Source organism: Hyperolius riggenbachi, chromosome 1 (genome assembly GCF_040937935.1).
Source record: "Hyperolius riggenbachi isolate aHypRig1 chromosome 1, aHypRig1.pri, whole genome shotgun sequence".
Classification (NCBI taxonomy): Eukaryota; Metazoa; Chordata; class Amphibia; order Anura; family Hyperoliidae; genus Hyperolius; species Hyperolius riggenbachi.
In genome coordinates, this window is record NC_090646.1 from 612,031,725 (window position 1) to 612,175,903 (window position 144,179).

Below are 144,179 nucleotides of genomic sequence, written 5' to 3' on the forward strand. Positions count from 1 at the left end.
TACAGACAGAAGGAACTGAGGTGACGGTGGGACACACAAGTTACTTCTCAGTCGCCCTAAGAATTCTCCGCCCTAGGAACCGGCCTTGGAGGCCTGCCCAGAAATCCGGCTCTGGCCATGAGGTGTCCAGAGGTGGGTTACTGGATCACTCCAGGGGCAAACCCAGGATTTTCAAGGGGGGGATTCCTGAAAGTTCTCCCTCAGCCATGCACAATACAGTATAATAATATGGTAGGACATTATGTTGGGTACACACAATGCAATTTCCTAAATTATTTCCTAAATGTCCGATCTGCTTACGATCGACAATGGGATTGATCAGGAGCAGTTTTTATACAGATAATAATGACGACAGCCGACATTGGTAATGAAGGGGAAAGTGAAGCATTCACACAACAAGGGCTGTGCTTATACCTAGCTCTGTGCTCCGTTAAGTTCCCCATAGCTGCTGCTCCATGCTCTGTACACACGCTGCTGCTCCATGCTCTGTACACACGCTGCTGCTCCATGCTCTGTACACACGCTGCTGCTCCATCCTCTGTACACACGCTGCTGCTCCATGCTCTGTATACACGCTGCTGCTCCATGCTCTGTACACACACTGCTGCTCCATGCTCTGTACACACGCTGCTGCTCCATGCTCTGTACACACGCTGCTGCTCCATGCTCTGTACACACGCTGCTGCTCCATTCTCTGTACACACACTGCTGCTCCATGCTCTGTACACACACTGCTGCTCCATGCTCTGTACACACGCTGCTGCTACATCCAAAGTCAACTGTAGCAGGGAAAGAAAGGTGGCAGTGCTGTGAGCTGCAGGATGCCTGCAGATCTTCTGGTGTTTCAACTTGTGCCTGTCCCCAGACACTGCATTGGGCCCTGGTCTGAGGGGGATTCTGGGCAGCTGTAATCCCCCCCCCTGCTTTTGCCTATGCACACCAGAGGCTTCAATAGTGACATCGCCACTTGGAGGGGACTATATCGAGCGGTGGGGAGGCATGTTTTTGGCAAGTGACAAAATAAGAGGAACGTGGCAATGTGGGATCCACTGTGTTGTTGGAATAAAGCCCTCTCTGATCAGATCCAGCTGGGAGAAGGACTGATCATTTTACCACGTCAGGTGACAATTTACACATGTATCCTAAACAGTAGAAAAGGGAGGATAATGTGGGAAGAGACTGAGATCCAATATAGTGTAGTATATTAATTGACCACATGGGGGAGCAAGATGTGAACACTTATATTCACAAAAGCGTATCACAGCAGTGGCCATACAGGTAGTAGGTGGGGACATATACATGAAAAAAAAGCGCCAGGAGAAAAGGGTGCAGGGGATTGCCGCTAGTAGACTATTTCTACAATTAGCCATATTCTACTTATCAGGGCCGGGCCGAGGCATAGGCTGAAGAGGCTCCAGCCTCAGGGCGCAGTGTAGGAGGGGGCGCACAATTCATTCAGCTGTCATTCCTAATTGTGTTTGAAGCAGAAAGAAATAAGAAAAGGGGATACATAGCAGTGACTGCAAGCCAGATAACTAGATATTAAGGTGTTGGGGAGGTTGTGGGCCCTGTGGCACCTCTTAGTCTAATAGCAATCAGTGTGTGACGGGTGGGGTGGCAGGGATGGAGGGGCGCACTTTGGTGTCTCAGCCTTGGGTGCTGGAGGACCTTGTCCCGCCTCTGCTACTTATAGCAAAATATTGATAATGTTTACCAATATTTTACCATAGCTAAACCTAATCCTAGTCTCACACACTCTCACACAAACCCTCCCTCTGCCAGTGCCTAACGCTAAGCCCCCTCGCTGGTGGTGCCTAGCCCTAAGCCCCCCCATGGCATGCTGGTGCCTAACTGTAAGACTCCCACTAATGGTGCCTAACCCTAAGACCCCACTCGCCCCATGGTGCCCCTAACCCTAAGACCTCCCCGGGCACATAAACCCACAATTACTCACAAACAAATCCAGATTTATTGTTTTTCCCTCTCTCTCTGAGGTGAAGAGGAAGCGTAAAGGGGGGGGGGGGGGGTTGTAAGCATGCTATTCCTTTTGGTTGTTGTTTTCTTTTCTTCCTCCCTTATCTCATCTTCTCCACCAATTCTCACTATCCCTAAAACATACTAATAAGTTAGTTAGCTTCCCCCTAAATTGGCCCAGTCTATTGGACATTTGAGCAAGGTAGGGATTATATATACTCAGTAACTGTGCTGTGGAAAATGTCCACACTATAGAAATACTAAATAATAATAATAATAATAATAATAATAATAATAATAATAATAATAATAATAATAATAATAATAATAAATGTTTGCGCCTCTGAAACTTAAGTATAAGTGTATGAATTGACTACCTTTACTTGGCTAAGTGAAAGTGATTCCACAAACAGAGGCTGCAGTTAGCTTATTCACCACAAGATGGCAACCTCACTAATCCCAGCTGGAACGCACAGAAAGGAAGTAATGAAGCCACAGATAGGAAGTGGTGGAACGCAGCAAGATATTGGATAAGATATTACAGGAAGTGGAGAGGAGACGTTGTTGGAAGAGGTAATTGTGTGTGATTTTTGCTATATATTGAGCTGAGCAGAGGTCTAGGTGCACATACTTTGTTACAGAGGAGGTCATAGTACACCTGTCACTATACTGATCACCCCCCTGACGTAATTGTCATATAAGAAACTTTTATATAACTGCAAGAAGTTTTAAATCAGGATGATACCATGTATTGGCTAACTAAAAAGAATAAGAATAAGCAAGCTTTCGGCCTTGCAGCCTTCGTCAGCCTTAAATCCTGTTTGCTTGCAGGCTGATAGTACAGACAGCTTTATACATGCAACATCAAAAGGGGATACATAGATTTTTTTCAAGATTGTAAGCTCGCCCTCTAGATTGTAAGCTTGCCCTCTAGATTGTAAACTCGCAAGGGCAGGGACCTCCTAGTGTTTCTCATACCGCTGTAATTTTAACATATGCACATGTACCAACTACACATCAACTTATGTATGTATTTGTATTTATTCTATTCAATGCCATGACTGTACAGTGTCTTTTACTTCTCATGTATATTTGTTCCCCATTATTTGTTTGTACTATGTACAGCACTACGTAAGATGTTGGCGCTATATAAATAAAAAATAATAATAATAAGCATAAATACATGTCATTAAGATGCCTTAAAGAGACTCTGAAGCGAGAATAAATCTTGCTTCAGAGCTCATAGTTAGCAGGGGCATGTGTGCCCCTGCTAAAATGCCGCTATCCCGCGGCTAAATGGGGGTCCCTTACCCCCCGAAATCCCCTCCGTGCAGCCGGTGATCTCTACCTGATTGAGGCAGGGCTAACCGCCGCAGCCCTGCCCCACGCGCGTCTGTCAGCGCGTATCTCCGCCTCTCCCCCGCCCCTCTCAGTCTTCCTTCACTGAGAGGGGCGGGGGAGAGGCGGTGATGCGCCGCTGATAGACGCGACTAGAGGCAGGGCTGCAGCCGTTAGCCCTGCCTCTAGGAGCAGCAAAATCTACGACCAATTTGGCCGTTGAAGGGACCCCCGTTTAGCCGCAGGATAGTGGCGTTTTAGCAGGGGCACACGTACCCCTGCTAACTATGAGCTCTGAAGTGAGAATTATTCTCGCTTCAGTGTCTCTTTAAAGTGGTGTCGTCACCATAAAAATCAAATTTCAACAGCAACTGGTCTGAGTGTATTACGTGATAAAGATGCTATTCCTGCATTCAAAACTTTCAAAACTTTTTCTGCTGTTATGGTTTGGAGTTATCACATACTTAAGGAGCGCTGGCTCTTTATTAGTCGGTGCCAAAGAATTGCATGCTGGGGGTTCTTTTTATCTATAATCTGTTTCTCCTCTTCCCTTTATTTCCCTGCCAGCTGCTCATCTGAAACCTAATCCCCTACTCATTTGTGTTTACAAGCAAGGCTGAGGCGACTCAGCGATTGGAGGAGACAAGAAAAAAAATAAAGGGCAGAAATGACGTTACGAGTTAGCCTTAACTGTGGGCAAAAGATATGGCCCCCACCAGGAACAGAATTCTCGTCATTTACTATATAACATTCACTGAAATCAAAACGTGGACAGTATAATACATGTGTTATGCAAGTAGCTCAAGTATTTATCTACTTATATATGTGTTTTTTTTCCCTGGCATAGTATGGCTGATTCACAGACCTGGGAGTTGGACTGACACAGAGGTATCGTAAATTCTGAGTTCACAAGTTTAGCTATATAGGCTGAGAAAGAGTTTTGGCATTAAATATCATCAGCCTCATACCAATATAAAAAGTCTATGTCCTTATACAAACCTTTATCCACCGCTTTGAACCAATTTATACATTTTGTTTCTGCTGTTAATCGATCATTTGACGTTTTGAAGCCACCATTCAGGGCAGTGATACGAAGATCATACATGATGTGTCCAATACCCTACTGCTACTTTTATATAACTGTTAAGACTTGTTTGCCAGTTTTCTAGGGTCCCCCTACAGAGTACATTTGAAATCGGCGCCGGTAGACTTGGGCGCAGGATACAGCCGGTATATGGCTGATCCTGTTTCTGCACAAGTCCGGGCCGTTTTAATTACTATTCCCCCTCCAGGCCGCCATGGATAGTGGGGGAATGAAATAATTCGGCTTCCAGCGATTGCTGGAGGCCGAATTATTGTGTTTTTTAAGCAACCTCGGCTCCGTCTTCTGACGGAGCCGACGTTACTCACTGAGCGCTGCAATAGGAATGATTCCTATTGCAGTCCATGGAGGCGCCGGCTGTGCCCAAATCTAGCAGCGCTGAAAAGCACTGCTCCGCCCCCTACATGTGCCATAGATTTTGTCTGTCATCTCACCTTCCTAGTAATAATTGAATTCAGTCACATCACAGAGGCAACATGTCCATCCAGTATATAGCCATGTCCCCCCTGCTTCAAGAATACTTAAGCGCTAAATAAAATTCAAAAAATGACACCTACTGTCCGTGTGTGGGGGGAGTAGTGCAGAGTCTTACCGCACATCCCTGGCCCTGGTGTGGAGAAAATGTTTGCAACTTTATAATATTTTGCAACCGGTTGCAATAATTTATACTTATAGCTATCAGAAAGTGCAACCTAACCATCGATTTCAATGTATTTGTATCAGAAAATGCAACCCAACCTAACCCTATTCTCACACAGAACCCTCCTCTACTCGGCAACTTACCCCCCCCCCCTCCCCTGGAGGGAATAAAGAACCCCCCTGGTGGGCAACTATTAACCCCCCTACAGGGAACTAAAGTTTAGCAGTTGCAAATAATGACAGACGGGAAATGTGAAAGGAGGCGGGGCATGCGCAGTTGAGCACAGTCCATTGAAGTTGCTAAATATTGTAGGTAGCAATATTTTTCATTACACCGGCAATAGTCTTCAGTTTCCTGAAAAGCAGCCCATTCTGAATTCCTGGTATGTGTAGTATGTCCGCAGGAGCACGCACACTCTCTTGTGGGAAAACGTACCCGACACGCACTGCACTTGAGGTTGGTGGGGAGCGCGCTCACAAGGCGCCCAAGTGGACATACTACACATGCGCAGCGTAGTATGTCCGGGTCAGAGGGCATCGACATCGCTGACCAGGACTTCAAAACGGGCTTCTTTTCAGGAAACCGGACACTGACACCGGGGCAAGGCAGGCGCCGTAAGCCTCTGCACTACTTTACACACACACACACACAGTAGGCATCATTTTTTGCATTTATTTTTTTTTAGCGCTAAGGTATCCTTTCAGTATTGACATTATCCTCCAGTATGTAATATTCCTCACTCCAGTAATGCCATTTCTTTTCCAGCATAGCCATGTCCCCCACCATTGCCAATATCATCCAGGGAACTAGTATGGCTAAGGTGAGCCAGAATAAAAATCTACAACTTGAACAATTCTAATTGGCCCAATAATGAGAGCATATGTTTACTACAACGTCTCTGTAACCTAACAGAACAAGAAGAAGAGACGTATATGAGGAGTGATCAGCAGTCTGCCAAGGAGGGTGACATGAAGAGGACAATTAAAGAGGAAGAAGAAGAGACGTATATGAGGAGTGATCAGCAGTCTGCCAAGGAGGGTGACATGAAGAGGACAATTAAAGAGGAAGAAGAAGAGACGTATATTAGCAGTGATCAGCAGTCTACCAAGGAGGGTGACATGATAAGGATAACTAAAGAGGAAGTAGAAGAGACATATGTGAGGGGTGATCAGAAATCTATGGAAGAGGGTGACATGATGAGGACAATTAAAGAGGAAAAATATGAGAATTATATGTGGAGTGATCAGCAGTCTATGGAGGAGGGGGTCATGATAAGGACAATTAAAGAGGAGGAAGAAGAAGAGACATATGTAAGGAGTGATCAGCAGTCTATGGAGGATGGTGTCATAATGAGGAAAATTAAAGAGGAAGAAGAAGAGACATATGTGGGAAGTGATCAGCAGTCTATGGAGGAGGGGGTCATAATGAGGACAAATAAAGAGGAAGAAGAAGAGAGGACATATGTGGGGATTGATCAGTCTATGCAGGATGGTGACATGATGAGGACAAGTAAAGAGGAGCACAATGTTACAGAGGGCAGAGCAGGTGAGTAATATAGAATAAATGTGTATCTTTATGTTACTGCTCACAGACTGGCCATATTATGTGTTGTGCTAGAAGTGAGAAGCATCCTACTACATCTCACAGTAGAGATACAATGCTGATCTATATTGTCACATGTAGCTATAATTACACATTACTTCAACCAACAGAAATCTATGGTATGTGTTTTTTTCTAGTTCTAAGTGCCTGTAACAAGCTGATAACAGTCACTGTTCTTCTTTGTAGGGCTTACATGGTGAATGCAAATTTAGATCTTGGAAAAGCAGTAGATGCCGTATGCTTGAATTTGCAAAGGCTTTTGACACTGTTCCCCAGAATAGCCTTATGGAGAAGCTAAGGATACTAGGGGAAAATGTGTGTATGTAAATAGAGAACTGGTTAAGATCATTTTCAAAATGGGAAAAGGTTTGCAGCAGGGTCCTGAAAGGGTCAGTGCTAGGGCCAGTCCTTTTCAATTGATTTACCAGTCATTGACCGCATCATCCTCTTTATGAATGTTGTCATTCTCCAAGCTGTATAGGCTCGAAAGCCTACTACCAATTAAGCATATTAGGTGATGTGCATCTCTGTAATGAGAAGGGGTGTGGTCTAATGACATCAACACCCTATATCAGGTGTGCATAATTATTAGGCAACTCCCTTTCCTTTGGCAAAATGGGTCAAAAGAAGGACTTGACTGGCTCAGAAAAGTCAAAAATAGTGAGATATCTTGCAGAGGGATGCAGCACTCTTAAAATTGCAAAGCTTCTAAAGCGTGATCATCGAACAATCAAGCGTTTCATTCAAAATAGTCAACAGGGTCGCAAGAAGCGTGTGGAAAAACCAAGGCGCAAAATAACTGCCCATGAACTGAGAAAAGTCAAGCGTGCAGCTGCCAGGATGCCACTTGCCACCAGTTTGGCCATATTTCAGAGCTGCAACATCACTGGAGTGCCCAAAAGCACAAGGTGTGCAATACTCAGAGACATGGCCAAGGTAAGAAAGGCTGAAAGACGACCACCACTGAACAAGACACACAAGCTGAAATGGCAAGACTGGGCCAAGAAATATCTCAAGACTGATTTTTCTAAGGTTTTATGGACTGATGAAATGAGAGTGAATCTTGATGGGCCAGATGGATGGGCCTGTGGCTGGATTGGTAAAGGGCAGAGAGCTGCAGTCCGACTCAGACGCCAGCAAGGTGGAGGTGGAGTACTGGTTTGGGCTGGTATCATCAAAGATGAGCTTGTGGGGCCTTTTCGGGCTGTGGATGGAGTCAAGCTCAACTCCCAGTCCTACTGCCAGTTTCTGGAAGACACCTTCTTCAAGCAGTGGTACAGGAAGAAGTCTGCATCCTTCAAGAAAAACATGATTTTCATGCAGGACAATGCTCCATCACACGCGTCCAGGTACTCCACAGCGTGGCTGGCAAGAAAGGGTATAAAAGAAGAAAAACTAATGACATGGCCTCCTTGTTCACCTGATCTAAACCCCATTGAGAACCTGTGGTCCATCATAAAATGTGAGATTTACAAGGAGGGAAAACAGTACACCTCTCTGAACAGTGTCTGGGAGGCTGTGGTTGCTGCTGCACGCAATGTTGATGGTGAACAGATCAAAACACTTGACAGAATCCATGGATGGCAGACTTTTGAGTGTCCTTGCAAAGAAAGGTGGCTATATTGGTCACTGATTTGTTTTTGTTTTGTTTTTGAATGTCAGAAATGTATATTTGTGAATGTTGAGATGTTATATTGGTTTCACTGGTAAAAATAAATAATTGAAATGGGTATATATTTGCTTTTTGTTAAGTTGCCTAATAATTATGCACAGTAATAGTCACCTGCACACACAGATATCCCCCTAAAATAGCTAAAACTAAAAACAAACTAAAAACTACTTTCAAAAATATTCAGCTTTGATATTAATGAGTTTTTTTGGGTTCATTGAGAACATGATTGTTGTTCAATAATAAAATTATTCCTCAAAAATACAACTTGCCTAATAATTCTGCACTCCCTGTAGTATAGCTTCTATCTTTGTAGATTATACAGCATTATGCAAAAGTATAAACACAAGCCGGATAGTGACATTGTACAACAGGAGCTTGACAGCATGGCCATATGAGCAGACAGATTGCAGATGCAGTTTATCGTAGATGAATGTAAGGCTATGTACCTTTGATGTGCCAATGGTAGAGCAACATATGAGATAAATGGCATTCAGCTGGGATCATCAAAATTGGAGAAGGCTTTGGGAATAGTGGTGCTCATAAGGATTCGGTAATTACACTTCCGAGTCCGTAATTGGCAGCTGCGAACATGTAATGGGAGGTAATTGGAAATGCCAATTATGGGTGTACACAAAATTGGACTCATGAAAACTTGAAATTGCGATTACGAGTAGGAAATTTTGAGTACTTCAAAGTAATGTTAATTTATAATGAAGTTTCAATGGCCGTTTGGCCAGGGATCGCTGTCCAGCCGTAATATGGCTGCATAATGATCCCTGACCACTTTACCTATTTTTTGTACCAATAAAAACATTTTGTTCAGAGTATGGGAAATAAAAAAAAATGATGTGGAGTCCCCCCTCCCGAGCCTCATTAACCCCTTGTCCCCCATGCAGACTGGGATAGCCGGAATGCGGAGCCCCGGCCGCGTGGGGCTTCGCACCCTGAGCTATACCAGCTCGCATGGTCCATGGTATAAGGGGGGCTCTGGAGGAGATGGGTGGCCAAGCCTCCCCCTCTACTCCATAGCCCTTGTCCAATCCATGGACAAGAGGCTTTTCCCCACCTCCAGTGCCCAGGAGGAGTTGGGGGACGATTACACCCTGGGGGGTGTTTCATGGTGGCATCTGGGAGTTCCCTTCAAGAAGAGAACCACCAGATACCCACCCCCTCCCCAGGTGAAATGAGTATAGGGGTATTGAGCACCCCTTACCTATTTCCAGAAAGAGTTAAATGTAAATAAAAACACACCTACCAATAAAGGCCTTTAATGTTCTTCTGTGTTCTCCCCAGAAATTATTTCCAGCCGGGTGGCATGAAAAAGTAGCCAGGTGGGGCGAGATAAGAGAATGCAGGGCCGGTGCTTCTCTGCACAATTCTGCTTACAGCAGAGGAGGAGGTGAGCCGATGACAGCCGAGTGCTCACCAAAACTAGCCGGGGGAAGCATCCGGCTAAAAGAGCCTGGGGAGAACACTGTTCTTAATTAACAATGAACATTTACCTTTAATTAATGTTCCCACGCCAATATCCTCGGAAATTAGTGTAATCGAAAGTATGTAAAAATTACGTTGAAGTTACTCGATGTCGAAATTGGCCTTTACGAGCATCACTACTTGGGAATACTGGTCGATAACAAGTTAAAAAATCATATTCAATGCCAAACAGCAGCATTTAAAGGACAACTGTAACAAGATGGATATGGAGGCTGCCATATTTATTTATTTTTAAACAATACCAGTTGCCTGGCAGCCCTGCTGATCCTCTGCCTCTAATAGTCTATGCTCTCTAATAGTCTCTGTCTCTTTTAGCCATAGACCATGAACAAGCATGCAGCAGATCGGGTGTTTCTGACATTATTGTCAGATCTGACAGATTGGCTGCATGCTTGTTTCTGGTGTGACTCAGACATTACTGCAGCCAAACAGACCAGCAGGGCTGCCAGGCAACTGTTGTTTAAAAGGAAATAAATATGGCAGCCTCCATATGCTTCTCACTTTAGTTGTGCTTTAAAACCAATAAAATTTTGGGATACATAAAGCAGGAAATAAAATCACAAAATGCTAGTATACTGCTCCCTCTGTATAAATCACTTGTGAGGCCACATCTGGAGTATGTACAGTTTTAAGGCACTCTATAGGAAGGACACTGACAGGTAATATTACAAATAAATAAAACATGGGATTAGACAAATTTTTTCTTCTTGGAAAAGTTGTCTCTAAAGGTCCATACACACGGGTTGACTGTCACCCATTGGGGATCATTGCTGAGCCAATGCAGTGCAGACGCGGAGTCCTTGCTATGCAGGAGGCGGAGGGCCAACACCTCCTGTGTGCCCCCCTCAATGCTTGCGCTGCACCTCCTGTGTTTCTCCTTTAGTGCTTCCACTTTACCTTCTGTGTGCCTCCTTCAGTTTCACCACTGCACCTCCTGTGTGCCTCCTTCAGTGCCACCTCTATACCTCCTGTGTGCCTCTTCTGCACCTCCTGTATACCCCCTTCAGTGCTCCCTCTGCATCTCCCTTCTGCATTTGCTCTTCACCTCCTGTGTGCCCCTTCAGTGCCTTCTCTTCACCTCCTGTGTGCCCCCTTCAGTGTCTCCTCTGCACCTCCCTTCAGTATTCGCTCTGCACCTCCTGTGTGCCCCCTTCAGCGCTCCCTCTGCACCTCCTGTGTGCCCCTTTCAGCGCTCCCTCTGCATCTCCTGTGTGCCCCCTTCAGTGCTGCCTCTGCACCTCCTGTGTGCCCCTTTCAGTGCCACCTCTGCACCTCCTGTGTGCCTCTTCAGTGCTGCCTCTGCACCTCCTGTGTGCCCCCTTCAGTACCACCTCTGCACCTCCAGTGCTCCCTCTGCACCTCCTGTGTGCCTCTTTACTGCTTGCTCTGCACCACCTGTCTTTCCCTTTTAGTGCCTCCTGTACGTCCTGTGTGCCTCCTTTACATCCTGTGTGCTCCTTTTAGTGCTTCCTCCGCTCCTCCCTTCAGTGTTCGCTCTGCACCTCCTGTGTGCCCCTTACAGTGCCTCCTTTGCATCTTCTATGTGCCCCCTTCAGTACCTTCTCTGCACCTCCTATGTGCCCCCTTCAGTACCTTCTCTGCACCTCCTATGTGCCCCCTTCAGTACCTTCTCTGCACCTCCTATGTGCCCCCTTCAGTACCTTCTCTGCACCTCCTATGTGCCCACTTCAGTGCTTCCTCTGTACCCCCTGTGTGCCTCTTTTAGTGCTTCCTCTGTCCCTCCTGTATGCCCCTTCAGTTCCTCCTTTGCACCTCCTGGCTGCATAGTTTCCACCCAGTTGCACTCCAGGGATACCCTAACAGTGGTTTGAATAACAAGTGACACTGCATAATCAGTAGCAGGCTAAAGGTCAAAGGCAGGTTGCAATCAGTCGCGTAGTCAAGAAAAGGAGCCAACGGTCAGGGCAGGCAGAGTACAGTCATAAACTGATAACTGGTCAAGGGTCAGGGCAGGCAAAGATCAATGATGTCAGGTATACAAGCCTGGGTCAAACAATTAAAATCAAGTAGGAACAATGTGGGCCAAAACACAAGTGCTTAAAGCAGACCTGAACTCAGAACTTCCTCTCTGCTCTACAAGATAAGCAACAGCATCATAACCTTGACAAAAAAACAGAAAAAGTTATTTGTTACAGCAGACAGAAATCCTGCAATAAATCTGCAATGTGTCTGCTTCCTGCTTTCATGGTAGCAGTCATAGGCTTAACATCCTGTGTTTACAAATTAGCAAAACACAAGAAGCAAATGCTCACTCCAGGACAGCAACTTGCCTTTTATATTGGTCCACAGATTTAAAAGGCAAGTTGCTGTCTTGGAGTGAGCATTCGCTTCTTGTGTTTTGAATTTTGGATTCTGTGGCAGCTGCAGGTGATTCCTGTGGTGGGAGCACTGGGGCCCACCTGCGCTGCCCTTTAGGTGTTGCATGTGGAGTGGGAGCTGCAGGTGATTCCTGGTGGTGGGAGCACTGGGGCCCACCTGCGCTGCCCTTTAGGTGTTGCATGTGGAGTGGGAGCTGCAGGTGATTCCTGGTGGTGGGAGCACTGGGGCCCACCTGCGCTGCTCTTTTGGTGCTGCATGTGGAGTGGGAGCTGCAGGTGATTCCTGCACTGCCCTTTTGGTGCTGCATGTGGAGTGGGGGTCCCGGGTAGTGGCAGAGCCTAGGGCCCCTGCTTCTCATGTGCCCCAGTATTGTGTAATGTACAAATTATGAGCTCTGCCATGGCAGAGAAGATTCCTGAGCAGGACACAACTGAAGAGATCAAATTACAGTTGTGATTAGTCACAGATGAACAGGAATTAGACAGGCTAAACTCTCTAAATACATACAGGGTGCATTTCTCTCTGCTTTCCTACTGTCCTGTGCAAGAGTTCAGGTCCACTTTAAAGAGACTCCGTAACAAAAATTGCATCCTGTTTTTTATCATCCTACAAGTTCCAAAAGCTATTCTAATGTGTTCTGACTTACTGCAGCACGTTCTACTATCACCATCTCTGTAATAAATCAACTTATCTCTCTCTTGTCAGACTTGTCAGCCTGTGTCTGGAAGGCTGCCAAGTTCTTCAGTGTTGTGGTTCTGTGATGCATGATCTCCCCCCTCCAGGCCCCTCTCTGCACACTGCCTGTGTATTATTTAGATTAGGGAAGCTTCTCTCTTCTCTCTTATCTTTTACAAGCTGGATAAATCCTCCTCTGAGCTGGCTGGGCTTTCACATACTGAAGAATTACATACAGGCAGAGCTGTCTGCACTCTGCAGGAAGAAACAGCATAACACTTCAGTGGAAGATAGCTGCAGGGGGAATGAAACACACAAATGATCTCTTGAGATTCAAAAGGAAGGGTGTATACAGCCTGCTTGTGTATGGATGTATTTTCTATGTGTGGACATACTGTACATCAACCTACTTCCTGTTTTGGTGGCCATTTTGTTTGTTTATAAACAAACTTTTTAAAACTGTTTTTAACCACTTTTAATGCGGCGAGGAGCTGCAAAATTGTGTCAGAGGGTAATAGGAGATGTCCCCTAACGCACTGGTATGTTTACTTTTGTGCGATTTTAACAATACAGATTCTCTTTAAAGACTTTTCAGTGTAAAACAAACATTCTCTGCATCCTCTTCTCATAAAAATGTATGATTACTTGCCGGGTCTTTTTCCTCCAACTCAAACCACAAGTCCTGTGTCCAGCATGTAGCTTGCAGAGACATACTGTGCTGCTTCTGTGGCCCTCTCTATCTCACATAGAGTGCCATGGCACTCTTCTGCAAGGAGGTGGGGCTATTTGCTAAAAGCAGGCGGACACTGAACTTGGGCAATGAGCTGAAAGGAAAAAGACCAGGTAAGTTATTATAACTTTTTTGAGAAGAGGTTGCATAGAATGTTTAATTCCTCTTACTCGCAGGTCTTATAATTTAGTGTTTTGTAGCGTCACATTGGCCACAATTCACTTAGATCATACTAGTGATAATAAGGCAAATGAAAACCTTATCACCACACATCAACCAGTATTTTAAGTATTAATTTACTAAAGAAGCTTGCCTTTTTTAACATGTAGTGAGACTTTCGCAGTCTGAGTGTTATCTTATTATTCCAGTTCTTAAGTTACCACCTCTGTAGTTATTCTGACATGTAGTAGATAGGGAGGGGAGGAGCACACACAGGCAGGATTTAGCTCCGCCCGTCCTGCTGACAGGACGATTACAGCTAGCCTGTGTAGGAAAAGCCAGGGAAGGGGAAAGAGAAAGGCTGTGTGTGTGTATGTGTATATATATATATATATATATATATATATATATATATATATATATATATATATATATATATATATATATATATATATATATATATATATACAGTGTGTGTGTCTCCCTCCCGATGTGCATTCTGTGTATATTTTTCTCTCAATTAACGACAGCTCAGGCCAGGTGATAACCCCTCACACACTTTACACCTCTCTGAGAATTAACATCCTGGCCCATATGCAATTCACTTTTTCCTCCCAATTTTTCTTTTAGGTGATATGTTAACACATTGTTATATGCCTTTTAATGCCAGCAAGCAAGAGAATACTCAAAATAATTTTGAAAGTACCTTTTCACCAACTTTTGGGTAGATTTTCAATTGTAAAATGCTGAGTAATTATTTTAAAGAGAAGATGAACATTATCTCCCAGGAGAAAAAGTTAATTGCATATGGGCCCCTGTCTCTAACTTAGAATTATGTTGTTATTTTAAGGATTGAAACCTTAACTTTAAAAATTACTCCTTAACTTTAAGGAAACCTAACACCTCTCCCCCCCCCCCCCAAATGAATTTCACTTACCTGGGGCATCTACCAGCCCCCTGCAGCCATCCTGCACTCTTGTAGTCACTCACTGCTGCTCCCGTCCCCCACCGCCAGCTTGTTTCATTATGTCCACGATAGCTTTCTGCAGCAACAGGAATGCGTGCAAAGGTATGCGTGGCAGCCCACTGACTCCTAGGTGGCAAAAATGAAACAAGCTGGCGGCTGGGGACCGGAGCAGCAGTGAGGGCACAGAATGGCTGCAGGGTAGATGCCCCAGGTAAGTGAAATTCTTTTTTTTGGGGGGGGGGGGGTTAGGTTTCCTTTAAGGACAGAATTCTTAACTTTAGGTTTGCTTGAGGTAAATTATCTAGTGAGTACTAAATGCTTTATTAACATGGTATGTTATGGATATTAGTAAAAACAGCTCAGAAATATTACAGAGGACAGGAAATAAGCTTAGTGAATTGTGGCCAAAATCTTTATTTGCACAATTATGAACAAGAGAGAGAAAAAGGTACATTTACAAGGGGCAAATGAGTGACACGAGTATACAATGGTAATAAGAATGTGTAAGTGAAACCACATTTCTCTATAAATATAATAATGATTTCTTGCTATAAGTACATATAGGTCTGTTGTCACAAGCGTAAAACATTGCTTCCATTGTCTCATCAAGCTCTACTTTGCTTTACTGCTTTGGCATGTGTGGCCAATGCGTTAGGTCTAGGGATTGTTAATGAGATACAAATCACTCTGACTTGTATGCAAATATAATGCAAATTGTTTTCAGCTAATCACATCTGTCAATAAATACATTTGATTGGCTAAATTCCAAGCTACATAAAATTTGCAGGCAGAATGGAGTTATTGGCACGTGATTGGCCGCCTTTAATGAGCACAACCTTCTGTAGTTCTCTGTCAGGCTGACAACTAGTGATTGTCAGTGACATGCCAATAACTCAGAGATGGTGCAAATGGTATGCTAATTATATGCAAAGTTATACAGATGCTGCATTTTGTCCATTTCCAATCTGAATCAATTTGGAATTATCAGCAGCTCACTGACCGTCCCTAATGATAATTGTTCCTCCCCTCAGAATTCTCTAACAGGAAGTGATGATGTTTCTCTATTTGCAGCGCGGAGTCCTGGCATCAGGAACCTCTCAGAGCCGCCTCTCTCTGGATCCACAGACTGCATAACGGATGATGATGTCATCGGACAAGAGTCTCCTGTGGATATCCTGGTCATCCCAAATATTCCCCCAGACGCCCCTTACTTGTCTGTCCTTAAGGGGCCTCATGCCAAGCTGTGCTCTCCCACTGCTAGAGGGTCTTTTTCCTGTTCCACATGTGGGAAATGTTTTGTTCGGAAAACAGAACTTGTCAAACATGAGAGATCTCACACTGGTGAGAAGCCCTACTCATGTTCTGAGTGTGGGAAATGTTTTGACCATAAATCACTGTTTGCCAGACATGAAAGATCTCACACTGGTGAGAAGCCCTATTCATGTGCTGAGTGTGGGAAAGGTTTTGTTCAGAAATCAAACCTTATCAGACATGAAAAATCTCACACTGGTGAGAAGCCCTATTCCTGTGCAGAGTGTGGGAAATGTTTTATAGGGAAATCAGACCTTGTCACACATGAGAGAAGTCACACTGGTGTGAAGCCTTATTCATGTACTGAGTGTGGGAAATGTTTTGGGCATAAAATATCCCTTGTTTCTCACATGAGATCTCACACTGGTGAGAAGCCTTATTCATGTACTAAATGTGGGAAATGTTTTATATGGAAATCATACCTTGTCATACATGAGAGATCTCACACTGGTGAGAAGCCCTATACATGTGCTGAGTGTGGGAAATGTTTTGGAGGTAAAGGAAACCTTGTGAGTCATAAGAGATTTCACACTGGTGAGAAGCCCTATTTATGTGCTGAGTGTGGGGAATGTTTTATAAGGAAATCATACCTTGTCGCACATGAGAGATCTCACACTGGTGAGAAGCCCTATTCATGTGCTGAGTGTGGGAAATGTTTTGGAGGTAAAGGCAGCCTTGTCAGACATGAGAGATCTCACACTAGCGAGAAGCCATATCCATGTGCTGAGTGTGGGAAATGTTTTAAAAGGAAATCAGATCTTGTCAGACATAAAAAATCTCACACTGGTGAGAAGCCCTTTTCATGTACTGAGTGTGGGAAATGTTTTGGAAATAAAGGAAACCTTATCAGGCATGAGAGATCTCACACTGGTGAGAAGCCCCTGACTTAGGCCTAAGCACCAAAGCTGCAAGAGATGAGGGGCAAACCTGTAATAACATCTCCATCTACTTCACCACCACAAGTTCCATGTCCCTTACCAAGTGACAGACAGTTACTCAATTACTGTTGGAAGACATATTGGCTTCAATTCATCAAAGGGTGTTCGATAACAAAATCCCAGTCCTTAAAATACCGCATTCGGTATTTTACACTTCACTGTGCTAATTCATCAATATTTTCCCATGTGTGGTAGAGGTTCGTTAAGTTACCGAAGTACTACGGCTTCAGTTCATCAAAGGCTGTTAGATAACAGCAGAGTGGTGAAGCAGCTTGGAATGTCTCTGTGTTGTTACAAGCTGATAACAATAGAAGGCATCCAGACATCCCTTTACATGTAAACGTGTGTTATATTTACTGTTACTTATACTGCCTCTGCTGCTCTGAATCTGTCCATCAGTGTTTCTTAACATTTTACTTCTTTGCCACAACGTAGATAAACTTCCTGGAGACATTACAAATGCCATGCTTGGTGATTTCACCACTTGCATCTTTGCATATTCAAACAGGGACTCAAAGGGTTACACCACCGTTCTCTCTGCTCACTGTCTGGGGGGTCTGGAAGCTTGTGTGGAGAAGCCTGTGACCTATCAGCACCTATCAGCAGCACTTGCAGGAGAACAGGGGCTGTTTCTATTGGCTGCCTGCTCCTGTTAATCATGAAAACATTCACACAGAAGGCTTTCGAAGCCTGTAACGACAGGGGAGAGCTGGAGATAAACACCGAATGTGCTAGCGAATGTGGTAACCTTGATGAATTAACATTTACTGACATTTGCTGACATGTGTTGAGCACAATTCGGTAATTTATCTCATTGCTCTGTCATTTCAGCTTCTCATTCGGTAACAGCTTTGATGAATTAACATTTTCTTAAGTGCTCCGTTAACTCAGCTGTTTTCAGCATTACCGAATGCGGTAATGCTTGATGAATTGAAGCCTATGTCTGGTATTAAAGAACCACTATCATGAAATCAAAAAAATTAAATATTTGTAAACACAGACAAATAAGAAGTATGTTACTTCTAAAGTAAAATGGGCCATAAATTACTTTTCTCCTATGTCGCTGTCATTTACAGTAAGTAGTAGAAATCTGACAGAACCGACAGGTTTTGGAACAGCCCATCTCCTCATGGTGGATTCTCAGGGTTTTCTTTATTCTCAAGCACTTAGTGAATGGCAGTTGCTCGGTCCAGCTGCCAAAAAAATGTACAGCCAGCAGGGAGGCTGGCCAGCATCTTTGTATAAATCCTTTTCAGGGAATGTCTTTATAAAGAATAAAAGCCATGCTGAGAATCCCCCATGAGGAGATGGGCTAGTCGAAAACCTGTTGGTTCTGTCAGATTTCTACTACATAATGTCAGTGACAGCAACATAGGAGAAAAGTAATTTATGGCTCATTTTACTCTGCAAGAAAAATACTTCTTATTTGTATTAGATTACACGCATTTTACATTTTTTCGCCATAGTGGTCCTTTAACCACTTCACCCCAAAGTGGTTTTTATACCCTAACAGACAAGAGTTATTTTCACCTTTCAGTGTTCATCCCTTTCATTTGCCAATAGCTTAATCACTACTAATCACTGATCTATATCTTGTTTTTTTCACCACCAATTGGGCTTTTTGGGTTGATATTTGTTTTCAGTAATTACTTTATTTTCTATGCAAAAAATACACTATCTCTCCAATTTCATCCCCTATAGTTTTAATATAAACACTGCTACTGTACATAAAACCCACACATTTTATCTGCCTATTTGTTCTGGTTATCACAAGATTTTAATCATGTCCCTAGTACAAAGTATGGTGACAATATATTATGTGGAAATAAAGGTGTATTTTTTCTATAGTGTTTTTTTCCCCACTAATCTCACATGCACACATACAGCGGCAGCAGCACTGTCTGATTTATAAAAATGTCCTGAAGCCATTAAGAGGCTCTAGCACAGGGGTGCCCACACTTTTTCGGCTTGCGAGCTACTTTAGAAACCATCGGGTCCATGAGATCTACCACCCGTTCTGTACAATGTAACAAACACCCCCATCGCCCCCCCCCCCCTTCCCCACCACAATCCAGAATTCTTCTCCCCCCTCAAAGCCTAGCAAATAGCTGCAGAACCTCTCTCTCCGATACAATGTCATGGATCCCCATGAACAAGCACTGACCCATCAATTGTGACAAGTGTACAGCAATATGGGCAAATAGCTTCAGAAGAATTCTGAGGCTATTTGCGATGTATGAAGGGACTATGTGACTGACTGTCTGTGCTGGGATAGGGAGGGGGGCTCCCTATCCCAGCACAAACAGTTACATAGCCCCTTCAAACATAGCAAATAGCCTCAGAATTCTTCTGATGCTATTTGCCCATATTGCTGTACACTTGTCACGAGTGATGGGTCAGTGCTTGTCAGCGAGAGCAGAGCTGATAGTGTGGCTTCCCCCTGTGGCAACAGACACTTCCCCCGGCTGGCTGGCTGGCTAGCTGGACGCATTAAATCTATTACTGTATCTACTGCAGTAATCTATTTCAGTTGTAAGCTACTGTATATTTCACCGTGCCTGCCGTCTTCCATCAGCCTAAGCAGCCTCCATATACTTCCTGCTCCCGCCCCCAGTGGTCACAGCATTGAGGGGAGGAGACGCTGTCTCCTAATTTGCTGCTCTCTGCTTTAGCCGCGCCTCCCCTTCAGCCACGCCTCTCCCTTTCCTCCCTGATGCTAGTAGCAGCACAATCTGACAGCTGCGGTTGTGCAGCCATGGCTGCAGGGCAGTAAAATTTGACGACGCGGCCAAGCGGCCGCGATCTACCAGTAGATCGCGATCGACCTATTGGGCAGCCCTGCTAATTACGATTTTGCGAAATTTCGCGTAATTAGTGTAATTACGATTATGGCCGTAAGTACATAATCGTAATGAAGAAGGATTTCGCGAAATTTCGCGTAAGCGTAATTTTCGCATTACAGTCGTATCATGCCGTAATTTCGCATTAAACGCTACCGTAATTTCGCGTTAAACCGTAACGCTCCGTATAATATAAAAAAGCCGCCGACTTTAAGGGTTAATAGCAAAGCCCCCTTAAATGCTAAGAGCCTCAAATTTGGAGAATATATTAAGGAGATCAGGAGGAATAAGAGGAAAAATTTTTTTTTTCAAAAAGACCTTATAGTTTTTGAGAAAATCGATGTTAAAGTTTCAAGGGCGAAAATGTCTTTTAAATGCAGAAAATGTCAGTTTTTTTTGCACAGGTAACAATAGTGTATTATTTTCATAGATTCCCCCAAGTGGGAAGAGTTTTACTTACTTCGTTCTGAGTGTGGGAAATATAAAAAAAAAACGACGTGGGGTCCCCCCTCCCAGACCTCTTTAACCCCTTGTCCCCCATGCAGGCTGGGATAGCCAGAATGCGGAGCACCGGCCGCGTGGGGCTCCGCACCCTGACTATACCAGCCCGCATGGTCCATGGATTGGGGGGTCTCGGAAGGGGAGGGGCAGCCAAGCTTTCCCCTCCCCCTCCGAGCCCTTGTCCAATCCAAGGACAAGGGGCTCTTCTCCACCTCCGATGGGCGGTGGAGGTGGAGGCCGCGATTTCCTGGGTGGGGGGTTCATGGTGGAATCTGGGAGTCCCCTTTAAAAAGGGGTCCCCCAGATGCCCACCCCCCTCCCAGGAGAAATGAGTATAGAGGTACTTGTAGTACCCCTTACCCATTTCCTTTAAGAGTTAAAAGTAAATAAACACACAAACACATAGAAAAAGTATTTTAATTGAACAAAAAACATAACCACGAAAAAAGTCCTTTAATATTCTTAATTAACCATTAATACTTACCTGTCCCTTTAAATAAATGATCCCACGCAATATCCTCGGAAATGTTCTATCAGTTACAATGTAACAAAGTTATTACAATATAACAACTTTGTTACATTGTAACTACGCCGCACCCGACGTCACTCACCGCCGCCGCCGCCACCGCGTCTGCGCTGCAGGACCCGAGCTCTGAGCTATATAGCTCAGAGCTCTCAAAAGCATCTTTGTATTTGGGCTCCAAGGAGCCCCATTGGTCCTTAGCAGACCAATGGGGTTCCTTCTGATTTGAAGGAACCCCATTGGTCTGCTAAGGACCAATGGGGCTCCTTGGAGCCCAAATACAAAGATGCTTCTCAGAGCTCTGAGCTATATAGCTCAGAGCTCTGTCGGGTCCGTGCAGGACGCTAAGTCCCCGCCGGCTCCGCTGCCCTCCCCGCCTCTCCCACATGTCACCCACATGTGGGTGACATGTGGGTGACAGATGTGGGCGGGGTGGACAGCGGGAGCTGCGGGGACTTAGCGTCCTGCACGGACGCGTATGCGGCGGCTGAGCGGCGAGTGGCGTCGGGTGCGGCGTAGTTACAATGTAACAAAGTTGTTACATAATAACTTTGTTACATTGTAACTGATAGAACATTTCCGAGGATATTGCGTGGGATCATTTATTTAAAGGGACAGGTAAGTATTAATGGTTAATTAAGAATATTAAAGGACTTTTTTCGTGGTTATGTTTTTTGTTCAATTAAAATACTTTTTCTATGTGTTTGTGTGTTTATTTACTTTTAACTCTTAAAGGAAATGGGTAAGGGGTACTACAAGTACCTCTATACTCATTTCTCCTGGGAGGGGGGTGGGCATCTGGGGGACCCCTTTTTAAAGGGGACTCCCAGATTCCACCATGAACCCCCCACCCAGGAAATCGCGGCCTCCACCTCCACCGCCCATCGGAGGTGGAGAAGAGCCCCTTGTCCTTGGATTGGACAAGGGCTCGGAGGGGGAGGGGAAAGCTTGGCTGCCCCTCCCCTTCCGAGACCCCCCAATCCATGGACCATGCAGGCTGGTATAGTCAGGGTGCGGAGCCCCACGCGGCCGGTGCTCCGCATTCTGGCTATCCCAGCCTGCATGGGGGACAAGGGGTTAAAGAGGTCTGGGAGGGGGGACCCCACGTCGTTTTTTTTTTATATTTCCCACACTCAGAACGAAGTAAGTAAAACTCTTCCCACTTGGGGGAATCTATGAAAATAATACACTATTGTTACCTGTGCAAAAAAACCTGACATTTTCCGCATTTAAAAGACATTTTCGCCCTTGAAACTTAAAAATCGATTTTCTCAAAAACTATAAGGTCTTTTAGAAAAAAAATTTTTTCCTCTTATTCCCACTGATCCCCTTAATATACCCTGGGAATTTGGTGTTCCTAAACTTTAAGCAGGCTTTGCTATTAACCGTTAAAGTCGGCGGGTTTTTAAATGTTTACATTTTTCCTTTGAAACTTTAACATCGATTTTCTCAAAAACTATAAGGTCTTTTTGAAAAAAAAATTTTTCCTCTTATTCCTCCTGATCTCCTTAATATATTCTCCAAATTTGAGGCTCTTAGCATTTAAGGGGGCTTTGCTATTAACCCTTAAAGTCGGCGGCTTTTTTATATTATACGGAGCGTTACGGTTTAACGCGAAATTACGGTAGCGTTTAATGCGAAATTACGGCATGAACGAAACGCGAAATTTCGCGTTGAAAATTACGCTTACGGTATTTTCAATTACGATTTTAATGGCAATTTCGCTACGCTAATTTCGCATCGTAATCGCAAATTTCGCATGCGTAATTATAGTAATGCGAAATTACGAAAATTTCAGCTCAACTCTACTGCTCTAGCAGGACGTTTTTATAAGTCAGCTTGTCATTAAGTGGTTAAGTTGGAGAATGCTTTGCTTGGGCAAGACATTACAAACACATGGGACTGGAAAACAGGCCCCTATACCTGAGGTAATTATGCTACTTTCACACTACACACAGCACAATGCATCACATTACTCTCCCTGCTGCAGCTTATTGCAAAGCCCATGGAGACTTACACACTATTGCCATGCAGTGTGACGGAAGTAGCAAAACCACTGCAAGCCCCACTGTAAATGCTTGATCGCGACATGCATGCGCAGAGTGACCGTAATACAGTGACATACTTCCTGTCCAGCAGGGAGCACGCCACTGAGTGGGGAGCGGCACTATGCGTATTACCCTATTGGCGCAATAAGCTGCAGGGTAATATGGAGGAGGACATGGTGCGGAGTGATTGTTCTGCCACCAGCTCCGGACGATCGCATCACACAAATGTGAAACTAGCTGTAATAAATAATCAAGCAAGACTGGGCTATAAGACACCATCACCTAACACATTCTCAGAAGGGGACATGTACAATATACACAAGCGACAGACAACGAAGACCTCCATTGCATAATCAAGCAGCCTGAAGATGTCTAGGTCGGATTCAGGTGAACTGTGCTTCAAGGTAAAATATTGCTAGGGGTAATCTCTCCCAGCAGTACATACTCTATAGTAATCTAGAACAGAACTCCCCCCAAGAGAAATATATCATTCTCAGAAAGGAGGCATGTACGTCTACACAGTCAGCACACAAGTGATCCCCCCTCCCTTTTCTCCCCACCAACAAAGCTTTCTGTTGGTGGGGTCTGATTGCCCCCCAGATGTTTGTTTATTTTTCCACAAATATTTATGTTATTATTTTTTATAAAATGTCCCTATATTTTTGCATTTCCCCTCCCTCCCCCCGCCAGCCAATCAGCCTGATCGGCTGTCATAGGCTTCAGCCTGCGCAGCGCTGTTCACGATGATTAGACCGCGGTTTCACCATCTAACAGTCTCCTAAGGGCGATCGCCGCTGGGAGACTGAAGGTGGAGTGGAGCTCCGTCATTCATGCGGAGATGCGCGCCCAGTAGCGCGCACAATCTCCTGCAATACCCGCCCTCAATTCTCCGAGGTATTGATTCAAACAAATTGTGAATTGTTTCCAAAGGAATTTTAGCCCATTCTTCAGTTAAAACACCCTCCAGTTCTTTTAGCGATGATGGCGGCAGAAATCGACTTCTTACTTGAATCTCTAATAATGAACATAAATGCTCAATAATGTTGAGGTCTGGGGATTGTGGTGGCCAGATGAGATGCTCAACTTCGTTAGAATGTTCCTCGTGCCATTCTTTAACAATTCTAGCTGTATGGATTGGGACATTATCATCTTGAAAGATGGCATTCCCCTCTGGAAACAGTTCTTGAACCATAGCATGAACTTGGTCTCCCAAAATTCCTAAATAGTCTCGGCTGTTAATTTTCCATGAAGGGAAATCATTGGCCCGGCAGATTTCCAAGAAATAGCCCCAGATCATCATAGAACCCCCGCCATGATTTACGGTTGGGAAGTCTGGATGAAATACTTCTTTCGGCTGTCTCCAAACGTACACTCGGCCGGAGGTCGGAAATAAGGTAAATGATGATTCATCAGAGAAAATCACATTTTTCCACTGCTTGAGGGACCAATTCGGGTGGTTTCTTCAACACTTTAAACACTTTGAAACGTTTGACTTTGAGAGCAGAGGTTTTCTAATTGCAGTTCTTCCGTGGAATCCAGATTTGTGCAGCTCCCGATGAACCGTTTTTGTGGAAACTGGGGTCTGTAGTTGTTCATTCAGCTCTGCAGTGATTTTAGGAGCCGTGGTCTTGCGAGCTTTTCTAACAATCGATTTAGAGTCCGATGGTCTCTCTCAGACAACTTCGACTTTCGGCCACAACTGTGCTTTGCTGGGGGATGTTTTTCCTTCTCTTTCAAAGGCAGTCATTACTTTTGAGACAGTACCTCTTGAAATGCCAAGCATTCGGGCAGTTTCTGTTACAGTAGCGCTTGCCATACGAGCACCAACAATTCTCTTTGAAAGTCTGAGAGATCTGCCATTTTTATAAATTATAACCAACTTTGGTTTAAATATCTGTAAAAAAAAAAACTATTATTTTAATTAAACATATCAAATAACAAAAAATAAAGAAAAAAAATGTAACATATGTCAAGTTTTGATTAAAACATGTTCAAAGATTATGATGCCAAAATTTTAGGTGTTTCCATTATTTTGTCCAAACCCTGTATGTTCGCATCTCATTGTGTTTTGGATTCTAAATGCTGGTGGTGCTGGTTGGCTACAGAATCACTATATTATGATGTCCATTCCTTAATCTGTTTTTGTAGCAAAAATGATCCTAAAATAAAGACTTTTTCAAAAAATAAATAAATAATAATTGGTTAAATGTATGTACGGTAAGTACTTTCTTTAATGATGTGCTGTATATAATGTAATGCAATCTACTCAGGTCATTTTGAGGATACAGTATGTACATCTACATCTTAACAGATGGGAAATCCAGGAAATAATGTTGAGGCCTCTTCTTAAAGAGAGTCTGAAGCGAGAATAGATCTCGCTTCAGACCTCATATATAGCAGGGGCACGTGTGCCCCTGCTAAAACGCCGCTATCCCGCGGCTTAACGGGGGTCCCTGTCCCCCCAAATCCCCTCCGTAATGCGGGGGTGCGCTTCCTGGTTGGGGCAGGGCTAACCGCCGCAGCCCTGCCCCACGCGCGTCTGTCAGACGCGTATCTCCGCCTCTCCCCCGCCCCTCTCAGTCTTCCTTCACTGAGAGGGGCGGGGGAGAGGCGGCGATGCGCGTCTGATAGACGCGCTGTGAGGCAGGGCTGCAGCCGTTAGCCCTGCCTCTAGGAAGGGCTAATCTGCGACCAAGTTTTACGACCAAGGTATGCGGGGGGTGGGTTGGGGGGTCAGAGACCCTCGTGCAGCCGCGGGATAGCGGCGTTTTAGCAGGGGCACACGTGCCCCTGCTATATATGAGAGCTGAAGCGAGATTTAGTCTCGCTTCAGTGTCTCTTTAAAGCGGTATAAAACCCTGACATATAATGTCATATAGGGTTTTATTGAATAATATTCAATAAAAACATGTTTTTCTACTTTTTATATGCCATACGGTAAGCATATTTCCTTTTCTGCATAAGTATTATTATTCATTTAGAAATTATACATTCCTAAAGTACACTAATTTTACTCTGAGAGCTAACTTTGCATTTTATTTATAACTGCTTTATTCATCCTCTAACTTGATCAGAAAGCATCAGAAAGCACTTATGCTTGTCTCACTGTCTTCGTGAGACCCGGTGGTGTGAGAGAAGGCTTTGTTTACATTCCTGACTTGATACAATTAAACACTAGATAACATTATGTAAAGTTTCGGAAGCGGCCAGCTCTGCTGGAAGGGAAGCTTCTAAAGCCTGTGTTAACCCTTTGAATGCAGTTCTAGTAAAAAAAAAATGCTGGTTGTATATAATATGCTGTAAATAATCTATTAGAGCAAAGTAGAAATGCTGGGTTTTATTCCGCTTTAAAGGAAACCTGAAGAATGTTTTTTTTCTTCAATAATCTGTTAATGGTGGTATGTGCCTTTTAAGGCTTACATACCTCTGCGATGTGGCTGTCCGTTTATGCAGGCTCTGCCGGTCATCAACTTAGAAGTAGATGGTTAGCAGACAGGAAGAGGCTATGCTTTTCTGTTTCTTTCACCTCTTTCCCCTGCATCTCTCCCCTTTCTCCGCCCCTCTACGGCCCCTCTGTGCACATTCTTGTAGATCACGGTGGACGCGTCGTTGGGTCCCCAGAGCAAGCCTGGACATGAGCAGGAGCCGACACAGTGCGCAAGCAGGCTGGTGTGCACGTGAGGACAAACTGAGCATATTGGAGTGCTGGAGTCTTCTCATGCATGGCTTCAGAGGTGTGCCCATGGCCTGTTCATGCCACAATGTCCCGAAAGTAGTTCTGGGGTCGTAGCCATCGTTCTTGGAGGTCGTAATCTGTAAAAAGGCAAAAAACTGCTCATCGCAGTGGCAGAGAGCGGTGAAAATGGGATTAATGAAGTCAGGGAGAACGGAGGATTCGGGTAATGTGTTTTTTTTATATAATTTAACATATTTCAGGTTTCCTTTAACTGTGTTGTGTTTGTAATGATTGTTTGAGAGATGTGCACATTACTTGGCAATGTGAGTTACATACTATTACAGTCATTGCAGCAAAGTATAAATGCATACACACATAATATACTTAAACTTATGTGCTATGTTTAAATTGCTTTACAAAATATCAATGCATACAAACAGTTATACTCCCAGGAGGCGTACATTTGAAATCAGCGCCGGTAAATTTGGGCGCAAGATACAGCCGGTATATGGCTGATCCTGCTTATGCACAAGTCCGGGCCGTATTAATTACTATTCCCCCTCCAGGCCGCCATGGATAGTGGGGGAATGAAATAATTCAGCTTCCAGCGATTGCTGGAGGCCGAATTATTGTGTTTTTTAAGCAACCTCGGCTCCGTCTTCTGACGGCGCCGACGTTACTCACTGAGTGCCGCTCAGTCGTGATTCCTATTGTAGCCTATGGTGGCGCCGGCTGAGCCCAAATCTAGCAACACTGAAAAGCACTGCTCCGCCCAGGAGACCCTCTTGTCCGCTAGCTTAGTTACTTCCTTTCACTCCCACATCCAGGACTTCTCATGAGTATCACCTCTATTTTGGAATGCTCTCCCACAGCCTGTCCATCATTCTCCAAGCCTGGAAACCTTCAAACATTCTCACTAAACACACCTATTCAGACAAGCCTATAATTGGAGGTTTATTGCCTCATCTGCTAGCCCCTGTGTCTCCTTTCCCAATATCTCCAACCCACTATCCTCTAGATCGGGGCTTCCCAACCCTATCCTCAAGAACCACCAGCACCTAGTCCACTCAAGCAAGATGGACCGGCACCGCTCAAATGACCCCCATCAGGTCCGCCCAAGGGGTATTTAAGGGTGTATGAGATCACATTTATGCATGGCTTGAGCAGTTGAAGAAGGGTTTATCCCGAAACAGCGGTCTGTCCTGCTGCCATTTTTTCATTATAATAAAGAGCTTTAACTACATTTGAGCGGTGCCGGTCCTTCTTGCTTGAGTGGACTAACTGTATACGTATACATGCTCCCCATTGATTGTTTTGTACTCTGGACGATGTTGGAGCTATATAAATAAAAAAAATAATACTGGAACCTATGGGATATGATTAAAGGACTCTGTGGTCATTATATACTATATCAAAGATGCATAATGTGATTTAGATTACATAAGGGACTATGATAACTTATACACACACACAGTGATTTGGGTATCCTCAGACACAGATCTAGTATATGGGGGCAGATACCTTTCTGTGGACCCAGCAGTAGGTGCGCAGCAAAAGCATACCTAAAGTTCTTCATACCGAGCATGGATAGTCCCCCATAGTGAATGTGTACCGATGATAAAGGGACATATAACAAAAACTCATACACAGTTTTCATTTACCTTCTGTCCTATCCATTAAACCTTCAGACTGTAAGGCCTTTTGGCCAGGGCTCTCTTCCCTTTTGTCTCACAATGCTGTGTAATGGGTGAACATACCTCCCACCCGTGTAAAAATATGTAGTTAATTTGCTCACTGCATCAGCTGTTATCCACCATTGTCTTGTATTAATTGTTGTATTGTTTATGTTGTATTGTATTGTTACACCCTGTATGCTGTTGTACAGCACCACCGAAGATGCTGGCGCTATATAAATCAATAATAATAATATAAAATATACCAGCTGATTGCCCGGGTATGTATTTGGCGGATGATGGCTCCGTCCATTTTTTCTAACCCTAACACAAAATTACCCTAACACACAATTACTTCATTCGTTTTTGCGCTTTGCAGTCTTTGGCATCAATAATTTGCATTGAAATGAAACAAATCTGATTGGCTGTGGCTCCACCCCTTTTCTGAATTTGAATCCCATTTACCCAATAACCAACTGTACCAGGTTTGAGGCTTGTGCCATTAACAGTGCAAGTATGGCAGCAATTAAATATTCCCCTTGAAAATCAATAGGTGAATTTTGATTGGCTTTTGTCGGCTCCACCCACTTTTCCTGAATATTAATCCCAGTCACCCAGTGACCAACTGCAAATTTTGAGAACCCTGCCATTAACAGTGTAAGAATGGCTGCAGTTTAAATTTTCCCAGTTAAATTTGTATTTGTCTCCACCCACTTTTTGGTTATGGGGGTAAAAAGTGTCCTATATATTATTACAGGTAATGTACTATGTGTGTGCCAAATTTCATTCAAATCTGTTCAGCCATTGTTGCGTGATTGCATAACAAACATCCAAACTTTCGCATTTATAATATTAGTGAATATATATACAGTATACAGTATATATATATAAGTTTAGAGGGGTCGCAGCCAGCACGCAGTACACAGTTGTATAAAACAAAAGTCTGTTTATTTGCAGCAGTAACATAAACAGTTTTACTTCAGCATAACTTGGAAAGTAAATGGCAATCTTACTTCAGCTTTGTTTAGTCCATAGCAGTAGTAAAAGTCCAGCTTATACAAATACAGTTCCTTTACTTAGGCCAAAACCATACCAACAGCAGTCCAAAGCAGTGGCGTATCTAGGTAAGACAGCGTCCATGGCAAATACTGAAATACACGCACACACATACACACACACCTTTTTGTAATGGGTAACCCCTTCATGCAAGAAGAACACATGCGCGCGCATAAAAATACCAGAAAAATACAAAAAGTCACTATGAAATTAATGAGGCTATCCTGCAGATCCTCTGCCTCTAATACTTTAAGGCAGGGAACATACTTGACTGTTTTCATACACGTTTTCTGCACAGAAAAACTGAGAACTCATGTTAATCAAAGGGCTAGTTCACACTTAATGGGTTTTTCTTGCACAGAAAAAAAACTGACACTCTGCATGATAATTCTGCACATTTTGTCAGTTTTCTGTATCAATTGCATTAGCTGTTGTGAAAAAAAAATGTACGTGTTTTTCTCATAGAAACACACTTGGCGTGCAGAAAACTTACGCAGAAAAAGGCAAGCTGAAAACTGAAAGTCATGTGTGATTCCTGCCTAAGCCATAAACCCTGAACAAGCATGCAGATCAAATGTCTATGGCACATCTGACAAGATTAGCTGCATGTTTGTTTCAGGTGTGTGATTTAGACCCCACTGTCCAGAAAGATCAGCAGGATTTCCATGCAACTGTATTGTTTAAAAGGAAATTAATATGGCAGCCACTCTCATATGAATGAAAGCAATAAAACATTTGTAGTGACGATTATAATTTTATAAGAGCCTTACAACCTATTTATTATCAGTAGATAGATGCTGAGCTAGAAATATAATGCATTTTAACTATTGAGGTACACTGTACAAGAGAGAAGTTATTAAAACTGGCCACAGAGATGCCAGCAGGATAATGGTTAAAGTGCAGAAAGTGTCATAAATAAAAGTAAGTAAACAGCACATTGAGTTAAGGCTGAGGAATGTGTGAATGACAGAGAGGGGAATGAATGGGAAATCCTGTAACCTCCAGACCAGGAACATCTGCCTCTATCTCAGGGGACTGAGACATGATCTGTGGTAGAGAGAGAGGGAAAAGTTTGGAGCTCACCTCTCAATAGCTTCTAATGTAGATATGTGACAAAGACGGAGACGGCCAGGCTGCTGGATGATTGTTACTCCCTTAGACTCAGGAATGCTGTCAGCAGCACTGCGCTCCCCCCCCCCCTGTTGTTTGAAGAGGGAGGGCGCCTGGGGCATGTGCTATGCCTGCACCCTTTCAGATACGCGTCTGGTCCAAAGTATGGTTTGGCTTCCAGCAATGTCTCCAAATAGACTTGTCAGGAGTTCAGCAGCAAGCATGGTCCTCCACGTCAACTAAACCCAGACTGCATGTGAGCAGCTATTTGTATGCAAATCGTTGGTAGAGCTTCCTCAGCTCCACAGAAAACCAGGTGTATACCGGAGCGGAATGGGAAGACCCGCCCTTCCTTCCCTCCAATTCCAGGAGTCCGGCCCTGCAAAAGAAACAACAAAGGCAGCAGCTGGCATGCTGCCAAACAATACCTGGACTGTATTCCTGGCACACATATGGTTCTTAAAGGGACCATAGTCCAAATAGTGGGGAAACATACCTCCCATCCAGCGTTCAGCCCCAATGACCCCTACAATATATAGCTACCTAGCCATCTATCTATCTCTCTCTCTCTCTCTCTGTATATATATATATATATATCTATATATATATAAATATATCTATATATATATCTAGCCTCCATATGGGCTCATTTGCATTCTATCATAAGAAATGATCCCTCAACAGTGACTCAGCAATACATACAGTATGTGAAATCTCTCAAGCAGTAACCCTTGCTATGGATTTTACCATTTCTTGCTAGGTCACAATAGGATGAAATAAAAATGTGACATAATTACCCTTAAGGTTTTCTGGCAGTGTGTAATGCTTAATTTGGAATCAGGAGGATTCCCAATTACCGGCACTAATAACTCACTGTATCAGTTCCTGTAATAGGACCTGTGGAAAAGTAACAGATGAATAATCAAGAGGTACATGCAGCTGTAATAATGTTGGGAAAATACTCTGATAGATGACCTGAGCTTAGAAGGAGGTTCTCTGTTGCTACTTTATGTGTAGGAGATGATATGATAAGGAGGAGTATAAACACTTTCTGTCCAGTAACAATGCACTATTATTTTAACTTAATACACAAAACAGAATGTTACCTTAAACAGAAGGTATTTGCGATTATTCAGGTTGAAGTGAGCATATGAAATCTCCCACAATGCATCGCTGAATATGCAAACCACCCCTTTGTTGTCCCTGATAGGCAAACACACCTCCAGAACCACTGGAATGCAATGATGTGTCAGCTTCTTAGTTGTACAAGATTTTGTGTTCAGCAGTGATGCATTGTAGGACACCTCTGCTCACTCCAACAATAGTTGCAAATACCTTCTGTTTTGGGAAGGCACATTTCTGTGTTACTGTACATAGCAATTGTAGTAAGAGGGCTTTTTGGTCCTGTACAGTCCTGTACACACTCCTAGAAGTTCCGGTTCCCCATGAGCTTGCTGGGCTATCTGTTATCTCAATACACAAAGTGCATGCAGGATGTTTTAAGCAAACTGTGATTTGCTGTCACCGGCTGTGTTTGCATGTTGAGGGGGGGGGGGGGGGGGGGCTGCGGATAGCAGCCCCTCTCTTTCCTATCCTCCAGGTATCTTAAAAAGAACCTGAACTGAAAATGAAAAATCAAAATAACCATACACAGGTCATACTTACCTACTGTGTAGTCTACTCCTTAATCTCTTTCTCCTCTCCTGCGTCCTGTTTGTCCACTGTGATCAATGGAATTCTCCATCCTCCATTTTAATCATGGCCATTACCCCATAACAGCTTTCTGGTCAGCACACTGTTAAACTGTAATATCCCCCACTTGAGCCATAGGGAAGCATGGGCATTACCTTGCACATTCAGTTGTAACTGACAGCTGCTTATATATAACTGACAGCAACTGGTAAATTTCAGTTCTGACAAAATATTGTCAGAACTGCAAGGGATCACTGCAAGAAGAAAATGGTGTGCTTATGAGAGGAACTGGCGGTGAGGTTAGTATGTAATATTCATTTGCAGCTACGCCATGTGTTTATTTTAAATAATTGTACTCGCTTCAGGTTCCCTTTAACCACCTTGGCGGTATGGACGAGCTGAGCTCGTCCATGTACGCCAAGGTGGATTGCTCAGCCCCTGGAGGGTCTTTTCACTTACTTTTTTTGCAGAACATGTAGCTAGCACTTTGCTAGCTACATGTTCTGTCCGATTGCCGCCGCTCCCCGCCGATTCGCTGTGATGCGCCGCTAAAGGGGCTGACCCGACGCCTAGCGCAGCCTGGTGAATCACTGCCAGGCTGCGCTATGGGAAGGATTGGAACTCCCCATGATGTCATGTCCGATCATCACCATGGCGACGGAGAAGCGACAATTGGAAATCACGTTTCTCATGGGATCTCGGACGCGTAAGTATGGCCGGCGGGGTTTGGGTGGGTGGATGCGGGGGGACATGGCGTACTGCTGTAGCTATCATATTGCTAGCTACAGCAAGAACAAATTTTTTTTTTAACAAAAACGGTAACGGTATGCTTTACAGTGCGTTTTAAGGTGAAGTCATAGCACAACGGACTAAAGGTGCCACTGCCGGTAATCTTCCTCCTCCCAGTCCTATCATGTCCACGCAGGCAAGGACAGGACGCTCTAGCGATCTCATGGTGATGTCGGACATGCGGACATTCTTTAGTCCAACGCCTCATCTTAGCCTTTCCGGATCCACCCTCCACCAAAACCTGGACCGGCAGGTAGCCAGCTACCTGGCCTTAACTGCAGATGTAGACAACAGGGATGAACCCTTGGACTACTGGGTGCGCAGGCTTGACCTGTGGCCAGAGCTGTCACAATTCGCCATCCAACTTCTGTCTTGCCCTGCCTCAAGCGTCCTGTCAGAAAGGACCTTCAGCACAGCTGGAGGCATTGTCACTGAGAAGAGAAGTCGCCTAAGTCACAAAAGTGTTCAGTACCTCACCTTTATGAAAATGAATGAGGCATGGATCCCGGAGGGCTACTGTCCGCCCCAAGACTAAGTCAGTCCCCACACACGGCATCTCTGCCTGCACGCCGTGTGACTGCCTGCCTGCCTGCCCAAAGACTAAGTCGCTCCCCACACAGCATCTCTGCAGGCCGCTTGACTGCCTTCTCCGCCACCACCAACAGACTCCAGGTGGATTCCTGAATTTTTAAGGCCGCTGCTAGCAGCAGCCGCTATAATAATTTTTCTGGTGCGTGTTCATGCCTGCCTGATTTTTCTGGCTGCACTGTGGCTGCAACAACAACACAAAAGGCATGTACATGTGTCAATTCCCCTTCGTGAAGCAATGACCGCCGGCTATATGAGTGCCTCGGGGGGTGGCACACCCAAGTTAATAAGGTCGTTGCTTTAGGTGTTAGACCCCTTGACACATCTTTTCCATCACTTTTGTGGCCAGCATAAATTTTTGTAGTTTTCAAAGTTCGCCTCCCCATTGAAGTCTATTGCAGTTCGCGAACCGCGAACAAGAACTTCCGCAAAAGTTCGGGTTCTCGCAAACTTCGCGAACCGCAATAGACTTCGCGAACCTAAAATCGGAGGTTCGAGCCATCTCTAACTGTAGATGCAAATTTAGTATTTTGTAGAATTATGCATTTTGTACCAACTCTGTATTTTGTATATTGGTGTATATCATTGTCTGTATTAGTTTGTACCCCATGTTTTGATTTGATTTCACTAGGTAGCACATTGGTCAATATTACTCTCGTTAGTCACTGTAGTCAGGCCACTATCTACACGGAGTTTGTATGTTCTAACCGTTTCTACATGAGTTTCCTCCCACATCCCTAAAACATGCAGATAAGTTAATTGGCTTTCCTGTAAATTGGCCCTAGACTATTGGACGTACGACTACGGTAGGGATTATATTGTGAGACCCTCTGAGGGGCATTTAAGTTACAAGACTACATATACTCTGTACAATGCTGTGGAAGATGTTCACACTATATACATACTAAATAAAAATTAATAATAATTCTTGCGCCTCTGTAATTTAAGTGTATGGCTACCTTTAGATGGCTAAGCGCAGGTGAGTCCACAGACAGAGGCTGCAGTTAGCTTATTCACCACTAGATGGCAATCCCACCTCTCCCAGATGGAACGCAAAGACAGGAAGTAATGAAGCCACAGATAGGAAGTGATGGAACGCAGCAAGATAAGATATTACAGGAAGTGGAGAGGACACGTTGTTGAAAGAGGTAATTGTGTGAAATTTTTGTTATATATTGAGCTGAGCAGAGGTCGGGGTGGACATACGTTGTTGCAGAAGAGGTGATAGTACACCTGTCACTATCCTGACCAGCCACTTGAAGTGCCATATAAGAAACTTTTATATAACTGTTTTAACCACTTCATGACCACAGGCTTACACCCCCTTAGTGATCAGGCCATTTTTCACAATACAGGGCTGTGCAACTTTCTCAGCGTGCAGCACAGCCCTACAACTAAGCACACACATGAGTCTTACCTCCTTTTATTGTCCTTAACAGGGCATTCATTTGGAGGTGTCTGATCGCTCCTGCGATCCTTTGTTGTTGTTTTTTCAGGCTTTCTGTGCCTGATTTTCCCTCCCTCCTTCTCCTTCCCACCCCCCTGCCCGTCCTGATTTGCTTAGGACAGCGATCTGTCCTTTTCTCCGCCTCTCATAGGCATCAGCCTATGAGAGGGCTTTGATCCCCTGCCACTCTGTGGGACAGCCAATTGTCCCTTGTACAGTGCTGCACTAGATAGCAGGGCTGTACGAATGTAAACAAAGAGGATTTCTTTCCCCGTTTACTAATGGCCTGTTAGCTGCGATCGCAGCTAGCAGGCTGAACATGGAGTATAGCTCCGTGAACTGGCAGGGAATGATCGCGCATGCTCGCGCGCGTTCCCTGATAAACTGCAGCTCCAGGACTTGACGCCAGTCCACGTTAGGTGGTCCTAGGGCTGCTGCCGCGTTCATGTCCATTGGCCTGATGCGGTCATTAGGTATTAAGACTTGTTTGTCAGTTTTCTAGTGGTCCCCCTACATGTCATCTCACCTTCCTAGTAATAAATTAATTCAGCAACATTACAGACATAGACAGCGTGTCCATCCAGTATAGCCATGTCCTCCCTGTGTCCTTCAGTACTGGCATTAAAGGGAATCTGAAGTAAAAATAAACTTATGATATAATGATTTGTATGTGTAGTACATCTAAGAAATAATACATTAGCAGCAGAGATATAAGTCTAATATTGTTTCCAGTACAGGAAGAGTTAAGAAACTCCAGTTGTTATCTGTGCAAAAGAGCCACAGATCTCTCCACGACTTTCAAAGTCGCAGAGAGCTCTGTCTTCTGAAGCTTATTATCTCAAGTGTCTGTCACTGTATTTTGTTTTTTTTTCTTCAGAGGAAAGTTTAAAAGTACACTAGCCTGGTCTGTGATATCATTTAGAATGATGAGTAGTGTGTAAACTGCAAATATTAGAGAATGATACAATGTTATAAAAAAAAAAACCTATATAACTGAAAATTGCTACTGATGTTCTATAAGGCCTCTTTCACACCAAGACGTTGCGTGTTAGGGGACGTTGATCGCATAACGTGCCCCTAACGCAACGCCTGGTTGTGTTGAAGTTGGACGTCAGATTGAGCTGCGTTATTTGGCTCTTGGTGCGCTGTTTTCTTTCTATCTATACTGATAGAACAGCCGCTCCAGGATAGTGATGGGAAGTCCGGATCTTTTCAAGGATTTGGATGATTCGAATTGGATCATTGAAAAGATCCGGATCTTTGAACCGAATCATTTGAATCATTTTACTAGGGAAGCAGACTGGGGGTGAAATGACTAGCAGGACACGACTTTCCCTGCACTGTGCATTCTGTATGTTCCTGTTTCTTCCAGACAGACATCCACTGTGAACCGAATCGTTCATTGTGATGATCCAGATGATTCGACTCACAAAAAAGATCCGGATCAAATGAACGATTCATTCATGATCCAGACAACGCTACGAGTCCAGGTTACGTCACCACAGTGCAGTGAATATTAGCCATGTGGCTAGTCACTGAGCATGTGCAAGCAGTCTAACATAGCTAAAGCCCAGTATAACGCACAGCATGCTGCACCTTCCCAGAACGTGCAGCGTTACAATGTAATGCAACGTGGGCACTGTGAACAGCCCATTGATTTTTCATTACTGTGAGTTGGGCTGCGTTACAGGCTGCTCTAACGTGCGCCTGTAACGTCCCACTGTGAAAGCAGCCTTAATTATTCATACTAAACAACCAATTCATTATATCATAATTTTTTCCGCTTCAGTGTCACTTTAACTTATCTGTATGTTTTTGGAATATGGGAAGAAACCAGAGTGCCCAGAGGTAACCCACACAGACACAGGGAGAACATACAAACTCCTTGCAGATGTTGACCTGGCTGGGATTCAAAATGGGAACCCAGGGCTGCAAGGCGAGAGTACTAACCACTACGCCACCGTGATGCCCATATATACTGGTGTGTGTTTTTTATAGGGCAGAGCAGCTGTAACTAGAAAAGGCCCGAACCGTTCGCCGGGCGAATCTCTCTGGGTCTTCTACTACTTCCGGGTCGCAATGACCCGGAGTAGTATGCCTGCGCTGCCTGGCGGAGCGCGTCCTAGATCGCGCTCCTGTTGCCGGGCACTTTTTGCGCATGAGCGTGACGTCACTCATGACGTCACGCACAAGCGCAGAAAGTGCCCGGCATCAGGAGCGCGATCTAGGACGCGCTCTGCCGGGCAGCGCAGGCGTACTACTCCGGGTCATTGCGACCTGGAAGTAGTAGAAGGCCCGCAGATTTGGAGATGTTCGCCGGCGAACAGTTCGGGAACCATTCGCAACATCTCTAGCTGTAACCAACACCTCCAATCTCAGCTCATTGATTGGACTCCAGCTGGCTGACACCTCACTCCAATTAGCTCTTGTAGATGTAATTAGGCTAGGGGTTCACATACTTTTTCCACCTCCACTGTGAATGTTTACATTTAATTATTTGTGTGTCATTCGTTTAAGCAGAGTGTGATTGTCTATTGTTGTGAATTCCAAAGGGTTTACATACTTTTTCTATCTACTGTGGATAGATAGTTATCAGCTCTAATAAAATCTCTGACTGAGCAATCAGTCTAGCTTTGCCCCGTAATGATTATAGCTGAGTCAGTCTTCTGTGATGTCTTTTCAAGCCCAAGCCTGCCCCCTCGTGGCTCTGCTTTCCTGCTATGTATCTTCAGCTCACTCCCTGAGCCCAAAGTCCGCCTGCTTCTGGCACATAGCCCTGCCCCCTTGCTCTGTCTTCTGAAGCTTATTATCTCAAGTGTCTGTCACTGTATTTAGTTTTTCTGCAGAGGAAAGTTCAATAGCCTGCTCTGTGAAATCATTTAGAATGCTGAGTATAATGTGTAAACTGCAAATATATGAGAATGATGCAATGTTATAAAAAAAAACAAAAAACTATAACTGGAAATAAAAATATGAGAATATGTTCTTTGCTACTAATGTTCTAGAAATTATCTGTACTACACATACAATTAATTATATCATTTTTTTTCACTTTAACCTCCAATATGTAATATACTCCACCCCAGTAATGCCATTTCTTTTCTAGTATAGCCATCTTCCCCAGCATTCTAGAGAATTAGTATGGCTAAGGTGCGCCAGAATGAAAAACTACAACCTGAAGCATTGTAATTGGCCATTACTACAACCTCTATGTAACTTAGCAGAAGAAGAAGAAGATACATAAGTGAGGGGTGATCAGAAGTCTACCAAGGAGAGTGACATGAAGAGGACAATTAAAGAGGAAGAAGAAGAGACTTATGTGAGGAGTGATCAGCAGTCTATAGAGTCGGGGGTCATTATGAGGAAAATTAAAGAGGAAGAAGAAGAGACGTATGTGAGGAGTGATCAGCAGTCTATAGAGTCGGGGGTCATTATGAGGACAATTAAAGAGGAAGAAGAAGAGACGTATGTGAGGAGTGATCAGCAGTCTATGGAGTCGGGGGTCATTATGAGGACAATTAAAGAGGAAGAAGAAGAGACGTATGTGAGAAGTGATCAGCAGTCTATGGTGGAAGGGGTAATTATGAGGACAATTAAAGAGGAAGAAGAAGAGACGCATGTGAGGAGTGATCAGCAGTCTATGGTGGAAGGGGTAATTATAAGGACAATTAAAGAGGAAGAAGAAGAGACGCATGTGAGGAGTGATCAGCAGTCTATGGTGGAAGGGGTAATTATGAGGACAATTAAAGAAGAGCACACTGTTACAGAGGGAAGAGCAGGTGAGTAATCCACATTAAATATAGAATACATGTGTATCTTTATTGCTGTTATAACTGTGCCACGCTCACAGACTGGCCATGTTATGGGTTATGCTATGTACTCATGTTAGATGTTTTCCATCTAAAACTATCATTCATGATTGTATTTGACAACAGCTTCCTAGCAGTAACAGTGCAGACACACTGATGGCTTTGGAGTACCATGTTCTGTGAAGAGGGGGGGGGGGGGGGGGTGGATGAGTGAGAAGCATCCTTCTACATCTCACAATATAAATACAATGCTGATCTATATTGTCACATGTAGCTATAATCACGTATTATTTCAACCAACAGAAATCTACCGTATGTGGCTTTTTCTAGTTCTACCAACCTGTAACAAGCTATTAACAGTCCCTGTATATCTATGCTTGGAATTTACAAAGGCTTTTGACACTGTTTCCCACAATAGCCTGATGCAGAAGCTGAGGCTACTAGGGGAAAATGTGTATATGTAGATAAAGACCTGGTTAAGGGGCAGAAGGCCCCTGCCCCTGCTGCGGGCTCCTGCAAGGGTCAGTGTTAGGACCAGTCCTGTTCAATTAATTTACCAGTGATCTAGTCGATGGATTACATAGTAAAGTTTCCATCTTTGTAGATTATACAACATTATGGAGAATTATAAACACAAGCAGGATAGTGACATTGTACAACAGGAGCTTGACAGCATGGCCATATGAGCAGACAGATCGCAGATGCAGTTTATCGTAGATAAATGTAAGGTTATGTACCATTGACGTGTCAATGGTAGCGCAACATATAAGATAAATGGCATTCAGCTGGGAACATCAGAATTGGAAAAGGACTTGGGAATGCTGGTCGATAACAAGTTAAACAACCGTATTCAGTGCCAAGTAGCAGCATTTAACCAGTTCAGGAACCTGGGCTTAATTAGTGACCAGGTCATTTTATGCAAAATAGGCCACTGCAGCTTTAAGGGCTCACTGCAGGTCCGTACATCTTAGCACTCAAGTGACCCCACCACCACCACCCTTTTATCCCTACCGACAGAGCTCTCTGTTGGTAGGGTCTGATCGCTGCTAGGGTGTTTATTTTTTCTTATAAATATTTATTTGTTTATTTTTTCATTAAATATTAGTATTTTTTTCATTATTTTTCTTCTGGTCCCTCCCTCCCTCCTTCTGCCTGCCTATGACAGCAATTGGGTGTCCTTGGCTTCAGCCTATGACAGCAGATCGCTCCTGTCTCCCCCAGGGGGACAGCCGTTTCACGCGGCTTTCTCCAGTACAGCGCTGCCTTAGATCACAGCGCTGTACTAACTAAATAGACGGCGGTTTCCCCGTCTAACAGTCTTTTAGCGGCGATCGCAGCTGGGAGACTGAAGGCATAGCGGAGTCCTGGGCTACGCCGTGGTCACGCCTATAGGCGTGACGCGGTCGTTAAGTAGTTAAAAGACAACCGTAACAAAAGGGATATGGAGGCTGCCATATTTAATTATTTTTAAACAATACCAGTTGCCTGGCAGTCCTTCTGATCCTCTGCCTCTAATACTTTTAGCCAAAGACCCCGAACAAGCATGCAGCAGATCAGCCGTTTCTGACATTGTCAGATCTGACAAGATTAGCTGCATACTTGTTACTGGCGTGATTTACTGCTGCGACCAAATAGATCAGCAGGGCTGCTAGGCAATGTGTATTGTTTAAAAGGAAATAAATATGATAGCCTCCATATTCTTCTCACTTAAGCTGTCCTTGAAAGAGGAACTGTAATGAAAAAAACTTCCCCTGGGGAGTACATAGCTTGGGAGGGGGAAGCCTCTGGATCCCAATAAGGCTTCCCCCATCCTCCTAGTATATTTATTTAAAGAATCCGGTGAACGGGTTGTTATATTAATTTTGGCATAACCTTCCTGTGAGTACAGGAAGGGAAGGCCAGTCCACAAAAACAACAACCAATACAATCAAAAACTAGGCTGCCACTCAATATACCGTATAAAAAACAACTTTATTGTATCAAAAATTCCGTGAGAACACTGCTATACCCCAACACCCCCAGCTAGTTAACCCCCCCCCTAAAAACATGCTGGACCGCACATAAAGCGCACCCAATACAGACCACACATCTGCACCTCACACTTATCCAATTTGGATTGGCTAATCCGTAACATGTGATGAGATATGCCGGATTCACGCTATAACATAGATCACTTTCTAGTGTGGGGTCACTTTCATAGATCACTTTCTATCCTAGTCTAAGGGATCCAGTACTGGCAGCCCCTGAAACCACAGCCGACATGATGTCAGCCGTGGCATGGGCGCTGCAGCACCTGCAATATTAACCTTCCACGGCTTCAGCGCAGGCGCAGTAGCGGCTTTCTGATGGGCTCTGGCGGAAATAGCTGAGCCCGATCGTGTCCGCTCCACTACGCAGGTTTAGGCGATTCGTGCCTACACAGCAGAGTGCAGTATCAAAAAGGAGGATTCCGCACAACAGTCTTCAGGAACAAAATTGCAAGCTTATTGTCCAATTAAACACAGATGCAATATCTGATCTGACCAAATAGCTGACAATCGTTTCGGGGGTCTCTGGGGTCTCCTTTGTCAAGGCATAGTACAGAAAAAACATGTTTACATGGTACATGATTTTTCTGTTCGTTGCCTTGACAAAGGGGACCCCAGAGACCCCCGAAACGATCGTCAGCCATTTGGTCAGATCTTTATTGCATCTGTGTGTAATGGGACAACAAACTTGCAATTTTGTTCCTGAAGACTTTTGTGCGGATTCCTCCTTTTTGATACGGGATTCTTGCTGCCGAGGAGTCCTGCACCAGCAGATCCACACGCTAAGATGTGCGATTCTTTTGTTTCTTATTTTACACAGTAGAGTGGACCTTATTGGGCTCAGCGATTTCCGCATCAGCAGAGAGCTGCTACTGCGCTGGAGCCGGGGGAAGGCAAATATGAACATGTCCGCCATTTGGGGGCTGCTAGAACTGCCACCATGGGACGGAGGAGAATGGGGGAAGCCTTGTTAGGATCCAGAGGCTTCCCCCTCCCGAGGTAGGTACAACCCAGTTTTTAAGTTTACAGATCCTCTTTTAAGCAAATGAAATTCTGGGATACATAAAACGGGAAATAAAATAACGAGATGCTAGTATACTGCTCCCTCTGTATAAATCACTTGTGAGGTCACAACTGGAGTGTGGGATACAGTTTTGGGCACTCTATAGGAAGGACACTGACATATTAGACCAGGTGATAAAACATGGGATTAGACCCATCTTTTCTTCTGGGAACAGTTGTCTCTAAAGGTCCATACACACGGGCTGACTGATGTCACCCATCGTAGATCAGTACCCAATCCACTGGGCGCCATCGCTGGGCTGATGCAGTACAGATGCGGAGTCAGTTGTAAAGTTGATAGTGCGTTTTGTTGCTATGCAGGAGGAGAAGGGTCGACACCTTCTGTGTGCCCCCTTCAGTGCTCGTTCTGGACCTCCTGTCTACCTTTTACAGTGCTTTCTCTTTACCTCCTGTGTGCTCCCTACAGTTGAAAACACTGCCATTTCAGCGCAGGTGACTTGGGCGCACAGGGAATAACTTTGGCGCTGTCAGAAGACGGAGCTGAAGTTACTTTTAAAACACTATAATTTCATTCCCCACCATCCATGGCGGCCTGGAGGGGGAATAGTATTTAACACGGCCGGGAACTTGTGCAGTAGCAGGATCAGCCGTACCTCCTGTGTGCCCCCTTCAGTGCCTCCTCACCTTCAGTCCTCAGACTGCACCTCCTGTCTTCCCTCTTCAGGTCCTCCTCTGTACCTCCTGTGTGCTTCTTTTAGATTCCTCTTTACCTTCTGTGTGCCTCCTTCAGTGCTTCCTCTGCAGCTCCTGTGTGCCCCCTTCAGTGCTCGCTCTGCACCTCCTGTGTGCCCCATTCAGTGCTCCCTCTGCACCTCCTGTGTGCCTCTTCAGTGCCTTCTCTGCACCTCCTGTGTGCCCCCTTCAGTGCTCGCTCTGCACCTCCTGTGTGCCCCCTTCAGTGCTCCCTCTGCACTTCCTGTGTACCCCCTTCAGTGCTTGCTCTGCACCTCCTGTGTGCCCCTTTCAGTGCTCCCTCTGAACCTCCTGTGTGCCTCTTCAGTGCCTTCTCTGCACCTCCTGTGTGCCCCCTTCAGTGCTCCCTCTGCACCTCCTGTATGCCCGCTTCAGTGCTCACTCTGCACCTCCTGTGTGCCCCCTTCAGTGCCTCCTCTGCATCTCCTGTGTGCCCCCTTACAGTGCCTCCTCTGCAACTCCAGTGTGCCCCCTTCAGTGCTCGCTCTGCACCTCCTGTGTGCCCCCTTCAGTGCTCCCTCTACACCTCCTGTGTGCCCCCTTCAGTGCTCCCTCTGAACCTCCTGTGTACCCTTTTTAGTACTCCCTCTGCACCTCCTGTGTCCTCTTCACCTCCTGTGTGCCTCTTCAGTGCCTTCTCTGCACCTCCCATGTGCCCCCTTCAGTGCTCCCTCTGCACCTCCTGTGTGCCCAGTTCAGTGCTCCCTCTGCACCTCCTGTGTGCCCCCCTACAGTGCCTTCTCTGCACCTCCTGTGTGCCCCCTTCAGTGCAGAGAAGAGAGTGCATATAATTTTTATTTCCTCTTCCTCGCTATAATGTTGTGTTTTGTAGTGTCACAATATCTTTATTTGCACAATTAGGGACAAAAGAAAGAAAAGGTTACATTTACAAGGGGCATATGAGTGACACAAGTATACAATGGTAATAAGAATGTGTAATTGAAACCACATTGCTCTACAAACATAGCAACTATTTCTTGCTACAGTGTAAGTACATATAGGTAACTTGTTATAAGAGTAAAACATTGCTTCTACCGTCTCATCAAGCTCTACTTTGCTTTAGTGCTTTTGTATGTATGGCCAATGCTTTAAGGTGCCAGCAAAGCAATTACTCAATCGCTCAAACCACTGTCATTCATAACACCAGGAAGTCAACTAGCCAACGCCCGAATCCCAACAAAGGGTGTGAAGTCCAATGCAGAGAATACAAAAGGCCGGGTCTAAACATGCATTTTGCAATTTTAGTTTGATTTATTTAGTGGTAACACAGCCACAAATCACCACAACATTTCAGCATGCAGGCCTTTATCAAATGCTTATTTGACAAAGGCCTGCATGCCAAAATGCTGTGCTGTGTTACCATTAAATAAACCAAGCTAAAATTGCAAAATCCAAGTGGAGACACTGCCTTTTGTATGCAATGCTTAAAGGTGCCCATACATCAGACGATGATGGGCAGATTCGACCAAGAGACAAATCTTTCTCTGAAGGAAGCTGATCGGTGAGAGATCTGTCAGCTGCCCATACAGCGCAGGCCGATTCCTGATCAATTTCAGCATGAAATCTCTTGAGAATTGTCCAAGTCTGCCACATCTGCTGCATGCGCCGCTTCGCCGATGTTCCCTAGTGTATAAATGTACGTGTGTGCAGTGTGCATGTGTGCGTTTATACATCACCTGTCCTGTGTCGCGTAGCCTGTCTATCGTCCCTATCCAGCCTCTTCCATTAGCTTTATACACGCCACCAGTGTGGCCTGTGGCATGCGTACTATGCGCTGGCGACGTGTATACGGCTAATGGAAAAGTGTCAGATTAGTAAGACACCTAGGAACTGCTACACAGCCCAGGTAATGTATAAAAGCACACAGCACACGTGTACATTTATACAGTATAGATTCTGGGGAAACAGGGGGATTTGTCGCTCATCCCGATATCGTTCGCCGTTAGCGCCGCCCATGCCACTGACCATGATGGCCCGACATCTTGCAGCATATTCAACCAATTCATGAGACCAATGTCAGATCAAAATTGGTTGCATCGTTGATCGGGCATTCACTTGGCAGCAGCGATTTTCATCCGATTATAATATCTGAATTGGAGGTCTGGCCACCTTTAGGTGTTGGGATTGTTAGTGAGATGCAAAAATAACATGCCAATAACTCGGAGATGGTGCAAATTGTATGCTAAAAATGTGCAAAGTTATACAGATGCTGCATTGGGTCAATTTCCAATCTGCATCAACTTGGAATTATCAGCAGCTCACTTACCATCCCTAATGATAATTGTTCCTCCCCTCAGAATTCTCTAACAGGAAGTGATGATGTTTCTCTATTTGCAGAGTGGAGTCCTAGCATCAGGAACCTCTCAGAGCCTCATCTCTCTGGGTCCACAGACTGCATAACGGATGATGATGTCATCAGACAAGAGTCTCCTGCGGATATCTTGGTCATCCCAAATATTCCCCCAGATGCCCCTTACCTGTCTGTCCCCGAGGGGCCTCATGCCCAGCTGTGCTCTCCCACTGCTAGAGGGTCTTATTCCTGTTCCACATGTGGGAAATGTTTTGTTTGGAAAAAAGAACTTGTCAGACATGAGAGATCTCACGCTGGTGAGAAGCCCTACTCATGTTCTGAGTGTGGGAAATGTTTTGTCTATAAATCACTGTTTGTCAGACATGAGAAATCTCACACTGGTGAGAAGCCCTATCCCTGTGCTGAGTGTGGGAAATGTTTTGTAGAGAAATCAGGCCTTGTTGCACATGAAAGATGTCACACTGGTGTGAAGCCCTACTCATGTACTGAGTGTGGGAAATGTTTTGGGTATAAACATTCCCTTGTTTTACACATGAGATATCACACTGGGGAGAAGCCCTATTCATGTACTAAGTGTGGGAAATGTTTTATAGGGAAATCAGAACTTGGCATGCATGAGAGATCTCACACTGGTGAGAAGCCTTATTCATGTGCTGAGTGTGGGAAATGTTTTACAAGAAAAATATATCTTGTCAGACATGTGAGATCTCACACTAGTGAAAAGCCCTTTTCATGTGGTGTGTGTGGGGAATGTTTTATAAGGAAATCAGCCCTTATCATACATAAGAGATCTCACACTGGTGAGAAGCGCTACTCATGTACTGAATGTGGGAAATGTTTTGGAATGAAAGGAAAACTTACCAGACATAAGAGATCTCACACTGGTGAGAAACCCTATTCATGTGCTGAGTGTGGGAAATGTTTTGGAATTAAAGGAAACCTTACCAGACATGAGAGATCTCACACTGGTGATGGCGAGAAGCCCTATTCATGTGCTGAGTGTGGGAAATGTTTTGGACTTAAAGGAAACCTTATCAGACATGAGAGATCTCACACTGGTGAGAAGCCCTTTTCATGTACTGAGTGTGGGAAATGTTTTGGAAATAAAGGAAGCCTTATCAGACATGAGAGATCTCACACTGGTGAGAAGCCCCTGACTTAGGCCTAAGCACCAAAGCTGCCGACCCCGCAAGAGATGAGGGGCAAACCTGTAACGACATCTGCATCTACCTCACCACCACTGACTCCATGTCCCTTACCAAGTGACAGACAGTTACTCAATTACTGTTGGAGGATGTTATGTCTGCTATTAAGTCAGAGATTGATTGGCTTGGGCAAACACTTGGGAGTGGAAACCAGGCCCCATATACATGAGCCATTTCCAAATGAGGTAATTTAATACCTTAAAGAGAAACTGAAGCGAAAAAAACATTATTCAATGATTTGTATGTGTAGTACGGCTAAGAAATAAAACATTAGAAGCAAAGACATAAGTCTAATATTGTTTCCAGTACAGGAAAAGTTAAGAAACTCCAGTTGTTATCTATGCAAAAGAGCCATTGAGCTCCACGACTTTCAAAGTCGCAGAGAGCTCTGTCTTCTGAAGCTTGTTATCTCAACTGTCAGTCATTGTATTGTTTTTTTCTTCTGTAGAGGACAGGTCAATAGTTCACTAGCCTGCTCTGTAAAATCATTTAGAGTGCTGAGTAGTGTGTAAACTGCAAATATTAGAGAGTGATGCATAAAAAACACTATATAACTGAAAATAAAAATATTTATTTTCTTTGCTGCTAATGTTCTAGTAATTATCCGTACTACACAACCAATTCATTATGTCATAATTTTTTCCCGCTTCAGTGTCTTTTAGAGTTCCTTCACGAAACACACGGCGCATCGCATCACTTACCCCCCCCCCCCCCCCCCCAACCTGCAGGCCATTGTAAAGGCATTGAAAGTCTATGGAGACTTACACACTATTGCAGTGCAATGCAACGAATGTAGCAAAATCACTGCAAGCCCACTGCAAACTAATCACTGCAAGCCCACTGCAAACAAAGTCCACGTACTAAGAGGCTTAGGGACTATCCAGCTGCCCTATAAGTTGCCAAGCATCTGACAAACTATTTCATATACAGCGCGGGGAGACCAATGTAAATGATATGGCGCTCGGGTTGTCCAATATTCCCAGTGCTTGGTGTTCCATCCAAATTCTGACTACTTGCCCATTTACAAAAAATGGTCCACCTCTCAATGGAAGTCTGTATTTTAAAGTGACGTTGAAGTGAAAAAATACTTATGATATAATGAATTATGTGGATGTGTAGTATGGATAATTCAAAGAACATTAGTCACAAAGAAAGGAGTCTCATATTTTTATTTTTAGTTATATAGCTTTTTTTTTTTTTTTAATAACATTGCATCATTCTCTAATATTTGCAGTTTACAAACTAGACTCTGTATTTTAAACAATGAAACAGAGCAGAGCTATTGACCCTTTGAACTTTCCTGTAGTAAAACTTTCAACAAACAAGAAACAGTAAGAGTTTGAGATAAGTGCTTTAGAAAACCGCACTGTAGCCGACCAAGCTTGTTCGGAGAGCTCAGAGGAGCTCTTTTGCATAGATAACAACTGAAGTTTCTTAACTCTTCCTGTACTGGAAACAATATGAGACTCATATATATGCTACTAATGTTCTATTTCTTAGCTGTACTACACATAAAATTCATTATATCATAAGTTTATTTTCACTTCAGATTCCCTTTAAAGGCAAAAGTGCCTTATACTGCATGTGTAACCGCAAGGCTATGTAATTTATGTAATTACAAGAAGTTTGTAATTTTTCAATTTCTTTTTACAATATATACATACAATAAAATTGGATAATTGTTTATGATACCCAGTGGCAGAAAATCCTCCTCTTTGTGCACAAATCCTTGAGGTGGATTATGGGTCTGCGGTATGCACACATGGGGGAGCCATGTGGTCCTTCTGCAGTAAGGTGATCTGCTATAACTAATTCATGCCTGGATGTATTTACAACTGTGTGATTAGATGGATTTTCTCATCTCGTGTTTTGGAGTCTAAATGCTCGTGGTGCTGGTTGGCTACAGAATCACTATGTTATGTTTTATTGACACAATGGGCTTGATTCACTAAGACAAATAGCGTGCCTTATTAGAGTTAAGGGGCCTATTCAGTGCCTTATCAGAGTTAAGGGGCCTTATCAGAGTAGCATAGTGAGCGCTACAAACATATGCCTGCTAATTGGCAATGACGAGAGCTCCACTAGTCCTGCCCTGAGCCCCTGCCGGTCCAATCACTTTAAAGGACATTATCTCTGCACTTTGATTGGCCCAATAGGCTGCCTTTCACTTGACATGCACAAACAACCTCAAGAATCAGAATTCCCACTCTGAAGTCATAATTGCTGAAATCAAAATTAATCACTGCTTCACTGTTCAGAAACTCTTTATTGTATCAAATGTGCATGATTAAAAACAAGGCATGGTCACATGACATCCCTAAGTCTGTATACAGACGACTAATAATAAATTGGCAAGGCTCTGTAGTTCCTAATATGAAGATTAATATACAACATAATAATAAAATATGCCAAATGTCTAGTAATACTAATAGCATAAACCGTATATATGTGTATATATATGTATATGTATATATATATATATATATATATATATATATATATATATATATATATATATATATATATAAAATGTGCGATCTCTCAAGAACAATTTGCAAAAACAGAACAAAATATAAAAATACTTTGTGAAGCATGCAATAAAAATGCTGAAAAAATATACATAGATCTGTGCAGTATTGTTAATATTCATAAATATCACATGATGCTAGTGTAAGGGTGATAACACTATAGAAAATGCAAAAAAATGAAGTATTTAGAGTGAAGCATACCAAGTGCTAGTGCATAAAGATGGCCAATATAGACAAAAAGTGCCAGTGCGAACCTATACAGCGTATCCACCAAGAATATAATGCAACAGAAAGTATCAATAAGAAGTATTATAGAGGAAACACCTCATCTGCAGTGAATAGGAGCAGGAACCAAAGTGAAGCGATGAGAGACGCAGAGTAGTGAGAGTCTTACCCAGTAGAGGCAGCTTCTCTGACTGAGATTTAGGGCTAAATTAGTATGGCTTGCGCACCCAGCGCCAGCATGGTCCAGCCATCCAACCTGCTACTAGTAAGGCTGATAAGGCTTAACTCTGATAAGGCCCCTTAACTGTAATAAGGCACGCTATTTGTCTTAGTGAATCAAGTCCATTGGGATGTCTATTTCCTCATCTGTCTTAGTACCAAAAATTATCCTAAAAAAAAGAATCTTTACAAAACAAAAATTGTTTAAAAGGCAACTGAAGTGAGGGGTATGTGGAGACTGCCATACTTATTGACTATTAAGCAATACCAGTTGCCTGGCTGCCCTGCTGATCCTCTGCCTCTAATACTTTTAGCCGTAGACCTTGAACAAGCATTTGCAGATCAGGTGTTTCTGACATTATTGTCAGATTTGAATAGATTAGCTGCATGCTTGTTTCTGGTGTGATTCAAACACTTCTGCAGCCTAATAGATTGCCAGTGCTGCCAGTTAGTATTACTTAAAAGGAAATAAATATGACAGCCTTCATATACCTCTCACTTCAGTTGTCCTTCAAAGAGAAACCGTAACCAAGGATTGAACTTTATCCCAATCAGTAGCTGATACCCCCTTTCTCATGAGAAAACTTTTCCTTTTCTCAAACGGATCATCAGGGGGCTCTGTATGGCTGATATGGTGGTGAAACCCCTCCCACAGTGTGATGTCAGCACCATGTATGTATTTTTTCATTTTTTATTTAAAGAGGAACTGTAACGACAAAACGGCCCCTGGGGGGTACTCACCTCGGGTGGGGGAAGCCTCAGGATCCTAATGAGGCTTCCCACGCCGTCCTGCGTCCCTCGGGGGTCTCGCTGTAGCCCTCCGTACAGCCGTGACGCAATATTTACCTTCCTGGCTCCTGCGCAGGCGCTCTGATGGCTGTCGGCGCCGAAGTAGGCGGAAATACCCGATCGCCGTCGGGTCCGCTCTACTGCGCAGGCGCAAGTTTCCGGCGCCTGCGCAGTAGAGCGGACCCGACGGAGATCGGGTATTTCCGTCTATTTCCGTGCCGAAAGTCGCCACAGCGCCCCCGCTGGAGCCAGCAAAGGTAAATATTGAACTGACAGTCGGCACAGTCGCCGGCTGTTCGGAGGGCTGCGGCGAGACCCCCGTGGGACAGAGGACGGCGTGGGAAGCCTCATTAGGATCCGGAGGCTTCCCCCACCCGAGGTGAGTACCCCCCAGGGGATCTTTTTGTTGTTACAGAGTCTCTTTAATATCTCCCACTAAAATTCATAGAAAACAAAATGTTCTTGGAGGAAGAAATACTGCCCAACGAAAGTCTAGTTTGTCCTGAAAAAAGCTTTATCTATCTATCTATCTATCTGTCATCGTGTCATAGGTAGGAATAAAGTTATTGCTGACTAAACAGGGATATAGCTAAAATGTCAAAACTGCTCTGGTCCATAAAAAGGAAATGAGGTCTAGATACAAAGTGGCTTAAAATATACCCGAAGTGACATGTGACATGATGTGATAGACGTGTATGTACAGTGCCTAGCACACAAATAACTATGCTGTGTTCCTTTTTTTCTTTCTCTGCCTGAAAGAGTTAAATATCAGGTATGTAAGTGGCTGACTCAGTCCTGACTCAGACAGGAAGTGACTACAGTGTGACCCTCACTGATAAGAAATTTCCCTTTTTATCTCTTTCTTGCTCTCAGAAGCCATTCTCTGCTAGGAAAGTGTTTTATAGTTGGAATTTCTTATCCGTGAGGGTCACTCTGTAGTCACTTCCTGTCTGAGTCAGGACAGAGTCAGACTCTTACCTGATATTTAACTCTTTCAGGCAGAGAAAGAAAAAACACAGCATAGTTATTTGTGTGCTAAGCACTGTGCATACACATGTCTATCTCATCATGTCACATGTCACTTCGTGTATCCTTTAACAGTGTACTATGCACACAGAGGCCTATAAAGTCAGGCATATGGGGTACCATTTTCATTGTGACAATTGGTAAAATAGATTTTGGGGTGTTTTTTAGTTGAGGCTGCTGTCATCTAAAAAAAATATTGTAGAACTGAAAAAAAGTAATTTTCAAAATTATGGTTACATTTGGGAAAATTTCAGCCAAACTGCACAATTCTGTATATTACCAATTACCCATCATTGAATTGCCCTACATGTCTACTTTAATGGTGACAGTTGGGGCATTTATCCTGGTGGTTAGACAATTATGGACTTTTTATTATTAATACAGTGTAAGGAAAAAAAAATATGTTCAGGAAAAAAATACCTTTATTTCAAAATAAAATATCTTTACATACATTGTACCAGCAACATAATGTAAGTGTTCAAATAAAGGGGATACATAGATTAATAAAATAGTCTTTTTCTACAGTGGCACTGTTTATTTGCAAACTTGGTGAAAACTGAGAAATAGTTATTAGCATACAAAATAAAATATTCTTAGCAAAAAGTACAACCCAAAGAAAGCCTATTTAGTGGCATAAAAAACAAAGTATATCTCATTTAGGTGTGATAAGTAGTTATAAAGTTTTTGGAAAAGTATTTGAATTGTTTAGAGAAGTGTGAAATGTAGACAATTGCTATCATTTTTAAAGGACTCCCAAGGTGAAATAGTAAAGCAATCTTTACTTACCTGGGGTTTCTTCCAGCCCCTAGAAGTCTTCTGGTTCCCTCGTCACAGCTCCGGTGCTCCCCAGTGTCCAAAATGCGCACGGCCTCGCGTTCATCACTGGGCGCGCACTGCCCCTGTGCAGACGCAGTACGTGCCTTGATGGGTCGATGAGTGGCCAGCGGGACACCGGGGAACAAGAAGACTTTTAGGGGCTGGAAGAAGCCCCAGGTAACTAAAAATTGCTTTACTATTTCACCTTGGGAGTCCTTGTTAGATGGTTCCCCATCACTAATTTATAATTACCCGGAGCTTCCTCCAGCCCCATGAGTAGCAATGCATCCCTCGCCGTCCTCTTAGACCGCTCTATTTAGCTGCTATGACTCCAATTAAACTGGGCAGTTGCAGGGTTCTGCGCATGCGCTGCTTGGTATAAATTAGCAATAGTGTACCATCTCTGGTACACTTTGAGGACCCACCCTTTACCCCCCCTTAAGGACCAGCGCTGGTTTGATTGATCTGTGCTGGGTGGGCTCTGCAGCCCCCAGCACAGATCAGGGTGCAGGCAGGGAGATCAGATTGCCCCCCTTTTTTCCCCCCTATGGGGATGATGTGCTGGGGGGGTCTGATCTCTCCTGCCTGCTGTGGGTGGCGGGGGGGGCACCTCAAAGCCCCCCTCCGCGGCGAAATTCCCCCCTCCCTCTCCTACCTGCTGCCTCCCCCGGTGATCGGGGCTGCACAGGACGGCTATCCGTCCTGTGCAGCCAGTGACAGGACGTCCCCTGTCACATGGCGGCGATCCCCGGCCGCTGATTGGCCGGGGATCGCCGATCTGCCTTACGGCGCTGCTGCGCAGCAGCGCCGTACAAATGTAAACAAAGCGGATTATTTCCGCTTGTGTTTACATCTAGCCTGCGAGCCGCCATCGGCGGCCCGCAGGCTATTCACGGAGCCCCCCGCCGTGATTTGACAGGAAGCAGCCGCTCGTACGAGCGGCTGCTTCCTGATTAATTAGGCTGCAGCTGGCGACGCAGTACTGCGTCGCTGGTCCTGCAGCTGCCACTTTGCCGACGCACGTTATGAGTGTGCGGTCGGCAAGTGGTTAAAGAACATTGCATCTTTCTAAGCATAGATGTCAAACTCTCTGGCCTGCAGCCCAAATACCGACAGTAGAATTGTGATCTCTGTAATCCCTGCCTGCGTGAATGTAGGCTGATTAGACGGGTAGGTTATTTCGTCGGAACACCGGTTCACATGGGTTTCGGCCCGGCTTCCCTTTTGCCAGCGTCTCATACAGGGGCTAGCGCTGGCTTTTGGCGGCTTCCCATCGTGATTGCCGTTTTTCGTCCCTGCAGGGAGACATGAAAACACGGCGTTAATTGCGCATGCAGCGTCCATGGTCGCTCTGGAACGACAGGGAATATGAGGCCTAATTGCCTCAGGTGTGTGCATGGGAGACAGGGGGTTAATTACCCAGATGTCCGCCGCTTCTATGCATATCACAGTCTCGCATGCGTCCACGACTCACTCACTGGAAGGAGGAAGTGTGCGGTGATGAGTCATGGAACGCATGCCATTAGACGCGTGCGAGACTGTGTGATACGCATGGAAGCGTATCTCCCCATGCAGACACACCTGAGGCAATTAAGCTTCATTAGAATCACGAATTTGAACAGCTAGCTACTCGTAAATAATCGTGAGCACACCAACCCTCATGCCTCCCTAAAGAACTTCGGAAATATAGCAAATTAATTGTTTAGTTTGCCTTTACAGAAGCACAGACCCTGGTTCTGAGGTTCTCAGCGAATTGCATAGCTCCCAACTGTCCCTCTTTTTTTTTTTTGTTTCAATAGTTTTTTATTGACTTTTCATAAGTAGAAAATGATAACATGTCGTCTTGATCTGTACAGAATATGAAGTTATGAATAGTAGACAAATTGTATGCCAATGTCAAACTAATAACAAACCAATAACAAAACCAAAGGAAAATGAACACTATATATTATGCTGTGTACAACATCTCCTGTTTTCCCAATTTTCATGGCCACTCTGGGCTTGGGGGGACAGGAGGCTCTCTGCACATTCGAAAAAGATACACATAACTGAAGGTAAGGGTCTGATCCAACTGGGATCTAACTTCTTAAAACCTATAGATAGATAGATGAGAGGTAAAAATAAAAATAAAACATAAAAATAAAACATAAAAACAGACAGAAGAAGGGCCGGAAAGAATATGTAGCAACATGTAGGCAGATATTGGAGGTGGGAGGAGAGGGTAGGGTCTACTTGATCCAGGTTGTGTTCAGTCTGCTGTGTTATGTTGTGTTGAGGTGTGTTAAGTTGAAGGGCATTTGTCTTTTGTAAGATAGCTAGAGCTAGTAGGAATTATTTGTGGCTTGAAGGTTGTGTCTTATGTAGGTTCTGCCCATAGGCGCAGCCATTCCTCAGGGAGTGTGAATTTTGAGTTATTTAGGAGATCTCTGCTCCTAATGTAGCTCTCTAGTTTCATGTTACGGTTAACAATAGCTAATAACTGGTTAAATGGAATCGGAGTCTGGGATTTCCAGTTTGTAGTTATGAGTTGTAGGGCGGAAAATATTATGTGACAGATAAGCGGTTTATGATCAGTGATCAGCTCATCAATACCGTATAGTAGCAGAGCTAATTGTGGTGTTAATTTAAACTTCCAATTTATTATTCGTCTTAGTAAATTGTCTATCTTTCTCCATAATTGGTTAATTACTGGGCATTCCCATAGCATATGGAGTAGCGTGCCCTGTTGTTTGTTGCACTTCCAACATTTATCAGAACTGTTATGGGAGAATGATGCCAGTCGTCTAGGAGTTAGGTACCATCTAGTGACTATTTTTTGGATAGTTTCCCAGTGAGTATTGCATCTGGAAACCTTTAGGATAAATCTTAAGGAGCGAGACAGCTTGGTAGGGCATATGTCTGTACTCAGGTCTTCTGACCAGACTCTGCAGTACTTTTGAAGATTTTTTTCATGGTTAGGTAGCAGCTCATTATACCACACTGATAATGCACCTGAATAGTGCATTTTACTATTTAGCAGGGTCAAAATATGGTCTGGTAGTTTAATTGGAAATCTTTTGCACAAAGCTATGATATGTTTCACCCTATAATATAGAAAGAGGTGTGATGTTGGTACTTTGAATTTAGTTTGTAGTTGTGCGAATGGCATGATTTCCCCTTTGTCAACAATATCGCTTATCCAAGATATACCCTTGTTGTTCCATAGTGAGATGTTGATGTCTGGACTAAATAGTGATAGTGTGGATAATGGGATTTTTAAGGTGGACATATTGGAACTGTTGGGAGGAAATTTAAGAAAATGTTCCCAGGCTTTAAGCATAGCACAAGTAGTTGGGGAGTTGAGATAATGATAGCTATGACCTAGAGCTGTGGCTAGTAAGATTTCTCTCGAGTGGGCTTTCAGTGTATTTGTCTCTATTTTGATCCATGTTTTATTTTGGTCGCTGTTCCACCAGTATTTCAGAGGTTCAAGATTGGCGGCTATGTAATAAGACCATATACAGGGGGCCCCGATGCCACCCTTTTTCCTCGGAGTTGACATGCAGTTAGAAGCAATTCTTGCTTTCTTCCCTTGCCATATATATTGGTTAATTATCCTCGAGATGTCAGTGAAAAAACTTTTTTTAACTGGTATTTGAACCGTTCTGAACACATAGAGAATTTGTGGTAAAATGAACATTTTTAGAGCAGCTATTCTTCCTGTCCATGAGAAGAAGTGTTTTGAGAGATTTGCACACTCATTTTTGACTTTCGATAGCAGCGGGACATAGTTTAAGGTAAACAAATTAGATGTTTTAGTAGCTAATTGGATTCCTAAGTATTGTAGGGAAGAGTCGGACCATGAGAAGGGGTATCTAGTGGTAATGGTCTTCTTAATGGATTGGTTTATGTTTAGTCCCATTAAAATGGACTTTGATTGATTTAATTTGTATAGAGAGACAGCTGAAAATTCCTGAAGAATTTCTAATACTCGGTGTAGAGAATTAATAGGGTCTTCCAAAGAGAGGATAACATCATCAGCAAACATACTGACCAGGAAAGTGTCTTTGCCAATATTTGTGCCTTTGATGTTAGGGTCATTTCTCAATTTTTCTGCTAGTGTTTCCATAATTAGGGTGAAAATAACTGGAGACAAAGGGCACCCTTGGCGAGTGCCATTTGTAATATTGAAGCTACTTGAGAAGAAACCTGCTGCATTTACTTTGGCATAAGGGGAGGAGTATAGAGCTAGGATAGCATTTTTGATTCTTCCCTGAAATCCAAATTTGTCTAGAACCGCTTCTAAGAATCCCCAATGCACTCTATCGAAGGCCTTCTCTGCATCCAAAGAGAGGAGCAGAGAAGGCCTTCCAGAGATCTCTATGTGTTTTATTACATTGATCATCCTTCTCGTGCCGTCCGACGCTTGCCGTCCTGGGGTAAAACCTACTTGATCGTTCGCTAATATTTTTGGGGTAATTTTCATAATTCTAGCAGCCAGCATCTTGGAATAGAGTTTGATATCTGAGTTTAGCAAAGATATGGGACGATAGTTTGCTGTAATTTCTGGATTTTTCCCTGATTTTGGAATTATTGAGATGCTGGCTGCTAGAAATTCCGAAGGTATAGGGTTTAACTCAGAAAAGCTATTGAATAGGTCCGTGAGAGTTGGGGTTAGCGTATGGGCAAAGACTTTGAGGTATTCATTGGGCAGGCCGTCAGGGCCTGGGGCCTTATTATTTTTAAGTGCATTTATGGTTTTGGAGATTTCATCCTCAGTAAAGGGTACGTTTAGTTTGTTTAATTGGTCTCTATCTATGGAAGGGAGGTTGATTGATTTTAAGAAGGCTGAAATTGTTTGAGGGTTTGGTTGGGGAATTTGATGGTCATCTTTGAGATTGTACAATTGAGAATAGAAATCCTTAAAGGCATTGGCAATCTTCATAGGGTCCATTATTCTCTCTTTGGAAAGTGGGTGAATGATTGATGTTATTCTGTTTTTACTTAGTCTATATTTGATGGCGTTGGCCATATATTTTCCTGCTTTATTTGATTGGGAGTAGTGGCTTAATTTGTTTTTCTGGAGTAATAAATCAAAGTCCTGGACTAGGAGGTTTTTAACTTTTTGTCTCAAGAGAAAGAGTTCCATTCCTGTAGTATTATTGGTGTTCTGTTTATGCACCTTTTCTAAACTTTTAATATTATTAATAAGATAGTTATATTCCGCTGTTTTTTCTCTTTTTTTTTTTGCGCCTAATTTAATTAGAAGCCCTCTCATAAAGGCTTTGTGGGAAGCCCATACGGTGGAGATATTGACATCCTCAGTATAATTAATTTTGAGGAAACTGGATAATTCGCTGTTTAAATCCTTAAGATCCTTTGGGTTTGACAGGAGCGAGTTATTCAGTTTCCACTGGCGAGCAGAGGATTTGGGGAAGGTGGAGGACAGGTTCAGTTGTATTGGGGCATGATCAGACCAGAGGATGGACCCCACATCTGCAGATATAACTAATTTAAGTAGATCTCTGTCCACTAGGAGCATATCTATTCTGGAATATGAGCTGTGCACCTGTGAGAAGTAAGAGTAGTCTCGCTGGGTGCCATTGATGATTCTCCAGGGATCAAAAAGGTCGTTCCAACCGAGAAGTGATTGGAGAAGGGGGGTCTTGGGATTCTTAGCTGAGGAGTCAATCTTTGAGATAATTGCATTCATATCTCCTCCTAATAGGAGTGCACCTTTTTGAACCTGTTTAGTTTTGTTGATTACTTTCTGTAGAAACCTTTTTTGAGCTGTATTGGGGCAGTATACATTGACTAATGTTATTGCAATCCTGTTGATCTGTCCTATAAAGATAATATATCTACCTTGTGGATCTGTTATAACATTCTCCGTTATTACTTCAAGATCTTTGTGAAAGCCTATACACACTCCCCTTTTTTTCTTTATAAATGTGCTGTGTATCATAGTGGGGAACATCCTGTTTGCGCAATAATGCGTGTCTTTCTGTAAGAGGTGCGTCTCTTGGGCAAACAGTATGCTCCCCTTCCTTTGTTCTAATTCCATCCACAACCTTTTTCTTTTAAATGCACTATTCAATCCTCTAGCATTAATTGATACAACGTTAATATTCATCACAACCTATGTACGTCCACGCTACATAGTGATATGGAGTCGGTAAGTAGTGATTGGTTAACTTGTAGGTAATATTGCCCTTGAACCTTAAAACTCCTTTCAGAATTTTGTATTGACCCTGTGACTCAGTATAACGTAGTGCCCAATATCTACCAGACCCAAATAGCCATGAGAGTAATAATGATGATAATGATAATAATAATAATAATATAAAAAAAAAGAAAGAGAGATAACATCTAATAGTTCCTGTGTAACCATCATATGGTGAGAGTTCAGTCCAGATGCTCACCAGGGTAAGTGGGGGAAACAATGTGCCCATTCCGTATGCTGTGAACGCAGTAGCTTGAAGCACGCATAGTGGGCAAACATAAGAAATGTGACTTACATACCAGTCCATGTCCAGGAGTCACAATGTGACAGAACGAAAGTGGTCAAGAAGAGAGCTCCATTTCAGCCTTTCAGTGCTTTACTTGGTGCCATTCGATGGGAATCTTTGCCGCAGTCGCCCGGTTGTTTATTCCGTGTTGTAGCGGAGGTATCTTAATGTTCAAGGACCGCATTATCTCGTCGCCTTCTTCTGAGGAAGAGATGGAGTAGAGCTTTTTATCCACCTGAAAGAGTAATTTAGTAGGGAAGCCCCATTTATAAATGATCTGGCTGTCTCTGAGGGCTCTTGCATATTGTTGCAGATCTCTCCGTTTTTGCAGGGTAACTTGTGAGAGGTCCGCGTAGAGATGAATGTCACTGTACGGGTCAGGCAGCTTATTAGGGTGTCTCGCGGCTCGCATTAAGTCATCTTTGGTTTGATAAAAAACAAATCTAACGATCACATCCCTTGGTACAGAGTCTGGGAGGAACCTTGGCTTTGGGAGCCTATGCGCTCTGTCGATAGATAGCTCGATATCATGGACTCTGGGGAGCGCAGCTTTAGTAAGTTGCATAACATAATTTTTAAGTTCTCCTGTAGGAATTTTTTCAGGGATCCCCCTGAGCTTAAGGTTGTTCCTCCTCGATCTGTCCTCCATGTCAGAGGCTTTGCTTTTTAGCCACTGGATATCTTCCCCTTGGGTATTAGATACGTCTACCATCTTGTTATATTCAGATGAGATCAGGGCTGCTCTGTGTTCCACTAAATCCACTCTATCCCCCAGATTGGCCATCTCATGTTGTAGGTTTTTGTTCATAGAGGCAATGTCATTTAGCAGTGAGGACTTAAATGAGAGAAGAATCTCTTTAATATAATTTTGGGACGCTGCCTGCTCTGAGGCCGGGAAGGCTTCAATGGAGGCTGAAGAGGCTTCAAATAGCGCTGCCCCGCACTGAACGATAGCTTCTTGCTCCCCTGCTGGGGATGTACGTGGCTTGTGCTTGGCTGGGCTCCGGGAATCAGGGGATCTCTCTGGGGAGGACGACGAGCCGTCTGAGTGATCATTAGGAGGTACAGTACCTTGTGATAGCGTGGCTGCAGTCAGCGGCGCCTCCTTCCTCTGCGGGTGAGCGCCATCTTTGTTTGAGAAAGCTGAGCGCTTCGTCTTCTCCGTGAAGAAGTCAGTTAATTTTTGTAGTTTTTGCTGCTTTTTCTTCCGTTTCTTGGAAGTATCGATCTCCAGGTTCATCTCCTCAGAGTCTGAGACAGTAGCTGGTTGTGGCGCCATTTGTGTGAGCCGGTTTTGAGATGCTGGTCACGGAGCTCTAATCTCTCACGTCCGTCCTGACTGAGCGGTAGCCACGCCCCCACCCCAACTGTCCCTCTTTTGAACCCAGTGTCCCTGTCCCTCTTTTTTTCCTCATTTGTCCCTCTTTCAGGACTCATGTACAGATCTGTGTAAATATATGTGTTATTCTACTGAACATTTTGTTTATTTGACTCTAAACTTTATTCCCATCCTTTAAATTGATATATTTCTTATTTTCAAATGTTAATATGAAGGATAATGAACCAGGATAAAAAAGACCTTTGTAGTTTGAATTAAAAAAAATATTTTTCTGATTAAATCTTTATGGCATGTGTGACTTGGGGTGTGCTAGGGGCGTGAGTAGGGGTGTGGTATGGGCGTGGCTTAAGTGTCCCTCTTTCTTATCTCAAAAAGTTGTGAGGTATGTTATTGTGACAAATTCCGAGAAAAAAGGGCGACTTGTAGAACGGTATACACATCCCTATTAGTTACATTGTACATGTGTTAATTACATTGTTCTAAATTTGAACAGATTTAGTAAGATCGCCTCCATCATGCTTCTAGCATTACCTTTCAATAAAGTTGTATTAAACTAAACATACTTGGAACGCATCACGTGACTGCGGCGGCTGCCTGGTTGGTGGAGGCGTGAGGCCACGCCCCTGTAGACGAAAGCTGGGCTGTAGGGGTGTGAGGACACGCCCTCGATGGGCGGGCAGTGGCGGAGTTGAGCGGGTAGTTTGAGGTACAGTGTTGCTGGATCGTGGAAATGGCGGAAGCTGCGGAGAATGATGGGAGCGAGATTAACCCTGTACTGGCCCGGCTGCGGCTCCATAGCAAGGAGCTGGCGAAGGCGGCGGTGGCAGCTGAGGATGTGAGCGGACGTAAAGGCACGCTAGCAGTGACTGACCGCACGTTACTGAGGTGAGAGGAGCTGTCAGAGGCCGTCATGTCCCTCAATGGGCTCTGCAACACCGATCTATAGATAGAACTGTGCTGATCGATAAGAAGTGTCGCGCTGCAGATGAAGAGATGACATGATGCCAAAGACCCCAGCACTGCACTAATATGTGGTGACCTCTCCAGTGATATCTTACCAGAGATGATGTCCAACAACTGTGGGGGGAGTCAGTGGCGTAGCTAGAGATCATGGGGCCCTCAGATGGAGGCACTCTAAAGGGATACTGTAGGGGGGTAGGCGGAAAAAGAGTTGAACTTACCCAGGGCTTCTAATGGTCCCCTGCAGACGTCCTGTGCCCGCGCAGCGGCTCACCGATGCTCCAGCCCCGCCTCCGGTTCACTTCTGGAATTTCAGACTTTAAAGTTGGAAAACCACTGCGCCTGCACGTTTGTGTCCGCGCTCCCGCTGATGTCACCAGGAGTGTACTGCTCAGGCCCAGTACAGTCTGCACCTGCACAGTACGCTCCTGGTGTCGTCAGCGGGAGCGAGGACACGAACGTGCAGGCGCAGTGGTTTTCTGACTTTAGAGTCGGAAATTCCAGAAGTGGCGGGGATGGAGCATCAGTTTTTCCGCCGCCTACACTAGCCCCCCCCCCCCCCCCCCCTACAGTACTCCTTTAATAGTGCCACCATTTGAGGGCCGGATGAAAGTTATTTATTTATTTATTTTTTGCTATGGTGCCCTATGATCTCTAGCTACGCTACTGACTCCCCCCACAGTTCCATTTTTCCCCCCTACCCCCTTACAGTACTTCTTTAAGCAATGCCACCTGCCCCTACCCTATGTATAGGAGTTAACTGGGCAATTTACAATACATTATCATGCAATCAAAACTGCACATAGTTCTTGGGCACTGAGGCAAAGTCAGAGGGTAGAGAAACACAGTTAATGTCAATACATTGAAGTGAATCAAAGATAAACTTTTACACATTGCATAATTGTGTTCCTTTCATATAGTTTATAGGGCATTCCTCAAGCCAAATACTTATTTTTTTTTAATACTCTAATTGCCTATAAACTAAACAAGCCTCGCCCACAGCTTCTACAGAGAGCCTTGGCACTCTCAGACCCATGTAGCAAGGGCTTATGGGAGCTCAGTCTGGGCAGGAGGAGGTTACTAGCCAGAGATTGCAGAGGAGAGAGGAGTGGAGTTTTCACAGGCTGAGGGCTGGAGATGCAGATCAGCTTACCTCTGTGTAATGTTTACAAACAGAACATGGCCGCTCTCATTGTATCACAGGAATAAATAATCAGAAACTGTTGAAGTGATATTCTGTTGAGTGGACTCAGTGTCCCCTTGCACGCTCGTTTGCAGCAGCGCTCCTAGGGAAATTCAGCTACTGTGATTGGGTGGACAGCACCTTCTCAGACTGCTAGGGATCCAATAGGTTGTAGTAAAGTACTCACACACTACTTAGCCAATCACAATGCTTTGTGCTGTAAGAGGGTACTGTGATTGGAGAACTGTTCCCTATGAGGTTTCCTGCTAGGTCCCCTAAAGAAGACTAGTGGCCACCTCCCTCCCTATACTGTATATATATTTTCTATATAGTGTCATCCTCCCTACCTATACAGTTCCCTGGTGTCTAATGCCTCCTACCTCCCCTGGTGTCTAGTGGTCCTTCCTCCCTTATCCAGTTCCCTGGGGTTTCGTGGTCCCCTCCTCCCTATACAATTCACTGATGTCTTTTAGTCCCGCTCTTATCCCTACACTGTTCTCTGGTGCCTAGTGGTCCCCCTTTGTACCCCTAAATTGTTCTGTGGTGTCTAGCGACCCCCTCCCTTTTTCCCCTACACAGTTTCCTGGTGTCTAGTTCTTTCCTCCCCATATGGCTTCCCTGGTGATCTAGGTCTTCACCTCCAGGAAAGCTAAATTGGAGGTGAAGCCCCAGATCATCCGGGAAGCCATAGGAGGGAGGGGGAAAGCACTAGACTCCAGGGAACTGTATAGGTAGAAGGACCATTAGACACCAGGGAACTGTATAGGGGAAGCAGGAGGGCAACTAGATAGCAGGGAACTGTATAGGGGAGAGAGGGGGGCATTAGACACCAGGGAACTTTATAATGGAGGGAGGTGGCTACTAGACATTGAGGTTGGCCTGTGACTTGAGCCCAGTGTGGCGTCCCATTTTGTACTTGAGTTTGACAGCCCTGCTCTGGGGGGAGGGGGAATAGGAGGGGGCACAGAGTCAGTAAAATGTGGCTGGAGGGGTCACATACAGGGGGCACAGTGTTTCGGCTTGCATTCAACTAAAGCATGAAGCTACAGAACTTATATTGTGGAATGGGAGGGGGGGGGTTGGGGGTTCTACCTCTAGTTTTATTTAAAAGGTCTTTGGTTGCTTTCCTTACCTTGAAAAGCAGCCACGGTTTTGATTTGTTTGCTGTAGGGAAGGGCGATGGTAATCACTTTTCTTTGCTCTGGATTTAGGTGCAGTAAGGCTGTAATGGTTGAACTTGATGGGCATAGGTCATGTGTGTTGGATAACTAAGAAGCTATATAATATGGGTAGAGAGGGTCACAGACTCGCTCCAAATCCTGGTTAAACTGTCAGATTTGAATTGATCTAATTCTATACAAAACTTTTTTTTTTTTCCTATTGAACTTCTCCTCCTCAGTTGTAACCCTGAGGAATCTGCAGCTCGTAGCGGTAACCCCGAGTGAGACTCGTAGCGACCAGGAGGTATGTGCAGAGCCTGTGCACAGGGTACATTTGTAACTAACCTCCCTCAGGATCCAGACACTGGCAGCCATTCTTCTTCCTGTCCTTAGAGGCTCTTGATCTCTCAGGTGAGATCGCCGTCTGTCTTCATAGTGATCTCACTATAGGGGTAGAGTGCCACCCAGTGGACGGAGGGAGGATTGTGGCGCTGGATCCAGAGGAGGTGAGTAATGTGCAGGACTGCTGCAGATCTCTCTAGTATAGCAGCTTGAGTTTTTTTTTCCTGTTTTTTTTTTTTTTTTTTTAGGGTCTAAAAGTGTGTGGAAAAAAGGGCAGCGCTTTTAGACCCTCAAGTCCAGAAGTAATAATACCGCCGGGAAGGTTAACTCTGTTTTCAGCTTGTGAATAATGAAAGTGAGTTCTACACGTGTTACCTTTTTTCATGTTATGTTATAGGCTGCACAAACAGCTGGACCAGCAGAAATCTGAACTCCAGACCAGAATTGGTGCAGGTATATCTGAATGTTTTGTTAACTGCCTTGCACATAACTCCATAAAAGCATCCTGTATGCCCATGTGATAAGCGTAAGAAATGCTTTTGTTGTGAAATGGAAATGTAAAGCATGCACATGATAAACATGGTTCATATAGTACTAGTCCTACTTAGACTTTGCCTGTGTCTAAACTAGGTACACACAATGAGATTTACTGTCGGGTTCATTATTTCCAACATATCCGATCTGATTTCCAATCGATTTTCCGTTCACTTCTATGGAAAATCAATCAGATTGGACATGTTGGAAATTATCGATCTGAGAGAATCTCATTGTGTGTAACTAGCACTATTCTTCTTCCCCTTTTTTTGGCAAGAGTTAATGCATACGTAATATACTTGCATACCTAGAAATACAGAGTTTGGCTGTAGACACACGATGTGCTTTCAGAAAGATTTTTTTGACCAGCAGAGCTTTCTGAGCAGTTTTTAAAAATGCCTCCATTGACTTGCATTAAAATCGCAGTAAAATTGCTGTGATCGCAATTTTCAAAAAAAAGTGACTGGAAATTTTACCACGATTGTTATGCAATTGAATGGGAGCCGTTTTTAATGCTGGGTACACACGTTGAGATTTCCCGCTCGATTCGCGGGATCGAACGGATCGATTCGATTATTTCAAACATGCTCGATTGGATTTTGATGGTTTTTTTCACGTTAAGTATACAAAATCGACGGCAGGAACGATCAAAATCGAGAACGAGCATGTTTGAAATAATCGAATCGAGCGGGAAATCTCAACATGTGTACCCAGCATAAAAGACACTCAGAAAGCTCTGATAGTCAGGAAAACTCTGAAAGCGATCAATGTGTGTCTACTGCCTTAGGACAGCACAAGTGAGGAGGGGAATTGTCTGGCAGGAAGGCTGGTTCCAGACTGGAGAGGAGCTATAATTCTGCTGGAAAATGGCATTTCTAGTTTCTAGCTAAGAGGAGCTTTAACCCAGGATTTAACTTCATCCCAATCAGTAACTGATACCCAATTTCCCATGAGAAATCTTTTTTCCTTTTCTCAAACTGATCATCAGTGGGGTCTGTATGGCTGATATTGGGGTGAAACCCCTCCCACAGTGTGATGTCATGACCATGGCTCTGACAGTTTGCTGTCTGTGAACCTAGTTACACTGTGCAAAATAACTGCTTTTTCCAACCGCCAAACAAGCAATATCTCCCTCTGTGCATAGCACTCTGTGATGAACATTCCACACAGATCATCTGGCAGAACTAAAGATGTCACCACATTTCAGAATGGAAATCGGAGAGCGGAAAGATTTTACTATGGGCAAACACTGACGAACTACTGTATAAATCAATATTGTAAAAAAAAAAATAACCTATGGAAGCTGCCATATTTATTTCCTTTTAAACAATACCAGTTGCCTGGCAGTCCTGTTCTGTCTGAATCACACACCTGACTGGCTGCAGTAGTGTCTGAACCACACCTGAAACAAGCATGTGGCTAATCTTGTCACACTTCAGTCAGAGCACCAGATCGGCATGCTTGTTCAGGGTCTGTGGCTAAAAGTATTAGAGGCAGAAGATCAGCAGGACAGCCAAGCAATGTGCATTATTTAAAAGGAAATGAACATGGCAGCCTCCATATCCCTCTCACTTTAAGTGTCCTTTAAAAACAAACTCTGCTGACAATCTCATGCTGTTCCTGTTGGCTAAATTCTAGCAGGGTTATCAGAGTTGCATTATTTTCACCATTGTGCCCCTTTAATTTTGAGCTTTATTGCAGGTGAAGTGTTTATAGAAGAGGGGAGTCTGGAATATTTGAACGAAGACAATCTACAGGAAACGTGTGTAAATTTTCTGCTTTTTCAAAGATCTTCATATGACATACTGGAATATCTTTTGTATTTTCCTAGAAGTAAAACACCATCGTTGTAAAGTTCCAGTCTAAAACAGCACTATGGTAAAATGCCATAATACTGTATACCTATAAGTGGTATATCTCTCCCAGTGTAAAAAGTGCTGGAATGGCTGGAACCCACTAGAGCGTTTTTTTGAATGTTAAAGGATCGCTTTAAATTGCTAGCGATTTCCTTAAAGGCTTTGCCAATGTGGGACTGATTCCAATGGAGCGATTGTGATTAGGGGAATCGCAATCGCAGGACAGGCAACATTTGCGCTCCAATGTACAATATTGAAGTGCTAGAAAATCGCTAATGCATTGATACACATAGTGATTTGTGTGTGATTTTGAATGACTGAAAACTGTAAACAAAAACAAAAAAAAATCTAATTGAAATGACCAATGAGAATTAAAATCGCTGTCAAAAAGCTTATGGTGCCCATATATGGTACCATTTTTTTTTTAATTAGAATATTTAGTTCGATTATTCCGTTAGATTAAATATAAAGATTTTTCCAACATGTCTGATCGGATTTTTACAGAAAAAATGGGATAATCGTTCTTTTCAACTTTCATGCAATTCGATCGTTTCGGTAAAACAGGAAAATTGAACGTTTTTATTGTACCATGTATGGGTACCATTACACTTTTTAATTGCTGGAAAAAACTCATGATATTGCTTACAAAACGCTAATTCAAAATGCCAGTGATTTGTCATTTGCAACTTGTGGATGGTTCCAGGCCTAAATGACTTTTTATACTGCAGGGCTCGAGTCTCTGCTCATTCTGTTCAGTAAGCCAGCACCTTCTTTGGTGAGGAGACCTTAGGCAAGACACTCTAACACTGCTACTGCCTACTGAGCGCGCCCTAGTGGCTGCAGTTCCGGCGCTTTGAGTCCGCCAGGAGAAAAGCACAATATAAATGTTCTGTGTCTTGTGGCTACTGTGTTGAGCAGAGGGTAAATGCTGAGTAGTTTCACTTTAAATAAGTTTGAATTGATATTCATACCAGTATTTCATTTTTAAAGAGAACCAGAGGTGTTTTTTTGGGGTGCAGATGAGGCACATAGAGCAATGTACTCTGCCTCATGACATGCCTGTCCCCCATCCCCCCCCCCCCCCTGTCAAGCTATAGCCTCTTTCGCCCCCCGAGATTATCTACAATATTTGTCGCTATCTCAGAGGTAAATGTGGGAGAGGGACTCCCTGTGCAAAACCCCTGCCAGGGGCGTACCTGCAGGCTTTCCAGAGCTGCCATTGGGCAGCGCTCTTTCCCTGGCCACGTCCCCTGCTGCTCCCCCACCTCCCTGCACGCTATGAATGAGAGAATGAATCTCTCAATCCAGCTTCGTGACCCAGAGGTCACGAAAGTGAGCCATTGCGGCCCACAGGAGCGGCAGGGAGCGGCAGTTTTGGAGGCTACCTGATCCGTTCAGCCCCCTGGATCAAGCAGCCTAGGTTTGTTTGGTTTTATTTTTTTTCATCTCATGAGCCCACCTCCAGCTCTCTTTAAGATGTTACATCTAATCCAAAAATTCTAAGAGTAACATTTCATTTGCAGAGCTAAACAAACTGAAGAATACATTGAAAAGCTGCAAGTTTCTTACTACAATAAAACACGGGCGTTGCACAGGTAAGACCTGAATCCTGAACACATTCACAGTACATAGGGGTCTCCCAAAAGAGAAGACAATGTACAAGAGGCATTATTGTGGGAAAAAACATTTCTTAGCTTTTATTTACATTTGAGCAAAAAGTGTCCAGTCCAAAATTATTCATACCCTTCGCAAACTGTCAGTCTGTGGAAAAATCCAAAGTTCTATATCATTCCAAATAGTCCAAGCTGTTCTAAAGAATCCTAATTACCCTGATTAATTGGGAACAGCTGTTTTAATCAACTAAACAGGTGAAAAACAGCAGTTGGTTTGTGGACAGTCATGGCTAAGACAAAATAGCTCAGTGAGGACCTGCGGCTGTGCATTGTGGCTGCTCAGAAGTCAGGCAAGGGCTACAAGGCCATTTCTAGGTGTTTTCAAGTTCCAGTGGCTACAGTACAAAGTATTATTAAAAATACAAGATGTTCCACACTCTGGAAAATCTCAGTGGCTGTGGTCAGAAGCCAAAAGTGACACCTGTGTTCGTCAGGAGGACAGTGAGAGGGGTGAAAAAGAATCCAAGGATCACCTCAAAGGCCATCCTGGTGAATCTAGGCTCTGCTGGTGGCAATGTCTCAAGACAGACAATCCAACGGACACTGCACACTGCTGGGTTCCACGGATGCAGACCAAGGAGGACGCCACTTCTCCAGATAAGGCACACAAAAGCTGGCTTGGCCTTTGCAAATGATCTGGACAAAGAGGAAGGACTTCTGGTCTTCTGTGTTATGGTTAGATGAAACAAAAATTGAATTGCTTGGTCACAATGATGTTTCCTTCATTTGGCGTATAAAAAGAAAAAAAAAGCCTTTAACCCTAACAACACCATCCTCACTGTCAAACATGGTGGTGGGAACCTAATGCTTTGGGGGTGTTTTTCAGCCAATGGACCGGGGAACCTACTCGCAGTAATCGGCACCATGAAAAAAAGAGTAATACATGACCACAACATCAGGCAGTCTGCAGAGAAACTTTGGCCTTGGGCACCAGTGGACATTTCAGCATGACAATTACCCAAAACACACAGCAAAAGTGGTGCAGAAATGGAGGGCAGACAACAACATTAACATTTTGGAGTGGCCCAGACAGAGTCCTGACTTGAATCCATTTGAGAATCTGTGGAGGGAGAAAAAGAACACAGTGATGGCAAGAAGACCCTCCAACCTGAAAGATTTGGAGCTCATTGCTAAAGATGAATGGGCAAAAATACATGTGGAGACATGCAAAAAGTTGGTCTGCAATTATAGGAAGCGTTTGGTTGCTATAATAGCCAATAAAGGCTTTTCTATTGATTTGAGAAGGGTATGAATAATTTTGGACTGGACACTTTTTACTCAAATGTAAATAAAAGCTGCGAATTCCCCCCCCCCCCCCCCCCCCACACACACACACAATAATGTCTCTTGTACATCGTTTTATCTTTTGGGAGACACCCATGTCATTTGCCGTCAAAAAATTACTTGGTGGTTGAATAAAAGTAAGTTTAAGTCAAAATTTGCCAGGGGTATGAATAATTATGGGCAGCACTGTACATACAGAATTTCCCTGAAGCTACTGCTTGTAAGAGATTATAAAAGCATTACATAGTGTATTTGGCCTAGTAGTACTAGAATAATAGGTGGGCAAAGGTAGGGGAATAAAAGCCAAACCATACTAAGACAGACACACACACCACACACACCTAAAGTTAGCTGAGGTGGGTGATAACGACCACCTCAGTGATAATCTCGCCTGTGTGCAGCAGCTTCTGACGGGCGGCCACTGCTTGGCTAGCGATACGAGCATCGGGCGATTGCTTTGTGCACGCCGTTTGCCCCGCTTGCTGTGTGATGTCACGTCTGCGCCGCTCAGCCGGCCCTCCGCCAATATGCATAGCAATAGAATGCGTTGTCAGCTGTGCACAGGCCCGGATTTACATCACAGGAGCCTATAGGCACAGATGTCCTGGCACCCTAGACTTTGCCCTCCATGAACCTACAAGCCCCCATCGAACTGCACCGCAAGTGTTCTGGCTGTCCCTTCTCCCTTATTTCCCTTGCCCATCATAGGTACAGTGGTTTGCAAAAGTATTTGGCCCTTTTGAAGTTTTCCACATTGTCATATTACTGCCACAAACATGAATCCATTTTATTGGAATTCCACGTGAAAGACCAATACTAAGTGGAACGAAAATCCTACATGATTCCGAACGTTTAAAAAAGAAAAAAAAAAAATCTGCAAAGTGGGGTGTGCGTAATTATTCAGCCCCCTGAGTCAACACTTTGTAGAACCACCTTTTGTTACAATTACAGCTGCCAGTCTTTTAGGGTATGTCTCTACCAGCTTTGCACATCTAGAGACTGAAATCCTTGCCCATTCTTCTTTGCAAAACAGCTCCAGCTCAGTCAGATTAGATGGACAGCGTTTGTGAACAGCAGTTTTCAGATCTTGCCACAGATTCTCGATTGGATTTAGATCTGGACTTTGGCTGGGCCATTCTAACACATGGATATGTTTTGTTTTAAACCATTCCATTGTTGCCCTGGCTTTTATGTGTAGGGTCATTGTCCTGCTGGAAGGTGAACCTCCGCCCCAGTCTCAAGTCTCTTGCAGACTCCAAGAGGTTTTCTTCCAAGATTGCCCTCTATTTGGCTCCATCCATCTTCCCATCAACTTTGACCAGCCTCCCTGTCCCTGCTGAAGAGAAGCACCCCCAGAGCATGATGCTGCCACCACCATATTTGACAGTGGGGATGGTGTGTTCAGAGTGATGTGCAGTGTTAGTTTACTGCCACACATAGCGTTTTGCATTTTGGCCAAAAAGTTCCTGTTTGGTCTCATCTGACCAGAGCACCTTCTTCCACATTTGCTGTGTCCCCCACATGGCTTGTGGCAAACTGCAAACGGGACTTCTTATGCTTTTCTGTTAACAATGCCTTTCTTCTTGCCACTCTTCCATAAAGGCCAACTTTGTACAGTGCATGACTAATAGTTGTCCTATGGACAGATTCCCCCACCTGAGCTGTAGACTTCTGCAGCTCGACCAGAGTCACCATGGGCCTCTTGACTGCATTTCTGATCAGCGCTCTCCTTGATCGGCCTGTGAGTTTAGGTGGATGGCCTTGTCTTGGTAGGTTTACAGTTGTGCCATACTCCTTCCATTTCTGAATGATCGCTTGAACAGTGCTCCGTGGGATGTTCAAGGCTTTGGAAATCTTTTTGTGGCCTAAGCCTGCTTTAAATTTCTCAATAACTTTATCCCTGACCTGTCTGGTGTGTTCTTTGGACTTCATGGTGGTGTTGCTCCCACTACTTTTGCAAACCACTGTAGCTACAGTTGCCCCTTAGTATTAGGTAGCCAGAGGTGCCCCTCACTGAAGGGATATCTCATCAGTGGAATGCCAAGAGCAGAGTGAGTAAGCTCTGTTAGGCTCTGCTCAGGACTATGCATAGGGAAGCAGGGAGGCACCCAGGGAGGGGAGTAAGATGCCTTTTGATCATCAGGCGTCTGTAGGCACGAGTCTGCAGTGCCTTATGGTAATTCCGGCCCTGGCTGTGCAGCTGACTTTGCATCTGTATAGTGTTGGCCCACTGATGTTGCTCAATGGATTGTGTCCTGATTGGCGACGTCAGTCAGCCCGTGTTAACAGACGTTTTTAGACAGGGTATATAGAAACTAGGAACCACCTAACGTGAACTGAACCCTTATAATACCACAGGAGTGTGAATTGGAGGGGAAAACAACCTTTCCCACATTATGTATTAGACATACAGGATTGCCACTAATATCACAGTGCTGCTATCTTTATATCTCTCACTGTGGAGGGAGTGCAGTGTCTTAAGGTGGCCACTAATGATCCAACCTTTTTCATCCAATCTTACCATTTCTGTGTAATATAAGGGAACTGCTTTATTATCCATTCAATGTATTTAGTCAATTTACCCTAATACTACATATGTTTGGTAAAATTGGATGAAGAAGATTGGATCATTAGTGTCCACCATTTGATTAGTCAAGTGTTCTGGGTATGGTGTTGTGGAATTTCAGGGATGTCTTGTGGTCCTGGCAGGTCAGAAGAAAACTTCTGCAGTGGTCTGCGGTGTTACTGAACTTTTCCATCAGAAGCTGCTGCATTTGCCACTTTTTTAACCACCCTGGCGTTCTGATTAAATCGCCAGGGTGGCTGCGGGAGGGTTTTTTTTAAATAAAAAAAAAACTATTTCATGCAGCCAACTGAAAGTTGGCTGCATGAAAGCCCACTAGAGGGCGCTCCGGAGGCGTTCTTCCGATCGCCTCCGGCGCCCAGAATAAACAAGGAAGGCCGCAATGAGCGGCCTTCCTTGTTTTGCTTAGATCGTCGCCATAGCGACGAGCGGAGTGACGTCATCGACGTCAGCCGACGTCCTGACGTCAGCCGCCTCCGATCCAGCCCTTAGCGCTGGCCGGAACTTTTTGTTCCGGCTACGCTGGGCTCAGGCGGCTGGGGGGACCCTCTTTCGCCGCTGCTCGCGGCGAATCGCCGCAGAGCGGCGGCGATCAGGCAGCACACGCGGCTGGCAAAGTGCCGGCTGCGTGTGCTGCTTTTTATTTCACGAAAATCGGCCCAGCAGGGCCTGAGCGGCAGCCTCTGGCGGTGTTGGACGAGCTGAGCTCGTCCAGGCCGCTCAGCAGGTTAAAAGATAAAACTCAAAAGTGCGCATCTCTATTTCCAAACGGTCTACTTAAATAAACTACTTCCTATGGATTGGATCACACCTGCCCAATGAGTGTGTATACCACTCCAAAATTACTCAAAATTAGGGATTCCAGAGCTTCCATACATCAATAGTACCAGTGTATGGTCACCAGAATGTGTGGCTGATCCAATAAAAATCAGCAGTATACGCCTCTGGCCTCGCCAGCTCAATCAAAATCCAGTTTTCAAATTGTATCAAAAAAATCTCTCCCGGGCTCGTCCTAGTCTCCTCGCTCCTCTTGGCTCCGCCCAACTAGTTTCGTCTTATTCATATGCGCATAGAATTTGACACCTTTTTAAACTTTTTAATAGACGGATTCACACTATGTCAAACGTGTTTGAGTCATAGGAACTGGGCAACTGGAAGAAGTGGATGTGACATTTATGACAAGCGCTGGTTTGCAGATCTGTACTGGGTTAGCAACAAGATCTGGTGAGAGGCTTTGTTTACTGTTTGGTGGCGGATCACTGGGTGCTTATGGTTATTGCGGGGAGCACCGGTGTTAATCTGTGTATATAAACCAAGCAGTGTTACACTATTGCCATTCCATTATGTTTTTACATGTGTGGAGTATTGAAGATCGCAGGACGTAAAGCCACAGGATTTTGATTGAGCTGGCGAGGCCAGAGGCGTATACTGCTGATTTTTATTGGATCAGCCACATATTCTGGTGAGCGTACACTGGTACTATTGATGTATGGAAGCTCTGGAATAGTTTTGAATATACCATCAAGTTTATTGGAGGATTTATTTTATGTGGACTTTTTAGAATTTCATGATATGTATACTGTAAAAGAGGAATCCCTGATTTGCCACTTTTTGTTTCACACGAGGGCCCTTATTCAATTCACTTTTTCTTCTGAGTTTTCTCCTAAGAGATAATTTTTCATCTTCTCTTAAAACAATATTTTCAACACTTTGCAACTGAAAAAGTGCCAAAAATAGGTCAAATGTTCTATCAAAAATTTGAGTTTTTTTTTTATCTTGCTGGTGGCTTAGAAGGCATTTTATCGACCTATGTGAAGAGGAAAACACTCAGGAGAAAAAGTGAATTGAATAAGCGGCCAAAGGGTTTGCTGGATGGAGAAGACTGCTGCATTTATAGGAAACTGGGATTTCCGATCTGCTGCTTTAAGGGACAACTGAAGCAAGAGGCATATGAAAACTGCCATATTTATTCCCTTTTAAGCAATACCAAATGCCTGGCAATTCTTTTAGCCATAAACCCTAAACAAGCATGCAGCGTATCAGGTGTGTCTGACATTATTAAGAAGACTAGCTTCATCCTTGTTTCTGGTGTTATTCAGACATTACTGCAGCCAAATAGTTCGACAGGGCCAGCAGGCAACTGGTAAATGTCAGCCTCCATATTCTCACTACAGTTGTACATGATGCCATGCACATGTGCAGAGTGTGCCCGGCCACAGGCGAGCGATCGAGGACATGTGCCCCTTGGCCAGAGCCTGCATACTACTGAAGGATCTTGCCGACCCGGAAGTATTACAGAGGCAGGCTGCTCATGGACTGTTCACAGTAGAACGGTTCGCTACATCTCTACCGACAGGCAGCTTCAAGCCTATCATGTGAAAGAGGCCTTGTAGTGTCTGCTCTCTGGCAGCAGTATTGATTTGTAGACTTTCCTGTGATTGCAAGTTTACTATTGTTGTATAGATCTGGTTCCTATTTTTACATGGTCCAGCATGATTGTGAGACTTACTTTTCATTGCCTAATGAGTACTGCATTCTTTAACCATTTGAGCCTGCGGGTATTTTTCACCTTATGCTTTCGAGCAATTTTCACCTCCCATTAATTCGCCAATAACTTTATTCCTACTTATCACAATGATTTGATCTATATTATATTAATTTTAAATGTAATAATAAGGTTGGTTTATTTTATTAAAAAATGTATGTAGATGTAGTTTTACTATTTGGCCACAAGATGGCCACAGTGAGATTTTTATTTTTTAGCCCTGGAAGCATGAGGAGGATGGGAAATTTTTTATTTATTTTTTTTTGTCTGAAAGACCGCAGCCTTTGATAAGAGGCCGTTGGTTTTTCTGCTGTTGGACTTAAATCAATGAAAGGGAACTATGTTGCCATACATTGATCTCCGGGCTACCAGGGGGTGGCACGGGGGCGTGCAGAATTACTGCAGCAGCCGCCTGGACGTGACAATCACGTCCAGGCTTCTTAAATGGTTAAACAGGAACTGTTGCAAAAATCTTTAAATTTAAAACACAAACAAATAAGAAGTACGTTTCTTCCTGAGTAAAATGAGCTGTAAATTGCTTCTCTCCTATGTTGCTGTCACTTACAGTAAGTAGTAGAACTCTGACATTACCTACAGGTTTTGGGCTAGTCCGTCTCTCCATAGGGTATTCTCAGCATGACCTTTATTCTTTATAAAGACACTTCCTGAAAAAGATTTATACAAATTTTGGCAATTGGACGGAGCAACTACCATTCGCTAAGAGCATTTTGAAAATGAAGAAATATCTGTGAACCCCCCATGAGGAGATGGGCTGGTAATTTATGGCTCTGACTCTGGAAGAAATGTACTTCTTAATTGTATATGTTTACATATATTTTACTTTTATTTATTTTTTTTAGATTTTCGCGACCGAGGTCCTTTAATTCAGTTCTAGTGTGTACAAGTAAAATTACTCTTGTTAACCTCTAACACTAATATCTTTTTGTATGTGTGAAGCATACAGGTTTTCAATGCTGTTCAGAACACATTACTGGAGGAGAACGTGGAGTCTGAGTAAGTGTTCAGCATGTGTATTTGTTATTAGCCATATAGATAACAGGAACTCCTTTTGATGGAGTTATTTAAATTTAGAAAAGAAAAAAATAGAAAATTGAGCTTTTAACCCTTAGACTGCTATCTGTCTCTTCTGTGTAAAAATAGACTTATCAAATCTTGCAGCGAAAGCATTTCATAGGTCTATTTTCAAGCTGCATAGATTTGTAGTTACCAATGCATAATTCTGCATCAACTTACAATTGTTTACATATGTTAAGTAAAGTCGAAAGTTGGCACCAAGCCAAAATTTGTACTAACCGCCTTTTAGCCGTCCGTGGCACAGAAATATGGGCACATTCAAATGTCTATAGACATTGGCGGCAGGCAGAAGTATTTTTTTACTAAAATGCCTTTAGACGTCCGTGACGTATTGATGCAAAAACACACAACCCTTATACATGTCTGGCAGTCTAAGGGTTAATAAAATCTTCAGGGTTATTTCATGGTTATTTTTCTTTTCTTTTGGTAGGTGGGAGAGTCACTTCACTTTTGCAGTGACCGATAGGGATGGTCAATGAACTGAAAATAATTCTGAGTTTATGCAGATTAATGCAAATGTTGTATTCACTTTTATGCAGCTTTCAAATGGACTAATCAGATTTTACCTCTGCATGTTTCAATCGGTCCATTTTCAAGCTGTGTAAACTTGCATAATCTAGCATCACCCCAGAATTCTGTTTCACTGAACACCTCTAGTGACCTTGTGTCTTTTGACAGTAATGATCTACTCTAGACTGTTGGACTGATAACTATGCCCTCTTGTTTTCTATGATGCTATTTTTAGCTAGCTATTCCTTGTGTTTACATACATTGCTAAATAGACCAGCAGGTGGAGCTCTCATTTCTTTTATTTCTGATATTTTGTTGATATTTAACCTTCCCGGTGGGATCATTTCTGTCTGGATTTATGGGTTTAAAAGTGTGGTGGTGGTTTTTTTTTTGTTTTTTGTTTTTTTTTTCCCCAAGAAGTTTGGGCCTCCAATTCTTAAGTCATAATTTGCCAAAATATGTCAGAATAAAGTCATGTAGGCATCCCGCGTATAATACAAAAGACTAGAACACAAAATTGTTGATATAAATACATTTATGAATAAATAGTGAAACTGTACAAATAAGGCACCAGACTATACAGTAAGTACATACCTAATACACTTCCCGCATGTGGTATATTTTGAAACTGGTAATGGCACAGAGGATGACATCACAATCAGGTCTGTGGAGTCGGTCCAAAAATCCTCCGACTCCTCAGTTTAGGATTCCACCGACTCCGACTCCTCTAATTTGCATATTACAATTTTGTTGATTAAAAGTATGTAACATGAAATTCGTCTCTTAACTGCCAACGCTTAGGAATTTTACAAGACAACTGAAATGAGAAGGATATGTAGACTACTATATTTATTCCCTTTAGACTAAAACTAGTCCTTGGTAAGAGTACTTGTAAAAGGTACAAACCGGAACAAAGAACATCTATCAGGCCCTAGGCAATGTAAGTGTGGGTACATGTAAGAATGATGTGCAGGTACTCTGCAGGGGAATGAGGAGATTCTTCCTCTATTACACATTCTTCATGCACAATCTAAACAAGGTTTATGGGTGACAGACAACACCTCTGTGTTCAATGTGCACAGCATTCTCAGTGGATTCCCTGCAGCTCTGTGGGGAGTGCATATGTAGAGTATAGTACTACTGTGTAACAAAGTAAACCTGAGACAGATGAAATTAAAGTTTTATACATACCTGGGGCTTCCTCCAGCCGCCTTTAGGATAATCAGTCCCTCGTTGTCCTCCTCCACCACCTGGATCTTCTGCTATGAGTCCAGGTACTTGAGCCAGTCGGGCGTAGTGCGCATGCACACACTCCGCCGCCAGGAGCATACTACACCTGTGCAGCACTATTGCGCTGTTACCTGCGCAGCACTATTGCGCAGGTGCAGAATGCTCCTGGCTGTGGGAGCGGCATGCGACCGGACAGCGCTGACTTTCTGAATGGAGGACAGCGAGGGACTGATTAGCCTGAAGGGGGCTGGAGGAAGCCCCAGGTATGTATAAAACTTTACTTTTCATCCGTCTCAGGTACCTTTTAATTTGTAGTCACCAAACCAAATTTTAACAACATATCAAATTATTTGATTTCATCAGCAAAGGGAGTGCATACATTTGCATAAATCAGCATCAGTGCAGAATTATTTCCATCTCATTGACCATCTCTATTAGTGACACAGCTACACATCAGGCTTTATTCTTACAGCATAGATGTTATTTAGTATATATAAGAGATTCCTGTGTACACATCATATATATACTGTCACAATCAGATATGTATATCTGACCTTAAAAATACGGGGACTGCTTTATTGAAGCAGCACAAGTAACTAATTTTGATTGGTTTATTTCATTTTTGTGGACTGAGCACAGCTATTACTGTATATATACATTATTTTTAATGACTATTATCTGAGAAATAGAACATTTTATCATATTTTCTATTTTAATTACAGTTACAAATTCATTAGGAGTCGGTGCATTTTTTCCCGACTCCAGGCACCCAAAATTGCCCCACTCCGCGACTCCGACTCCACAGCCCTGATCACAATCTGGGCAGTAGAAGCGTGATTCCTTTTGGACTTTATTCCCTTTGCTATCAGTCTTAGGAGGCAGGCAGAGAGTAGTCAAAATACAGGCCGAGGTCGGGGCCGGCTGCAGGCAGAGAGTAGTCAAAATACAGGCAAAAATTGGTAACCGTAAGGCAGTTGCATGCTCAGAAGCAGTTGGGAAGCAAATGGCTATATTGTTAACATCCTGTGCTTTCAAATGAGCTTATCTGCCATCTCTGCCTTGGCAGTCATGTGACACAGAGGAGAGATCAAATTACAAGCTGTGATTAGACACAGATGAGGCTTCATTTCTCTGTTTTCTGTCCTGTGTTCTGGTTCAGTGGGGGAATTAGACGGGATAAACTCTCTTTATACATGCAGGCAGCATTTCTCGATGTGCCTTTTTGTCCTCTGCAAGTGTTCAGGTCCACTTTAAAATGTATTGCCGCCCCCAATGATGCCACACCGCTCCCGTATTGCTGTAACCGCTGCTGATTGGCCACCGGGATCCAGGAAGAAAAGAGAAGATGGGGATCCCAGTGGCTAGCAATAGGAGCCTGTAGTCCCGCTGAGCAGCGCCGATCGTGCACGGGGACCTGTGTATGGAGCAGGAGCTGCCATTTTAGCAGCCTCCATATACCTCTCACTTGTCCTTTAAAGAGAATCTGTATTGTTAAAATCGCACAAAAGTAAACATACCAGTGCATTAGGGGACATCTCCTATTACCCTCTGTCACAATTTCGCCGCTCCTCGCCGCATTAAAAGTGGTTAAAAACAGTTTTAAAAAGTTTGTTTGTACACAAACAAAATGGCCACCAAAACAGGAAGTAGATTGATGTACAGTATGTCCACACATAGAAAATACATCCATACATAAGCAGGCTGTATACAGCATTCCTTTTGAATCTCAAGAGATCATTTGTGTGTTTCTTTCCCCCATGCACTGAAGTTTCAGGCTGCTCTTTTCTTCCTGCAAACAGCTTTGTCCTTGTTTGTAATTCCTCAGTATGTGAAAGCCCAGCCAGCTCAGAGGACGATTTATCCAGCTGATTAGAGCAGCTTCTCTCTTCTCTCTTATCTAAATAACACACAGGCAGTGTGCATAGAGGGGCCAGGAAGGGTGAGTTCATAGCAGAACCACAACACTGAAGAACTTGGCAGCCTTCCAGACACAGGCCGACAAGTCTGACAGGGGAAAGATACATTGATTTATTACAGAGACTGTGTTAGTAGAAAGTGCTGCAGTTAGCCAGAACACATTAGAATAGCTTTTGGAACGTAGGATGATAAAAAACAGGATGCAATTTTAGTTACGGAGTCTCTTTAAGAAGGGATTCAGGTTAAGCATGAACCTATAGTCCCTGTTTTTGTTTTTAAACCAAGGCCTACCTGCATTTTATATTTAATAGTGAAGAGATAATACATGATACAAAGGGCTCTATTCACAATCACACATGCGGTATGAGATTTTTTTTTTCCGCTATATTACTGGCAGTGATAATATCCAATTTTTTTTCCACATTCACAAAATAATTTATGCATGTGTTCCGCATGCGGGAACAATGCGTAAAGAAAAAAATTGGGGAAACGCGTAATTATGTAGTAAACATGCGTAAACCATGCGTGAAAAAAAAATGTAAAGTCCAGCACTCGAGGCAAGGCTGAAGACTCCATGTAAGTCAATGGAAGCTAAATATATCACCAAGCACTTGTAGGTGATACAAAATCGGTAGTTAAGTCAGAAATAATGTGCCCCTTTTTTCTTCGTGCATTGCGATTTATTTATTTTTTTGTGCGGGAATTTGCAGACTTTTACCACACTTTTTAGGCACGCGAGAAAACAATGCATACAATTTTACGCATTCGGTAAATAACATGCGTAAAACTTGTGAATGTCAAGATGATCTTATTTCAGTCAGGGATTTACCGCAAGTGCGTTTCCGCATGCAGAAAATGATTGCGAATAGACCCCATAGTAGTCAGTGTACAGCTTGTATATCAGTGTAAACTTGGTGTCTTATCAAAATAACACAACAAAAGTGAGTACACCCCTGAGTGAAAAATGTTACATTGTACTTTCATTTTGTTTCAGATCATTATCCAAAATCATTACACACAGTGCAACTACATCTTGTACAATACTTAAGGAACAGCAGGTAAGTCATCACCATTCCAGCTCATCCCTTTAGTACATGTCTGCCTAATCCCTTCTCTGCTCCATGTTTGTATAGAGCAACTGTGAATGGCAGAAATGGACTTCATGGATGGTGCTGTTATTTCCTTATTCTACGACACATATACTTAGGTTTCTGCCCACTAGCTGCCCGTTTCCTCCACATGTAATTCTGTCCTCTAGCTGCCCGTTTCCTCCACATGTAATTCTGTCCTCTAGCTGCCCCTTTCCTCCACATGTAAATCTGCCCACTAGCTGCCCCTTTCCTCCCCGTGTAAATCTGTCCTCTAGCTGCCCCTTTCCTCCCCGTGTAAATCTGTCCTCTAGCTGCCCCTTTCCTCCCCATGTAAATTTGTCCTCTAGCTGCCCCTTTCCTCCCCGTGTAAATCTGTCCTCTAGCTGCCCTTTTCCTCCACATGTAATTCTGTCCTCTAGCTGCCCCTTTCCTCCACGTGTAAATCTGTCCACTAGCTGCCCCTTTCCTCCCCATGTAAATTTGTCCTCTAGCTGCCCCTTTCCTCCCCGTGTAAATCTGTCCTCTAGCTGCCCTTTTCCTCCACATGTAATTCTGTCCTCTAGCTGCCCCTTTCCTCCCCGTGTAAATCTGTCCTCTAGCTGCCCCTTTCCTCCACGTGTAAATCTGTCCTCTAGCTGTCCCTTTCCTCCACATGTAATTCTGTCCTCTAGCTGCCCCTTTCCTCCCCGTGTAAATCTGTCCTCTAGCTGCCCCTTTCCTCCACATGTAAATCTGTCCTCTAGCTGCCCCTTTCCTCCCCATGTAAATTTGTCCTCTAGCTGCCCTTTTCCTCCCCGTGTAAATCTGTCCTCTAGCTGCCCCCCCCCCCCCCCTTCCCCATCACTTTTACTGAAAAAAAAAAAGCTGTTAATAGGTAATGTATTTCCTTCCTGTCTATAGTATAACTATGAAATGTTCTTTCTTCCCTTAAGAAAACTCGGGAACTGGAGAAGCAACTTTTGGAACTCAGAATGAAGAGAGAGGGTATGTATGCTCCTATCCAGTTTTCAATTGTGCTGAAATTGCAGTTCTAGTCAAGTTTAGGAGACCCAGTAGGAAACCTCATAAGAAACAGATGTCCAATCACAGCACCCTCTACAGCATGAGCGTTGTGATTGGTCAAATAATGTGGATGTAGTTTGACAACCTCTCTGAAACTTAACAGTTCAAGAGGGTGCTGTCCACCCAATCATGTTAGCAATACTTTCCTATGAGGTTTCCTTCTGGGTCCCCTGAACTAGACTAGTGCTGAAATTGCTGCAGCATGTTTATTTCCCCAGTGTGACAAGGCATCAGGATTTTGCTAGATTGCTTGTGTATATTCAGAAGCTTCCCCCATCTTCTTCCATCAAGCCGTACGTTCACAGGGACCCCCAAAACGCGGCAGTAGCACAAACCTGTGCGGTCTCAGGCGGGTCTGTAACGCATGCGCAGTAGCACAGGCCAAATCGGGCTTCACTTTTTCCATCTGAGCAGGTTTGTGCTAGTGCATGTCAACAAGCTCTTTTTGTTAGAGGTTCCAGTCCTGGAACAGGCCTGCAGAGGACAGCCGGAGCCTCTTTAAGATGCAGAAATGTCCCCCTCCTAACGGGAGGGTACCCTGTAGGGGCACTTTATTCCCTGCAGGTACACTTTTTTTTTTTTTTAATGCTCTACTTTCGTGTACTTAAAGGGAACCTTAACTGAGAGGGATATGGATGTTATCTTTTTAAACAATACCAGTTGCCTGGCAGTCCTGCTGATCTCTTCAGCTGCAGTAATGGCTGAATCACACACCTGAAACAAGCATGCAGCTAATCCAGTCTGACTTCAGTCAGAGCACCTGATCTGCATGCTTGTTGAGGGGCTGTGGCTAAAAGTATTAGAGACACAGGATCAGCAGGAGAGTCAGGCAACTGGTATTTTAAAAGGAAAAATTCACATCCCTCTCAGTTTAGGTTTCCTTTAAAAGGAATCTGAGGTGAGAGGGATATGGAGGCTGCCATATTTATTTCCTTTTTAACAATAGTAGTTACCCGGCAGTCCTGCTGATCTCTGACTGCAGTAGTATCTGAATCACACACCTGAAACAAGCATGCAGCTAATCCAGTCACACTTCAGTCACAGCACCTCATCTGCATGCTTGTTCAGGGTCTATGACTAAAAGTATTAGGCTACTCTCACACGGTTGCTTGTATTGAGGTGCATTGCGTCGGACAATATATTCACATTGCTAATGCAGTTATATTGCAATGGTACTGATCACGTCAGCACGTTGGCAGCAGTACGCTGCAACAGATCCATTGGCAAGAACTCAATGCAAGCACGTTAACAGTTTCTGCATATTTTCTATGTACTGTATGCTTCACTGTATTTGTTTCACTGCAGTCATAACATGTGTTGCGATCCTGTTTTTCCAGGGAACCCAATGCAACTTCCCAATGTGAAAGTAGCTTCAGAGGCAGAGGATCAGCAGGACAGCCTGGCAAATTGCATGGTTTAAAAAGAAAGTAATGTCAGCCTCTGAATCCTTCTCGCCACATGTTCCCTTTAGAGTGTACCAGAGATGGGGTAAAGCGCGGTATTTATACTTACCTGGCGCTTACTCCAGCTCCATGAGGTCTGTCGACTCCAATCGCCAGCCGCGCCATTGTCCTGTTGTCACCTCTAGTAATTTGGCCAGTGGTGCTACTCTGGGCAAGAGCTTGTGCAGTACTGCTCCTTGCCATAAGAGTGTGAGGTTGGGGGGGGGGGGGGGGTACACAGCTGGGTATGTACAGAACAGCATGACTGTCCAAATTACGTGAGGTGACAACGAAGTGGCTGGGGAGGATGGCCACGCACCACATAGGGCTATGGGGAGCCCCAGCTAAACATAAATGTTGCATTATAGCCTGTCTCAGGTCTCCTTTTCTCCTTTAAAGTGGAACCGAATTAAAAATACAAGATTTCAGAAATAAAATCTATTTTCTAAATTACAATAATAGCAGCCTTTTTTCAGCTGCATGATGATAATAATATAAAATATTTTACATTTATTGGAGGAACCCCTCCCTTCCGGGACAGAATCTGGCAGACTGGTGGAGTAGGAGGTGTCCAGCACAGGAGGAATTGCTAATGGCTGCCACCTGTATAACCCTAATTATGAAAAGAGAAAGGTGTAAAGCATGCACTGAAATGCTCACAGGCTTGAAGGAGTGTTTATTTTTCTTTGTACGTGTCAGTGGTGCAACTAAATATTTTGAATTAAAAAAATGTTTGGTTTGGGTCCGCTTTAAGTGAGGCAAACACTGTGCGGTCCTCACTCCCAGCATGCTGCTCAGTTTAGGATTCTTTTACCTAAAAAAAAAGTTGCCTTCTGAGCCGATCCCCTCTGCTGCAGAGGCTGCGCCTGCGCAGTACACTCTGGACAATGTGGACCTGATTGATAGCGGTGCTCATGCAGGTGCAGTAGAGGGTGACCTGGCGAGGGCCGGGGGCTGAGAGCAGAGCTGCGGTGAGGGGCTGGAGGAAGCCCTGGGTAAGTAAATCTTTTTTTTTTTTTTTTCCTTTAGCTTGGATATTCCTATTAAAGTAACACCATAATATTGGGGTGAGCCAACAGACTGATTCTGTTAAAGTTAAAATCTTTGAATTTTTACTTTATGCAGTACAGTACTTTTGTATTTGTATATTTGTATTGTATATTTTTCTATAACTGTTTTTGGATTGTGGAATGAATCTTCTGAGATTCCATGAATTCCTTAAAGGGAAATCTGCTTTGATGTCAGAGTGCTTTGGATTATAAGCATGTCTCTGAAATGAATTATGCTCACACAACAAGGTTCCACTGTAATTTGTATTATTTTCATGTGACAGAACTGAAAGAGAAGTGCACTGACCTTCTAACACAACTACAAGACCTGGCAGAAAAGCGACGAAGCGTAAGAAAACCCAGAGAAAAGAAGATGGAAAAAATATACAGTATTATGAAGGAGGAGATGGATTCTACCACAATACTGCAGAATGTATTTCAGGTATAGAACTAGCAGCGTTAACCCGGGTCACTATAAATCTTGCTATCTCCACACATGCAGCCATCTCCAACTCTATTACAGGAACTCTGTTATCTGCTGAACATGAGCAGCAACTGAAGAACTTTTGAGCAGTTAGCATTGAAACACAGCTGTTACTTTACAAAGACAACTGCAACACCCCACAATGAATGCCTAAGGGCTCTTTCACATTAGCCAACACGTGCAGGAGCCGTTTTCCTGCACGCGTTGATGGCCTGCGGCGTCGGCAGTTCGACGCAAATACCGGCGGTTCAATGCACCTGGGCGCGTTGAACGAAACGCAGCGTCGGGTGTCAAAGGTAAAATGAAAATCTATGGACTTTCATTTTACCTTGGTTAACGCAAAGTATCAACTTTGAGTTGAAACTCAGGGAAAGGGCTCTGGTGTGAAAGAGCCCTAAGGGTTTAGAAGTCTGAGCCATTCACTAAGAGACTGCAATTTGTATGGCAAGATAGGGAATAACATAGACCTCTTGCACAGCACACAATGAAGTCTTCATTCCACAAATAGTTGCTGGAGAAGTTCACTTTTTTTTTTTTTTTTTTTCTTCAGGCAGATCAACCTGTCTAATTCGTTCTTAACAACTGTGAATAGTCAACTCTATGGAGAGCTGCCTAGGCAGAGCTACTGCAAACTGAGGCTTAACTTTTTTTTTTAGTACCTTCTGCAAAAGTGAAACCAAGTAAAACCTCACCTTTTTTTTTTTAAAGCTTTCCTCTGGGGTCAAGGCCAGATTATCCTCTGTTCATGCATGTGTCGGCACCCTGCAGTTCAGAAGCTGATTCTCCATTTGCGTCGCTACTTCATGTAGTTTTTTCCCTCTGTCACTTATACCCCCATGTGGCTATCTTTTAATATGACTATGCACTTTTGGAATTGCTGCAAATGCCAGCCCTGTATAAATCAGGGCTATAGAGTTAGAATTGAGAAATTGGAGCAATTTTGGGTACCTGGAGTCAGTCGGTGGTTTCATTAACTTGAGTCAGATGATTTTTGTACTAACTCCACAGTCCTGGTAAGTATTAGACTAAGGAGTCGGAGGAATTTTGGGTACCTGTAGTCGGATGATTTTTGTACGGACTGCACAGCCCTGGTATAGATACACATTAATAATATGGTTGAGATATGACTATTAATATGGTAGGGGATTCATTTGTAAGTTTCTAAGGACAGTCAGTAACACGTAGAAAGCACTGTGGAATAGATCAGTGCTATAGATACAGAGTAATAATTGTATGGTATTTTGTCTGTTTGTTTGTTTGACACTGCTGCATGAGAAGCAGTGATAATTGCTTATGGCCCAGTCATGTACAGGACATATGTAGGTAGAAAAGTCCACAGTAATTTGGGGACCCCTGCATTTATTCTGCATACCACGGAGTATAAACAGTGTTGTGGTTTTTTTTTTTTTTTTTATATCTTTGTGTTTAATTTTTGTTTACAACTACTTACAACTGTAAGTAACGTAGCAACAAACATTTTTATAACAGTACTGTATATTTTTTGCATGAAAACCACTTTGAAACAGTGTCATTTGAAACGTTTGTATGTAGGGGACTGCCTGTGTATGTATCTAGCCAGATATGTGGAAACCGTAATGTAGTTTAGGAGCTCTGGGCGCCAGTGCAAATTTTACATTGGGCCCCCTCAAGCGCTCTATACATAATAGGTATATGGAGCACTGAGGACTGCCACGGTGACAGGTGTAGGCTGGGGAGGAGAACGGTCTATTAAAGGGAATCTAAACTAAAAATAAACATATGATATAATGAATTGTATGTGGAATACATCTAAGAAATAGAACACTCGTAGCAAAGTTATGAGTCTCATATTGTTTCCTGTACAGGAAGAGTTAAGAAACGTAACTTGTCATCTATGCAAAAGAGCTTCTCTGAGCTCTCAGACTAATTTAGTCAGAGAGCAGTGCTATTCTCGGAAGCACTTATACATCGAAGAAACAGTGAACGACAACTTCAGATAAGATTTTACTGCAGGGAAGTTCAAAGGGTCATTAGCTCTGCTCTGTTTCATAGTTTAAAATGCAGAGAGTAGTTTGTCAACTGCAAATAGAGAATTTATTATTATTTAAGTATTTTTATATAGCGCCGACATATTACGCAGCGCTGTATAGAGTATATATTATCACTAACTGACCTTCAGAGGGGCTCACCCTCTAGTCCCTACCATAGTCATATCTCTATGTATGTATCGTGTAGTGTTTATATAGCAGTCTAGGGCCAGTTTTAGGGGGAAGCCAATTAACTTATCTGTATGTTTTTTAGATGTGGGAGGAAACCAGGGTGCCTGGAGGAAATCCACACAGACCCTGGGAGAACATACAAACTCCTTGCAGATGATGCAATGTTATATATAAAAAAAAGCTATATAACTAAAAATAAGAGACTTTTTTTCTATGCTATTAATTATCCGTACTACACATACAACTCATATCACAAGTTTTTTGTTTTTTTTCACTTCAGTGCAACTTTATTGGTTACAAGTAATCAAAGCACATGTCAAGGTAATCCTTACCAGCTTAGTACTTATAAAGAACTAATAAAGCAGTTGGAAGTAGAGCCCCTCTAGTCCAGGGGCCCTGGTGCGGTCGCTACCTCTGTGTGCCCTATTGCTACGACACTGCGGGGACATTATGGGATATTATTGATTTGACAGTTGTATATTTACAACTATTTTTAATGCACAATTCATGTCTTTATGCACAAATGTTTCCATATGTTGCTTTTATGTTTAATAAATATCATCATCTCTCTAATGTTGTGTATCGCTTCAGTGTTAGAACATGATTTGTAATGATTTGTTTTCTTTTTGCAGAGACTTGTGTTTGCCAGCCAGGTGGATTGGGCAGAAAATCCCGCTCTGAGAGAAGCCGTGCTGAAAGCAGGGAAGGATGTAAACAGTTTTTAGTGTTTTTGTTTTATGTAATTTTTACCGGCATGTTTGTCACATTTTTTAATGCTTTTATTTAACCACTTCAGGATTCTGCGTACGCATATATACGCCCCTGAATCCTGAAGTGGATTCCATGGAAACGTTCCATGTCAGCTCACGGAGGGTGTCTCCTTGAACACCCTGCGAGCCGCTCGGCGGCTCGCAGGGTAAATGTAAACACACGGGGGAAGATCTTCCCCGGTGTTTACATGTATACGGCGCTGCTGCGCAGCAGCGCCGTAGAGGAGATCGGCGATCCCCGGCCTCTGATTGGCCGGGGATCGCCGGCATCTGATAGGCTAAAGCCTATCCCACTCACAGGGGGAGGGAGAGGGAGGGAAGGAGGCCAGGAAGCGCTGCGGAGGGGGGCTTTGAAGAGCCCCCCCCCCCCCGCGCAAGCAGCCGGCGGCGATCAGACCCCCCCCCCCCCCCAGCAGGACATCCCCCTAGTGGGGAAAAAAGGGGGGGGGGAAGTCTGATGTCTGATCGGCCTGGCTGCAACCTGATCTGTGCTGTGGGCTGGAGAGCCCACGCAGCACAGATCAGCACAAAATAGCGTGGTACAGAAGTGGTTAATGTATGGACTGGAGAATAACAGATGTGCTGTTGCATGCTCCTGGCAGCAGATACGGTGCCCTGTTGTATCTTGGCCTGCACCGAACTTGCTTTCCAGGGTGTGTATTTTATGTAGTATTTTTATCCAGCTGTAGCATCCTACAGTATGTATTAAATACAACAGATTGTATATAATGTGGATGTATTGTGTAGGAAGGTCTTTACATGGCATAGAAATGATAACGCTGTAAAATCGGACTGTAAGGCGTTTAGGATGACTGCAGCAGTAACCTTCCGCTAACATAATCAGCTGCTGCGTTTGTGAAAAGAAAATTGGGAGCTCACAATGGTGTAGTATGTTACCCTTTAGCAGCCACAAATAGTAAAAAACTTAAAGGACTTCCGAGGCGAAAGTTCTAATCTATTTTTTTACCCTTGCAGCTGTCTTAGTCCCTCGCGGCAGCCGCGGTCCTCCTTGGTGTCCCTGCTGGACAGCCGTAATGATCGCGACTTTCTGGGAGGGATTGACTCTTCTGTGCGGGCGCTCGTGCCTGCCCATCCACATCATCTGGTGCGTACTGCACATTACTACTGCACAGGGGCAGGACGCGTCAGATGAAGTGGATGTGTGGGCACAACTGCCCGCGCAGGTGCATGAAGAGCTGACCCCGCCGGCGGGTCGCGATCATTACAGCCGGCCAGCAGGGACACCGGGGCTGCGGTGAGGGAGTGAGACGTCTGCGAGGGGCTGGAGGAAGCCCCAGGTGAGTAAAAAAAAAAAAAAATTTGATCTTTTGCCTCCTTTTAAAGCAAACGTGAACTGAAAATGAAAAGGCAAAATAAGCATACACAAGTCATACTTACCTCCCATGTAATCTACACATCAATCTCTTTATCCTCTCCTGCGTTCTGTTTGTGCACTGTGATCAATGGAATTCTCTGTCCTCCATTTTAAAAATGGCCATTATCACATAACAACTTCCTGGTCAGCACGCTGTTAACTTGAGCCATAGAGAAACATGGACATTACCTTGCTTATCAGTTATCCTTTCAGTTATAACTGACAGCAACTCATATATAACTGACAGCACCCGATATATTTCAGTTCTGACAAAATGGACGGCATTGTTGTAAAAAGAAAATGCTGAGCTTCTGAGAGAAACTGGCGGTAAGGTAAGTATGTACTATTCATTTGCAGGTACAACGTGTTTATTTTTAATAATTTTTTACTTGGTTCAAGTTCACTTTAAAGAGAAACCGTAACCAAGAATTGAGCTTCATCCCAATCAGTAGCTGATACCCCCTTTCCCATGAGAAATATTTTCCTTTTATCAAACAGATCATCAGGGAGCTCTGTATGGCTGATATTGTGGTAAAACCCCTCCCACAGTGTGGTGTCAGCACCTAGGTACTGACATCACACTGTGGGAACCATGTTGCATTGTGGGGAATAACAGCTGTTTCCAACTGCCAAGAATGCATCATCTCTTTCCACAGACATCACCTTCTAGCAGTAAAGATGTCGCCATGTGATAAATGCCAGAATGTAAATTGGGGAGGGGAAAGATTTTACAATGGGCAAACGCTGACTAAATCATGAATCCATAATTATTGTAAAATTAAATCATTTTTTGATTATTTTCACAGCAGTTCCTCTTTAATGTGGCTGCAGGGCTGCATTTTTTTCATGCAGCTAGGGAAGTGTGCCTTCCTCAGCCTGGCAGGCTATGCAGAGCGGCTCAGAGAGCATTTTTATACTTTCCTGTCTGGACAGCTGAGTCAGCTTCTGATCTTCCTCATCTCGCGGCAATGCAATCGTGACAATTTCTGATCACATATTACATGTAATCGGGGCTCAGAAGAAGGTGTCAGCGTTGCAACGCCGCCTGGTGATGGAAGAATCTTCTTCCATCACACCTCTTCCACCACTGGGCAGCACTGCAATGCTGACACTATAGTGGCTGGATAGTGTAATGGTTACGGGAAATCTGAGATGGGGGGGGGGGGGGGGGATTATAAAGAAAATATACATACTCGGGGCTTCCTCCAGTCCCATCTGGCTCTCTTCTTCCTCTCCCTTCGCCTGCAGTTGGCACTGGAAAGTCCTCTGGACCGGGGCCAACTGCGCATACCTGGCCTCACCTGCGCTCCCGCCACCTTCACATCACCGGGAGCGTTTTGGGCCTGTGCAGTACTACTACTACTACTGCGCAGAAACAACGCTCCCGGCAACAGGCATGTGCCTGGCAAGACTGCACATGCGCTAAATGGAGGATTTTCCCGGGCTAGTTGCTGGCAAACGAAGAGGCGGAAGAGTACGCGATCAGGCCGGAGAGGGCTGGAGGAAGGCCCAGGTATGTATATTTTCTTATAATCACCCATCTCAGGTACACTTTAAGGGCTCTGCCTCTGACATAGGAGACCTGGGTTTGAATCTCAGCTCTTCCTTTTCAGTAAACCAGCACCTATTCAGTGAGGAGGTCTTTTGGCTAGACTCCCTAACACTGCTTCTACCTACTGAGCGCACCCTAGCAGGTGCTTTGAGTCCGATAGGAGAAAAGTGCTATACAAATATAGGAATTATTATGTAGGAATTATTATATTCAACTAAAACTGTTATAGCCGGCTGCGGATGCTCTGCCATGAGTTGTCGAAAATGAGGCAACTCATACAGGGCTGCTAAAAGGTCTTTTATGTCTATATGTAAATATGCACTAATGCAGATAATTTCTGTATGTAGATTTTTATTTTATTTTTGTAAAATATATGTAGATTGTCCATAGAAATAAACTTTTAAATGACACTGGTAACGTGTATGCTGATTTTATTGAATAAACCAGTAATCAACTGATTTGCAGCTTCATGAAATGTGGCCACCCATAGATTTAAAGGGAACCCGAGGTGAGAGGGATATGGAGGCTGCCATATTTATTTCCTTGTAAACAATGCCAGTTGCCTGGCTGCCCTACTGATCTTCTGGCAGAAGTAGTATCTGAGTCAAGATCCTGGAACAAGCATATGGTTAATTGAGTAAATACTGAGTCAGAGTACCTGATCTGCATATGCTTGTTCAAGGTCTAAGTCTAAAATTATTAGAGACATGGGATCAGGAGGACTGCCAGGCTGGTATTGTTTAAAGGATACCCGAAGTGACATGATGATAGACATGTGTATGCTCAGTGCCTAGCACACAAACAACTATGCTGTGTTCCTTTTTTTTTCCTCTGCCGGAAAAGGTTAAATATCAGGTATGTAAGTGGCTGACTCGTTCCTGACTAAGACAGGAAGTGACTACAGTGTGACCTTCACGGATAAGAAATTCCAACTATAAAACACTTTCCTAGTAGAAAATGGCATCTGAGAGCAGGAAAAAAAGGGGAATTTCTTATCCGTGAGGGTCACACTGTAGTCACTTCCTGTCCTGAGTCAGCCACTTACATAACGGATGTTTAACTCTGTCAGGCAGAGAAAGAAAAAAAGGAACACAGCATAGTTGGTTGTGTGCTAGGCACTGTATATACACATCTTATTTCATCATGTCACTTCGGGTATCCTGTAAAAGGAAATAAATATGGCAGCCTTCACCGCCCTCTCACCTTAGGTGGTGAGAGTAGATGGAACCTTGAATCTGTCCTGTTCTTCTATCCTGCTCTGGTTCGCCGGCTCCTCCGCCAGCGACGGACACAAACTACAGAGGCTCATCAGATCAGTGGAGAGGATAATTGGGAAACCACTCCCCCCTCTGGACTTACTCTACTACACCAGACTGTGCTCCAGAGCACTGAGGATCACCAACGATCCCTCACACCCAGGCCACCACTACTCGACTCCCTTCGGGCCGGAGGGATCGGTCCATCTCCACCAGGACCTCAAGACTCAGGAACAGCTTCTTCCCCTCAGCTGTCAACCTTCTGAACTCTCTCCACGCTCCCCACCCCCCACCTTGGGTCAAACCATATCATGATGCACACTGTACATCGTGGTACTCTAGTTCTTATGTCACGTTTTGTGAATTATGCCAATTGATGTGTTTTGTGAACTGATGTTTTATTGTATTCTTGGCACATAAAAAAGTGTGTTCTGTTCCTTTGATGTATTCTGTGTGTCCTATCCTGTACTTGAATTCTGTACGTGCCAAGCCCAATTCCAGGCACGACCCAGTTATGCTTGGTGAAATAAGGATTTTGACAAAAGTGCTGGTACTCTGTGCAGGTTGCTCCATAAAGCAATCTAATTCTGTATGGGCTGTAAGCTCCTGCTCACTCTAGCCTCGCTCTATCTTTAATTTCTAGGCATGCAAGTGACATCTTCTGTCTTGTCGTACCTTGTCGGGAATATGGTAAACATCACTGATGAGCAATTTACAGCCATAAAATGTTTCCTGGCAGAATACAACTGAGGGCAGGGAGAGATAAAATACATGAACTACAGGGAGTGCAGAATTATTAGGAAAGTTGTGTTTTTGAGGATTCATTTTATTATTGAACAACAACCATGTTCTCACTGAACCCAAAAAAAACTCATTAATATCAAAGCTGAATATTTTTGAAAGTAGTTTTTAGTTTGTTTTTAGTTCTAGCTATTTTAGGGGGATATCTTTGTGTGCAGGTGACTATTACTGTGCTTAATTATTAGGCAACTTAACAAAAAACAAATATATACCCATTTCAATTATTTTTACCAGTGAGACCAATATAACATCTCAACATTCACAAATATACATTTCTGACATTCAAAAACAAATCAGTGACCAATATAGACACCTTTCTTTGCAAGGAAACGCAAAAGCCTGCCATCCATGGATTCTGTCAGTGTTTTCATCTGTTCACCATCAACATTGCGTGCAGCAGCAACCACAGCCTCCCAGACACTGTTCAGAGAGGTGTACTGTTTTCCCTCCTTGTAAATCTCACATTTTATGATGGACCACAGGTTCTCAATGGGGTTCAGATCTGGTGAACAAGGAGGCCATGTCATTAGTTTTTCTTCTTTTATACCCTTTCTTGCCAGCCACGCTGTGGAGTACTTGGACGCGTGTGATGGAGAATTGTCCTGCATGAAAATCATGTTTTTCTTGGAGGATGCAGACTTCTTCCTGTACCACTGCTTGATGAAGGTGTCTTCCAGAAACTGGCAGTAGGACTGGGAGTTGAGCTTGACTCCATCCTCAACCCGAAAAGGCCCCACAAGCTCATCTTTGATGATACCAGCCCAAACCAGTACTCCACCTCCACCTTGCTGGCGTCTGAGTTGAACTGGAGCTCTCTGCCCTTTACCAATCCAGCCACGGGCCTATCCATCTGGCCCATCAAGACTCACTCTCATTTCATCAGTCCATAAAACCTTAGAAAAATCAGTCTTGAGATATTTCTTGGCCCAGTCTTGACGTTTCAGCTTGTGTGTCTTGTTCAGTGGTGGTCGTCTTTCAGCCTTTCTTACCTTGGCCATGTCTCTGAGTATTGCACACCTTGTGCTTTTGGGCACTTCAGTGATGTTGCAGCTCTGAAATATGGCCAAACTGGTGGCAAGTGGCATCTTGGCAGCTGCACGCTTGACTTTTCTCAGTTCATGGGCAGTTATTTTGCGCCTTGGTTTTTCCACACATTTCTTGCGACCTGGTTGACTATTGTGAATGAAACGCTTGATTATTCGATGATCACGTTTCAGAAGCTTTGCAATTTTAAGAGTGCTGCATCCCTCTGCAAGATATCTCACTATTTTTGACTTTTCTGAGCCTGTCAAGTCCTTCTTTTGACTCATTTTGCCAAAGGAAAGGAAGTTGCCTAATAATTATGCACACCTGATATAGGGTGTTGATGTCATTAGACCACACCCCTTCTCATTACAGAGATGCACATCACCTAATATGCTTAATTGGTAGTAGGCTTTCGAGCCTATACAGCTTGGAGTAAGACAACATGCATAAAAAGGATGATGTGGTCAAAATACTCATTTGCCTAATAATTCTGCACTCCCTGTATTCACCTTTTACTAACTCTGGGACATTTAATAGGCTGCCACTGTTTAGAGGCAGTAAAACATGCAACCCTACTTTGTAAATGGTTAAATATAAAAGAAAGCCATGGGTAAATTTGCCATTTTTAGGAATAGGAGGAGAACTACAATTGTTTATCTCATCAGTTTATTTTCACCTCAGGTTCACTTTAAAGACACACTGAAGTCTCAGTTTTTACCTTCTTTTCTTATTCATCCTTCTTCAGCTTTAAATTCTAAGCTGAATCGCCGCATCCCTGCAGCAGAACGAGTTATTTATAGCCCTGAAATTGCCCTGCAAACTTCCAGGGCTCTCATCATTTTGCTTCCAGGTACAGGCAGAGCTTTGCATAGTAACTCTGCTTCTACTCCAGTCAATCTCTGCCTCTCCCTGTTCCTCTCAGTTGTCTTTCACTGAGAGAGGCGGAGATTGACTGGAGTGGAGGCAGAGCTACTACGCAAAGCTCTGCCTCTACCAGGCAGCAAAATATACGACCTGCAAAGTCGTGGAACTTTGTAGGTCAATTTCATGGCTATAAATAACTTTCTGCCACAGAGATGCGGCGATTCAGCTTAGAATTTAATGCTGAAGAAGAATAAATAAGGTAAAAGACTGAACAGGCACTCCAGGAACGGTACAGATGGCACTGCACCCCAAGCTTTAACCTCCTTGGCGGTAATCCCGAGCTGAGCTCGGGGTATGCCGCCGGAGGTCGCCGCTCAGGCCCTGCTGGGCCGATTTGCATTCTGTAAAAAGCAGCACACGCAGCCGGCACTTTGCCAGCCGCGTGTGCTGCCCGATCGCCGCCGCTCCGCGGCGATCCGCCGCGTGCAGCGGCGAAAGAGGGTCCCCCCAGCCGCCCGAGCCCAGCGCAGCTGGAACAAACAGTTCCGGCCGGCGCTAGGGGCTGGATCGGGCGGCTCTGACGTCAGAACGTCGACTGACGTCCATGACGTCACTCCGCTTGAGGAAAGCGAAACAAGATAGGCCGCTCATTGCGGCCTATCTTGTTACTTTCGATTGCCGGAGGCGATCGAAAGTACGCTTCCGGAGCGCCCTCTAGTGGGCTTTCATGCAGCCAACTTTCAGTTGGCTGCATGAAATATTTTTTTTTTAATTTAAAAAAAACCCCATTTCAGCCTCCCTGGCAAAATAAATAAACCGCCAGGGAGGTTAAAGAGAAGATCCGAGAGGGGGGAGTTCTACTTTCCCGGGGGCTCTCTCAAGCCACTGGCAGCTGCTATGTCCCTCGCCGCGGCTCTGGTGTGCTGGGGTCCCCTCCATTGCAGATGCTGACCTCGCCAGGTTGGCATCTTCTGTGCCTGTGTGTGGCCGCGCCACCCACAATTGCACTCACGTGGCTTGGATCGTCCTGTCCATGGCCACGCACTCATGCAGATGATGCTGACTTGCCCAGGTCGGCATCTGCAACGGAGGGGACCCCAGTACACCAGAGCTACAGCAAGTGAGACATCGACTGCCAGAGGAAGGAGGAAGCTTCGGGTAAGAAGAGGTTTCTCCCCCGCCCCCTCGATCATCCTTTCAAGGGCCCACTGTGCATTTGTCTGCTTTTCAGCATCTGTAACATTGAAGTGTTGCTGGAAAGCAGACACAAGTGCGTTAGTGTGCTCAGGCCCTAAAGGTGAAGGTGGCCATACATTAGATGACTTGGCCAATCAACCATCCGATTCAATTATTATAATCGAAACGGATGAAAATCAGTGCTGCCAAGGTGCATGCCCGATCGATGTGGCTAATTTTGGGTTGAAATTTGTTGCATGTATCGATCAGACATATGCTGCAAGATGTAGGGCTGACATGCTTGATGGAGTGCACTGTGGTTACAGTAAGTGATATCAGGACAAGCGGTGGAAGTCCCAGTGCTGTAACTCCTTAATGTAAAAATTTGCCCTGTGCAGTTACCCGCGCTGGCTCCATATATGTGGGCATGTGTGTGATGTCACACAGGTGCCCATATTTCGCCGGCAACCACGTAGGAGCCAGCGGCGGATACCAACAGGTAAAGTATACAGCATGGGACATCGTGCGCGGGGCGACATTTTATATTAGGGAGGACGGCAAGGTGCGGATGCGGCAACACAAGGCCAATTCCTGTGAGATTTCATTTCAGTTGGGAATTGGCCTGTGGTGTATGGGCAGGCAACAGATCAGAGATGTCTCTTGGTCGATCTTCCCATACATCGTCTGATGTATGGGCACCTTTAGGGATATTACATGAGTCTTCACATTTCCTGGAATTCTGATGGCCTTCATCAATATCTGTTTAACCTACACAAAATGTTAAAGGAAAGGGATATGGTGGCTGCCATATTTATTTCCTGTTAAAGGGGAACTGAAGTAAGAGGTATACGGTGGCTGCCCTATTTATTTCCTTTTAATCAATACCAGTTGCCTGGCAGCCCTGCTGGTCTATTTCTCTGCAGTAGTATCTGAATAACACCAGAAACAAGCATGCAGCTAGTCTTGTCAGATCTGACTTTAAAGTCTGAAACACATGATCTGCTGCATGCTTGTTCAGGGGCTATGGCTAATAGTATTAGAGGCAGAGGATCAGCAGGGCTGCCAGGCAACTGGTATTGCTTAAAAGGAAATAAATGCCAGGCAACTGGTATTGCTTAAAAGGGAATAAACATGGCAGCCTTCATATACCTCTCTCTTCAGTTCCCCTTTAAAGGATACCAGAGCCAAAAAAAAACACATGGAAAATGGTGGGAGCAGGCACATACCGTCACCTGTGCCAATGCCTACTGCTTCCTCCATTCTCCTCTTACAAGAAGATCCCGGTGTACTCTCAGGTACAATGCGGGGGGCAGAGAGAACGGGAGGAGCGGTAGGCATTGGAACAGGTGACATTACAGGCCTGCTCCCCCTGGTTTCCATGTTTTTATTTAATTTGGTATTGTTTAACCCTTTAAGGACCACAGGTTTACACCCCCCCCCCCCCCCCCCCCCCTAGTGACCAGGCCATTTTTTAAAATTCAGCACTGCACAGCTTTAACAGTTCACTGCATGGCCATACAACTTAGCACACAAATGAATCTTGCCTCCTTTTTTTTTTTTTTTTTACAACCGAGCTTTCTGTTGGTGGCATCTGATTGCTGCTGCGATTTGTATTTTTTTTTTATTTTATTTTTTTCAAATGTTTTTTTCTCCCTCCTCCCGAGAGCCAATCAGCATGATCGCCTTTCATAGGCATCAGCCTATGAGAGGGATCTGTTTCCCTGCCACTCGAGGGGACAGATAAGTTACAAAGCTATCCCCTGTACAGCGCTGCAGTAGATAGCAGCGCTATACATGTAAATATCAGCCTTTTTTTTTCCACTAACAACCTGCAAGCTGCCATTGCGGGCTGGCAGGCTGGCAGGCTGATCAGGGAACTCCGCATCTTGGCAGGGATGGATTGCACACACGAGCGTTCCCTGCTAATCTCCACCCCCAGGACTTGACGCCAGTCAACGTTAGGTGGACCTGGTGAAGCTACTCTGCGGCCACCAATTGGTGCTAGGTGGTCACAAAGTGGTTAAGCAATACCAGTTGTCTGGATATCCTGCTGATTCACTGCCTCTGATACATTTAGCCATAGACCCTGAACAAGCACGCAGCAAATCAGGTGTTTCTGACATTGTCAGATCTGACAAGATTAGCTGCATGCTTGTTACTGGCATGATTTAAAGAGAATCTGTACTCTAATATTCTTACACTAAAAAGCATACCATTCTATTCCTTATTTTCTCCTGTGCCCCTCTGTGCTGTTTCTGCCACTCTCTGCTGCAATCCTGGCTTGTAATTAACAGTTTTAGGCAGTGTTTACAAACAAACTAACCAGCTTGTGATAGGCTCACATAAACAGAGTGTGTGAGTCATACAGAGCCTGGAGGGGGTGTGTATAGCTTCTACCAATCACAAGCAGCCCTGCACATTCCACACATTCCAGCCTTATGCTATGTACACACTTGCGATAACGATCGTTCGCTAGGAACGATAATTGAAAGACAAACGATGGGATGCAGCGATCATCATACACATTTTAACGATCGTTCTCGCAGAAAAGAACGATCAGAAGGAAATGTTGCGTACATATTTATATAAAATAAAATAAAAACCACTAACATGGAGTTACAATAGATACAAATATATGATTGTTAACTTGAGAACAAAGTTTAATTGAAATGAGCAATGTAACAATCTTTACGGCCGCGCTACAAACGAAGTACGGAAGCTGGGCAGAATTCAACGCAGGCGCATTGGCCCTTGTAACGATCTTTCTCGGCCGATGTCTGTACTCACTATAGTTTTGTAACGATTGTCGGTAGATACGATCCGACAGGTTGGATATTTCCATCTTCCCGATGTTGTTCTTTTGTCGTTCGTGTTAATGATCGTTGGGTAGAGTTTTTTTCCCCCGATTGTCGGTGGAACGATCGTTAATTAGCTGTTTCAAACAACCATAGTCGCCAGTGTGTACGCAGCATTAGCCCGACAGACACGACAGAGGTAAAGAGATAAGATTTATTACAGAGACAGTGCAATTAGGAAAGGCAGCAGTAAGCCAGAGCACATTAGAACAGGCATAGGAACTTATAGGTTAGAAGAACTAAGGCTGAAAAATTTGTTACAGAGTCTCTTTAAACACTGCTGCAGCCAAACAGACCAGCTGGGCTGCCAAGCAACTGGTATTGTTTAAAAGGAAATAAATATAGCAGCCTCTATATTTTTCTCACTACAGTTGTCCTCACCCTGGCGTTCTATTGATTGCGCCAGGGTGGCGGCGCAGCAGTATTTTTTGCATTTTTTTTTAAAGCGCTAGGCTAGCTACATGTTTCCCCCTCCCTGCGGCATCCCACCCACCCCTCCGATCGCCGCCAGCGATCAAGCCCATCCGGAAATCCCGTTCTGAACAGCCGGTTCAAGTAACAGTTGGGCCCTAGGGCAAAATTAGCCCGGGCCCCCCCCCCCAACAGACACCCCCCGACCAAAATGCATCATTAGAGGCCCTTTGTTGCAGCCAAACTTCCCTCCTGGGCACCTGAGCTGGCTGCTGACCCTCCCCCAATCACCTCCCAACTTAACAGACTCTGCAGAGACCCTGGGGAGCAACAGTTAACATGGGGAGGGACAACTTGGGGACCCCTACAGGCTCTGGGGCAGTTGCCTATTTTTTTCCTATGGTAGCTCCGGCCCTGGCTGCGTGTTTTTTTTTTTAATTACGAAAATCGGCCCACCAGGGCCTGAGCGGTGCCCTGCGATGGTTATGGACGAGCTGAGCTCGTCCATACCGCCAAGGAGGTTAAGTGTAGAAACCATTATTACAAACTATGAGGATGTTTGATAAATTTGGTAAGCATTAAAAACTGTTCCCAATTAGAGTTGGGCCGAACCTCCGATTTTCGGTTCGCGAACTTTCGCGAAAGGTTCGGTTTGCGTTAAAGTTTGCGAACCGCAATAGACTTCAATGGGGATGCGAACTTTGAAAAAAAAAAATAATTATGCTGCCCACAAAAGTGATGGAAAAGATGTTTCAAGGGGTCTAACACCTGGAGTGGGGCATGGCGGAGTGGGATACATGCCAAAAGTCCCCGGGAAAAATCTGGATTTGACGCAAAGCAGCGTTTTAAGGGCAGAAATCACATTGAATGCTAAATGACAGGCCTAAAGTGCTTTCAAACCTCTTGCATGTGTATACATCAATCAGGTAGTGTAATTAAGGTACTGCTTCACACTGACACACCAAACTCATCGTGTAACGCACCGCAAACAGCTGTTTGTGTAGTGACGGCCGTGCTTTACTGGTGCGCACCATGGCGAGAGTGCAGGTTTTGGTGGCTTTACAGCCCATATGGTCACCTGGCTGATGTAGCTGAATGACAGAACAGTGACTGTCCAGCTGATCAAATTTGGTCTGACCACAATGAGGCAACGACCTTATCGTGGGTGTGCCCCCCGAGACACTCATCTAGGCGCCGGTCATTGCTCCATTGTGATACGCAAGCCCCTTCACCACGGCAAGGTAATGATCACGAAGGGGAATGGGCGCATGTACATGCCTTTTCTTTTGTTGTTGCAGCTGCCCGCAGTGCAGCCAGAAAAATTAGGCAGTCATGTACACGCACCCGAAAAATTATTACAGCGGCCGCTGCTAGCAGCGGCCTAAAAAATTCAGCAATCCGCCTGGAGTCCCGGACCCTGTTGGTGGTGGCGGAGAAGGTAGTCAAGCGGCCTGCAGGCAGACATGCTGTGTGGAGGGACTGGGAGCGACTTAGTCTTCTTGGGGCAGGCCAGGCAGCCAGTCACACGGCGTGCAGGCAGAGATGCTGTATGTGCGGGGACTGACATAGTCTTGGGGCGGGCAGCAGCCCTCCGGGATCCATGCCTCATTCATTTTGATAAAGGTGAGGTACTTAACACTTTTGTGACTTAGGCGACTTCTCTTCTCTGTGACAATGCCTCCAGCTGCGCTGAAGGTCCTTTCTGAGAGGACGCTTGCGGCAGGGCAGGAGAGAAGTTGGATGGCAAATTGGGACAGCTCTGGCCACAGGTCAAGCCTGCGCACCCAGTAGTTCAAGGGTTCCTCATCGCTGTTCACAGCAGTGTCTACATCCACACTTAAGGCCAGGTAGTCGGCTACCTGCCGTTCCAGGCGTTGGTGGAGGGTGGATCCGGAAGGGCTACGGCGAGGCGTTGGACTAAAGAACGTCCGCATGTCCGACATCACCATGAGATCGCTGGAGCGTCCTGTCTTTGACTGCGTGGACACGGGAGGAGGATTAGTGGCAGTGGTACCTTGCTGGCGTTGTGCCGTCACATCACCCTTAAAGGCATTGTAAAGCATAGTTGACAGCTGGTTCTGCATGTGCTGCATCCTTTCCACCTTCCGGTGAGTTTGTAACAGGTCCGCCACTTTGTGCCTGTACCGAGGGTCTAGTAGTGTGGCCACCCAGTACAGCTCATTCCCCTTGAGGTTTTTTATACGGGGGTCCCTCAACAGGCAGGACAGCATAAAAGACGACATCTGCACAAAGTCGGATCCAGTACCCTCCATCTCCTCTTGCTCTTCCTCAGTGACGTCAGGTAAGTCAACCTCCTCCCCCCAGCCGCGAACAATACCACGGGAAGGTTGAGCAGCACAAGCCCCTTGCGATGCCTGCTGAGGTTGTTCTCCTGCCGCTGTCCCCTCCTCCTCCTCCTCCTCCTCCCCCAAAGAAACACCTTGCTCATCATCCTCTGAGTCTGATTCGTCTTCTGCACACGACTTCTCTTCTTCCTCCTCCTCCCCCCTCTGTGCTGCCGCAGGTGTTGAGGAAACAGCTGGGTCTGATGAAAATTGGTCCCATGCCTGTTCCTGCCGTAACGGTTCCTGGTCACGCTCATTCACAGCTTTATCCGCCACTCTACGCACAGCACGCTCCAAGAAGTAAGCGTAGGGAATTAAGTCGCTGATGGTGCCCTCACTGCGGCTCACCAGGTTGGTCACCTCCTCAAACGGCCGCATGAGCCTGCATGCATTCTCCATCAGTGTCCAGTTGTCAGGCCAGAACATCCCCATCTTCCCAGACTGTTTCATTCTACTGTAGTTGTAGAGGTAGTGGGTCACGGCTTTCTTCTGTTCTAGCAGGCGGGAGAACATGAGCAGGGTCGAGTTCCAGCGAGTCGGGCTATCGCAAATGAGGCGTCTCACCGGCATGTTGTTTTTGCGCTGAATTTCCGCAAAGCGTGCCATGGCTGTGTAAGACCGCCACAAATGCCCACAGAACTTCCTGGCCTGCTTCAGGACATTCGCTAAGCCAGGGTACTTTGCCACAAATCTTTGAACCACTAGATTCATGACATGTGCCATGCAGGGTATGTGTGTCAGCTTCCCCATATGCAAAGCGGCAAGCAGATTGCTGCCGTTGTCGCACACCACGTTGCCTATCTCCAGGTGGTGCGGGGTCAGCCACTCATCCACCTGTTTCTTAAGAGCAGCCAGGAGAGCTGCTCCAGTGTGACTCTCCGCTTTGAGACAAGCCATGTCTAAGATGGCGTGACACCGTCGTACCTGGCATGCAGCATAGGCCCTGCGGAGCTGGGGCTGTGTAGCTGGAGAGGAGAACTGCCACTCAGCCAAGGAGGAGGAGGACAGCGAAGAGCATGTAGCAGGAGGAGAGGAGGTGGCAGGAGGCCTGCCTGCAAGCCGTGGAGGTGTCACAATTTGGTCCGCTGCGCCCTGCTTGCCATCGTTCACCACCAGGTTCACCCAATGGGCTGTGTAGGTAATGTAGCGGCCCTGCCCGTGCTTGGCAGACCAGGCATCCGTGGTCAGGTGTACCCTTGACCCAACGCTCTTCGCAAGAGATGACACCACTTGCCTCTCAACTTCACGGTGCAGTTGGGGTATGGCCTTTCTCGAAAAATAAGTGCGGCCTGGCATCTTCCACTGCGGTGTTCCGATGGCCACAAATTTACGGAAGGCCTCAGAGTCCACCAGCCGGTATGGTAACAGCTGCCGAGCTAACAGTTCCGCCACGCCAGCTGTCAGACGCCGGGCAAGGGGGTGACTGGCCGAAATTGGCTTCTTCCGCTCAAACATTTCCTTCACGGACACCTGACTGCTGCTGTGGGCAGAGGAGCAGGAACCGCTCAAGGGCAGAGGCGGAGTGGAGGAGGGTGCCTGTGAAGGTGGAAGGGAGAAAGCGGCAGAAGCAGATAATGCACCTGATGGAGGAGGAAGAGGAGAAGGAGGGTGGCTTTGCTTTTGTGTGCTGCTGCTGCTTTTGCTCAGGTGGCCATCCCATTGCTGTTTGTGCCTTTTCTCCAGGTGCCTTCGTAAGGCACTTGTCCCTACGTGAGTGTTGGCCTTTCCACGGCTCAATTTTTGTTGGCAGAGCGAACAGATGGCTTTGGTCCGATCTGAGGCACACACATTAAAAAATTTCCACACCACTGAGCCACCCTGGGATGTGGGCACTATGGGGACCTCAGCAGCTGATGCTGAAGGGCAAGTTGGCTGGCTGTACATAGGTGGCAATACATGGTGCCGGACACTGCCACCAGCTGTTTCTGACGAAGAGCTGCCCCAGCTTCTTTCAGCAACTTCTCTCCTCCTCCTACTCTCTGACTCCCCCTCTGAACTGTCCCCCTCTTCATCTCCTCTATTGGGTACATACAGAGGATCCCTATCATCGTCATCATCGTAATCATCCTGCCCAGCTTCGCTTGCCTCAGACAAATCCAAACATGCACCAACATCAGTAGGTCCTTCATCCTCCTTACACGTTACATCCATAATGTTGCCGCGTAACTCAGACATATGAGCTGGTGAAAATTCATCTGGCTGTAACAACAATGGCTGTGCATCAGTGATTTCACCACTAAATAATTCTTGCGAAGTGGCAAATGCAGCGGAAGTGGTGCTAGTAGTAGCACTGGTGGCTGAGCAAGATGAGGTGTTCTGTGTCGCTAAATACTCAACCACGTCCTGACAATCTTGGGAGGTGATGGGACGTGCCTTCTTCCGAGCACTGTACTGTGGGCCAGGTCCACACGAAATTACATTTACACGACCTCGCGCAGACCTGCCGGGTGGCCTTCCTCTGGCTCTGCCACTACCTCTTCCTCTACCTGTTTTGTCCATATCGGGTATGCACGGAGTGGTATATCACACTGCGTGCACTCACGTAGGTAGGTGGGTTCACTTAACTGCACAGGTATGCGCACTGATGCGGTGGGTTCACTGAACAGAACAGGTATACAGTGGCGGGTTCACAGAACAGGTATGCAGTGGCGGGTCCACTGAACAGAACAGGTATGCAGTGGCGGGTTCACTAAACAGAACAGGTATACAGTGGTGGTTCACTAAACAGAACAGGTATGCAGTGGCGGGTCCACTGAACAGAACAGGTATGCAGTGGTGGGTTCACAGCACAGGTATGCAGTGGTGGGTTCACAGCACAGGTATGCAGTGGTGGGTTCAATGAACAGGTATACAGTGGCGGGTCCACTGAACAGAACAGGTATGCAGTGGTGGGTTCACTAAACAGAACAGGTATGCAGTGGCGGGTCCACTGAACAGAAAAGGTATGCAGTGGCGGGTTCACTAAACAGAACAGGTATGCAGTGGCGGGTCCACTGAACAGAACAGGTATGCAGTGGCGGGTCCACTGAACAGAACAGGTATACAGTGGCGGGTTCACTTAACTGCACAGGTATGCGCACTGATGCGGTGGGTTCACTGAACAGAACAGGTATGCAGTGGCGGGTCCACTGAACAGAACAGGTATGCAGTGGCGGGTTCACTTAACTGCCCAGGTATGCGCACTGATGCGGTGGGTCCACTGAACAGAACAGGTATGCAGTGGCGGGTTCACTAAACAGAACAGGTATACAGTGGCGGTTCACTAAACAGAACAGGTATGCAGTGGCGGGTCCACTGAACAGAACAGGTATGCAGTGGTGGGTCCACTGAACAGAACAAGTATGCAGTGGCGGGTTCACTTAACTGCACAGGTATGCGCACTGATGCGGTGGGTCCACTGAACAGAACAGGTATGCAGTGGCGGGTTCACTTAACTGCACAGGTATACAGTGGCGGTTCACTAAACAGAACAGGTATGCAGTGGCGGGTCCACTGAACAGAACAGGTATGCAGTGGTGGGTTCACAGCACAGGTATGCAGTGGTGGGTTCACAGCACAGGTATGCAGTGGTGGGTTCACAGCACAGGTATGCAGTGGTGGGTTCAATGAACAGGTATACAGTGGCGGGTCCACTGAACAGAACAGGTATGCAGTGGCGGGTTCACTTAACTGCACAGGTATGCGCACTGATGCGGTGGGTCCACTGAACAGAACAGGTATGCAGTGGCGGGTTCACTTAACTGCACAGGTATACAGTGGCGGTTCACTAAACAGAACAGGTATGCAGTGGCGGGTCCACTGAACAGAACAGGTATGCAGTGGTGGGTTCACAGCACAGGTATGCAGTGGTGGGTTCACAGCACAGGTATGCAGTGGTGGGTTCACAGCACAGGTATGCAGTGGTGGGTTCAATGAACAGGTATACAGTGGCGGGTCCACTGAACAGAACAGGTATGCAGTGGCGGGTTCACTTAACTGCACAGGTATGCGCACTGATGCGGTGGGTTCACTGAACAGAACAGGTATGCAGTGGCGGGTTCACTAAACAGAACAGGTATACAGTGGCGGTTCACTAAACAGAACAGGTATGCAGTGGCGGGTCCACTGAACAGAACAGGTATGCAGTGGCGGGTTCACTTAACTGCACAGGTATGCGCACTGATGCGGTGGGTTCACTGAACAGAACAGGTATGCAGTGGCGGGTTCACTAAACAGAACAGGTATGCAGTGGCGGGTCCACTGAACAGAACAGGTATGCAGTGGCGGGTTCACTTAACTGCACAGGTATGTGCACTGATGCGGTGGGTCCACTGAACAGAACAGGTATGCAGTGGCGGGTTCACTAAACAGAACAGGTATACAGTGGCGGTTCACTAAACAGAACAGGTATGCAGTGGCGGGTCCACTGAACAGAACAGGTATGCAGTGGTGGGTTCACAGCACAGGTATGCAGTGGTGGGTTCACAGCACAGGTATGCAGTGGTGGGTTCACAGCACAGGTATGCAGTGGTGGGTTCACAGCACAGGTATGCAGTGGTGGGTTCAATGAACAGGTATACAGTGGCGGGTCCACTGAACAGAACAGGTATGCAGTGGTGGGTTCACAGCACAGGTATGCAGTGGTGGGTTCACAGCACAGGTATGCAGTGGTGGGTTCACAGAACAGGTATGCAGCCAGACAGGAACAAGCTAAGCCTAACTAATCTTTCCCTGAGAGACAGTCTGCAGCAGCTCGCCCTACTCTGACTAATGCAGGCACACGAGTGGCCGTAATGGCCGCCGCTGCCTGCCTTATATAAGGGGGGGTGGGGCTCCAGGGGCTAGTGTAGCCTAATTGGCTACACTGGGCCTGCTGACTGTGATGTAGAGGGTCAAAGTTGACCCTCCATGTGCATTATGGGGCGAACCGAACTTCCGCAAAGGTTCGCCTGCGGGACGCGAACGCGAACCACTGAAGTTCGCATGGAACCGTTCGCAGGCGAACCGTTCGGCCCAACTCTATTCCCAATCCCCTTCTTGCACCTCTGAGACTGCAGTTGCCATTGGCAGGTTTTGGTGCACAGTATCAATTGGGGGCATTGTAAAACTTGCATGGAGGCCCACAGCTCCTTAGCTACGCCACTGTATACTACTACTACTACTACTGTATATACTGTAGTCGTGTAGCATAGCCCAGGCAACAGTGGTAGAGAGATTACTATACGCGCTGCTGCTGTAATGAATCATGTGACCGACCAGTCTCTGCTCTAGACCGGCATAATCTGCACAAGATCGGCAGGAAACTGCAAAGCAGGTAAAATGGGCACGAGGCATGCCTGATAATTTGGGTGCGACAGTGCAATTTGTGGCTATGGTGGTGTCAAGTGTGTAATTTGGGTGCTGGAGCTGCCTATAGCATAGCCAAACTAAGGCCTCTTTTCCACGAACGGTTGAGCTGTGTGCTCAGCAAGCAGTTGCCAGGCAGCAGTGAGCAGTTACCAGGCAGCAACAAGCAGTTACCAGGCAGAAGTGAGCAGTTGTGAGCGTTTGAGAGGCATTTCACTGCCTAGAAACAGTTTGTGGAAAAGAGACCTCTTAGGCTGAACTTAGGCCAACATGTAGCAGCAGAGTTTTGGTAATAAGCGACCGGCTACTATAGCCAAATGCAGTTCAACTGTGGGTGATTCCATATTGACGATAGGTGTTTTAGGTTTTGGTTAAACATTTGATTGGTCTATTTCCAAGCTGCATACATTTGCATAAACTTAAAATGATTTGCTTCTCATTCACCATCCCGTTATGACAAGCGCATTGGATGTGTTCAGAGGGAACCTGCACAGCAATGATGGACTCATGAGGCCCCTGAACTATCCAGAAGCTTTTCTCTACTGAAGCATCTTTTCTATTTTCAATACAGGGTTTTTTTTTAAGTGGAGTTTGGCTCATTATTATTAGGGATGATCAATGAGATGCAAATTCTTCTGAGTTTCTGCAAATTTTTATGACAATGTATGCAGTTTCAAAATGGACCAATCAATTTAAGCCTGGGTTTACATTGATTGGTCCATTTCCAAACTGAATATATTTGCATAAAAATATATCATTTGGGGTATTTGCATCTCACCCCTAATTATTATGTGGCATCATTTTTAATCTACGAACCTGAAGTTCTCTGTTTTAAACAGCAAATAAATGGATGGCTAAATAAATTATACTACCAGGGGCGTAGTAATAGGGGTTGCAGAAGTTGTGACTGCATTGGGTCCCTTGGGCCAGAGGGGCCCGGAAGGGCCTTCCCTCAAATGCAGTATTAGCTGTCTATTGGTCCTGTGCTCATAATAATCACTTCTATAGATGCTTTGAATAGTGGTAAGCATTAAAAACTGTTCCCAATCCCCTTCTTGCACCTCTGAGACTGCAGTTGCCATTGGCAGGTTTTGGTGCGCAGTATCAATTGGGGGCATTGTAAAACTTGCATGGAGGCCCACAGCTCCTTAGCTACGCCACTGTATACTACTACTACTGTATATACTGTAGTCGTGTAGCATAGCCCAGGCACCAGTGGTAGAGAGATTACTATACGCGCTGCTGCTGTAATGAATCATGTGACCGACCAGCAGTCTCTGCTCTAGACCGGTCACATGACTACTCACCTTCGTTACCCGGATGCGGAAGTAACTATGGGGGTCGCCATGGGCAGTAAGATGGCGGCGGCCAGCAGGGTCGTTCAGGTAAGAAGAGGCAGATGTTTGAAAGTCATCACCCCGGTGTCTTTGTTAGGCGGCCGCAGTGTGATAACAGAGAGGTGACACCGGGGCTGCCTCTCTGTGCTGGTCTATGAGCGGCGGGGGCAATGGCAGCCTGTGACCTACAGGGGAGAGCAGAGGGGACTCCAGCACAGCTATCAAGTTACTCTCTGGCAACCTGTAGTGCTGACAGCAATATTTATTATATACTATTCTGTGAATGGTTCCTGATCTCTCCATTGATGTTATGTAATTGCAGACACTTAACCCTAACCTTTCCAGTAGTCCTGATTTGTATCCCTAACCCCCTCCATAATAAGTTCCTGATGCCTATTCTCCCCAACAGGTAAGGGCTAACAGGCTCCCCAGTCACATCCTGGATCACCTGCCTTCCAGTACAGGCACTGTCTGCATCTTTGTCCCTGGTATGAGGGGAAATGAGACCCTTGGTGTGAGGGGTTAATGCAGGCTGTACCTGATTGTAGGTGATCCATGGTGTGAGTGAAAAAATCCATACAGTCCCTGAGCTAGAAGGACAGGTAATCCCCTCACACCAAGGGTCACATTTCCATTCATCCCAGGGACAACCTGTACACCTCTGTGGCACCATGGTTCACCTGCATTCCAGCCCAGTGACAACCTGCACTCCCCTGTCACACCATGGGTCACCTGCCTTCCAGTCCTGTGACAACCTGCACTCCTCTGTGGCACCATGGTTCACCTGCCTTCCAGCCCAGTGACAACCTGCAATCCCCTGTCACACCATGGGTCACCTGCCTTCCAGCCCAGTGACAACCTGCACTCCCCTGTCACACCATGGTTCACCTGCCTTCAAGCCCAGTGACAACCTGCACTCCCTTGTCACACACTGGGTCACCTGCCTTCCAGCCCAGTGACAACCTGCACTCCCCTGTCACACCATGGGTCGCCTGCCTTCCAGCCCAGTGACAACTCGCACTCCTCTGTCACACCATGGTTCACATGCCTTCCAGCCCAGTGACAACCTGCACTCCCCTGTCACACACTGGGTCACCTGCCTTCCAGCCCAGTGACAACCTGCTCTCCCCTGTCACACCATGGTTCACCTGCCTTCAAGCCCAGTGACAACCTGCACTCCCCTGTCACACACTGGGTCACCTGCCTTCCAGCCCAGTGGCAACCTGCACTCCCCTGTCACACCATGGTTCACCTGCCTTCCAGCCCAGTGACAACTCGCACTCCTCTGTCACACCATGGTTCACATGCCTTCCAGCCCAGTGACAACCTGCACTCCTCTGTCACACCATGGTTCACATGCCTTCCAGCCCAGTGACAACCTGCACTCCCCTGTCACACCATGGTTCACCTGCCTTCCAGCCCAGTGACAACTTGCACTCCTCTGTCACACCATGGTTCACATGCCTTCCAGCCCAGTGACAACCTGCACTCCTCTGTCACACCATGGGTTACCTGCCTTCCAGCCCAGTGACAACCTGCACTCCCCTGTCACACACTGGGTTACCTGCCTTCCAGCCCAGTGACAACCTGCGCTCCCGTGTCACACACTGGGTTACCTGCCTTCCAGCCCGGTGACAACCTGCACTCCCCTGTCACACACTGGGTTACCTGCCTTCCAGCCCGGTGACAACCTGCACTCCCCCTGTCGCATCATGGTTCACCTGCCTTCCAGCCTAGTGACAACCTGCACTCCCGTGTCACACCATGGTTCACCTGCCTTCCAGCCTAGTGACAACCTGCACTCCCGTGTCACACCATGGTTCACCTGCCTTTCAGCCTAGTGACAACCTGCACTCCCGTGTCACACCATGGTTCACCTGCCTTCCAGCCCAGTGGCATTCTGCACTCCCGTGTCACACCATGGTTCACCTGCCTTCCAGCACGGTGACAACCTGCACTCCCCCTGTCACATCATGGTTCACCTGCCTTCCAGCCCGGTGACAACATGCAGTCCCTCTACAGCACAAAGCATTTTGATCGGCCACAATGGCTATCATTCATAAAGCATTTCCGCATGCGGAAATGCTTAATACCGCTGACTTTACCGACCACTCGGCAACTGCTGCATTCATAAAGCCTCTTTCCGCATAAAAAGCTGACATTCCCATGCAGAGCGATACATTTCCGCCTTGTGCGGAGTTTTTCTAGATTAATCTAGAAAAAGTAACAAACACGTCCATTCATAAAGATTAGAGCAAGCGGTATGCGGAAGGAAAATACCGCTTGCTCGACAGTAGCGATAGGCGGGCGGATTACGTGTAAATGAATGGGACGGACCTCCCAAGCAGCATCAGACAGAGGAGCGCACAGAGGGAATCGGGCAGCTTTTATGTTTCCGCATGTCTTCCGCCACGCTACCGCCAGCTTCCTCCAGAAAACCTCCGCACTTGTATCGCAACAGGCAACTTCTTTATGAATGACCACCCAGAAGTCTTAAGTACCGGTTGCGGAGAAGAACGGTGTTTTCCCGCACTACCAACAGCTCCTTTATGAATTATAGCCATAGTGTTGGTGTAGTTTACTGCAACCATGTGGAAACCTAGCAGTTGGAGAAGGTGCCGTTCACCCAATCACGTTGGCTGATTTTCCCTATGAGGTTTCCTGCTGGGTCCTCTAAAGTAGACTAGCACCAGATAATTTGTATTTACAATGCATGGAAAGTGTCCATTATTTTATGCATACATGCTCTCTCACAAGTTAAAGGGTAATTACATTTCTATACAGCCACTTGCTTGAGCAACCAGCGGAAATGGCACAAACCTCTCCCCTCCCCCCTCAAATACTTACCGAGGCTCCAGCAATGTCTGGCTGTCGCCCTCTATCTTCCCGCGGGCTTGGAGCGGCTTTCCAGCTGCCGCAGTGCACGGAAGCCGGAGTGTCAGCTGACTCGCATCGGGTCATGTGACACTCCGGCCAGCGTACACTGATGCTGGAAGCCACTAGGAGCCTGCGGGGAGATATACATCGCTGCAGCCTCGGTAAGTAGTTTCCTGCCTGCCAGCACCCACAGAGAGACCCCCAAAAAAGGTTCCCATTATCCCTCAGGTATGCCAGTTAGTTGAGACTTCCGGTTGCCTGATAACGGGACTCTGCTGTACATTGATCTGTGAGGCACTAGTCGTTTAGTTCTTCAACCTCCCTGGCGTTACGCAGTTTCCATGACTGCGTCCGCGGGAGGATTTTTGCCCATAAAATGTTAATTATACCTTTCAGCTAGCACTGCACTAGCTAAGTATGCCCCCCAAGTGGCTCCGGTCCCCTCTGATGTCCCCGATCACTGCCGGTAATATTTACCCGTCCATGATCCCGCGAGAGCCGCAGCTTCTCCAAGCAGCTTCACTGTCGCTATGGCGACGATCGGACATGACATCATGCGCAGTCCCGATCCTCCCCATAGCGAAGCCGGGAGCTGATTGGGAGGCTGCGGCGTTGCGGGATCCATGGGGGGGTATGTATTGCGGAGGTGATCAGCGGCGATCAGAGGAGACCAGAGCCATTTCGGGGGCATACTTAGCTAGCGAAGTGCTAGCTGAAAGGTATAATTAACATTTTATGGGCAAAAATCCTCCCGGGGCCATGCGATCCCCTGCGGCGGCTAACCCGACACTGTGTCGGGCATACCGCCAGGGAGGTTAATGATCATTCTACCTCAATTTCACGCCAACTAAAATGGACCTCACACATGTCAATAACGGTTTACAAAGTTTTTGTCTTGTACACACTAAAGGATTCCACTTAAAGTACAACTGTAGCAAGAGGTATGTGGAGGCTGCCATATTTATTTCATTTTAAGCAATACCAGTTGCCTGGCTATCCTGCTGATCCTCTGCCTCTAATATTTTCAGCCCTAGACCCTGAACAAGCATGCAGCAGATCAGCTGTTTCAGACTTTGTCAGATCTGGCAAGATTATCTGCTTTCTTGTTTCATGTGTGATTCAGTCACTACTACAGCCAAATAGACCAGGAGCACTGTCAGGCAACTGGTATTGTTTGAAAGTAAATAAATATGGCAGCCTCCATTTACTTCTCACTTCAGTTGTCCTTTAAAGAGACTCCGTAACAAAAATTGCATCCTGTTTTTTATCATCCTACAAATTCCAAAAGCTATTCTAATGTGTTCTGGCTTACTGCAGCAAATTCTACTATCACAGTCTCTGTAATAAATCAATGTATCTTTCCCTTGTCAGCCTGTGTCTGGAAGGCTGCCAAGTTCTTCAGTGTTGTGGTTCTGATATGAACTCCCCCTTCCAGGCCGCTCTATGCACACTGCCTGTGTATTATTTAGATTAGAGCAGCTTCTCTCTTCTCTCTGATCTTTTACAAGCTGGATAAATCGTCCTCTGAGCTGGCTGGGCTTTCACATACTGAAGAATTACAGACAAGGGCAAAGCTGTTTGCAGGAGAAAAAAGAGCAGCCTGAAACTTCAGTGCATGAGAACTGCAGGGAGAAAGAAACACACAAATGATCTCTTGAGATTCAAAAGGAAGGCTGTATACAGCCTGCTTGTGTATGGTTGTATTTTCTATGTGTGGACATACTGTACATCAACCTTCTTCCTGTTTTGGTGGCCATTTTGTTTGTTTATAAACAAACTTTTTAAAACTGTTTTTAACCACTTTTAATGCGGCGAGGAGCGGCAAAATTGTGACAGAGGGTAATAGGAGATGTCCCCTAACGCACTGGTATGTTTACTTTTGTGCGATTTTAACAATACAGATTCTCTTTAAGTTCATACAGTGAGTGCTGAAGCTGGAAAAAGGGGATGACGCCCCTTGTTGAATATATGCATAAAAAAAAGCTAGCACATCCAGGAATTATTTTTATTGTTACGTTGCAAATAAGCCAACGTTTCGGAGCTACGCAGGGCCCCTTTATCAAGGCACATGTTGCTCTAGGCAACAATCTGTCTGCCACTTCAGGGTAAACCTACAAGGTTGAGTGGGGAGTTTCTGCTCCTCTTTGCACTCACAGATGTGATTTTCATCCAGCAAGCGGCTACAGCTGAGCTTCTTTGATGTGCTAGCTTCTTCATATGGACATGTCAATAGCAGCCTGATCTGGCAATGGATCAGTTACTTCCCGTTCATTTGGGTAGCATAGTGGATACGGTAGCACTCCTGGTCTGAATCCCAACCGGGGCACTGTCTGCAAGAATTTTGTATTTTCTCCCTTTGTGTGTGTGGGTTTCCTCTGGGTACGCTGGTTGCCACCCCCCCCCCCCCCCCAAACCCAGAAAGATAAACAGAAAGATACAGATATGTTTAGTTGGCTTCCCCCTTAGAATACGATGAACATATAACTGTGGTAGGGATTGCATTGTTGGAAGCTATATAAATGCTAAATAATGGGGAATTTATTCAGACTGTTCTGATCAGGAAAATGTGTTCCTGGAGGGCACGTCTGTGATGGTAACACATGGCTGCTCAGAATGTCATACCTGAAATAAGGGAACAAGACTGTCCTTTAATATTTAGCTGTACAGGTTTTGATAAGTACTTTTTGGAACAATATTTGGCTTTGCTTCTAAATACATTACATTTTTTTCCTCCTTAGGTAGTAAAGCCCCATGTTCCAGCTATAAGGTTCCCGGACAGGAAGAGCAGCCCGAAACCTAATGGTCAGTGTACAGAACTTCAATACATGAGAAGAGTGTGTTGTATAGCTCTGCATATGGTCATGCTGCATAGTGTGGTGCTGAACCTTTGAAATGCAGAGAAACCGTAACCCAGGATTGTACTTCATCCCAATCAGTAGCTGATACCCCCTTTCCCAGGAGAAATCTTTACCTTTTCTGTAATACATCATCAGGGGGGTCTGTATGGCTGATATTGTGTTGAAACCCCTCCCACAGTCTGATGTCAGGACCATGGTGCTGACATCACTCTGTGGGAAATAACAGCTGTTTCCAACTGACAAAAAAGCAAGCAGCATCTCCTTCCAGTGACATCACCTTCCAGCAGTAAAAATGTCACCATGTGATTAATGTCAGAATGTAAATCGGGGAGAGGAAAGATTTTACAATGGGCAAACACTGACTAAATGAAGCACATTTGTTCATTATGTTATTTTCACTGGAGTTCCGCTTTTAATTACATTAAAGCAGTTCTGTACTGTAAAACACGTATTGAAGACAAGCTGTCCATGCACTCCCTGTGCTCTCCCACTGCTGTGGTCACTACTCTATTCTTACCATGCTGCCATTGTACACCACTCATGTGTTCTTGAGGCTGTCATCACCAGTGGCTTGCTTCTCACAGCCAGTCCTGAATCTCTGTCCTGTGCCTTGGCAGTGAAAATCTGCACCTGTGCGCTTAACGGGAACATGAGATGAGACATCTTTATTTCCTATTAAACTATGCACATTGCCTTGTTGTCCTGCTTACTCACTGCCTCTATGGCTATAGACCCTGAACAAGCATGCAGATCAGATGTTTCTGACAGGGCTGTGGAGTCGGAGGTTTCATAAACTGAAGGTGGGTACACACGTCAGATAAGTCTTTGGAAAATGAAAGATTACAGACCAATTTTACCCCCTTCCATGTAGTATGAGAGCTTTACCTACACAGTCTATTCTATGGAGCTGAACTCCCCATCAGATAAAAATCTTTGCAAGATGCTGCACACACAGATGCTGTACACATGCAACAGATCAGTATCTGCAAAAGATCCGTTCCTGCAAAATGCATTCATAGTCTATATCTGCAGATCTCGTACACACCTTGTTTAACGGACAATTATCTGCAGATCAGATCCACCAGGATGGATCTTCAGATCGGCAGATAATTGTCTGATCTGCAGATGAATGTCTGTTAAACAAGGTGTGTATGAAATCTGCAGATATCATAGACTATCAATGCATTTTGCAGGAACTGATCTTTTGCAGGAACTGATCTGTTGCATGTGTACAGCATCTTTGTGTGCAGCATCTTGCAAAGATTTTTATCCGATGAGGAGTTCAGCTCCATGGAATAGACTGTGTAGAGTATGGCTCTCATACTACATGGAAGGGGGTAACATTGGTCTGTGGTCTTTCATTTTCAAAAGACTTTTATCTGATGTGTGTACCCACCTTGAGTCGGATGATTTTTGGACTGAACCATGACTGGATTAGCTGCATGCTTGTGTCAGCAGAACTGGTATTGCCTAAAAAATAAATATGGCAGCCTCCATATTAGGCCTTAACGATTTTAGGAAAAAATTGAATTGAGCGATTTTTATCCTAAATTGCGATTTTGATTTGCGATTACCTTCAAATCAAGCTTTGCACCCCCTCTGTCCTCCTGTCTTTCTTTGTGCCCCCTTTGCATCCTCTGGGTCTCTCTCTTGCCCCCTTTGTGTCTTTGTGCCCACTCTGTGTCTCTCTGTGCCTCCTCTGTCCCCCAAGCTGCATCAGTTCTGGACATAGTTTCCAGCACAAGTCCAGCGATGCCCGTCTATCCACTTCGCCTCCTGCAGGCTCTAATGCATGGAATACTTCCTGTATGTCATGTGGCCTGTGATCCAATACTCCATTCAAGATAATAGAGCTGCAGATTGCCAACTTCAGTGAGTTACGGTGCTGGTGCTCAAGCACTAATCGCCAGTGAGCAAATTAAGATGGCCCTGGTGACTGCTACTTGGCTGGGGTTTGTCATGGAATGACCAACACAACCACATACTAAGGAAGGAGTACATTCAGAATAACCAGTTCACTATTGTCATGCCGAACAGGAAGGGCAGCTATATTTGTTTTCAGCAACCTCTGCAGCAGAAATTTAAGGGATGACAGACATGCAAAGATACAACAGTATCTGAACTCCTATACATGCTGTACAGGGCAAAGTATATGGGACTTGGTAAAAATAATGCAGTGGAGGAGCATTGTTTAAAAAATAAAGCCATGTATTATTTCTGTCAACTATGAAACTTCATAAAATGTGGAGAGAAAAAGTTCATAAAATGTGGAGAGAAAAAGTCCATAACTGGTATGACCACCCTTGCTTTTTAAGGGCTGGTTCAGACGGGTATCTGAATCAGCTGCCTGGCATCTCGCTCAAATGCTTTTCTGCTCACTCATTTGACATCTTCGTACAGCACTTTCCGCTGTTTGATTTTTGCGTTACTTTTTGGGCACGGAAGCGCTGCGTTAAGCCGATCTTGAGGCTACATGTAGCATCCAGGGCAAAAATGAAACCACGGGAAAGGACACGATTGAGCGCAGCATTTGTGCGAACGATGGTAACCGATTGTGCTAGCGGCTGCCCATTCACTGGAATGTACAATGTTTATAGGAAACGCAAGGCAAACTCCTTGCAATGGAGGCTCCAGGCATGTATGGGCAGCAGTGTTCACACCCACTGCTCCCCCTGTTCTCCTCCATCCCCCTCCATTCCCTAGTAAATGCCCCGTAAGTGAGCCATGGTACAGCCGTGTCGCTCACTACTGCGTAAGCCCTGGCTGGGAGCTCTCTGCGCATGCACACTATGAGTCATTACGTAGTGCACATGTGCAAAGCGCTCCTGACCATGGAACATGATCAAAGACTTGCACCAGCGGGCCAGCGCTTGCACAGTAGTGCATGACCTGGCTCACTTACGATAGCATTTACAAGGGGAATGTGGGAGTGGTGGGCATGAGGACTGCTGCCAATACCTGCTGGAGCCTGCATTTCTATTAAAGGGACACTTAAGTCAAACAAAAAAAATGAGTTTTACTCACCTAGGGCTTCCAATAGCCCTCTGCAGCTGTCCAGTGCCCTCGCCGTCTCCCTCTGATCCTCCTGGCCCTGCCGGCAGCCACTTCCTGTTTCGGTGACAGGAGCTGACAGGCTGGGGACGCGAGTGATTCTTCGCGTTCCCAGACACATTAGCACCCTCTATGCTGCTATATGGTATATGATATATGCTATAGCAGCATAGATGGCGCTATTGTGGCCAGGAACGAGAAGAATCACTCGTGTCCCCAGCCTGTCAGCTCCTGTCACCGAAACAGGAAGTGGCTGCCGGCGGGGCCAGGAGGATCGGAGGGAGACGGCGAGGGCACCGGACAGCTGCAGGGGGCTATTGGAAGCCCCAGGTGAGTAAAACTCATTTTTTTTGTTTGACTTAAAGGGAACCAGAGAGGAACGGGGGGGTGAAAAAAGGAAAAGACTTCATACATACCTGGGGCTTCTTCCAGCCCCATAAGCCTGAATCGCTCCCACGCCGCCGTCCTCAGCTTCCTGGATCCGCCGGTACCGGGCCCGTCACTTCCGGCGGACGCGGCCAATTGTCCGCATCACAGGGGCTCCCTCCATACACGTACGCATGCGGCTGCGCAGTAGGCAACCGCATGCGAATCTGTATGGAGAGAGCACCCTGTGATGCGGAGAATTGGCCGCGGCCGACTCGCCAACTCGCGGCAATGACGGGACCCGGTGGCGGCGGATCCAGGCAGCGGAGGAGGGCGGCGTGGGAGCGATCCGTGCATATGGGGCCGGAGGAAGCCCCAGGTATGTATGTGTCATCCTCTCTGGTTCCCTTTAAGTGTCCCTTTAAGCAGCTTGTCTCGGGTATCCGTTAAATGATGAATGCTGCAGCTTTACCACCATGAAAACGTTTGTGTGAACCGGCCCTTACTCAGCAGTAATTATTTCTCACCTTGGTGCTTGCATAAAAGCAGGTGGTCTTGATTAAAGGTATGACCTAAACAACTTTTGTTATGTCTTCAGATTCTTTGCAAAGTGAGTAGTGTTCCTTTTTGTCTTCCTCGACCACTGGTGACATAATTATGTATGAATGTAAATTGTTCTTTAAAAACACAGTACCAGCATGATGTTTAGCAAGATAAGTTGTGTGTGTTCAATGTGTACATTTATGTTACTGTTTGACCTTTCTCTTTAATGCATAAAGCATTGTTTTCAGTTCAGGAAGCTTTAAAGTCCATGATTTTCCCATTCTCCACACCGTCCGCAACGGCACAACATGCTGCAAGTGAGAATCCCCCCGGAGTTCATAGCCCTGCACCCTTCCGGCGAGCGTCAGGAACCCCAGACACTAGTGACTTGCTGAAAACTCTACCTCAGAAGTACAGGAGAAAACCTGTGTCCAGCGAGGAGATGGATTATATACAAGTGAGGCTTGCACAGCATTGGTGCTTCTGTGCCATGCATGAGGTGTCAGACGGCTCGGCATGTCAGATTTGTTTTCTGCTCTGAATACTTGGCTTCTAAATCTTTTAAAGCAGACCTGAACTCAGAACATCCTCTCTGCTTTAAAAGAAGGGGGCGGGGGGCCGGCTATAACGTACCAGTTTGGGGGGGGGGGGGGGTTCAGAGAGCGGCGGTGGGGGACACAGAGGCATGTCATGAGGCAGAGAACATGCCTCTGTGTCCCATCTGCCCTTCATCTGTCCACCTCGGGTTCTCTTTAAAGGACATCTGAAGTGAGAGGGATATGGAGGCTTCCAATTTATTTCCTTTTCAACAATACCAGTTGCCTGGCAGCCCTGCTGATCTGTTTGGCTGCAGTAGTGTCTGAATCCTACCAAAAACAAGCATGCAGCTAATCTTGTCAGAACTGACAATAATGTCAGAAACACCTGATCTACTGCATGCTTGTTCAGGGTCTGTGGATAAAAGTATTAGAGGCAGAGGATCAGCAGGACAGCCAGGCAACTGGCATTACTTAAAAGGAAATAAATATGGCAGCCTCCATATACCTCTTGCTTAATTTGTCCTTTTAGTGATTTGTGATTTCTAGTGTGGCCCCCTCTTTCATTCTTCCTGCGTTTGCAATGTTTAAACCAATGGTAACTTTAGAAAATTGCATAGCAAAATGCGGTGTTATACAATCTTTTTTTTCGATCTCCCAATTTAACCTTTCCCGCTTTTTCCTTTTTGTTTTTTTTTTTTTCAATCGCACCATGAAGACCCACCTGATCACACTATTGTGTGCTATGTGAATAGAGAAAATCGCAACTGCATCGTGTTTGCAGTTCTGATCACAATTTTCAGCGTGGAACAGTCCATTCTCCCTTGTACAGATGCATACAACTGCATGGATGGAGTATACACACACATACACACACACACACTAGTCACCATAGGCCATTTAAAAATGGGCTAGGTCTGTCATTACTTCGCCGCACGCATGCGAACGACACCCACCGCCCGCACACGCACGCCCCTTCTGGTCCCGTCCTCCGGCTCTCGCCACCGTCTCTGCGTCTTGTCCCTGCACATGTGCAGTGCTAAAAAGCACTGACACAGTGACAAAAACGGACGCAGAGACACTTGCCAATTATTTAAATCACGCACGCGCACACACAGACACACACAGACACACACAGACACACACAGACACACACAGACACACACAGACACACACAGACACACACAGACACACACAGACACACACAGACACACACAGACACACACAGACACACACAGACACACACAGACACACACAGACACACACAGACACACACAGACACACACAGACACACACAGACACACACAGACACACACAGACACACACAGACACACACAGACACACACAGACACACACAGACACACACAGACACACACAGACACACACAGACACACACAGACACACACAGACACACACAGACACACACAGACACACACAGACACACACAGACACACACAGACACACACAGACACACACAGACACACACAGACACACACAGACACACACAGACACACACAGACACACACAGACACACAGACACACACAGACACACACAGACACACACAGACACACACAGACACACACACACACACACACACACAGACACACACAGACACACACAGACACACACACACACACACACACACACACAGACACACACACACACACACACACACACACACACACACACACACACACACACACACAGACAGACAGAGACACACACACACACACACACACGGCATTATTGTGGGGGAAAAACATTTCTCAGCTTTTATTTACAATTAAGCAAAAAAGCCTTAATTGGCTATTACAGCAATCAAACGCGTCCTATAATTGCAGACCAGCTTTTTGCATGTCTCCACAGGTATTTTTTGCCCATTCATCTTTAGCAATGAGCTCCAAATCTTTCAGGTTGGAGGGTCTTCTTGCCATCACTTTGATCTTTAGCTCCCTCCATAGATTCTGAAGTCAGGACTCTGGCTGGTCCACTCCAAAATGTTAATATTGTTGACTGCTAACCATTTCTTCACCACTTTTGCTGTGTGTTTTGGGTCATTGTCATGCTGAAATGACCACTGGTACCCAAGGCCAAGTTTCTCTGCAGACTGCCTGATGATGTCGTTGAGAATCCTCATGTATTGCTCTTTTTTATGTTGTCGTTTACTGTGATTAGGTTCCCTGGTCCATTGGCTGAAAAAACAACCCCAAAAGCATTAGGTTCCCACCACCATGTTTGAGAGTGGGGATGGTGTTCTTTGGGTTGAAGACTTCTCCTTCTTTACACCAAATGAAGGAAATATCATTGTGACCAAACAGTTCAATTTATAGTTTCAAGTTTCATCTGACCATAACACAGAAGACCAGAAGTCCTCTTCTTTGTCCAGATGAGCATTTGCAAAGGCTAAGCGAGCTTTTGTGTGCCTTATCTGGAGAAGTGGTGTCCTCCTTGGTCTGCATCTGTGGAACCCAGCAATGTGCAGTGTCTCTTGGATTGTCTGCCTTAAGATATCAGCAGAACCCAGATTCATCAGGATGGCCTTGGTGGTGATCCTTGGAATCTTTTTCACCTCTCTCACTATCCTCCTGGCCAGCACAGGTGTCACTTTTGGCTTCCTACCATGTCCTCTGAGATTTTCCAGTGTGGAATATCTTGTATTGTTTAATAATACTTTGCGCTGTAGCCACAGGAACTCGAAAACCTTTAGAAATGGTCTTGTGGTTCTTTCCTGACTTGTGAGCAGCCACAATGCGCAGTCGCAGGTCCTCACTGAGCTCCTTTGTCTTAGCCATGACTGTCCACAAACTAACTGCAGAGATCTGCTGTTCTTCACCTGTTGAATTGATAAAACAGCTGTTCCCAATTAATCAGGGTAGTTAGGATGCTTTAACCACCCTGGCGTTCTATTAAATGCGCCAGGGTGGCGGCGCAGCAGGTTTTTTTTTGAATATTTTTTTTTTAAATCATGTAGCTAGCCTAGCGCTAGCTACATGATGCCCCCCTCCCTGCGGCGTCCGCCCGTACCTTACGATCGCTGCCGGCGCATACCCTCGTAAGAAAATCCCGTTCTGAACGGGATTTCCTTTAGGGCTTCCCCGTCGCCATGACAACGATCGCGATGACGTCAGACGGAGTCCCGATCCACCCCTCATCGCTGCCTGGCACTGATTGGCCAGGCTGCGCAGGGGTCTCGGGGGGGGGGGGGGGCACGTTACGCTGCGGGTAGCGGCACATCGGCGGCGATCGTCCCCAACACACAACAAGCAAAGTGCTTGCAGCGTGTGTGTTTTGAAAAAAAAAATTATGAAAATCGGCCCAGCGGGGCCTGAGCGGCGCCCTCCGGCGGTCATGGACGAGCCCAGGAGGTTAAAACAGCTTGGACTATTTGGAATGGTATAGAACTTTGGATTTTTCCACAGACTGTGACAGTTTGTGAAGGTATGAATAATTTTGGGCTGGGCACTTTTTGCTCAAATGTAAATAAAAGCTGAGAAATGTTTTTTTTTTTCCCCACGATAATGCCTCTTGTACATCGTCTTATTATCTTTTGAGAGACACGTATGTAATTTTGCTGGTTGAATAAAAGTAAGAAATAAAAAGTATAATCATCAAAGCCCAAAGAGTACAGACACCCTGCGAGTAATATTACTTGATAAATAGTCTGTCTTTCTTTGTTCATTTCAGCGTGGAGGTCCTGAATGAAGACCAGAAGGCGTGCTGCACCGGTGCCAGTATCCAAATGTTACCAAGTGTTTCTCCAACTGTACAACTCTACATAATTGTAAACTATTAGATTTAATAAAGGAAAAACTTCCCACACTTTGGAAGTTCTCAACTTCTGTGCTCTCTTTAATTTTTCTACAAAAGCTTTTCTTCTGAAAGAAGCAACTGTAGAATAATGTGTACTTACATTTTGTATGAATACAATTATACAATTAAATGACTCTGTTTGTAATATTTAGTCATTTTCTTGTTTGTAATCCTTTTTCTTTCTTAAATGGTTCTCAAATGTTTTACTTGGGCATCTGTCAAAATACAGAGTTCAAAGTAAAACGAAGATAAATCTGAGTAATCTGTATGTGCTAAAAATAATAAAACTACAAGTTATTGGAGAAATCACAGGACACTGACCATCTGAAAGCATGAGGTTTTTACACAGGCCAATACTGGACTTGTACAAACAATGTAAAGGACTTCTGATGCGAGAAATATTAAACAGATTATACTCACCTGGGGCTTCCTCCAGCCCCTAGCAGCAGTCTCAGTCCCACGCCGCAGCCCCAGCCCTCCACATTGTCCTGCTGGTAGCAGGTTGGGTCATCTGTGCCTGCGCACAATTACTGTGCCAGATGATGTGGGCACAGAAGAGCCAACCCACAGGCGGGCTCCCTATCTTTACCGGCGGCCAATCGGAACAGGGAGGACCCGGGCCACTAGGGGCTGGAAGAAGCCCCAGGTAAGTAAAATCTGTTTAATATTTCTCGCATTGGAAGTCATTTAAGAATCCGCATCTCCTTTCTTAACCTTTTTGGGACGACCGCAGTTGAAATCTATGCCCTGTTAGCGAACACTTATTCCTGCCAAGACGTAGATTTCAACTTCCGTGATCATGCGCACCAACCATTCCCATCGTTCTTGCCGAGCTCACTCTCCTGTCACTCTGACAACAGAGCTCCATTCCTCGGTCAGGTTTCATTGGCTCCTGACCCTGTGATCACAGATCGGTTTTGTGATTAAAAACAATTCAGACACTACTGCAAACAAATAGATCAGCACGATGCCAGGCATTTGGTATCGTTTAAAAGGAAATAAGCATGGCAGCCTTCACATTCTTCTCACTTCAGTTGTCCTTTAAAGGAAACCCGATATAAAAAGTATTAAAGCATTTATACACACCTGGGGCTTCCTTCAGCACCCTTTAGGGCGTTGGCTCCCTTACCATCCTCCCAGGCCACTTCAATAATCAGCTGGTCGGCCAGGTCTCTTCTTCCAATCGCTGCGAATCCCCCTCACTGTGCATGCGTGGCCCATCTGGGCTCCCATCTCCTACGGTAGAGTGCTTAGCACCTGCACAGTAGGTGCAAAACGCTCAAGGCAACGGGAGTGAAATGGGGCTCGCAGTTGAGCCATGTATATACAGCAAAGCATGACTGAGCTGACTGGAAGAAACACCGGGCCGCCCAGCTGACAATAGGGTGGCCCAGGAGGATGATGAGGGAGCTCCAGGTAAGTATAAAGGCTTTTATTCTCATCTCAGATACACTTTAATGAAGCCTGTGTCACCTGCATTTGTTGCCATATGAGAGTGTTACCCTTACAGCAGCAAGTACACATATATACACTCACTCACTCTTACACTTACTTCAGCAGAGCCAGGGAAGAAACTCTAAGCAGGGATAGAGTAAGAGGCGCATGGGGACCGGCAAATGTTTGCCAATATACTCATGATAGGCATACGGGACAGAATTTTGTGCGCCTCTTTGTAGATAATGGGTGTGTGAGGAGAGCCAGTCAGGAGAGGGGATGTGTTGTATAACAATAGGTAGGAGTCAGGAGAGGAGACATATGGGATAGAAGATTAGGTGGATAGAGGATGTGGAGGATAGAGATGGCCCGAACGGTTGACGGTGAACATCCGTGGTTCGCGACCGCGGAGAACCGCAAACTTTTTCAAAAGTTCGGTTTGCCCCCATAGTGCACCATTAGGGTCAACTTTGACCCTCTACATCACAGTCAGCAGGCACATTGTAGCCAATCAGTCTACACTCCCTCCTGGAGCCACTCCCACCCTTATAAAAGGCAGGCACTGCCGGCCATTATACTCACTCGTGTGCCTGCAATAAATGGAGAAGGGACAGCTGCCGCAGACAGAGCAGACTCATAGGGAAAGATTAGTTAGGCTCTTGTAGGCTTTTTTGCTTGCTCCTTGCTGATTCATATTGCTAAAAAAGCACCCCACAACAGCTCTTTTGAGAGCTAATCTTGTTCTTGTGATCTATTTTGTGTGTGTGTGTGTGTCCGTCCCACTGACACTTGTGTTGCATAGACAGCCTTGCTAATTCATACTGTGTGTGTGCCACTGCCAGCCAGGCCCAGCACATTCAGTGACTACCTGTGTGTGACAGGCAGCTGCACATTGTAATACCCAGTACTGCATATACCTACCTACCTGTTGTTCACAGTGCACCCACCTACCTACGTGAGCGCACGCAGTGTCACTGTGCCTGTCTGTTACCTGTCTGTGACAGGTGCACATTGTAATGCCCAGTACTGCATATACCTACCTACCTGTTGTTCACAGTGCACCCACCTACCTACGTGAGCGCACGCAGTGTCACTGTGCCTGTCCGCTACCTGTCTGTGTGTGACAGGTGCACATTGTAATACCAATCACTGCATATACCTACCTGTTGTGTTCAGTGCACCCACCTACCTACGTGAGTGCACGCAGTGTGATATACCACTCTGTGCATACCTGTTAACTGCACCTGTGTGACTGCACATTGTATTGTTCAAGTCAGTGCATACCTTTCACTTGAATGGATGGCAGACTTGCCCTCCATAACAGATTCTCGTTAAAGGATTTAAAGTTGATTCATCTCATATACAGCAGGGCCTCGAAAGTCCTGTATTGTTATTTTTGGTCACTACCTCGGGACGTGGTAGAGAAAGAACCGTTGAAAGTTGATAAGGCAGTCAGACAGTACCTGACATCACTGAGTGAGGAAGAGCAATCTCGCTATGGTGCGCACCAGTCCAGCACGGCCGTCACTATGCAAACAGCTGTTTGCGGTGCGTTACACAGTGAGTTTCGTGTGTCAGTGTGAATCAGTACTCTACACTCCCTGATTGATGTATACACATGCAAGATGTTTTAAAGCACTTTAGGCCTGCAATTTAGCATGCAATGTGATTTCTGCCCTTAAAACGCTGCTTTGTGTCAAATCCAGATTTTTCCCCGGGACTTTTGGCATGTATCCCACTCGGCCATGCCCCCCTCCAGGTATTAGACCCCTTGAAACATTTTTTCCATCTCTTTTGAGGCCAGCATAAATTTTTCTAGTTTTCAAAGTTTGCCTCCCCATTGAAGTCTATTGCGGTTTGCGAAAGTTTGCGCGAACCGAACTTTCGCTGGAGGTTCGCAAACCGAAAATCGGAGGTTCGGGCCATCTCTAGTGGAGGAGAGATGATATAGGGGTGGAGGGATAGGTAAGGGGTTGGTAGGTGTGGGTCAGGAAAGGTAGCATGAGATGGAAGGACACCAAAGTGATGGAGAGCTAGGTAAGGGACAGAAGCAATGTGGGGTTGGAGTGAGAGATGAGATAGGGGTAAGTAGGAAGGTGAAGATAGGAGATTTTTCTTCCTCTCCGTAGTCTATCAGGTACCTAGGTGTCTGCTGTGTCCACTACATTGTCCTGCTGCTCCCTCTGAAGGATCCGCGACCTGATCTTCACTCATGCCCTTTGCGCAATCCTGTCCTGTCTGACTCAAGAGAAGTGCACTCTCTACGTATCTCTTCGGTGGCTGCAGGAGAGAGACATAGAGAGCACACTTCTCTTGCATAGACTGGCCGCGACTGAAGTTACGGGACCCGGTACCGGAGCTGGAGAAGGCTGAGGATGGCTGTATGGAAGCGATCCGTGCGGATGGGGCTGGAGGAAGCCCCAGGTATGTATAAAATGTATCTGTCTCTGGTACACTTTAAAGTAAATCTGAAGCGAATTAAAAAAAAAAAAAGTGATATAGTTACCTATGGAGAGGGAAGGTTGTGGATATCCTAGAGCCTTTCCTGTCCTCTCTTAGGGCTGGTGGACACCAGAGCGGTTCGTTTTTTCCACAAACTCGGGGGCTGCAGCATTTGTGAGATTTCTGAGGCGTTTTTGCCTCAATGTTAAAGTATAGGAAAGTGGAAAACCGCTCTGAGAAACGCTAGATCAGAGCGGTTTTCCAGGCGTTTTTGTTACAGAAGCTGTTCAGTTACAGCTGTGCTGTAACAATATGTGAAATCTACACAAAAATGCTCCAAAAACCGCTAGGCATGTTCATGGGCGCCTGCAGAAAATTTTCCAGGGGGAGGCAAAAAGTGGGGAGCGAAAAGCGGGGCGGCGCCGCGCTGCAAATCTGGGTTGGTGTCGCGCGCCAATAAATGGAGCTACGTCATGCTGAAAAATGGGTGTGGTCATGAACCAGAATGTGGGTGTGGTCGTGGGTGGAGATAAGTTTACATGAACTAAGCAATGGTGGGACATTAGATTAGGACAGCGAACCTTTTGGAGGTCGAGTGTCCAAACTGCAAAGTCACTTTATTATCACAAAGTGCCAACAGCAATTTAAACTAAATACAAACGTTTTAACTCATACATGAACATTATGGAAAATTAAGTTGAAAATAAACTGTGAAGATAAACAATTTCATCCATCGTACTCCTGAAAAAATTATTCATTTTTTTTAGAACCTCCCAGTTTCATTTTCTGTTTTAAAAAGCGGAAAAAGTAGGTTCAATGCTATTGTCTCATATGATGATGATTCAGCTTTTTCCATAGTCTCGCAGTTAGCAATCATGTGACCCCCAACAAGACAAATTCAGCAATCATGAGCCCCCCCCCCATCAAGACAAATTCAGCAATCATGAGGCCCCCAACATGACCAACTGAGCAATCATGAGGCCCCCAACAAGACAAATTCAGCAATCATGAGGCGCCCAACAAGACAAATTCAGCAATCATGAGGCCCCCAACAAGACAAATTCAGCAATCTTGAGGCCCCCAACAAATCATGAGGCCCCCAACAAGACAAAGTCAGTAACCATGAGGCCCGCAACAAGACAAATTCAGCAGTCATGAGGCACATAAATAGACAGCTTTTCACATAAATAGGCAGAATGCCCCCTTAATATGTAGACACCTCTCACCTGGCAGCAGTTCCCCAAAATACACTCAATCTGACAGCAGTGGTTCCCCAAAAATAGGTAGCCCCAGGTCTATAGGTGTCCCCAGAATAGGTGGGCAGCGGTATAGATGTCCCCAGAACTGGTAGCCAGGGGTAGAGATGTCCCCAGAACAGGTAGCCAGGGGTATATGTGCCCAGTATATGTAGGCAGGGGTATATGTGCCCAGTATATGTAGGCAGGGGTATATGTGCCCAGTATATGTAGGCAGGGGTATATGTCCCCAGTATATGTAGGCAGGGGTATATGTCCCAGTATATGTAGGCAGGGGTATATGTCCCAGTATATGTAGGCAGGGGTATATGTCCCAGTATATGTAGCCAGGGGGATATGTCCCAGTATATGTAGCCAGGGGGTATATGTCCCAGTATATGTAGGCAGGGGGTATATGTCTCAGTATATGTAGGCAGGGGGTATATGTCCCAGTATATGTAGCCAGGGGGATATGTCCCAGTATATGTAGGCAGGGGTATATGTCCCCAGAAAAAGTAGCCAGGGGGATATGTCCCAGTATATGTAGGCAGGGGTATATGTCCCAGTATATGTAGCCAGGGGGATATGTCCCAGTATATGTAGCCAGGGGGATATGTCCCAGTATATGAAGGCAGGGGGTATATGCCCCAGTATATGTAGCCAGGGGGATATGTCCCAGTATATTTAGCCAAGGGGATATGTCCCAGTATATGTAGGCAGGGGTATATGTCCCAGTATATGTAGGCAGGGGTATATGTCCCAGTATATGTAGCCAGGGGGTTATGTCCCAGTACATGAAGGCAGGGGTATATGTCCCAGTATATGTAGGCAGGGGGTATATGTCCCAGTATATGTAGGCAGGGGGTATATGTCCCAGTATATGTAGGCAGGGGGTATATGTCCCAGTATATGTAGGCAGGGGGTATATGTCCCAGTATATGTAGCCAGGGGGATATGTCCCAGTATATTTAGCCAGGGGGATATGTCCCAGTATATGTAGGCAGGGGTATATGTCCCATTATATGTAGCCAGGGGGATATGTCCCAGTATATGTAGGCAGGGGGTATATGTTCCAGTATATGTAGGCAGGGGGTATATGTCCCAGTATATGTAGCCAGGGGGATATGTCCCAGTATATGTAGCCAGGGGGATATGTCCCAGTATATGTAGCCAGGGGGATATGTCCCAGTATATGTAGCCAGGGGGATATGTCCCAGTATATGTAGGCAGGGGGTATATGTCCCAGTATATGTAGGCAGGGGGTATATGTCCAAGTATATGTAGGCAGGGGGTATATTACCCAGTATATGTAGGCAGGGGGTATATGTCCCAGTATATGTAGGCAGGGGGTATATGTCCCAGTATATGTAGGCAGGGGGTATTAGTCCCAGTATATGTAGGCAGGGGGTATAGGTCCCAGTATATGTAGCCAGGGGGATATGTCCCAGTATATGTAGGCAGGGGGTATATGTCCCAGTATATGTAGCCAGTAGGATATGTCCCAGTATATGTAGCCAGGGGGATATGTCCCAGTATATGTAGGCAGGGGGTATATGTCCCAGTATATGTAGGCAGGGGGTATATGTCCCAGTATATGTAGGCAGGGGGTATATGTCCCAGTATATGTAGGCAGGGGGTATATGTCCCAGTATATGTAGGCAGGGGGTATATGTCCCAGTATATGTAGGCAGGGGGTATATGTCCCAGTATATGTAGGCAGGGGGTATTAGTCCCAGTATATGTAGGCAGGGGGTATATGTCCCAGCATATGTAGCCAGGGGGATATGTCCCAGTATATGTAGGCAGGGGTATATGTCCCAGTATATGTAGCCAGGGGGATATGTCCCAGTATATGTAGCCAGGGGGATATGTCCCAGTATATGTAGCCAGGGGGATATGTCCCAGTATATGTAGGCAGGGGGTATATGTCCCAGTATATGTAGGCAGGGGGTATATGTCCCAGTATATGTAGGCAGGAGGTATATGTCCCAGTATGTAGGCAGGGGGTATATGTCCCAGTATATGTAGGCAAGGGGTATATGTCCCAGTATATGTAGGCAGGGGGTATATGTCCCAGTATATGTAGGCAGGGGGTATATGTCCCAGTATATGTAGGCAGGGGGTATATGTCCCAGTATATGTAGGCAGGGGGATATGTCCCCAGAAAAGGTGGCCATGTGTGCCCCAGCAGGAGGGGAGCAGCGCAGAGAAGAGGGAGAGCTATGGGCACTCACCTTAGGTGGCTCTCCCTCCCTCTCTCGCTCTCCCCTCCGGAGTCCGGAATGAAGTGTGCAGCGGCTGGGCAGCGGGCGGAACTTACCTCCTCACGTCGCACGCGCCGGATGGATTAGCCGCTACTCTGGTCTGATCCAGACCAGAGTGCGGCACCAGAACTTCCGGCGCAGGAGCGAGACGAGGTAAGTTCCGCCCGCTGCCCAGCCGCTGCACACTTTATTCCGGAGGGGACAGCGAGGGAGAGAGAACCCCCTAAGGTGAGGGAAGGGGGGGGGGGAGACGTCCGCCCTTCCCCACTGTGCCCATAGCTCTCTCTCTTCTCTGCGCTGTTCCTCTCCTTCTGGCTGCATGGGCATGCGGCCAGGGGTGGGGCAGCGGGCGGCCAGGCTCGGGCAGATGCCCGGTTTTGCCATATGTACGGACGCCCATGGGCATGTTTAATCTCTCTAAAGAATCGCTCAGAAAATCTGCTTCAAAAACCTAGCATTTTGGAGATCTTCTAGAGGTTTTTGGTGTGCGCTGTCCCTCAAATGTATCGCCGCCAGGGGCTCTTGGAAACGCTTGCATCTCCAAACACTTCTAAAGACTGGCAGCTCTGTAATGAACGAGTGAACGCATGTGCAGTAAGGAACCGCCTGTCTTCGCAAGGTGATAGTGCTGGAACAAGAAGACCAAGCGAAGCTTGGAAAGGCTGTACAAGATCCAAAACCTTCTTTCCATAGGTGTCAAACTTTTTTTAATCTTCAGTGCAGTAACACTTTAAATGTCAGCTGATTTTATTTTTCATTGATTTGAAAAAATAAATCTGCTAACAAAACAGTACTAGACAGTGTATGGTCACTTTTGATTTCATAACCTCTAGAAGAGGGAGACTGAGGAGAGCAGGTCTGGGTGCATTTGGCTGAACAGAACTGATGCCAGCTTGTTCCTAAGCAGCGAGGAATCCTTCTTCTGCAGAGATAATGACATTCATTATCTGCGCTGTTGAATCTTCAAGCATCTAAACACAGCATCTTTGACCGTTTGTAACCATGACAACTGCAGCTTCTCCACATGGCCACCCATGTGGCCGCAGACCCGGAAGTGGTACTTGCAGCTTCTCGCTAAGCCTCTCAGAACACTAGAGTGATCGCTGCCGCGACGCATAGCTGTCCCCTGTTCATGGGGCTGGAGAGCTGAGCGTCTCTGCGAATGAACCAGCTACGCTATGTTTAAAATCGTCAGAAAAATGGCGCCCAGCCTCCCGATTCTGCTGGGCTGGCGTTCGTTACACTGGTGCTCTTGCCGCTGACGGAAGTGCAGCGGGGGGCGGAGCTTAGCGTTAAATGCCGGTGTTGTCAGGCAGGTGGAGGCTGGGATGATGGAGGTGGTAGGAGCTGGAGGGATAGAGGTGAAGTCTCGGGCTAAGCAGTACGAGAAGCTGGAGTTCCTGGGAGAGGGGCAGGTAAGTGCTTGTAGCAACCCTGCCAGCAGAACCCTGTATGGCCTATATATGAGAGGAAACATCCAGTCACTGCCAGGAACAATGACAAGTGGTGCCTATCACATACCTCCCAACTTTTTGAGATGACAAAGAGGGACACTTAAGCCACACCCTTGATCACGCCCCTGCCACACTCCTAGCCATGCATACCATAAAGATTTCATGAGAAAAATATATATATATATATTTACATAGAAAGAGGGACATCTTCCTGAAAGAGGGAGAAATAAGGAGGGAAGAGGGACAGGGTTCCTAAAGAGGGACTGTCCCTGCACAAGAGGGACAGTTGGGAAATATGCCTAGACATGCTGGCACTTCTGTTCTACTGTTAAGTCATATAGGCTATCCAGACAAATGTGAACGTATTTCCAAATCCTGTGAGATGAAGCATAAATTATATTATTATACAGGTTCCCATCTGATGTTTGATACTTGAAGTCATAAAAACAGAGCTACATGTTCACTGCAGTAGTGGATCTACTGAATGGTCCAGAGAGGCTGGCGCTAGTCTACAGTGGAGGAACCAGCAGAAACCCTCATAGGCAAATTACGCTGTGGATAACACCATCTCAGACTGCAAGGTTTCATTCCGCCAATCACAATGTTGTGTGCTGTAAGAGGGTATTGTGATTAGAGAACTGTACCCTATGAAGATTCCTGTTGGGTCACCTAAAGTAGACTAGCCCCCGGAGGCTTCCCCACTCTTTCTATACCCCTCCGTTCCTCGGCTGAGACCCTCTTGACAGTATTCGACCTTAACATCAACTATTGCTCCTGGCTGCATCCTGTGTATGAGTGCAGCTGCACAGCGTAGAGTATTGTATTGTATTGTATTGTATTGTATGCAGCAGAAGTCATAAAAGGATTATGATCCCTGTCATCAGGTGATATGTTTGTAAGGAGGTGGTCATATGTCACTTCTGTATAAGGTAAAGCAGGAAGTGATCACTGCAAATCAGAGGCTGAAGGTGACCATACACTTACTTGATGGCCACCAGATCGACCAACAGATCCTTCTCTGATTATATCTGATTAGAGAGGGATCTTTTAGCTGCCCTTACACTGGGCCTTTGCCTGCCAGGCACCCAGGTTTCCCCCTATGTTATGCGAGCCTCCCCAGGTTGGGCAGAGTTTTCCTGGTTCACCTGTCAGCTTGTGATTCCTCCTGTGTTCTGTTGTAGCCCGTACCACATCAGTACAGGTGGCAGGGGTCACATGGTACAGATGGTAGGGTCATGTGGTACAGGCGTATGATGGTGATGAAGAGAAGGCGTAGAACGCAGGAGAAGGCACACCAGCATACAAGGTGAGCCTTCAGCATTGCACGGGTAGGGCGAGACTTACACATACCTTGGATAAATTGAACACCGTTACTGCCGCACACCCGTCCAAGCCCTTTCGGGCATGCCAGAATTGGTTTATTTCTGTCGGAAATGATGATCAAGCAGCCACGATGCAGCATCAATCTCTTCCAGAACCGATCATCATGATTGAATCTACGGGGTATCAGTGCTGCATATCGAACAGTGTATTGGCACGTATAGAAATCGATCACTTGATCATATCTGGTCAATGAAATGCTAATAATAAACAAATAAGTTCACGCAGGATTATGCAGATTTCGCAAGGTCATGTATATAATACATGTATATAATAAAACAGACTAATCGAAAATCCATCTTGGCACAAGTAATTTGGTCAATTTTCAAGCTGCTTACATTTGCATAGAGAGTTTGCATAATCCTGCATCAACTCAGAATGGTTTCCACATGACTGACTGCTTCTCCTGGTCACATGTTTCTTCATGAGTTCTGCTACACACCTGTGACTGCCCATATTCCCAGACTGACTTATGAAATTAGTGTTACAGAGTGCCCAGCAAGCTGGTGAATCAGAACTCCGATAAGTGTGTAAGGGGCTACAATGGGCCAAAAAGCCTCCTTACTAAAATGTTATTCAAAACAAAAGTTTGCCTTCTTAAAACAGAAGGTATTTGCAATAATTCAGGTTAGAGTGAGCATATGATGTCACCCACAATGCATCACTGCATTGTTGTCCGTGTAAGCTAGCCACACCTCCAGAACCGCTGGAATGCAATGATGTCAGCTTGTTAATTGTACAGAGCCACAATATTCCGACAGGCATAAAGACTGTTTCAGATTGGTTGATCCTCATCAGTGCATGGCATGGATTAATCTGACTCTATAGCGTAGGACTTTAAGCACCCAGCGTTAGATTACCCAGCAAGCTGAGTGTAAGTGAGAGCATAATGCTGATGTGTTTCAGAGCTATTGTTTACTAATTAAAAGATGTGCTTTCCTTTTCTCTCCTAGTTTGCTACAGTCTATAAAGCAAGAGATAAGAACACCGATAAAATAGTTGCTATCAAAAAGGTTGGTTTGAATTTTTAGTAACATTTTGGTGTATCCTGAATATTTTACTAGGTTTTACTATATGTCACTACGGTGTCTCTAACGCATTAGCAGCTTCAAAGGAATCCTCTTGTTTGAGATAAGTGCATTGCTTTTGACCTCAGTCGGTAGAACTCTTTGTGCGGTAAATTCTTCGAATGCTTTGACGTCTCTCTGCTAGCAGAGGCTGTAGAAACTAAAAGCAGAAGTCCTCTGTTAGGTCTAGTGCACACCAGAGCGGTTCTGCTGCGGTTTGCGATCCGCTTTCGGCTGCGGATCCGCTAGGGTAATGTATTTCAATGGGCTGGTGCACACCAGAGCAGGAGGTGTTTTGCAGAAATGCATACTCCCGGGCTGCTGCAGATTTTGGATTGCGGATGCGTTTCTGCCTCAATGTTAAGTATAGGAAAACCGCAAACCGCTCTGAAAAACGGCAGTTCAGAGTGGTTTTGCAGGCGGTTTTGTTACAGAAGCTGTTCAGTAACCGCTTTACTGTAACAATATCTGAAATCTACTACACCAAAAACGCTTCACAAAACCGCAAAATGTTAGCTGAAACGCTACAGAAAAATAAGAAAAAGCGTTTCAAAATCTGCTAGCATTTTGCGGATCTGCTAGCGGTTTTTGGTGTGCACCAGGCCATATTGTATCACACTGCCTCCTAGTAAGTAGTGGCAATAAATACACATTACAGCAGTACTAATTAGTAGCAAGGAAATGTGACAAATAAGAAAAAAAAAATTGCTAAAATAAATTGGCCTGAAGCACTTGCAAGCTTGGCTGCTAAAGGGTTAAAGTGACTCTTAAGTGGGGAAAAAGATTGCTTCTGCGTGCAATGAATTGTCAATACAGATTTAAAACATGAAGGCTACGCAGCGGCAGCAGAAGGGTCATTATTTTACATAAAATATAATTTCACATATCTGAGAGTTCAGTGCTGTGCTTGTTAAAATAATTAGCCATAATGAGAATACCTCACAGATGAGCATTTATAATAATTTGTAATTTCACTGTGAGATTGCTCTACCAGGGAAGCCATCTGGAACAGATGTTTCCTTTGCTAATTTCTATCCCTGTTCCCATTGTTCTTAGTACTTAAAGTTGTTATAAATTACTTATCAAATCAATGGTAGCCATACATCTAACGATGATGGGCAGATTCGACCAAGTCGACGAATCTCTCTCTGATCGTATCTGATTAGAGAGAGATCTGTCAGCTGCCCATACACCTCATGCTGAAATCTATCAGGAATCGTCCCAGTGGCACCTCATCCAACCTCCTTGCCGACCTGATGCTGTCTGCTCTGTTTGCTATGCCCCCCCGGAGCCCAGTTCACACTATACATTACCTGTCCGTGGCCTCCCCTTGCTCCGGGCTCCCTCCGCTTCCCATACATGCTCGCCATGTGGTTGCCTAGTAACGTCGGCGCGTGTGTGACGTCTGACATCACACACGCGCCCTTACTAGGCAGCCACGTTGGGCGTGCGTGTATGGACAACGGAGGAAGCCCAGAGCAAGTGGAGGCAGTAGACAGGTAATGTATATTGTGAACCGGGGGGAGATAGCTAACATCAGAGCAGACAGCGTCAGAGGTTCCGTTGCTCGTCTCTTTATCGCTTGTCGTTACCGCCGCGTACCCGCCGCGTACCCGATCGAGCAAGTCGGCCCGACATCTTGCAGCATGTCCAACCGATTAATGCGACCAATTTTGGCCTTGGCATTGGTTGCATGGTTCGGGCATACACTTGGCGGCACCGATTTTCATCCAATTATAATAATCTGGTGGTCGATCAGCCGCAAAAGCTAGGTTCACAGTGGGACATTATGGTCTTGTGTTATAAAATCATATAACGCTATTTACTGCACTGTTATGTAAATAGTTATGGTAACGCACTGCTGCAGTGCGTTACGTTTAAATATACACGTTAACAGATCTAGGGAAGTATAATTTTCAGTGCCTGTATGCTTCACCATACCTACTGTATGTGACGTTAACGCAGCGTTATTTGCGTTACCGCTTTTTTGTTGCATTGTAATTTTGTGTTGCGACATTAACGTCACAACGCAACCTCTCACTGTGAATTTGGCCTGAGTTTTTATTAATTAAAAATGGTGATCAGGCAGCAGTTTGGGGCTTATTTAACTATTTAACCACGGATATAACAGTCCAGATAGCCTTCCCTGCTGCCGCCGAGCCCTGCACGCGTGCTCCCGCTTGCCTTCCGTTAGCCCGGAGATTAATGAATGGGAACACAGTTCCCATTCTTTGATCTAAGTCCCCGCATGAAAGATCGACACCGTCAGTGAAACGGCTCCATCTTTCAGAAAAATTCTCTTCTGCCCCATCCACGCTTTACTTCCACTTGTGTAGTAATACTACGTGTGCAGAAGTTAGCTCCGAGGGCATCTTGTGGCCAAATTCTAAAATTACATCTGGAAATAAAAAAATTTCCAGATACATTTTTATTTTTTTTATTTTTTTATTTTATTGTTCAAATTAGTCCCTTACCTCCCACACTCCTCATTAGCTACACAAACTTTTTTTTTTTTTGTAAAAAAAAAACCCCAAAAAAGTCAGGGACTAAACTTTTCTAATATATATGTAGTAAGGTATATTACGGTTATTTTTTTTTAAATTATGGGCTTGTAACAGGTGATGCACGCAAAACTGAAAAAATGCACCTTTATTTCCAAATAAAATATCGGCGCCATACATTGTGATAGGGACATCATTTAAACGGTGTAATAACCGGGACAAATGGGCAAATAAAATACATGGGTTTTAACTACGGTAGCATGTATTAATTTCAAACTATAATGGCCAAAAACTGAGAAATATATTTTTCCCATTTCTGTCTTTTAATCTTTCTGTTTTAAAATGGATTTAGAATAAAATAATTCTTAGCAAAATGTACCACCCAAAGAAAGCCTAAATGGTGGTGGAAAAAAACAACATATAGATTATTTCAGTGTGATAAGTAGTGATAAAGGTATTGGCGAATGAATGTGAGGTGACAGTTGCTTGGATTCATTAGGTGAAACACTGTAGGCTGAAGTGGTTAATGCCTTCATGTTGTAAGTGTATGTGTTCTGTAGAAACATTATTACATAGAAGGATTTTATCTTGAGTGGATCTTTTTAAGTGAATACTAATGACACTGACACTCTTACAAGAAATGGCTGATCCTTATTTCTCTTCTCTCCTGAAGATTAAATTGGGCCACAGAGCAGAAGCAAACGATGGTAAGTTTTTATAATGCTATCTGAATCTGCACATGCTGTTATGTAATGCAGGAGTTGGGAAGAAAGACTTTCCTCTCTGCAGTTCCCTTCTAAAGCATTCTTGATTTGAGAGGTCTGTGGGCGCTGCCATCTTTATTTTAATTTTAAACATGGCAGTGGTCCGTCCTAGCTTCAGTAGTGAGTGGGCCAGACAGCTGCAACAAGCCACCTGAGTTTGTTAGAACTCCTGACCTGTATACTCAGTGATTCAAGAGGGATGAAGGGGAGGGGCTGGCACAACAACCAGGCAAGAATCCGCTGTGGAAATGCCTACAATGGCAATTCCCATGTGTGCTTCTCACTTTAAAGTACACCTGCAGTGAGAGGGTTATGCTGGCTGCCATATTTATTCCCTTTTAAGCTGATCCTTTTTGATACAGTAGTATCTGAATCCCCTACCTGAAACAAGCATGCAGCTTACCCACTCAGACTTCAGTCAGAAATGTCTGCTCTGAGGCTTTGTTCATATCTAAAATTGAAAGTGCAAACGCATGCGTTTTCTGATTATTATTTTTTTTTTTAATAATTTTTTTTTAATTATTATTATTTGCGCCTCCCGGCACATCACTGCACGCTGTGTTTTTTATTTTATTTTTTTAGCACTTTTTATAAGTGCTTTTTCAGAGTGATTTTTTTTTTTTCCCCCACTCCCTGACTCAAGTCAGGAAGTGAACTCTTTGACCCCAAAAAGAATAAATACAATGTATTTATTCTTAAACGCTCACACAATTGCTGCACAAAGTGATTTCGTGAGCGTTTTGCATTTTTCCTATACCTTCCATTGAGGCAAAATCACCTCAAAAATGGTACAGGCAGTGCTTTTCTGAGCGCATTGGAAACAAACCATTTAGGTGTGAACGCTCTCATAGAGAATCATTGCACAAGCGTTCTTAGGGCGACTTTGAAAATCGCATGTGCTTGAAAAAAGGGCAAAAACGCCCTTAGTGTGATTGAGACCTTATCCCAGCTGAAGACCTACCTGCCCTGGTTCATGCATTTGTATCCTCCCTCCTGGACTACTGCAACGCCCTGTTCATCGGATCTACAGATAAAGTTCTGCGCCACGTACAACTAGTACAGAATGCAGCAGCCAGACTCCTAGCCAATGCCCCCGCAGCTCACACATCACCCCAGTACTGCAAACTCCTTCACTGGTTGCCAGTAAAATCGTGAATCAATTTTAAGGGAGTTATCAGGCAAATTTATCAAAATAAGCGCTACTTACCCAGAGCTTCCTCCAGCCTCAAGCTCCCAGCATGTCCCTCGCCGCAGCTCTGCCCGCAGTCGTTCGCCACAGCTCCGTCCCAGTCCGCGGTGATGACGTCAGGTCGGCCTGTACTGCGCCTGCGCGAGCGGCACTGTCAATCACTGACACGTGGACCGGAGCGAACGGCGTAGAACTACTGTGCCTGCGCAGTCAGCTCCGGTCCATGTGGCGGTGATTGACAGCGCCGCTCGTGCAGGCGAAGTACAGGCCGACCTGGAAGTCAGCCTGACGTCATCACCGGGGAGCGGGACAGAGCTGCGGCGAACGGCTGCGGCGAGGGACATGCTTGGGGCTGGAGGAAGCCCCAGGTAAGTAGGGCTTCTTTTGTTAAATTTGCCTGATAACTCTAAGATCTGCCTGCTAACATTCAAGGCTCTAAACCACATGGGACCTAAATACATGCCACTCCATGCACCCTTCGCACTGCCAACAAGATGAAGCTGGTTATTCCCAGGATACACCTAACATTTGGTGCTCGGGCCTTTTCCTATGCAGCCCCTACTCTATGGAACTCCCTTCCACAATCAGTGCGAGAGGCTCCTTCTCTGGACAGCTTTAAAAAAAAAAAATATTATTAAAATTAAAATTAAAATATTATTATTATTGCTCTTGCAGTAAAATAGGGTAGTGCTATGCATTTTTACCCTGCTAGTGTATAAGGGGCCTTAGGGCCTAATTTAAAATTACATGCAAGATATAGTAAAGCCTTTATGAAAATAAAAAAATCGCATCTCACCACTGTGTAAAGCCTCGCGATTTGCTTTATTTTCAGGAAAGCATGCGATTCTATAATCACAGTGCAGTGCATCCGGTGTGTACAGGCTAATGACCTGAAATTGCAGGAGATTCTTTCAGCACTGGTCTGTTTCTGCTAAATTTATATTGGTGATTCCAGAAGCCTCATTTGGTAAACTGGTTGCAGCATTTAGTTGGACAAGTAGAAATGTTAATACATTATTTGCTGTTTGAATCCAAAACAGTGTGATACAGTGTTCTGTTTATCAGCCCATGGCAAAGCTTGTGTATGTAGGTAATCCTATACTATAAAACCCCTGCGTCCCTGTTATTTACCTACTGCGCATGTGCGCAGTAACTGACAGCTGGACGGGACCAGGGAGCGAGGTGGGCGGGTATGCGCACTGGCGGCGGCAAAAGAAAGAAAAAGACCTAGAGCCCGTTTTTTAAACGGGTTTGGGTCTACTAGTCATTGTGTATACTGGTAATACAAATAATTGTGTATGTATGATAAAGCATTTATAATGGAGTGATCTGGAACAAAGGACATCTGGTCAAGTGAGCCTTAATGTTCATCTTTGTTTTGGTTAGCTTGCCAGTAAAGTCTCATTTTACAACCTGTGGTCATGTTAAATAAACAGACTATTTATGATGCAACAAAATTGGCTTTGGATTTCACAACTGGTCCTGTAAATGCATGTGTGGCCACTAGATGGTGCTGTGTAGCAACGTGCAGCTTGCGAACAAGTTCAAAGCCTCTTGATGTGTTTTATGTTGCAAGTTATCTTTTTCTCCAAAATACTATAATGGCCGTTACCAAGTGTAGATTGGTAGGTTGGTAATGCAGTGGTTTTGTCAAGTTTCTGTGCTTTATAATCATTGAGGAGTTGAACTAAAAACACTTAGCACAAAAAGTTATAAACGATTTTCTATGTGCAAAGTGTCTTAGACTTTATAGTCTCTTTATAGGACAACTGAAGTAAGGGGTAAAGGAGGCTGCCATATTTATTTCCTTTTAAACCATACTAGTTGCCTAGCATTGTGCTGATCCCTCTGCCTCTAATACTTGTAGCCATAGACCCAGAACAAGCATGCAGCAGATCAGGTGTTTCTGACACTGTCAGACCCGACAAGATTAGCTGCATGCATGTTTCTGGTTTTATTCAGACACTACTGCGGCGAAATAGATCAGCAGGGCTGCCAGGCAACTGACATTGTTTGAAAGGCAATACATATGGCAGCCTCCATATTGTTCTCACTACAGTTGTCCTTTAAGGTGCCAGTTACTGATACAATATTTTCCTCAAATACTATCATTCCATCAGATTTGTGTTATTATAAGTAACTAGCTGATTGCCCGGCGTTGCCCAGGTATGTATTTGGCTGGTGTTCTAACCCTTACACAAAATGACTCAATGACCAAGTTTGTGAGCTTTGCCTTCTTTAATAATTTGCAAATTAATAATAATAATAATAATAATAATAATTTGCATTCAAATGAAAAAATCTGATTGGCTGTGGCTCCACCCACTTTTCTGAATTTGAACCCCAGTCACCCAATGACCAACTGTACCAGGTTTGAGGCCTGTGCCATTAAAAGTGCGAGAATGGTAGCAATTAAATATTCCCCTTGAAAAGCAATAGGTGAAGTTTGATTCACTTTTGTAGGCTCCACCCACTTTTCTGAATATTAATCCCAGTCACCCAGTGACCAAGTGTGGCAAGTTTTAAAACCCTGCCATTAACAGTCTAAGAATGGCTGCAGTTTACATTTTCCCAGTGAAATTTGTATTTGTCTCCACCCACTGATGACCCAGCATTGCTCGTGTATTTGACTGGTGTTGGCTCCGCCCACTTTTTCTAACCCTGACACACACGCTCAATGACCAAGTTTATGAGCTTTGGAGTCCTTGGCATCAATAATTTGTATATTCCTATAGAAATTAAACAAATCAGATTGGCTATTTGTGCCTCTGCCCCTCTCCAGCATTTGAACCCCAGTCACCCAATGACCAACTGTAGCAGGTTTGAGGCATCTGCTATTAACAGTGTAAAAATGGCAGCAATTTGAATATTCCCCTTGAAAATCAACAGGTGAATTTTGATTGGCTATTATAATCTCCACCCACTTCCCTGAATATTACTCTGTTACCCAGTGACCATCTTTGCAAAGTTTGGGAACCCTGCCATAAACAGTGTAAGAAGGGCTGCAGTTTATATTTTCCCAATGAAATTTGGTTTTGGCTCCGCACACTTGTTGTAACCTGGACACAGTCATTAGGTGAATTTTTATTGGCTGTTGTAGGCTCCACCCACCTTCCAAAATCTTAATCTCATTCACCCAGTAACCAACTGATCAAAGTTTGAGAACCCTGCCATTAACGGTGTAAGAATGGCTGCAGTTTATATTTTCTCAGTAAAATTTGTTTTTGGCTCCGCCACTTTTTGAAACCTTGACACACAGTCACTCAATAACCAAGTTTGTGAGCGTTTAGGTTACTGGCATCAAAAATGTGTGAATGGAAGCAGTTTATCTACCAAAGAAATCTGATTGGCTGTTTGTGGCCCCACCCCATTAGTGAATTTGGGCCCCAGTCACCCAATGACCGACTGTAGCAAGTTTGAAACCTCTGCCATTAACAGTGTAAGAATAGCAGCAGTTTAAATATTCCCCTTGAAAATCAATAGGTGAATTTTTTGATTGGCTGTTGTAGGCTCCACCCACTTTCTTGAATCTTAATCTCATTCACCCAGTGACCAAGTGTGCCAAGTTTGAGAACCCCATAGCCGGCCTTTGACCTGTGCGACCAGAGCGGTCGCTCAGGGCGCCAGCGTCCAAGGGGGTGCCTAATAGCTGGTTACCTATATTGAGGGCACCTACACCTGATTTCCTATACTGGCGGCACCTATAGCTGGCTACCTTTACTGAGTGCACCAACACATGGCTACCTATACTGAAGGCTCCTGCGCCTGGCTACCTATGGGGGCGATGGAGACCTTTAACGGACTTCCTATACTGGGGGCACCTATGCTTGGCAACATATATTGAGGGCACCTACACGTGAGATCGGGGGCGTTTTTTTGGGGGGGCGCACTGCTGCTATAACGCGTGGTGCAAATTGTTGGTGCTGTGCTATCATTCTAAATGGGGGGGGGGGGGGATTAATGCTCTCTTTCCATCCATTCGTGGTTATTAATGGTATTTTTCCTATTATACATATGTGACGTGTCACAGAGATCTGAGCATTTTGCGTGATGTGTCATGACGTCAAAGTTGGGAACCACTGTCCTAGGAGATATCTCAGGAGAAAAGATGAATTGCATATGGGCTTGTGTGTGAGTGCGTGTGTGTGCGCGCATGCGATGCGTGAAGAGGATGAAGGGGAGCACAAACATCAGGTTTCGCTCAGGGCGCTGTGAAACCTAAGGCCGGCCCTGGAGAACCCTACGATTAACAGTCTCAGAATGACTGCAGTTTACAGTTTTCCATTTAAAATGATTGGCTGAAATTTGATTGGCTGTTTTATGTTCCGCCCACTTTTCCTGGATTTGTAACCTCTTTCACCAAGTGACCAACTGTGCCAAGTGTGGGGACTCTGGCTTGATTACTGTGAGAATGGCAGCCTTTTACATTTTTTATTTCCATTGACATGAATGGGTAATATTGTGATAAAGTTCATTATTTTCTGTAATGTACTGATAAACATTAGACTTTCATATATTTTAGATTCAAATATACACAACTGAAGTAGTTCAAGCCTTTTATTGTTTTTTAATATTGATGATTTTGGCATACAGCTCATGAAAACCCAAAATTCCTATCTCAAAAAATTAGCATATTTCATCCGACTGATAAAAGAAAAGTGTTCCGCTATCGAAGCATCCTGGGCCTCCATAACACCTGGGCAGTGCCACAGGCTGATTGCCTCCATGCCACGCCGCATTGAAGCAGTCATTTCTGCAAAAGGATTCCCGGCCAAGTATTGAGTGCATAACTGAACATAATTATTTGAAGGTTGACTCTTTTTTTTTTTTGTTTTAAAAACACTTTTCTTTTATTGGTCGGATGAAATATGCCAATTTTTTGAGATAGGAAATTTGGGTTTTCATGAGCTGTATGCCAAAATCATCAATATTAAAACAATAAAAGGCTTGAACTACTTCAGTTGTGTGTATTTGAATCTAAAATATATGAAAGTCTAATGTTTATCAGTACATTACAGAAAATAATGAACTTTATCACAATATGCTAATTTTTTGAGAAGATCCTGTAGATAGATAGATAGATAGATAGATAGATAGATAGAAAGGTTATTATGGATTGTTTGCATAAACTTTTCCATAAGGAACTGTCTTCAGATACGATTATAAAATCCAATAGTCCAATCAACAAAATTCTGTATTCCAGTAGACCATAGACTTTCTGTACAATTTGACTGTAATAAATCTGATCAAATCTTCACATCTGAGGAAAATATTGTACCATTCATTCTTCAGCCAGACTTTAATCAGAGCATCTGCATGCTTGTTCAGGGCCTATGGCTAAAGTATTAAATGCAGAGGATCAGCAGGACAGCCAGGCAATATGTATTGTTTCCAAGGAAATAAATTATACAGCTTGTATATCTCGCTCGCTACGTCCATCTTGCAAAATAGTGTGCAAATGGGTAGGAGGGCCAGCCAGCATCTTTGTATAGATCTCTTCCAGGGATTGCTTTTGTAAAAAATTAACACCATATTAAAAATCCCCCGTGAGGGGATGGACTAATCCAAAACCTGCCAGTTCCGTCAGATTTCTACTACCTACTGTAAGTGACAGCTACATAGGAGAAAAATCATTTATGGCTGATTTTACTCTGGAAGGAGTCTACTTCTTATTTGTATGAGTTTACAATTTTTCATGATAATCGTCCTTTAATGGTTTCTTCACTGTCAGGAATTGCCTCTTTTTATACAATGTAAAAGCTGTTTGTTACAGTTATCCTTACACAGTTATACATTATAGCATTCTGTCATGTCAGTGATGTTTCTGCCCCTTCTCTGCAGAGTGTTCCATGTAAATGCAGCTGAAGTGTTAATCCACGCTGGGTTTGTGGGAACGCTCTCCTGCTGAGCGTGTTTATTGGTTTTTACTGAACTTTTTATGTGGCTACTAAGGAGAAGTCTGGGAATGTCCTGCTTTGGTGACCTCAGCCTCTGTTGCACAGAGATACAGAAGTGACTGACTTCCTTTCCCTTGTCCTGGTTACACAAGACTTGTATCTGGTCCCAGCTGTGTTCACAGACACTGAGAACTAGGCCTAGAAGGCAGATAGCCAGAGCACTGCTGACCTTTATGCCAACAAACCTCTTCAAGATCAGCCTGAAGAGTAGTAATCAAACGTTAAAGCGGATCCGAGATGAAAAACGAACTATATCTATAACTATAAAAACTAACTATATCAAGTAACTTGTCTATATATCTTAACTAAAGTTTAGATAGTTTACACAGCAAATCTCGCTGCAAACCGCTTCAAAAGTTTATGATTATTTATTCTTGTGATACAATGAGGGCAGCCATGTTCTGTTTGTCACATGGTCACAGGGCTGGAGATGCTATCAGCTTTCTTGTGTGTAAATTCCGTCCCCTCTCCTCCTCCCTCCTCCCCTCTGCCTCTGAAATCAATGGCTAGTAACCTCCTCCGGAGCAGTGTTTTTTAGCGCTGCTAGACTTGGGCGCAGCCAGCGCCACCATAGACAATAATGGGAATCACATCTACAGCGGCGCTTAGTGAGTATCGTCGGCACCGTCAGAAGACGAAGCCAAAGTTGCTTTTAAAACCTAATAATTCGGCCTCCAGCAATTGCTGGAAGCTGAATTATATCATTTCCCCACTATCCATGGTGGCCTGGAGGGGGAAAAGTAATTAATACGGCCCAGACTTGTGCAGAAGCAGGATCAGCCATATACCGGTTCTATCCTGCGCCCAAGCCAATTTCAAATGTATGCACCTCCTCCTCCTCCTGCCCAGACTGAGCTCCCATAAGCCCTTGCTACAGTGCCAAGGCACAAAAGGAGCTGTGGGCGAGGCTTGTTTAGTTTATAGGGAATTAGAGTATTAAAACAAAATAAAAATAGTATTTGGCTTTAGGAATGCTGTATAAACTATAAGAAAGGAACACAATTATGCAATGAGTAAAAGTTTATCTCGGAATAACTGGAGCAAGAGAGAGATTTAAGCAATACCAGTTAATAATATTATTAATTTATATAGTGCCAGCATCTTCCGCAGCGCTGCATAATAGCATATAGGGTATATCAGCACAAAGCATACAATACAAACAGTTGATACAAGACTAGAGGTTATAACAGCTAAAACAGTGAACAAATTAACAAAAACGGTGAACAAATTACATTTGCCTGGCTATCTCCTCTTCTAATTCTTTTAGCCATAGCCCCTGAACAAGCATGCAGCAGATCTGGTGTTTCTGACATTATTGTCAGAACTGACAAGATTAGCTGCATTCTTGTTTCAGGTGTTATCCAGACACTGCTGCAGCGAAATAGATCAGCAGGGCTGCCAGGCAACTGGTATTGTTTAAAAGGAAATAAATACGGCAGCCACCATAGCCCTCTCACTTCAGGTGTCCTTTTAAAGGAATACCAAGGTGATATTAAACTGGTTCAATAAACAATTGTATATATCCTCCTTCATTTTATGTTTAAGGGCCCTTTTTCCATTAGCAATCACAAACGCTGCAATTGCGATTTTTTTTTTCATAAATTTTGTTATGTGATTGCAATTTTTTTTTTTTTTTTTTTTTTTTTTTTTTTTTTTTATTGCATTGCATTATCACTCTTAATTTGAGTGAATGCACTAGGGCGAAACTGTATTTT

At 44.9% G+C, this 144,179-nt stretch overlaps 5 protein-coding genes across 12 annotated transcripts in view; all 5 read left to right on the forward strand.

Annotated features, from left to right (window-relative positions):
• Positions 1–2,496: 2,496 nt before the first annotated feature.
• On the forward strand, positions 2,497–17,955 carry LOC137559206 (gastrula zinc finger protein XlCGF57.1-like). Of its 6 annotated transcripts, none has more exons than XM_068271794.1 (4): positions 2,497–2,547; positions 4,160–4,200; positions 5,820–6,599; positions 15,765–17,955. In XM_068271794.1, exons 3-4 carry the CDS (start codon positions 5,987–5,989, stop codon positions 16,892–16,894), a joined length of 1,743 nt encoding a protein of 580 aa, XP_068127895.1. In that variant the 5' UTR covers positions 2,497–2,547; positions 4,160–4,200; positions 5,820–5,986; the 3' UTR covers positions 16,895–17,955. The 6 variants fall into 6 exon arrangements, 5 of the variants coding, with proteins under 5 accessions (XP_068127895.1, XP_068127896.1, XP_068127899.1 ...); XM_068271798.1 differs by lacking the exon at positions 4,160–4,200 and having other exon boundaries at positions 2,498–2,547; positions 5,820–5,874; positions 5,967–6,599; XR_011029775.1 differs by lacking the exon at positions 2,497–2,547 and having other exon boundaries at positions 4,010–4,200; positions 15,765–17,461; positions 17,558–17,955.
• A 16,580-nt stretch (positions 17,956–34,535) lies between these two features.
• LOC137559267 (gastrula zinc finger protein XlCGF57.1-like) lies at positions 34,536–47,142 on the forward strand. 2 transcript variants are annotated; one of them, XM_068271799.1, is made up of 3 exons: positions 34,536–34,586; positions 37,992–38,664; positions 44,835–47,142. In XM_068271799.1, exons 2-3 carry the CDS (start codon positions 38,166–38,168, stop codon positions 45,968–45,970), a joined length of 1,635 nt encoding a protein of 544 aa, XP_068127900.1. In that variant the 5' UTR covers positions 34,536–34,586; positions 37,992–38,165; the 3' UTR covers positions 45,971–47,142. The 2 variants fall into 2 exon arrangements, with proteins under 2 accessions (XP_068127900.1, XP_068127901.1); XM_068271800.1 differs by having other exon boundaries at positions 34,562–34,586; positions 37,997–38,664.
• Positions 47,143–60,095: 12,953 nt separating this feature from the next.
• On the forward strand, positions 60,096–86,604 carry CENPH (centromere protein H). Its single transcript, XM_068271801.1, has 9 exons — positions 60,096–60,328; positions 63,486–63,541; positions 65,324–65,384; positions 67,002–67,073; positions 74,522–74,578; positions 79,311–79,374; positions 80,340–80,391; positions 83,245–83,402; positions 86,275–86,604. The coding sequence occupies exons 1-9, from the start codon at positions 60,174–60,176 to the stop codon at positions 86,365–86,367; spliced, it is 768 nt and encodes a 255-aa protein (XP_068127902.1). The 5' UTR covers positions 60,096–60,173; the 3' UTR covers positions 86,368–86,604.
• A 20,097-nt stretch (positions 86,605–106,701) lies between these two features.
• Positions 106,702–120,922, forward strand: KGD4 (alpha-ketoglutarate dehydrogenase subunit 4). 2 transcript variants are annotated; one of them, XM_068271802.1, is made up of 4 exons: positions 106,702–106,783; positions 112,351–112,414; positions 116,667–116,887; positions 120,652–120,922. In XM_068271802.1, exons 1-4 carry the CDS (start codon positions 106,733–106,735, stop codon positions 120,667–120,669), a joined length of 354 nt encoding a protein of 117 aa, XP_068127903.1. In that variant the 5' UTR covers positions 106,702–106,732; the 3' UTR covers positions 120,670–120,922. The 2 variants fall into 2 exon arrangements, with proteins under 2 accessions (XP_068127903.1, XP_068127904.1); XM_068271803.1 differs by having other exon boundaries at positions 116,679–116,887.
• Positions 120,923–129,219: 8,297 nt separating this feature from the next.
• CDK7 (cyclin dependent kinase 7) overlaps positions 129,220–144,179 on the forward strand; it is a 33,521-nt gene continuing 18,561 nt past the window's right edge. Inside the window, exons 1-3 of the mRNA XM_068271804.1 lie at positions 129,220–129,567; positions 131,940–131,999; positions 135,228–135,261. Coding sequence (XP_068127905.1) covers positions 129,481–129,567; positions 131,940–131,999; positions 135,228–135,261 — 181 coding nt within the window. The 5' untranslated portion in view covers positions 129,220–129,480. The remainder of the gene's footprint in view (positions 129,568–131,939; positions 132,000–135,227; positions 135,262–144,179) is intronic.

Excerpts from the sequence above, each read along its gene's own strand:
- KGD4 (XM_068271802.1), top strand. The coding sequence starts at position 106,733 with ATGGGGGTCGCCATGGGCAGTAAGATGGCGGCGGCCAGCAGGGTCGTT. Across the intron at positions 106,784-112,350 it reads CGGCCAGCAGGGTCGTTCAG|GTAGTAAAGCCCCATGTTCC; the intron begins GTAAGAAGAGGC and ends TTTCCTCCTTAG. Across the intron at positions 112,415-116,666 it reads GAGCAGCCCGAAACCTAATG|CATTGTTTTCAGTTCAGGAA; the intron begins GTCAGTGTACAG and ends TAATGCATAAAG.
- LOC137559206 (XM_068271794.1), top strand. The coding sequence starts at position 5,987 with ATGAGGAGTGATCAGCAGTCTGCCAAGGAGGGTGACATGAAGAGGACA. Across the intron at positions 6,600-15,764 it reads TGTTACAGAGGGCAGAGCAG|CGCGGAGTCCTGGCATCAGG; the intron begins GTGAGTAATATA and ends CTCTATTTGCAG.
- CENPH (XM_068271801.1), top strand. The coding sequence starts at position 60,174 with ATGGCGGAAGCTGCGGAGAATGATGGGAGCGAGATTAACCCTGTACTG. Across the intron at positions 79,375-80,339 it reads CAATACTTAAGGAACAGCAG|AAAACTCGGGAACTGGAGAA; the intron begins GTAAGTCATCAC and ends TCTTCCCTTAAG. Across the intron at positions 83,403-86,274 it reads TACTGCAGAATGTATTTCAG|AGACTTGTGTTTGCCAGCCA; the intron begins GTATAGAACTAG and ends TTCTTTTTGCAG.
- LOC137559267 (XM_068271799.1), top strand. The coding sequence starts at position 38,166 with ATGAAGAGGACAATTAAAGAGGAAGAAGAAGAGACTTATGTGAGGAGT. Across the intron at positions 38,665-44,834 it reads TGTTACAGAGGGAAGAGCAG|AGTGGAGTCCTAGCATCAGG; the intron begins GTGAGTAATCCA and ends CTCTATTTGCAG.